Source organism: Rhamphochromis sp. 'chilingali' (genome assembly GCF_963969265.1).
Source record: "Rhamphochromis sp. 'chilingali' genome assembly, chromosome: 18".
Taxonomy (NCBI): domain Eukaryota; kingdom Metazoa; phylum Chordata; class Actinopteri; order Cichliformes; family Cichlidae; genus Rhamphochromis; species Rhamphochromis sp. 'chilingali'.
Window position 1 is genome coordinate 6,907,833 of NC_137945.1, and position 144,179 is coordinate 7,052,011.

General features: G+C 41.3%; 1 protein-coding gene across 4 annotated transcripts; it reads right to left on the reverse strand.

Moving 5' to 3' along the window:
- Positions 1-21,961: 21,961 nt before the first annotated feature.
- Positions 21,962-120,181, reverse strand: LOC308385501 (cadherin-20-like). Of its 4 annotated transcripts, none has more exons than XM_080864461.1 (13): positions 119,863-120,181; positions 83,878-83,975; positions 49,024-49,327; positions 45,129-45,423; positions 44,707-44,826; positions 39,336-39,503; positions 37,710-37,897; positions 37,037-37,290; positions 29,913-30,049; positions 28,311-28,432; positions 27,939-28,056; positions 25,777-26,028; positions 21,962-23,890 (listed from the first exon to the last, which is right to left on the reverse strand). In XM_080864461.1, exons 3-13 carry the CDS (start codon positions 49,240-49,242, stop codon positions 23,370-23,372), a joined length of 2,394 nt encoding a protein of 797 aa, XP_080720587.1. In that variant the 5' UTR covers positions 49,243-49,327; positions 83,878-83,975; positions 119,863-120,181; the 3' UTR covers positions 21,962-23,369. The 4 variants fall into 4 exon arrangements, with proteins under 4 accessions (XP_080720587.1, XP_080720586.1, XP_080720588.1 ...); XM_080864460.1 differs by lacking the exons at positions 83,878-83,975; positions 119,863-120,181 and adding exons at positions 51,427-51,562; positions 56,877-57,237; XM_080864462.1 differs by lacking the exons at positions 83,878-83,975; positions 119,863-120,181 and adding an exon at positions 56,877-57,237 and having other exon boundaries at positions 49,024-49,324.
- Positions 120,182-144,179: the final 23,998 nt, after the last annotated feature.

Sequence of the window (144,179 nt, forward strand, 5' to 3'; positions counted from 1 at the left end):
GTTCTGAAAATAACTGGCTCAGAAAAGCAAAAGCTTTAGTGCAGCTGGAAAAGGCATTGGAAAAATAACTGAAGCAAAAATGAAAAGTGCTAAAACACAGATGTTAAGTTAAATTAGCATACGGTATAGCAGATTTTAAAAAAAGCTAAATTAGCTAGACGATATTAGCACTATCACACACTTCAGCATGCTGAGTTATAAGCAGGGCTGCAAACTTTAAAGCAGCATTAGAAGGATTTAGGACCAGTAGAGCAAATACTAGCCACATATATTGGTCCTGCTGAATGTGCTTAATATTCACCCAATCAGGTTTAGTTTCCATTGATTTAGCTGTCAGGTGTTCTACTTCCTCTACAAAGACACTCAACTTATTTAATCTGAAACATTTAGTTCAAGCCTGCCTACTGGGGCCTTAACACGGGGAAAAAAACACTAGCTGTGAGATCAGAGGCCATGAAACATCAGGGATTCTTTGACTTGTAGCAATGGCATGCTAATTAACCAGTGACAGACTGATCTGTCCAGAGTGTACCCTGTCTCTCCAGCCCCTCCCCACAACCCTCTGTTGGATGTGCATTTAATAAGACAGATGGATGGGAGATAAACAGTCCAAGTTAACATTTGCACCAGTTAATGAAGGACCCTGAACTTAATATAAAGCGTCCTGAGGCAACTGTTGTGATTTGGCACTATATAAATACAATTGAACTGAATTAAATATAAAAGGTGCATGAATGTTGAGGCAAGTTTAACATAGCCAGGTTTTGTTGTAATAGCTGGCTTGACAAGCTGGTGTCATGATGGTGGTTCTTTCTTAACCACCGTTTACACATCATCAGATGAAAGGCTGATAGAGATTTATAAAGAATATCTTTAAAAATATATATATAACAATTTTTATCCAAAAAAAGGTTCGCTTAAACGTTTAAAGCTATTAAGTGGAACAAAGTAGAGCAACAAACAGTGTTGGTTCTTTTTTTAATATCAGGTTTAAAAATTTCTAATGTATAGGCGTCATGAAACATATTGATGATGGATGTATTCGGTTTAGATCAGCTGAACCATTATGTGTAAAATATGGTTTGAAAAGTGAACCGCCATTCTTTTAAATGGCCACCAGATTGCAAGATTGTAGTAAACTTGTCTGCCATTTTGGACATGTGACAATCATGAGGATAATGTAAGACCAGGTCAGTAATCATCTGACAGTCACCTATCACTAGGTAAAAAATTTATTCCCTCCTTGGTCTGGCCTCTAGCATATTTCTGGTTGCATTTTGTATGGAAGTGTTGGACTTGTTGCTTGCTGCTCTCTAAGCTCTAGTAAAACTTGAAAAAGTATGAGACAAACTGGAAGTCAAGAAGGTTTGCCTTCAAAGTAAAAATTGCACATGTTGAAACAAACTTTAAAGGTGAACCTTTGGAATTTCTCTCTTGTGTCACATTTATTCATGTTTCACCAGAGCTGGATTAGAAATTGACAAGTATTCGCAGGCAAACATGGAAAAACTACAGGCCAGCAAAGCAATCAAAGTAGTCGATGTAAAAACAACCCTTAGTCCTTACCTGTGTAAGTATTTGTTTATGGGCTCACTCACTTTGGTCAATGGATAAAACAGGAAGTCAATTGTATAAATTTAGTTTGTTGGCAGAAAGGAGGATTATGCAGGGAATTCTCTATTAGCTAATGATTTCTGATTTAATAAGTCATTAGTTCCACCCATCATATCAGCTTTCAAAAAGCCAAGATGGCGACAGCAGAAAAAATTCATCTTGAGACTTCATAAGAGGACTTCACAATGCCTATATCCATCTTTTATACCGTCTATGGTATACTGCTTAAGAACCTGCTCAATTTTACATTTAATTTACTAATTCATATTTATCCTATATCTTATTTGGTCTGGATGATCCAGTTTCAGTTTTTGACATTTGTGATTATCTCCAGTGTAAATTACATGTGAGCAGCGACTGCATTTGACCCGATTTGAGGTTCCATTTCTACCTGTTCTTTAGCTATCGATCTGTTTACGCTTCTCGGCCTTAATGAATGCACCGGGGAGGCTGCAGAGGCGGCATGACGGATTAAAGGAGGTCATACTCAACTCAAAACAAATGTGTGCAATCCTGGGAATATGCATCATGCTGCTCTGTATGCACCGTGCCCTGACAAGATGCTTGCTCACGTTGCAGATTCCTATCCGCCTAAATCCACCTTCATCCTGACATCAGCTTGACACATACCAACTGGATAGAGACCTGCTTCAGACTGGACTTTTCAAAGTTATCCAGGCATATAAATCGCTGTGTTGCCCTTGAGCAAGATCCTTAATGGCAGCAGAGTTCAGTCTGTGTTATGACAAAAAATAAAGGTCAAAAATTGCTCCTTTGAAATGGAAAACTTCAGTGTAGTATTTGTAGAGAAGTCTGCACCAGCTCCTCTGTCCTCACATTTTTCTTTGGAGACTTAGCGTGGCTGCTCTTGGAGAGGTGTAGAGTCAGAGGTGAGGAGAAAAGCTTTACTTCATGTTTCTCACTGGGAGAAAGGAGTCTCAGAAGGTCAGTAAGAGGGCGAGAGTCTGTCTGTGTGACTGTAGTTACACTGAGGGAGACAGAAAGAGGGCACAAGCCAGTATGAAGGGTACTGTTAGAAAAAGGAAAGAGAACATCTAAGAAAAAGCCGTTCAGAGTACTTAACAATTTGGGCTAAATTTGTAAATTGACTCCACTGTATATAGCTTCTTTTTTTTGGTTACCATAGCTGTCACAATGCACTTTGCAGCGTTTTTGCTTTATTTACCTCGCTCACATTCGGCCCAGGGGATCTGGAGATGTAATGCAAGGCTCCAGCCTGCAATAAAGAGCAACTTTAGGTCCAGTGTGTTACACAGAGTCTCTCTCAGTGTGTGGAAAGTCAAAACAATGTATACCCCCTAGAGCTACTTATCAGACCTTAATGTCTTTAATAATAATATGAAAAGAAAAGGTAAATATTTTTTTCCAGTGTAAAGGAAACCATTGACAAATGTTTATTGACACTGTTAAGATACAGTATTAGAAGATATTTGCCAAAACAAAAGTAAAATAGGTTAGATATTGAGTAGATTTGAATGTTTCTCTGGGTGTGTTGATTTTTCACCATTTCAGGTCCATTTCTGCACATAATACCATTACCAGAAATTCAAGACTAGTCTCCATGAGGTATCATCCACATGGGTATAAATAAGTACACAACAGCATTGCCCAAGTTACAGTAAGTTACCTTATTTTCTGAGAGTGTATCCTTATCTATGAAATGAACAGCTGGTGGAATGTCATCAGCTGTTACGCGGACAGCTGGTTAGGCTACAATCCTGTTGAGTCACTGCAGCCAGGCTAGGCACAAGTAGCTCAGTACCTCAGGTACAGGTGGTACACCTTCTGATTTTTGCAGTTTCTTTAAAGATATTTATTAAGGCATCTGGGCAATTGGTTTAACTCTCAAGGCGCCATGATCCTTAAGCATGCAAAGCACTTTCTATTACAAGTCTTATTCACAAAATTACACATGAATGGATTGGAGGCAACTTGGGGTTGCCCATCGATACTTTCACATATGGTCCACCAACCTTAGTAGCATCCCTCCTGGGCACTTCCTGGGTTTCCAGTCTGCAGACTTGCAACTCTACCACCTGAGCCACAACCGCTCCTTGTCTGTTCTTCCTCGTCCCTCGTTTTTCATCTTTCCTGGCTTTTTGTTTGGAATTCAATTTGCAGTTGTTGTTTTTGGGCTGAAGTAGGACTCTGGATTCAGACACAGGGTGCCAAAGTCAGATTTAAAGGATTTGTTGAAAGGCAACCAGTTCTCAATATTGAGCAAGTGTGAAACTCGAGATCTAGGTCTCAAGGCAGGAAAAGTAAAGCGTAGACATCAAGTATAACCCTTATTTGTAAGTGTGAGTGACTGAGGCTCAGGAGGGGTTTGTGGAGGATAGGTGAGCTGTAGAGCAAAATTGAGTATTTTGGTCTAAATAACCCAAAATATGTGGACGCAGGGTCCTAGGAGGCTAAGCTAGAAATATGTTTTAAATAATGAAAAACTGATGACAAACGGTTGCATCTCTATTATTTAAGAAAAACTATATCTAAGAGCATTTTTCTTGTTTAATATCAGATATGAGATACGCCTTATAACATTTGATATTTATTTAAAACACATCATTGTTGAGTCTGTGTGTTAGATCGAGATCCAGACTTGAATTCAACAGATGGTTTTCAGTAGATAAACTCGCCTGCAGGTGGGTGCAGACTGAGGCAGCTGCTCTTCACTCACGTGGCTGGATCTCCATGAAAGTGTGTCAGTGACTGACATACAGCTGGCAGCTCCTGTGATGTATCGAGTAATCCTGGACTGATGACAGCCCTCATGCTCCACCTGTCTCCTCTGAAGATGTAGCCCGAAGCGTGCCCTTCCCTGCCAGCTCCTCCCCGCACCTGAGGGTGTCAGCGCTCGTCATGACTGACCTCTGAAACTCTGCACCAAGGGGGAATGGCTGCTCAACTTCTTACCCTCAAGGTTCCTTGAAAAAGCCAGACCTGGCGAAAGTTAACCTTGCCTGTGTAATCCGTGTGCGTGAAACAGCTGCTGGGCACTTCCTGACAAGATTCAGTAATAGATTTTTCAAAATGCCAAGGATATATAGGATTCTTAGAAGAGCTGTGCATCTGGCAATTGAGTTATTTTCTCATCAGGTCCCTGCTGAGCACTAATTGGACAGAAAGTATGAAATGTCATCCATGTGGTCATGAGTTCCAGTGTAGCGGATCTATATAGGCCACGTCTCTGCAGCATTGAAATGTACTCACCTACACATAATGTCAACTTTTTACACCTCATTTTATTTAGTAAATTTATTGTTCTTCTAAATCTGGTCTAATAGTACAAATGTGTTTACACAGGAAGCACAATTCTCCACAGAGAGAAGTTCACACTCCATAGAGTGGAGACTGAGACCAGAGGGTTTTTTTTAATTCACTTGGTTATCTCAGTTTAAAAAAAAAGAAACCCAGACAGCATGAAGCCAAGAACTGGTCTCTCCCAGGGTATGCCTGTATCCACACATTGTCAGGTGTACACAATTGGGAACAAGCCTTGGCAGCAACTACAGATTCTTGCACCAGAGGTTGTAGAGGGGCGTACCAAGGTCCAATACCACCACTAGTGACAGAACAAAATAAGTGCCCAGTAGCCGAAAGCATCTCAGGATAGACCTCTTCTGAGCCAGTCACCCCCCAGGATACAAGTGCTCAAAGAAAAATGTAGGCATGTACTTCACATTTTATGTAAAGTAAATAATTTAAGTTCTGATTTTCTCATATATAGACTATATTAGCCTGTCAAAGCTCCAGAGATGTTGTAAAAGATAGCTAGTCTTCTATCATAGCACAGCCAGGCAGTACAAGGATTCAAGGGGTTTTTTTTTATTGATATTTCTGGATAGTTATATGAGGTGAAAAGATAGTTTGTTTTCTTGACATTAATGCAGAGACTCTTGTCCCTGCAACGGCTCTCCAGTCTTTCTACCTCCTGCCTGCAGTCACACTCATCATTGCTGATGATGCATCCCACCACATCTGCAAACTTCACAATATGGCAGCTTTGATGTTTTGCTGAGCAGTCACATGTCAGCAGAATGAACAGGAGGAGACTCGGCACAGCCCCCTGGGGAGCTCCGGTGCTGAAGATGATGGGGGAGGAGGAGCTGGTCTTAATTTTGACAGGCTGTACCCTGTTGGTTAAGAAGACCAGGACCCAATAGCAGAGTGAGGAGTTCAGGCCAAGCATTGCTAGTTTTTGCACCAGTCTGTGCAATAATTGTATTGAAGGCAGAAATGAAATTTAGGAAGAGCAGGCATGCATACAAGTCCTTAGTCTCAAGGTGTGTGAGGGTATGTATCACTGATGACCTAGTCTGTGATGCAATTAATGCCCATACACATAATCTTCTGTTGGTTTTGCCATCTTCATGATTTACTATATATAATATTAATTCAGCAAAAATGGAATTATGATCATTTTACTTGAGAGCACCCAGAAAAATAACTTGTTTTTCATTTTGGTCTGTAGGTTTTCAGCGCGTCACCTCAGCAGGTGATTCCTCTGAAGAAGATTTCTAATTGAGGGTGTGCTAATCAGTGAAATCAGCAGTGGAGCCTTTGCCCTAAATTAAATCCTGCTGACACAACATGTGGAGCACAGTTGTTTTTTGTTAATTCACTTGGTTATTTTAGTTAAAAAATAGAAGTCCAGACAGTATGAAGCCAAGACGTTTTGTCTCTCAAGGCATGCCTTTATCCACACATCCTAACGGCTGCAGTCTGCAGAATGTGGCATCCCTGACTTTCAGCAGAGACTTGACCTCTGCATGCAGCCAGAGTTTCTGGTTCTGGTAGATGGTTTCGGTCTTAGCGGTGGTGACATGGGTAATACATTTGGAGACGTATCAGCTCCACCTCTCTCCACCTCTGTGAATTGAAAACTGTCCTGTAACACAGGAATAGAGTCACTCGGCCACATAATGATGGTCCTCTGTGTTAGTCAGTTTGTGGCGCTGTAACAGACGACATTAAGCACAGACCAGCATGACTGAGATGTGGTCAGAGAGGTCGAGGTGGGGTCAGAGGTGACTTTTTATGCACCTCGTATGTTTGTGCACACACGGTCCAATGTGTTGTTTTTCCATGTTGCTGTGGTGCCATGCTGGTAAAATTTAGGCACGATGTCCGTCACATCAGTGTGGCTGAAGTCTCCAACTACTGCCTAAAAGGCCTCCAGGTGCTTGTTTTGGAGGGAGCTGATGTTGTCGTCCTCCAGCATCAGCAGCTGGTGAGATTTAAACAATCATGACAAACACAGCTGTGAACTCATGAGGTCTAAGGCGAAGGATCAATCACAGTGAAGACATACGAACACAGTGAAATGTTCATAAAAGGCCACACAATTCTGCTTTTTTACATAACTAAACCATGCTGAATTTGATTTCACCCACGTGTTTTCTTTTTTAAAGATGCTTATAGCATCAGAGTAGATCTTGAATCAGAGTCATCAGCAATAAGAAGTAGGTGCACTGTCAATTAACATTCTTTTATTTCAGATAAATCTACAAGTAACACAACACAAAGAATTTGTTCGGATGTCTGTGTCTGCTGTGTTTATTGGAAATGTATGACCAGAGAATGTTTAGATAAATTATGTTTTGTGGCAGTGAAAGGTAGCATTCAATTCAGTCATCATCAGGGGACTGTAGATATAAGTAGACTGTACTCATGCTATGTTTTTCCACTCAACTTGAGCAAACAAAATGCCTTCTTACTACACAAATGCCCTTTTGTAGTAAAAAAGGTGCCTCATTCACAGATTTTTTTCTACATCTAAGCCTTTGACTAACTTTCACACACATATGTACAATATGATAGATCCATCTGGGAAGGTCTCGGTTCACTATTTTGTCTAAGAATATGTGAACATGCAGACTATGGGGGCCGGAAGTTGACCCAACAACCTCCTAAGTGATAGACTACCCACTCTAGCCCAGGAGCCCCTCCATCCAATGGAGTTTTCAAAATCCGCTCACCACATAAGGCACTGCAAATTAACTTCTACATCAACTGGATTAATAGGGAAAGTGCACAAAATTTCCAACATTTCTCTTTTCACAAAGCAGGATGAGGCCAAGAAGAACCTGCCAGCAACCTGCCAGTAGGTGCAGAGTTTCCCTCATCTCTGGCCTTTCACTAAGCCTGTTTTCTGGAGCAGGGACCAGCTTTGAAGCCAACATCATTAGAAAACTGATCCGTTTGCGTTGCTTTTGAGGATGTCGCTCACAAACTTTGGAACAGCTTCCTCACCTCATCAGGTTGTTTGAATCTGTAGTTCATTTTAAAATAACTGTTTTACACAAGCTTCAATCTGTTTACGAATTGTTGAGTTCTTCGAGTATTGTCACGGTATTGGGTTCGTAATTATGTTCTTTGATTATTGTTGTTCATGTTTTTGGGGTTTCTTTATTTCTCAGAGATCTTAGTCCTCTCCCCCTTGGTTTTATCTCAGCCTGTGTTTGAGTCTCTGTGTTTGTTCATCCCCTGTGTCTTCCCAGTCAGTCATGCCTCCCTATCACTGTTAGTTACCCTTGTCTCTGTGCTCTATGTTCTGTTCCTGGTGTTTTGTCTCTAGTGAAGGCTTAGTCCTGTTTCTTGTTCTCCTCATTTAGTCTCCATGCGCTGTGTGCTTGCCTGTCATGTTCCACGTCTCTGTGTCGTCTGTTTGTGTCGCATGCTTCCTGTTTTATTTTGATAGTCTTTGTCCTACGTCAGTGTATCTAGTTTTGCTTCCCTTGTCTCTTTATGTCTGGTTAGTCCCAGCTGTGTTTCCACCTGTTCCTCATCCTCTCATTATCCTGCCTGTGTATTTTTGTCCTCAGCTTTCCCCTGTTTGTTTTCGTGTCGTACCATCAACCTTCACAATACTGTGGTTTTCCCTCTGCGTTTCCAACTATTTCCTAGTTACTGTTCCTGGTTTGGTTTCTAGTTTGAGTTTTGTATTTGTAGTGAGTTATTTACAGCCAAAATAAAGCTGCCTCTTTTAGTTTACTCTTTCGTTTATGAGTGCTGCATTTGGGTCCTACATCCTGCCTGCCACACAGCAAATCCTTAACAAATGTGGATCTTCATATTTCACTGTAGCTCAAACTGGTACTTGAGATAACCTTTCATAAACCAGTATATCTCATGGTCCTGAAAACGTATTCTTCTGTTTCTAATTGTTCATGTTTTCCTGTTGTTTTCTGTGTTTCTCTCTGTTTTATTTTAACATTCACTTCTCTTGTTTATGCATGCTTTTCCCCCCTTCTTCGGGAATGTCTGCTCCACCCTCATTAGTCTCGCCTGTGTCCAGTCTTCCTTGTATGCATCTACAAATAAAACTCAGCCCCACACAACATGTTTCACATTTTAGATTCAATTCTCTTTTTTCCCACCGGGAGCACAACAATTCATATTCCTCTTTTTTCCCCCTTTGTACATCCTCTTTACAAAAGCTAGAGACAAGTGCTTTGAGATGAGCTGCTCAGCTTCTGAAAGTTAAATGGACGTGGCTGTCACCTCCATGGAATTTCAAGGGAGAGTTAAAAGTAAGACCTTTTAGCTCTCCATGTAGAAAATGTGAGCTGGCAGAATATTAAAGGCAAGACAATGCACTCAAGATAAAAAATGTAGACTCAAATTTGGATATCTGTGGCACTTCACAGGGAGCTGAAACATGGAGGTTACCCTTTGTTGAACTCTCACACTCAGCTGCTTAAAAATCAGTTCAGTGTTGGAGGAATTCAGCAAATATGGTTCTGTGTTTTGCTCTTGTTTGCAAACAAAATGTGATGAATATATGCAAGAACTCACAGTTCTGGGAGTCTTTTACAAAGTGAAAGCCACTTAAGATTACTTTAATATTACAAAGAAATGAAGATAAAGTGAAAGAAAAAGCTGCTTCTCAGATGCTGAGTTGAATATTTAAAAAGCTTTGTGTTTTCAGCTAGTTTACTATTTTAACAATGGTTTTGCTTGTGCTCTCCTAAGCATAATGTGTTTGGATGTAGCCCAGCTCCTTCAGCGAATGCACGATGTGCTTTTACTGCAGCTCGTGCTTGCACAGCTGGAATTAGATCCATGCGTGACCAAAAGTACACAAGTTGCACGTCTTCCATCCATCTTCAGCCAACTGATATCAAACCTGCTGTGCTCAGTGGCTTTGGCCTCTGGGGTGGACAGCCGTGCACCACTGAGAGTCTGCAGGATTTAATTTAGGGCAAAGACTCCACTGCTGATTTCACTGATTTGCACACCCTCAATTTCAAATCTCAAATCTTCTTCAGAGGAATCACCTGCTGAGGTGAGAAGTTGAAATGAAAACCTGCAGATCAAAATGAAACAGAACTTCTGGGTGCTTTAGTTGCTCTCAAGTAAAATGATCATAATTCAGTTTTTGCATGTGTAACAGCTTATGTGTAGTTCCCATTAAAGTGCTTAATTAATGACCTTTGAGCTATGCAAGCCCACAAAGTGCCCAGAACTTTTATCACTGTCAAAACATCTTTAAAAGTCTTATGCAGACAAATCTGTCTACATGATATCAAGTCAGGCATGAAAGCCCATTTTGAGGTGGGTTGCAAAGTAGCTCACAGGGGCAGGAGTAACTTATGGGACAGGCAATGTAGGGTTCTTAGCATATCAGATTTTTCAACAGGATACACAGAAGGGAATCAGATGAATCATCTGCTGATGTGAACTGGCTTTGAAATCAGCTGTAATGTTAAAATTGCTGTCTATGCTCCATTTCCACACAGATAGTAATTTTCCTCAAGCCGTGTTAACCTGTGTTTACACCATAGTCTAAAACCTAAGATGCATTTCATAAAACTGACAGTATAAACAAACACAACAACTACAACAAAAAAAATATGTCGGGGGAAAAATGATTACAACCTTACATTTTTAAATTGGAACAGCTCCATGCCATGTTGAAGCACAGTCAACAGTTGCTACTGTTGCAGTTTTCTTAAAAAGAGTAAAACTATCTTTAAAGATTTTGAGAGCTCACACGGTGGTTTGGATAAAGGGGACATTTCTAAAGCTTAAATTTCAATATTCTGAAGGTATACGGTTAGAAGTTAGTGGCAGAGGTTTAAAATGCTCCAGAAGGAACCAAAACAGTCCATCAATAAACCGTCCGGTTCAGTGATTTGAATTAGTAGAAGCAAAAGCTTCTTATGTCTACACAGCTGTCTAGAAAAAGCTGTTGTGCCACTGGTTTTGAGCCTCAATAAAATACAGATTGAGTTATCACAAAAATTCATCCCATATACAATAGAACAGAAACTTTGATCATGTTTATTTTACTGCTCAAACTAGGCACATTAACAATGGGGTTTATGAGGACTGACTCACTTTGTCAAAGGTAGGGGTAGTTACTTTGACATCACCCGCTGGTTTCTGCTGTCCCATTTTGAAGCTTCAAGTTGAGTGTTTACCCTGTCACCATGTTGGTTGCAAAACCCTCCCAAAAAAACAGAACCAAAAAAACTAAACCAAAGAAAACCCCTGAAAGCTTGTGATTGACAAGTCATTAGCCAATGAGCATCTGGTTATACTACAGCTTATCCTCCGTTTTGAAACATGATACAGTGCTTTACTAAATACTCTTTTTACTATTGTATATGACTCCAAATCCCTCACTGAGATCACAAACAAAGAGAATTTTCACAGAGGTCAATCACAAATTAGTCAAATCTCTTTCCCATGGACTTCTATTGGGGCCTCTTTTGTGAAGTCATGCACACATTTCTCACGACTTGTCTACCATATTGGATTTGATGCTACCACTGGATGCTTGGGAAATATGTGTGTTCTGACCGGTGATTACTGGACATTGCTGGCCATGATAAACTGGATTGCAAAGGAAGTACTGGACAACAGACTTTGCTTACAGATTTCCATAGTTGTCTGTAGTTTTTCCTTGTTTGTCTGCAAATACTTGCCAACTAACAGTGTTAGTTAAACTTCATCAAATGTGACTCAAAACAGTACCAGTTTAGTTTAGTGGGTGAGCAGGCAGCCGTATGGGACATGGCCAGAAGGCAGCAGCCTGGATTTGAATCTTATCCGTGGCCCTTTGCTGTGTGTCTTCATCTTCTTTCCCTGCTTTCCTGCCTCCCCCCCCAAAAAAGTGATAGCAGTAACGCAGAAATACTCTAGAAACCAAAGCAATTAAAACAATTTTTTTTTTCCAGAGATTTTGTTTGGGGAATATACTTTTTTCCTAGCAACAGCTTGTATACACTTGCAATCAGTTTCCTGCAAGTGCCATCAACCTCCAGCAACCACACCCAGTCAGCGAATACTGATTTTGTCGTCACAGCTAGCGTTTGCCATTTCGTCGAGTACCACTCTCTAAAATATGAGTCACGTTGTTAGTGGCCACATCTGCAAAACTCCACAAGGCCAGAAGTCTTCTTCCTATCCGGTGGCCTTCAGAGTGAATGCATTAGGTTTTAGGCATTTCCTTATTGGCTTATTTTCTCCTTGACCTGGAAGTTAAGTCCGTGTTTTACACCATGAGCCACTTTCAAGTGGCCACTAGAGGAACTGCATTTTTTGGCCCTTTTTCTTTAGATTAATTATTAAGTTATACAGCTTAACCCCCATGATTGTAGGTGACACGTTTCCACTGATTTCTGTATTTACAAACAAGTTTGTTGTTTTTTATTTATGTTAAGAGACCATAAAATACATATTAAGAAATTAAATCACAATAGAACAATTGATTAAATGTTTTCATTTATATCCTGGCCTATTTTTGAGCCTAGTGATGGAGATGGAGAACTCATCAAGACAGCTGTGAATCAGAAGACACAAAGAATGAAATACTTCATCTCAGGCTCATGTAATGCTTAGAGCTGTCATTAAAGTTTGGGTGGGTGGCAGAAGATTTGTCCCAGTGGTCCCAGTGCAAGATAGGTTTGGTGATTTGCACATGCAGTATTTATTTAAGTCCTAATCTGAAACTACAGAGAAAGCAAATTATGATGGTGAGTTAGTGAGATGCTAAAAAAGAGGCTGCTTGTTTGTTAAACCAGCAATATTTTCTGAAGAAAGTCACATTCACAAATGGTTCATCTTCGCTATCAGACAGAAGGAAGACGGCTGGTAAACAAATCAGCCCAAAAGATCATCATCTTTATCGTCTTGGGGCCAGCTTTACAAACACTCCATATTCCTTCCAGTCCTCTTGCTGTTTTCCTCTTTGTACAAACAAGCATTCATTGTGAAGGTCCCAGATACCCAGCACACTGTGTACCAAGTCCAATTTGTCAGATCCTGTTTGTGGATCCACAGGGATGATGGAAGCAAACAAACTGGACACTGCGAGGCAAAATGAAAAGAGGAAGTATCGCTTCTTCTAATCATTGCCTTTGATAGATCGAGCTACACCTCCTGGGTCATGGCTCGCCTCCCACCGACTCTCAGAGATGAAAGGTGTCTGTCAGCACCATTAATAGCAAAACGTGCAAAGCAGGCGGGGGCGAATGCAGGATCAAAACAGTTTGAAGTGCAGAGTGAAATTCTTGTTTCTGTCATGAATTTTTTTTTAGAGTTTATAATATAAAGGAAAAAACAAAACACGCATGACTTCCTCTGTCATGTTTCTGTCATCTCTACCTGGAGGATAGCCGCCATCCGTGACATCTTTCCTATACATTCTTGTGTGTGATGACTTTGCTGCTGTCTCTCCTTTTTTATTCAAGAAGCGGGACGGATGCTTTGATGCTGCTTGGCAGTTTTGGCTCCTCTGTATGTATGTTTTAGAGTTTTTATCTAAATACAGTGACATTCAAGTGACCTAATGCAGAGTGTTTAAGCTTCGAGCTTGTGTTTGACATTACTCATTTGTCCTCATTCCAAAGTCATCGAAAGTGCTTTTTCTCAAAAGCAGCTCTGCACAAGGTGTCCTCTGGTAGTGGATGAGGCATCGGGCATGAGCTGAGTCTGTCACTCCAAACTCAGCATTTTTACTGTCATGAAGGAAGGTCATTTATATCAGTTTTGTTAAGTTTTCTCTCCGTGATAACCATTAACCATCCTACCTGATTAGTCTCGTCTGTGTTTTCTTCTCTATCTGCTAATGACTCACCTGTCCACTCAGTACAGCTTCCTTTTTTTCTCCTGCAAGACTGTCTTTTTCTTTAATCAAATGTTCAAGCATTTACTCAATAATACTCCTCAGGTTTCCATTTTCAAATGGTTTTGGATTTGTGGCTGTCTCGTTTTCTTTTTCTTTGTTCTGTCCTCCTCCCTTGTGATGCGCATAGCTAAACAGGCTTGATTTGGCAGTTTTACACAACCAGATGTTTGACACGTCGCCTTTGGGCTTATGTCTCAGTCGGAAAACAAACCATCAGTCTTGCCAGGCAAAACGTGTTATGCACTAGACTATGGAGCTATGCACGTTCTCATTTCCCAGTCATGTAAATTAGTGTCAAAAAGAACAGTAAATTAGATTTTGGTGGTTGATTTCTCACAGGCTCTTTGAAATGACAAAGACCACACAAGGATGCTCCAGAAAATACATGTCATTTTCCAAAAATCTAAAATATTAACTTTTCTACCTGCGTGACACTGGCAATTAAAACATCAACTAAATTATTAACAAAAAAAATATTTTCTAGCATAACCACACAGCAAAATCTCCAGTGTTAAATTAACACTAGAGAGTGTCTATATGGGTCCACACCTCTGAGTGTTAAATACAACACTGTTGAGTGTTAAATTAACACTTTTGACAGTGTTATATGTTTAAAAGTAACCTAGTCAGTTTTGAAGATTAACAATGGCTAACACTGAGCAGTGCTGATTTTCTAACACTGGAAAATAACTCAAAATGTTAGAAATATTCCAGTGTGAAGGCCGTCTTCATTGTGACTAACTCTGTATTGCATGCAGACATGGGCACTTAAGAAAGCTGACGTCACATTGACAAAGATAGAAAATATGAATTGGCCATAAGTGTCTGAGATTACTATAATTTAGTACCACTTTTATTCTTAGCGTAAAGGGTCATGAATTTTCTCCAGTGGTTTCACTTTTAGTCCTGGAACTTTTTGCAGGATGTCAAAGTGCAGATGTCAGTGTGCTCATGATGTTCTTACACAGATTAACTGGTCTTAATTCAGATATCAACAGAAAAAAAAATGTTGTGAAATATTTTTACAGTGATTAAAATATTAATATTGCTTTTGTTTTAAATTTAGACAACAATAAATGTCAGTAAGATTCCAGCATAGCAGCTGATAGAGTTCTGAAATCTTCTATTTAATATTCACTTCATGCTCTATGCAGAAATAATTTAGCGATAGGTCTATTAGATCAGCACAACCAGTCATGACCTATGTCCTAAACTGTCATAGAGAGATTTTATTCTAAGCTGAGAATGGATCCTGTACACTGAGTTTTTGTGAGAGCAGCACTTTCTTCTGATCATTAAAAGTAATAAATGTAGGAGAAATTGGCCTTGAGCAGCAAACTGAAACTAATGTGAACTGAAGTTCGCTGATGTGAACTGCAGATTAATCCAATATGCACTTTGATATCGACTGCAATTTTCAGGCACACCAAGAGGCCTCAGATTCTTTTATTTCTGCAACAACAAAGCCCAGAAAGTCTCAAGTTTAGTTTTCTTTGTATCTGCCTTCAGAGAGCACTGTGGTGCGGTAGGTAGTCCCTTTGCCTCACAGCTCAAAGGTTCTGGATACAGACCTTCTGCTTGGTTGGTTCCCTTCTGTGTGGGTTTCCTCCTATGGTTCAAAGACATGCTTGTCAGGGGAAAAAAAGCCAAAAACTGCAGTTCATCTAATAAGTATCAAAAAGTGAGGATTTTGATTTGAAAGATAACATATTTCAGTTCCTAAACCCATGCTTGTTTGTCAAGTAGCTAAAATGCAGTCTAATCCTAAATAATTCAGCAGCAACCTGTTAGATGTTTATGTTGTGACGCCGGCTGTCTACGTGGAGGATTTGAGGTGGCTCTGCAATAATGGCTAATAAACACCAAAAATCTAATGGGAGAAAAAACACCCAGAGGAACAAAAAACAAGGCTGAGAGGAATCAAGCAGATTGTTGCTTGAAAGTAAAGCTAGTGCGAGTGTCTGCAGCCGAGTGTGAAGTTTCTCTAATAGCCACTTAAGGCTGCTTCCAGAAGTGAGCTAATCCCTATACACTCCCATGTGAAAATGTCTATCCTAACAGCATAAAAAAGCACATTTACACCCTATTTTGGCTTAAAGTTACTGGTCTGCTATGAAGGTAAACATTTTGCAAAATGTGAGAGCTTGCAGACACACGGAGCTGGAGCTATTAGCTAACTATTAGATCTAATCACCACTAATTCCAGTCACTGAACTAGACATCTCAACCATGTTTGTAAGGCTGAGGGATTTTACCTGACACATAACAATTTATTCGGCAAATATTTGTATGATGCACTTGTACGTTTAATGGTGTAGCTTGTTAAAGGGCATACTCATCTCTTGCCCAGTGACAGTTGAGATTGATTCCAGGCCCTCGTGACCCCATGTTGGATAAATGGTTAGGAAAATGGTCCATGGATGGCTTCATAGTCAAGTGCCCAATTCCCTTAATGGCTCCTTTAGCTACAAAGAAGTTGCACTGGTGATTATTTGTCTTACAATATTAATGAAAATGCATGTAAAAGCTGTGTTTCGTATAGCCTGCTGCTCTCACTGGCTGTGGCCCAGTGCTTCTCTCGAGGTTACGTCAACAAGAGGAGCTCCTGAGATTATTTGGCATTATTTTCTGGCATTGCTATCGGCGACTCTGTAACAGCTCCCACAGTGTCTGGCTGCTCTAACCTAATGTTCCTCAAATCAGGACACAATTCGGGGTTTCGACTTAGTTCTAAGATGCAAGACACTAAAGCTTAAGCTTTCACTTTGAGCTGGTCTTAAAAAAGCTGCTCGTGTTATCAGACTGATGTTTCAATCAATAATGGCTTTAGTCTAGCATCCAGCAAAAGACAAATTCTTATTTTAAAAATGTATCTTTTAATGTAATGAGTATTCAATGTGGTGTTGTATGGCTAGACTTTCTAAAATTCAAAAATACTTACAAATGTTCTCCAGTGGCCTGTAATATGAGGCAGGCTTTGCGTTATTGAGGTAACTCAGCATTACCAAGGTGTTTCACTTCCTACCAAAGCTTACTTCTCCAGACCAGGATGTCTTAAAAGATCGGGGGATATTGATTAGGAAAAACCCTTTTCTGGTCGATTGCTCTAACACTTGAATCCAAGTTCAGTGGAGAGGATTTGTAACTGGGAACTGTGGGATCACATTCCTCTGGGTTGAGGGTCTTGGGATCTTAGGTGGAGTATATCTTAGACCAGTGAACTAAACTGAAGCACTGATGCAGGCATTGTACCAGACTGTCATACTAAAATGAGAGATGATCTGAAAGGTGAAATCCATCTACATTCCAACCCTCATCCGTGGTTATGAGATCTGGGGAAATGACAGGAAGACTAAGCGGCACTTGTCTCCCTTCAGAGGTTTTGCAGGGATACTCAGCTCCGAGGAATCCCTGGAGTAGACCCAGAATGCACTGGAGAAATTATATGTATGCATATATCATCTGACCTGTGAACACCTCAGGACCTCCCACAAGGAACTAGAAAGGATTGCTGGGAGAAGAACGCCTGGAATACTGTGCTTTAGCCTGCTGCCAATGTGGGTGGATAGATTTCTTGTTTGGCTTCAAATAGTCTCAACTTTATTGATATAGTAGCTTTTGCTTAAAGGTCACACATATTTAAACAGCACTTAATACTATTCTTCTCAAAGACATTCAGACTGCAGCAGCTGTGTTGCTTTTACTTATATTATGTTGTATTAAATGTTTGCTAGATGTTTCCCGTTGGTCAGCTGCTCCTGTGGCTACTTTTTCATGTAAACATACGGGTAGCTAAATTGATGAACGTTGGGGAAACGACCTTTATGCTCAGCCTGATTTCGGCTGATACGATAAATGAAGCTGGATAAATATATCCTGAATATGTTGAAGTACGTTCACCCTATTTGGTGCAAGCCCCAGGCCAGCAGCAGGGTTTAGTTCACATTTACCTCACTGTTTGCCATCATAGGGTGAGAAACATTTGGTTCCCCAAACCATACTTATTTAGCACATGATTTAGTCCTGCATGGTTCACCAGCAACATGCTGAATGTTAAAGTTAATGTAGCTGTCTATGTGAAGGGTGGGAGCAGGCCCTGTGGTAATGGCCAATAAACTCCACAAACTTAATGTGAGAAAAACAGCTAGAAAAATAAAAGCTACGAGGAATCAGCAGGTTGTTGCTTGGAAGTAAAACTATGTGCAAGCATCCTCAGCTGAGTGTGAAGTTCCTCTAAACCTCTGAGACGGCGATGATGTGCCGCTCAGGAGCAAAACACCCTGACGGCAAAAGCTCATGTTCTGCTGCAGCTTAAAGAGATAAAGTGGAAATAACCCATCGCTGGGCCGAGGAAGGGAGACAAAGATGTAGAAAGAGGGGGAGAAAAAAAGGTAATGGAAAACATGTAGGACTTTTGAGTGAAAGAAAGATTAAGAGTTGAACTTGTGGGTGAATAAAGGAGGTGGAGATGCAGAGATAAGGGGATCAGAGGGAGGCAGCCCGGCAGCGATTGGGTCTGTATATGTTTCGCTCTCTGACTCTACATGTCAAATTGGTCGGACCTGCTTTTCTCTCCAGGGGCCTGGAGTTTGCCTTTCTTTCCGCCCCTTAATTTCCAGCAGAGCGTAGTGTGTGTGTGTGTGTGTGTGTGTGTGTGTGTGTGTGTGTGTGTGTGTGTGTGTGTGTGTGTGTGTGTGTGTGTGGTGGGTTTTTTTTAAACTTTGCAATAGGGGATGATTCAGTGGGTCTGCTGCAGTTTACCCTCGGCAGGATTAGAGCTGGAAGCCATCTTATTATCTTCCACCGTTTGAGCTCTGTCGTCTGTTAGAAAGAGCAGTGGAGCTTAAGACAAATTACCCCCTCAGTGTTTTTCGGATGGCATGACTTCGGCCTGGAAATGGCCTTGGGAGAGGCTGGCAGTGGGGCAAATGGGAAGGAGGAGGCGGCCTGTGAATGGGAGAGGCTGGAGGGATTGTTAGTTTAATTTATGCTGCAGAACAAGGCAAAGTGTAGAGGAGGGCACTGAGGAGGAAAGAGACTGGAAGACATGAGTTTTATGTGCTGACAGATGTTTTTGACTGCATATTTATAGTGAGAAGTGATGGAGCGTCCTTCTTGTCTTTGAAAATACATGCCAGAATTTACAAAGCCCCTTACCTCTGAAAGATGTTATTGTTTTCTTAAATTCTTGACGCCAGAAGTGATTGGATTTTGATAAGTTGTGTGGTAATAGAGTAGCTAGCTTTACTAGACAGTAAATTTGTTACTTTATTTCTATATGTTTGCCACTTTTTCTCAAATAAAAAAAAAAACAAAAGAGAAAATTTTGAATTTTGTTCCTGTCAATTTACCCCTCCTCGGGGAGTCCCTTAATAATCTGTTATTATTTTTGCCACAAATGTCTGTTTCTGTCATTAAATCTGAATCTTGAGTAGCTTTGGCGTATTAGAGTTATAACCTCGATTTGGTGTTGTTTACATTTTTTCATCCACTTTCAATGCTTGCTAATTATTTCTGTATGCGGCAGCTATTTAGCCACTACCTCAAAGTCTGCACTGGATTGTCGCGATAGTTTAAAACACTTATTTTGAAGCAGAGATATGATGCAAGATAGGGAAAGAACAAAAAATTTGGAAACCCTTTGTTGAGTGCTGAATGCTGAAACAAAGAGTGACAAATTAGAGAAAACCCCCGCTGTGTAATTGAAGCATTCTGCTCAGTGTGAAGAGGATATGAATTCATTCAAGTTTAAATTTAAATCCAAGAAATATTGCAGGCTCATCTGCTGTGCAATTTCACTGTTGAGTGCCACCCAGCAGGTAAGCCAGAGCCACTGATTTCAGTTATTTCTGTTATTTGTTTTGACAACACAAATGGAAATTTTAAAGTAGTGGAAAATACCTTGAGGTGTAGATTATCACTTTCTCCTTTCTCTCAACGTCCACTTCTTGATTTCCCTTCATCTTCCTCCCTCCTCTTTAGTTTTGCTTCTCCTTTCTCTTCATTTTGATTGACATTAGCAATTCAGTGGAGCCTCTTGTTTATAATTGATTGATTTCCCATTGGCAAATATTCCATTGGTTCATGTAAACGTTACAGTGAGAGCAATCAGATGGAACGATTTTTGAGGCTGGAGGCTCAGGTACAGCAGGCGGTGTGTGGGATGAGCTTTTAATCAGTGCCGAGCATTATCGCTGCAAAACAAAATAAGTCAAGCAAATTAAGCGCTTTGAGAGAAACTGTAATGAAAAGCGAATCATCTGCAGCAACACTTTAGAGGACAATTTAGCATATGATTGCAACTTTAAATAGCTGTTTTATCTTCTCAGGGACTTACACTTCTGTCACACTTCGGGGGACTGCATAATGCTCCTCGCCGCCCAAAGAAGCAGTTTATTATTCCAAATTACGCTGACAAAGATGCTCAGAGAGGAACTTTTTGTTGTCTTCCTCATTCCACTGTTATCGTCGCTTCACGGGGCATGTTTACAAAAAGATTGCTCCCTGCAAGTCTTGTTCTGACCACTGGCACAAGCGTATTTATGATGTGGACTGGATTCATCTGTTTTTTCTCTTCTGCTTATCCTTATCGTGGTCGTGTGGTCGTTTCTCAGCTACCATAGGCTAAGAGACGGGGTACACCCTGGGCAGAAAGAACCAGACAGAACCCTGGAACCATGAGGAGAATGAGCAAACTAACATGCTAACCACTGTGCCACCGTGCTGCCCGGGCTGGGCTCAATTCAGTTTTATTTAAACTGTGTCATCTCAAGGTAAATTGGAATTGAAAGTATGCAAAAATGTTGTAGAGGAGAAACCCACAGACCCAACATATGTGATAGAGGAAGGAGGCAGCCATCTGCAGGTGACCTAACTATCTCAGATATTGAACCTACACCTGCAAAGATGACTACAGAAAAACACAAGGAAAGAGGCTGGTCAGAAACCTGTATGCCACTGCACTCCAGCATGATGTCACAGTTTAGAAAGTTTTCATTGGAAGTGGCTTCTCAGATTCTTTAGTACATTAACTGTCAACCAACCAAACTATTTTATTGACAGAAATTACACATCAGGGTCATTTACTATGCTCTAATATGCTTTCAAATGTCTCTATTAGTATTTAGACTATACTACCTCTACTATCTAAATTATTGTAATTTAATTAATTATAGCTTTTAATCATTTTTAGCATTCCGCTAGATCTTTATACCAAACTTGACTGAAAGTGGACCTTCCTCCAAAAGTTACCAACTGTTTGTCCAATCAAACAGTCACAGAGATCAGCATCAGAGGGTAATTGGGCCTCAAACATTGTGCCCTTAAAATCCCTTAAAGTAGCCTGTCCTGCATGCCTGCTTTAGTTTTATTTAAGGGTATCTCTGAAATTGATTCTAGTGTTCTTGGCCGTGAAAATATAGTGATTACAAATTAGAACAACACAAAAATAGTTGTAGGGAAAAAAGACTGATTTAGTAAAAGATTATTGCAATTAATTTCACAATAGTACACAGAAATATAGCTTAAATCCTAAATGACCCCACCCAGCCACTTGGTTAATGGTTTCAATCCAGAAACCAGAAAATTGCTGGACAATGGAGTGATGGATTTACAAGAAAAAAACTTTATGTCAAATTATGAGAGGGAAAAAAAAGTGACTTTAAAGGAAGAGAAAAATATGTGAGGAAAAAAACTGCAACTTTATGAGAAAAAAACCCTTCAAATTATGATAGAGAAATGTGGCAACTTTATAGTGATGGAAGCAAATGACAACAAGAAGAAAGCAGCAAAGGCATTTGATGCAAAAACTGACAAATATACAAGGAAAACATTGAAAATGTATGAGGATGCAGAACCCCCTCCCTCAAAATTTGAACCTGACTAGAAAATGAGAAGAGTGGCAATTTCCCAAGGGGGAGACAGGCAACTTTGTGAAAAAAGTGGGAGATTTAGGAGAAAAAGACAGCCCTCATTTGATACGCCCCTTTTAAAAGAGCTAAGATGGTGATGTCAGATGTTCAGAATGGGACTTGACACACCAGTGAATGACATCATGGTGGATACTTCCACCGTTTTTTAAGAGACCCATGAAAGATTAGCTGACGCTTGTTTGTTCCACAGGTTTTCTTTTCAAATGTGCACATGGAAGAGTCCAGACCAGGACTTGCAGAGACTAGACAGAACGTTCTGCCTTTAGTCATGCAACTCTTCATTTATTGGACTCTGCACTGCATAATGGGAGATTGTGCAAGTCAGAATTACCCACTGAGCCTCAGTGCACAGAAACAAAGAAACATGAAGACCAGAAGGCAGGCAACACCCATTTTTGACTTTTTATTACCAAGAATACAAAATATATCTACATTCACATACCACTTACTGTAGCATGACTCACAACATAGATTTCAAGTAAACTCCATCCAATTGAATTATCAAAATCTACCTCCACATCTCTCCCAGTTTGGAAAATCCTTTTGGTGTTTGTGTGTGATTTACGTTTTTTTTTTATTCTTTCCTTCTTCTAAAATGTCTTTCATTTGTCCTTTTTACAGTTGGCACTTGATGCAGGTTCTCAATGTCTCTGTAGTCCACAGGATCGGAGGATTAAGCCACATTTGTGTGGGGACAGAAAAGCAACACGGTATCTCTAACAGGACAGATCAAGCCTCGTTGCCACCAGACTCCGGCTGGCACGGCGGTGGATCCAAAATGAAAGGCGACTCGGTCGGGCGTTTGTCCACATGTAGTCCTTTCCGCTGTGCCACATGTCTCAGATGAGATTTAAACATCCACTAAGACAAATCCAAGATTTTATTTCATTTTTTTAATAAAATGCTTCCCTCTCATCCTAATGAATGGATACCTGCTTTATGTTTTGGAGTTACAATACAAAGAGCTTAAAAATGGTACAAAAACAATAATACAGTAAACATATTAACTCTGAAACCCCACATGGGACTACGACATCGCCGTCTCCGCAGCACGTCATATGACATTTAGAGATGCAGCTTCTCACACGGATTGAAAACAAAGGCAGTTACATCATGTATGTTACAACGTATGCGTGATCTTTTGAAGATTTCCTCGCATGGCAGAGGCTTAAAGTACAGTCTCGGCTTGAAGGACCCAAATAACTTAGCAGAACATATAAATACAGCAAGTGGAACAAAGAAATAAATTAAGACCTGCCACGGATGGAACAAAAACACGACTGCAGCAACGACTCCTCGCTTTGATTCTTCAAGCCCATCTCTGGCATAAATTGCTCGGCGTCTTGAATCGAAGGGGCTCTGCCTGTGGCTGGGTCAGGCAGTTGAAGTTGGCGTGTGCTTTGAAGCCGTTCCTCAGCTTGGCCCCCAAGAGGCTGCCAGATTCGGCCTGCCTGTGAAGCCCGTCTCTGGGGTAGATTTAAAACCTGCTGCAGGCCTTCAAGGCTGTGGAGAATAGAGGCTTCGGCAGGATTTTGATTTCTAACAGTCATGGATGTGGCCATGAGTACATCTCAGCTTTGTTGTTGTCACTTCTTGGTTGTTTCTGTGTCTTTTTAAAAAAAAAATCTTTTCATACGTCCGTTTGTAAAGGAAAAGGCCCCGTCGTCCTACCACAGTGGAGGACTGTTTGTCTCCAGCACGCCGTACATCTCAGCAAGTTTTTTAAAGCGAGGCCCCCAGTCATTCAGGTAGTCGTACTCATGGTCGGTGTTTGAGGTTCCAGATTGCAACGAGCTGAGGGACTCCACGACAGAGCCTTCCCCCTCGTAAGCGTACGTCTGCAGGGAGTCGTAAGGCGGGGCGCACGGGTCCATGTCGGCTTCCAGGAGCTTCGCCAGCACGTATCCGTGAACATTGCTGTCCCCGCTGCCGCCGCCCATGACACATGCCTGAGGGACGTATCGGGACAGGCTTTCGATCTCCGGCAGCATGTCCTGTCTCATCTTGCCCGGATGGTGGTGCGCCTCACGAGGGTTCCACATGGCGGCGATGTCGAAGGCCTCGGTGTCTTCTTCGCCACCGCCTTCATCATCATAGCGCACGATGTTTTCATGCACGTTCTCCTCCTCGTCACACAGGTAGGGCTTCTTACGATGGGTCCGCAGGGAAAGCATGAGCAGGATCATCACTGTTATAAAGGGAAAAAATGAATGAGTATAGAGGCCATAAGGAATCAGTGGTTTAAGTAAATGCTGTGACAGACACGGTTATTCATTTTTAAAATTCTTAGTGTTTTAATGTTAAAATGTAAAACCAAGCCTCGACCTCTGCAGCTACAAACCAACAATTGAAGTTCTAGTGGCTCTATAGACTCCCATCTTTTATATACAGTCTATTATAGCTCATGGCAAAAGGTCAAGACCGGGGTTTTCAAACATAAGGCCGGGGGTCCAGAAAGGCTCCAATGGGGCCACTGGATGGCTTTGGAATATTTGAAGGAGTGCATAGATTTTTAACTTTTATAATAAGGACTCAACTTACTTATTCACATCTATGAATAATTAACTAACTCTGGGAATAGGAGCAAGTATAAAAACATTACCAACTGATACAAAGCTCAAATAAAGATATATTTTTAGAAAACACTATTTCATAACCCTTCAGCTCAAATACATCAACAGTGTTCAAGAAGAAACGCTTGTGCCATCAAAACCAAAATTACTGCATCTACGAGGAAAAAAATAAAATTCACAAGAAGGCGAGCAAGGATGTTTTAAGAAAATTTACTGCTGCCTGTCAGAGCAGCAGAGCGAGTCAACCTGCTGAGCCCTCCTACCCGCAGCTACAGGTCTGCAGGGAGAGATAAAGCGGGTCCGTATCGTCCCCTGGGGAACTGAAAGTGTGATGCTACAGGGCAGCTGGTGCTAATGAATGCTAGACTTTCTGCGAGGGTGAGAAAATAAATCCATATTTAATCCTACAATGCTGATGTCACACTGGGAGATGCCTCCTTTTTTGCAAACAGACTTTTTAGCCTTCGGCTGTTGTGTTGTGTCACGTCTTGGGTGATCTAAGATCTCTCGGCAGGCTGCATATTTTGCGCACTTTGCTTTTTAAGTTCAGCTTCAGGGTTGATTACCTTCTTCAGAGGGGGTATCACAAATATTTAAAGTAGCACACCGACTCGCTGAAAGGTCAGGGTGTAAAACAAAGTGCGGCAGTGATTTTAATCACGGCCCGCTCCTACCCCTGAGGCTCGCCCTCAGCTGGTTCTTTCACATCCTACAACAGGAGATTAAAATGTGGTCTGACTTGGAAAATGTTTTCCAGCCACATATTCCAGCAGTTTACGGCAGCTGCATGATGTCTTTCTGCATTTGTGCACTTCACGTTTGACCTGTCAATCAGACAGGCGTCCAAAATGAGACGAACCGTGAAGATTTCGGTGCAGAAAAAGGTTCTCGTCGTGCTGGGTTTCCAACATGACATTCACAGTTTGTGCAGAGCATGATTGGACAAATCAGGGACAACTGTTTCACCAATGTTTTTCTTTTTTAAAACAGCGATTGCAGGACTCAAGGATAAAACCACAAAATGGAGACCAAACGCAACATTTTATAAATATTCACAAATATTAAACATGCCTAACCCTTATCCCTTTAAATCTCACTTGTTACACAGGACACTTCAGGGTAAGTATAGTGGAAGGTTTTACTACAGATTCTCAGTGCTTTGTCCTTTAATTTCAGGTAGGTTTAGGTCATTAATCTGAATTCACTATAGATAATAAAATCTTGTTTTGTAGCAGACTGTAAATATGCTTAAAATTTGGCATGTTAGCATGGAAGTCTAAGGGCATTGGTTCTTGTCTCATGGAGCCAGCCTCAAGTGGCCATTGCAGGAACTGCAGTTTTTGGCACTCTCTTTATATTAAAACTCAAACGTTCGTTCCCTTTAATATGTAAGAATAATAAACCATGTAGGGCAGCAGCACTTATGTGTGTCACCTAAACTTAGGCTTTGTGAGCTTTTAGCTGACACGGTTATTTGCACATCATCGTAACAGCAGCTCACCCAGCAAGACGAAAATGCAGGCCAGGATGGCGATCAGAGCCCCCCTGCTGAGGCTGGCGGGCAGGCTGTAGGCCTCAGCGTTGCATGACATGACGTTGCCCTCCTGGTCGCAGCTACACACACGTATAGTCAGCGTGCTGGTGCTACTCTGAACCGGCTGCTCACTGTCCGAGATGAAAATGGGCAAATAGAAGACGGTCTGGTCTTGCTGTGACCAACCGCCACGGCGTGTCAGGATCCACGCTGTGTTGTCTGGAAGCGAACACAGAGGTCACAAAAAGATCAAGTTAGTGTTCAGAAATACAACAATAAGATGCTTAGTGTGAGGTAGCTGATAGCAGCAGGGTTTCATGTATGTGCTGCGTTCAGGGTAACTGAACACGCGGAGGAGTCATGGGATGGTGGTGAGAATTGAAGACGAGCACAGCTGTGAAGAGGAAATGTCGACTGAAGCTACTAAATATCACACCTATTACTCACAGAGGCTTATTTCAAGACACTGATCTTTACTGTCAATATATAGCAGGAAAAAAGAGTTTTAACTCATTCACTGCCATTGACGTCTATAGCCGTCAATTGCAGTGAATGAGTCAATGGGTTTAACTCATTCACTGCCAATCGCTGGCAGTGAATGAGTTAATAGCCTCACATACATTTGATCATCTCCCACGGTTTCTACAGCTGTTACTGTAGTTAAAATTATGTATTAAAATATCCTTTAGTGCAATATTTCTGTCTAGCCTGAGGGAGAAAAAGTTAGCAAAATTATCTGATTGTTCTAAATTACTATAAATATAATTCTGCTTTGCATTCCCTTCCCCACGCCCCTAGAATGTAATTATAATGGAGAAACACTGAATCCTTCATTATATTTTTTATTAAGTAAATGAAGATATTTGAGAAGAATCATCTTTAACAATATCAAGAACATGAAGATTCATAAGAATGTGAATTGTGTGTTTTAATGAAAGGAATTAAAAGTCCTTAGCAAGTTCTAAAATTTGATAAATACAAATGACACTTCATATTTGCATAACTGATTTAGGAAAAATGAAGCCAAAACACAGCATGTGTGGTGAATACTAAGTATACCCAAAGAGGAAAGACATCTGCAATGATCTTATAGAAGCAACTATCACTGGACATTAGTCTGGAAAAGTTACACAATCTTTTTCAAACAATCTGAAGTCATTCTGCAATGAGAGATTCTTCATAAGTGGAAGTTGCCAGGAGTGGACATCCCAGCAAACTCAACCCAAGGTCAGACTGTGCAATGCTCAAAGAAATTGAGATGGGTTTTTAACAATTTGTACAGGTGTCAGTTAACATGCTATATGTTAAAATTCTGTTACAACTAGGAGAAGACGGAAGATGGTTAGTTTGCCAGGGTTGCCAGGTATAGGCCTGTTCTCTCTAAAAAACAACATGGCAGCATGGCTTAGGTTTGCAAAATTGCATCTGAACAAACCACGAGACTTCTGCATTAATGTCCTCTGGACAGAAAAGACCAAAGTGGAGATGTTTGGCTATAATGTACAGCAAGTACCAATCACAGCATGCCAGCACTAACGCCCCATACCAAGTGGTGAAGGGGTGATGATTTGGCACAGGCACAGGACCTGGCCACCTTACAGTACTTGACTTGACCATGAACTCCAGAGTATCTGCCTCCACTTCCAAGTATTCTAGAGCCAGTTTTGAGACCATATGTCTGGCAGCTTCATCGAAACTGAATCATGCAACAGGACAATGATCCCAAATACAGCAGCAACTCTACAACAGACTGGCCGAAAAAAGAAGCGGTGATACAGTGTAGTTTTTGTTAAAAAAAAACACACATGCTGCAGTTCATTTGAGGTTGTATTTTAATAATAATTTAAAAATTTTGACTTGCAGATTATTTTTAATTATGTCCTGATTCATAAGACCTTAGAACAGAAGGAAGCTGTACTTGCTTTTTACCACGACTGCATTAAAATGTAAAAACCATGAATATTTACTGCTGGGCTGCATACTTCCATACTACATATTTTACTGTGGATGCTGCTCTTCCATAGATAAGGAGAAACAGCGATCTTATTTTACTGGTCCAACTCACTAGAAATCAAATTAGCCTGCATGGAAAACTCGTGCATGACACAGAACCGTGACCGAACGTGTACCTTGGTTATCTTTCAGGGTGAAGTTAGGGTTGTTGACGGCCTCTGGAGCCAAGCTGTAGTAGAAGTGCTGCCCACCAAGCGGCTCGTCTGGATCTACTGCTGTCACGGTCTGGATCAGCTGGATTACAGACATGAAAGTCATATTTAAAATCTGCTAATGGCTTATTTCACTTTCAGCAAGAAATGATAGTCGAACAGATGTTATGTAGTGGAGAAAAATGTGTTTTTCTGGAGTACAGGTAAGGGTGGTATAAAATGTGTCTCAGATTTTACTCTAAGAGCACCAGAATATAAATTATACAAGTATTTTATCATCATTAATGACTTACAGGGACTTATTCCAAACACTGATGCAAACTGGTGTCTCCGTACCTGCCCTGCTTTGGCATTTTCACACACATACGCCTCCAGGTAGTGCATCAGCGACGGAGGATTATCATTCACATCCAGGACCCTCACAGCCACCGACACACTTGCGATCTGTGTGGGGTTATCTGCAGGGAAACGCAAACTGGTCAGAGGCTGATGGAAGGAGATAAATGACTCTGAGAAATCCTAAGGTGCAGCATGTTTGCTGTAAAAGATTTACGGAGGAGCTCAGCAGGATCCTCACAGATTACAGTCCTGTTATTCCCCATTACAGCCTGCCATTTGCATACCCTAACCAGCTGTGTAATAAGCTGTGAAAACACAATTAGTGCAAAGTAACTACTTTCTCAGTTTTCATCACATGATCCATCCATCAGAGGTGTGAGATTAGCTCTCGAGGTCAAAGCTCCACGTGGTCTTACTGTGCTTTAATATTCACTGCAGTGAGCGTGCTCCAACTTTGCTGAAGTTGAAGATTTGGTAAATTAATAATCTACGAATTAGTTTAGTTCAAATTGAACTACACTGTGTAACAAATTAAAGTTCTGACACAATCTCCAAATTAATTATCACTTTTGGTAACAAAGTGTTGACGCTATCCTAAACACATTGTCAAAATTCTTAAAAAAAATTTCACTTAATGCTTTCAGTTCTCACATAATCACCTTTTTAATTACTAGTATTGTTAGTGTCCGACTGCTTTTTGTGTTTAATTTAGGACATGTAAAATTGTTGACACATCATAACACACATACCTTTCACAAACATGGCTCAATCTCAGTAATCTTATGTCCACAGGTCTAAAAATACTTATATCACAACTATAAAGTTACAATTTCATGTGAGTTCCTCGTTATTTTTGCTCTTGAATTTACAGCAACATATAAAAAGCTACTCATTTTTAAAGTATGAAGTGAAAATAAGGACTGTGAAGTAGAGAGAAAGTTTTTTATCGTCAGCTTTGCTTTGTTCCGGTACATTGAAATTTTTTCCCTCTTCCTCTCTGTGCCCTTTCCGTCTCCGTCACATCTTTAATTAGCCACCATGCGGGAAGTTCTTTAATTAGTCATTAATTCAATTACCATCTCCTTTAAGGTGTGTCTACCAAACAAAGGCACAAACAGACAAACAAAGCAAAGGGAGGAGGGGTGAAGGTGACTTTCGGGGCTACCAGCTGTGTGCGGCTCTGCGGGGCATCTCCTGCTCAGCGTTACATAACTCTGCAAGACCTGTTCTCAAAAAATCAGTCAGTCTGCGTTCATTCAAGTTTACTCCATCCACCTGTTTGTTTCTGTTTTCTGCATAAAGCCGCTGAATGAATCTCACAGTTTTCTGCTGTTAAGTCCTTAAATTCAAACAGTTATTTAAATTTGAGCTGCAGTTTTACAGGTTATGATAACTGTATGCATGATTGATTTCTATATTTTTGAAATGTTAGCACTAATCTGTGTCACGTAGTGCTCCCATACCACCTATGGATGCACATGCTGTTCAAAAACTACTTTAGTCTTTAAATAGAGACTACACTGTAATGGCATAAAAGCAGCAAAAGCAGAACTCAGTTACAGCCAGATGTGTCTTTATTTGCATGTGTATAAGACGTACTCATCTCCATGGCGAGGATGGTGATGTTGTGCCAGCCGACTTCCTCTCGGTCTAGCGAGCGCACCGTCATCAGTGACCCGGAGGTGATTTCGATGTAGAAGTACTTGTCGGGGTCACTGGATCTGTCGATGGAGTACCTGGTGACACAAGATGATGACATAATGACAACAGTGATAAATAAAATGCACCATTGTGTAATTTTAAGTGGTTCATAGGGTAATGCATGCAAGCACACATAATCCAGTGCGTGACCCACGCGTGGATGTGTGTGATAAGATGCAGGCTGGAAACTCCTGAGGGAACTATGAGAAGAGGCTCCAGATAAGACTTAATCAGAGTATCTGCATCCTCTGCCAAACTTCCAACATGTTGGGACATGCAGACCTGCAGAGTGCCGCCCTGGCTCGTTTCCTGCCACCGTGGGCCATTTTCCAGAAACGCTCTTTTGAGAGAGACACGCAGCAACAACAACAACAACCGGCCACACTCACACACACAGGAGGAGAGGGATGAAGAGCGCATCCTCTTCCAGGCTGTGGAGCATAAACCAGTTTATTCACACAGAGATGGAGCTCACCTGTCACTGCCATGCTCTCCTCTCACCTGGAAGAGCCGCAAATGTGTGTTTCAACCAGGAAACAAGCATATGTGTGTAAATCTGTGATCTGATGATAACTTGCATGTTGTTGCACTTTCATTTTTTCCAAACATAAGGAAAAAAAGGAAAGTAAACTGTATTCTGTTAAATTCCTTAAAGGAACGTTAAAATGATGGTATAACAGAGCGTCAGTGACGTAAGATTTTCTTCTGCAGTTATATTGGAGCAGTGAATACTAGACAGCACTTATTGAGCAGAAAATCTCTCATATGCTGAGGCAAGACTAGCATGCACAGATGATCAATAATAGCTTATGAAAAACCCACTTTTGTGCTATTTTGAACTTTTATAATTTGATTTGAGAGCAATGCATTCACGCAGATATAACACATCTTCTCCTTCACTGCATCCACGAACCTCCTCCGAGGCCTTCTTCTTTTCCTCCTGTCTGGCAGCTCCATCTTCAACATCCTCCAAATAAAAGTTTTAGCATCTTCAGCTCTGCCACCTCCAGCTCGACCTTCTATCTGCTTGTTTCACTCTTGCTGCTAACCTTTAGTCAGAAATCACTCCTGACACTCATTTCCACCCACACCACCCTGCCAGCACCCTCTTTTGTGCATCGTCCATTGTTTTGGATTGTTTATGTCACACAGCGGAAATTTGTGTTTTTATGTTTTATCAATCTGTGTATTGGTACATAGTGTTGATTTTATTTGCATGATTTTATAGTGATATTTATATTGCATGTTTGTTTATTGATATTTATACTGCATGGTTTTATCCTCATATTTATATTGGTGTTAATGTTGTACCATGTTCCTTTAACCCACTGTGGACTAAACAGATAATTGTAGGCACCTGTGAGGTGGGGGCGTTCCCCAAGGTGGCCTATCAGCCGCCAGGTTGACCTGTTAAAGGGGATGGTGAGCGCAGAGACAAAGGAGAGAGGAGTGACGCACGAAGGGTGAGGAGGCGAAAAAGGAACGCGTGCAACCCCGCACGTGTGTGGAACGAACTGCTGCCTGACTGTGGGGCGCCGCGAGTTGTTCGGCGATCCAGTCCTAACGGCAGGAACGGCAACAGTGGGTGGCGATGGCTGCAATGCACGACAGGGCAGGGATGCCCCTCTGCCTGCATCTGACGGTGAGACGAGGGAGGCCGTGTTCAGGTGTGGAGTGGGGCGGGACTGTGCGGCGACGCGCTGTCAGGAGGAGACAGGTCTGCGATAGGAGCCCCCTCCCTGGTCTGTTGCTGACGAGTTTTACCATACTGGAAGAGAAGTTCCTCTCCTGTCTCCTTCATATAAGGACCATTCGCCCATGTGTGGCTGGACTGTGGGATTATGGGACTATGGGAGAGTAATTTTAGTATATGGAAAACATGTTTTAGCCTTGTTTTAATATTGTATAGTTATTTCTGCCGGCAGGGTTTTTAGCGGGTTGCAACACTACTTTTATTGTATATGGGGAATTTTGTCTTGTATTTGTGACTCTGGCTGTGTTTTTTTTATTATGGAAATAAATGGTGTTTGAAGCCAGCTTAGTTTCTGTGCCCTGAGCGCTGACCCACCCACTCCCCTCTTTCGCTTGTATGTATACCAGACGTGGTGGTGAAGATTTAGGTCCACCAGTCTTAGCGGCTACATTTACCAGAGGTTTTTAAACTCGGGTACCTTCACTAACTGTACATCACACACATGCATTGTGTCTTGCTTCCATTGACATTCATTCCTCTTTTCTCCAGACCATACCTCCACCTCTGCAGCTCTCTTACTTTCACTACAGATCACAGTGTCATCTGCAAACACCAGTCTTCACCGTAGACTTGTATCTGACCTTATCTGTCAACCTGTCAAACAATAAGGGGCTCAGACCAGATATCTATATATGTAATCCTACCCCCACCTTGAACCCATCTGTCACTCGTACTGCACATCTTATCACTCTCTCGTTGTCCATGTTCATGTCTAGCACCACTTTCTCTCCCACTCATAACTTCTTCATGTAGTACCACAGTTCCTCCTCATGTAACCTGTCATATGCTTTGTTTTTCACTGCTGCAAATCCTGATATTTTAGTCTGAACTTGCCCTGGTTAAGTCTTCTCTTTTAATAAATATGACCAGTTTTATTTGTCTCGTAGAAGCGCATTAAATGCATCACATCATACTGACACAGGCAACATACTGAAGGAAGAAATATTTTTGCCTTTAAATGACTAATTAACACACATGCTGTTGTGATCATCACCAGATGCAGATATCAAATGTTTAATAAAAGTCTGTTGCTGGCACACTGAGGCATTAGCAGCAGACTGTGCTTGCAGACTTGCTCGCTGTGCGCGTTTTTGACTGACTGCCGACAGGAAACGGTCGTGATTGGCATGTCTGCCGCTGGCGAGGATCTCCCTGAAGGATCTCTATTAATATCACTGGTCCACAGTCCTGAGGAGGGGGGGAGGGGGCAGTGTGTGTGAAAAAGCAGGTGAAAAAGTGTGAGGTGAGTGCATGCAGATGTATCTGCCAGTCACGCTGCAGCGCAGAAAGGACGGAGAGATGACAGATGAGGCAGACAGAGACACTGAAGGTCACCTGCTGCTTGTTGTTATCTGCCATCTGATGTTGCTGTTGCTGCAACAGCCGATTCCTCAGTTATCTGCAGCTCCCATTGCCAAAACTCGCTTTTTGAAAATCTCTCACTGATGCTCGTCCAGCCCTGAAGATTTTAGTGACACGACATTTTCAGACTGCAACTTCAGCTGCTCTGAATCCTGTTGCTTCCAGATATTAGAAATCAGTTTTCTGCTGATGGTCGTGATTGGGTCTTTTATTAATCATCAAAACCTTGGATGACTACCTGTAGATCTCCCATAGCAAAAAAATAGTCTTAGAGTTACTTTTGCTAGTCTCTCTGTCACATCAGTAAACGAGGATTACTTTATAAACTCGGCCACTTGTGTCAGCCCATATAAAATAAAACATTGAGCTCATTTTCAAATTCTTACTCTAAAAGTCATTAAGGAGGATTATCCAGTGTTAGAGTTGAACACAAATCATTAACCAATGATTGTGAAGTTTCACAAATTGATCCGCCTCTTCTCATCACAACAAACAAACAAAGGTGAGAGCAATGGCTCACACTATGGTTGCTGTGAACAGAATGCATCCATCGTTAATGTCTTTACTAACACCTGTGCTTTCCTGTTTTGAAGTGTTAAAAAGAAGCTGATTAAAAAGAAGATGGACTGTTTGTTCTGTTCTTTTCTTTGGAGACAAGCTTCTTCAACAGCTTCAGAACTTCAAGTGAACAAGCTCAGCTTTTACTGATCATAGACAGACATGTGCGAGAAGTCTCCTGGTCCTCATTACTAGGCCATAATAAGAAAAACAACTTTTACTGTCAATAAATAGCAGGCTTTTATAACAGTGAGTCAGTAAAGAATGATGCATTTGAACTTGTACTAAGAACTTCCAGAATACCGCAGCCACTTCAGTCGCAGCAGTACATGGTAACCTCATTGATGAGCGTTGGCTGCATCTTGTGATTTTAAGAAGCCTCAGTCTTCAAACAGCAAACAAAAGGGCTGTTTTTAGGGAAATGGGGGGGAGAAAAAAAATCAGTTTTCTGCTATGAGGTTCATTTAAAAAAACCAAAAATAAAACACATTCTCTAGGCCAAGAGAGTATTTTTTTAATGTGTCCTGAACAATAGTTCTCCAGGCTTTTCTTTGGACATTGGCTGCTTTTTCACTTATTTTCTGTCCAGTCCTTGTAAGAATATTTTAAAACCATATAATCCTGACCTATGAGTCATTCAAGGATAAAAAGGCATCTAACTGAAGGGATGAACCAGTGTTGCATCTACACATAACAGAGCACTTAGCAAAGAACCACCACCTCCTTAGCCACTTTTTCACTACCAGCCTGTTGCAAAAACGCATAAACATATTTCCCCATTTCTTTAGTTGAATGTATGAAAGATGTCAAACTGTCAAATAGAATTTTTCTACCAACAAGATGATTCTTGAAGAGCTTTTAGCTGAAAACCTGATATATCTAAGCATGGCAGTGTCCTTAAAAGATTGTGAAAATGAAGGACAAAGGAAGAAATGGCTCATTGCCACATTCACCTATTCATACAGACACTTTTTTCTGTCCTTAAGTGCTCTCTATCTAACATTCATACACATTCACAGCCATCTGTAAAACACGGTGGTTTGAGCCCACTTTACAGACAGGAGAAATTGTCAAAATTGATCAAATTATGAACACAAAGAAGTACAGTCAGATTTGTATCCAACATGTAACACCATCTGGAATCTATCTCATTAGTAATGGCTAAATCTTTCAGCATGACAATGATTTCAAACACATTGCCAGTGCAGTAAAATCATACCTGGGTAGAAAAACACAATCAGTCGTAGATTGTCCTCCTCAGAGCTCGGACCTCCACATTACAGAAGAAGTTTGGGGTCATCTGAAGGTAGCTAACATCCAAAGATGAGCTTTTCCTTCAAGAAGGTTGGAGAATTGTTCCTAAAGACTACTTAAATAAATGATAAGGAAGCTTTCCTAAGACAGTTCAGGCTGTGTTGAAAAATAAAGGTGCTCCTACCAGAAATCGACTCTCAAGCTCATTAGGATCCTCAAAACTGTTTCTGTAAATATTTTCTGTGTTTTGTTTTGCATGTGTTGCAGGTATGCACATGTATGTCCATGTACATTTGGACATGTTTAAATAAATCACCTATTTCCTCATCTCACTAGCAAAATATGAAGAAATGGGGGATGACTTAAGACTTGCAGTACTGTTATACAGGTGAGTTGCATGACGTGTTACCTGTCAGTGAAGGGGGAAACAATAGAAGTCAATATCTATGAGTGAAAGAGGACGAAAACCCTGACACAGCACTCGGGTTAAACTGCTGAGTATCCGTGCAGACGGATGAAGTGAGCAGCAAACACACACAGGAGTCATCTACAGCTTTACTTTTCACCCTGATCGAGGTGGAAAAAAGGGAACGCTGGGACGAGGTGCAGCTTGTGTGAAGCACTCAGTCACCCCCGCAGCCGCTCATTCCTTCAGATGATTAATAGCCTAATTAAAAGGCTTTATGTCTAATTAGTTTATGAAAGGTGCAGTCTGGACGATCAACGCACCACGCAACATCTGTTCTACCTGAGCACAAACCAGACTGAAATAAATGACATACGTCGTCAGCGTCTCTACTTCTGCGTGGTCTTTGGTTGTTACACAGATTAGTCCTCTATCTCGTGTCAGCTGTCCTGCTCTGAACATACATGTGGATAAATGGGAGCTCAGTCATATCAGCCTGCAGCTGCAGCCAGCTGTGAGTTGTGTTGTGATGCTGCCCCCTGCTGGTAAACAGGTTACTTTACTCTTATTTTACTTTAAACTAATGAAAATGCAGATTTAACTAAATATGATGCTCCAGATAGACTGCAGTTATTACATTATTAAATTAATGAATTGACAACGCTTGTAAAATTGTGATGAAATTAATGAAAATTACCGACATATTTTAAATACATTTTGGTTTATAAGTTTCCAAGCTTATAGAAGAGTTGCTTAAAAAATATCCATATTTAAAGGTGAAGAGTGGGAATTTTTTTTTAACTTCTGTTTTAAATTCACCTCTCAGTGCATAAGTTTAATCTCTGAGAGAACCCAAACACATTCTGTGAGTCTGTCTTGGTTCCAGTTGACTGGTTTTAGTCAATGGTGGGATGGATAATTTGTTTGCCGAACACAAATTAACTCATTGATGCATCTCAGAATTGGTTCAGTTTACTGCTTCTGAAGCCAGTGGTCTCAGAAGCTGATCGAGGCTGGGCTGTTGGCATGCAGGATGTTGGCATGCAGGATGTTGGCATGCATATCCATGAGAGCACCATACCTGATCTGATTGTTTCTGGTGGAATCTGAGCTACCGAGATGAGGCATTCCAACCTAAGCTTGTGCCATATACAGACTTCTCTAGCCAACATTTAGTCCCTGTGTCTCTGAACATGTTGGGTTGATGCCTTCATCAGGCTCAATCAGTGACCTTTGCACCCACTGACGGCTACACTTATCCAAGAATGGAGAAAAAATCCTCAGATACAGATTGTGCAGTCCATGTTTAGACAGTGACTGCTAGCATCACATCCAGATAAGGCCACACCTTATATCAAGCATCTTGTATCTACATATATTACAGTGTTGGTGCATAAAATCTGAAGCCAGTAGAAACAACAAAGAGGACTTTCAGCAGATTGTTTCTGTCACACATCTGCACAGAAATTCTGCTAAATCAAACCATACGAAGCACATAACTGGAGCATTATCACAAAAAATAGAAACTTTGCCTTTGAGGTGGTTTTTTTTGTCGTATCAAGGGTATTTATTGACCTATTTAAATGCTTAAAATGTAGACTAAACTCTTGCACAGTAAGCATGTTTGCAGTAAAACTGCAAAACTACTGAAGCACACAAAATCTGGAGTGGTTTATTTGTCATCCTCACCTCACAGTGTTGTTGGCAGCATCCGGATCCCTCGCTGACACGGTCTTCACCATAGTCCCGATCTCTGCGTCCTCTGGCAGCTCGACGTAGTACGCCGGCGAGTCGAACAGCGGGGGCTCGTCCACGTCCTCTATGCTCACGTGCACGATGGTGACGTCCTTGAAGGGCCCGCGGTGGCGAAAGGCCGGATCCAAGTGGGTGTTGGCTCCCTCCACCTTTAGAGTGTAGCTTGGCTTGATCTCAAAGTTTAGCGGCTGATGGGGTAACACACAAAAAGATTTTAAACCTTTAAAAAAGAACTCTGGGGTTAAGACGTTGATTGAGATTAAAAGGTTAAACTGCTGGTATTTCATGGTAAAATCAGCAAACGCTGGGCCTATCTGCTAGGAACTGTCCAGCTCAAAATAAAAAAATAAATATTAAGTATTTATTTCAGTGCTGAATTTACTGAAGAGATGCTGCAAAAAGAATGTGATCTTTCCCTCACTCAAGGTGAAATTAAATTGATAGATTCCTGAAGGGACTTTTGAGTGTAGGACAAAGAAGGCTTTCAGCCTTTTGTAAATGATAAAAAATGGACTGTTTCTTTTTTAAAAAAAAAAAAAGAAATTGGATAGTTAATATCTATATCATAATATCATCTTTATCTCTATCACAGATCTTTAGTCTGTACCTTTTTCACTGTGATGATGCCAAAGAGGTTTGTAGGGTCGGTGCTGATGTCAAAGGTGTCCCTTCCATCCCCATCGATGATGCTGTACTTCATCTCAGCATTGACCCCAATGTCCCTGTCCTTCGCCCAGATGCGTCCCACCACCGACCCCACAGGAGCCGACTCAGGAATGCTCATCTGGTACAGCCCTGAAGACACAGATTAACATGAGTGTAATCAAACGGGTTCACTTTTCAGTCCTCTAGAGGGAGCCAAACCTCTTCGGCTCCTCTTGTCTCCAAACCACATCTCAAGCCGGATGAAATAAATGGCTCCATAAACGCCTCACAATTGGGTTATCTACTGTCTCATGGGTCGGCTTGAATTTCATCTACCATTTAACCTCAAAGAAGAGGTGACAGCTGCCCAATTTGTGGAGCTCCCCGCAGCCTTAAAGCGAAACGCTTGCACATTGTGTTTGTCGGAGGGGAATCCCTGAAGCTCTTCACAACCGATCAAAGTTCCATCAGAGTGATGGCGTTAATTGGTTTGGGGACTGGTGATGGAGGAGGAAGTGGGCGCTGGGTGTTTTCTTTGTCTAAGAGCGAAGCCACCGGTCGGCCAAGCCGAGATGACCGCAGACAGTTAGACAAACCCCTGACCTAATGAGAGAAGTAGAAATTGGTATATTGAAAGAGACAGCATGGGGCGTCTGGTGGCTGGGAAGAAGGAGAAGAGGGAGGGAGGGAGGAGGCCAGAGGGTAAATGACTGGGGATTGGTGGCTAGAAGTGGACAGAGGGGCTAATGGCTTGGGTTCTCCAGAGAAATGAAGTGGATAGATGTAGAGATGAATAGTTTTGCACAGTTCTTATTGGGGGCAGTTTTAAAAATACACAAAGCACACCACGAGTGAGGTGTCAACCCTGAAACTAAACAGTGATCTCAGGGCCATTTCAGGGCTCTGAGTTTGGGTTCCTGGCCTGTCTCAGCTGCAGCACGCTCAGGCTGTACTATAATGCACAAGGCAGAGTTCAGTGTAAAGTCAGCATCATTTTAAGGCCAAGCTTCCAGAAAGCAAAAACACCAACTGGCTCAAAATCGAGACTTAATCCTACTTCTTACCAAAAATAATAAAACAGTATCAGTATTATGCTGAACCATAAAAATATACAAAACTGCATGATAAGGTCTTCCTAAAGAACGACATCTGAGCTTTCTCCAGAGACTCCAAAACTTAACTTTGAAAAGAGGACTTCTTATGAAGATTAAAAAAAGTGTTTACTGCAGTAGAAGTTAAATGGATGTTTGTTTTTCCTTTTAGTTCAGTCATTTGTCTGATAAAAATTAAGAGCTAATTTGTGGACTGCTGGTTGGACAAATCAGCTCACTGGAAGAATATCTTCTGACATTTAAAGTAATGCTTTGTTTCAGCCCTCATTACCTCAGGGAGTCATAGCTCAAAGCTGCACAGTTTGTATATACTCAGAGGCTTTTTCTTTTTCTTTTCGAAGTTTTCCTGCAGTATATCACACGCTGCTGTTTCATAGCTGCTGAGACAAAGTACATGTTGCTCCTCCTCAAGGCTGATATGGGTTCAGGTAGAAAATCAATAAAACTAAGAAAAACATCTGCAGAGGGTTGCTTACTTTGGTCAAACATGGGCGGGTTGTCGTTGATGTCGCTGAGCGTGATGTTGACAGTAGTGGTGCCGGCTAGCCCCCCCAGCTGCCCGCCCATGTCCTTCGCCTGGATGACCACAGTGTAGTTTTCTCTGGTCTCGCGGTCCATGTCTGCCAGGGACACACGGACCACGCCTAAAAACAGAGAGGCAAATTAAAGGTCAGTTGACACAGACTGAGGTGAAACAGCCAAAGGATGGTGTCCTGAAATGAACGTAAAACCTTGATGATCAACTGATTTTATATTGATCTCTGTCTGTTCATGAGGGATTTTTCCAGCATCTCGTTGAATCTGTACATGAAGATTTACGCAAGTCATGAAGGCAAAAAGAGTTCAAACCCATCGCTAGCAAGGTGTACCAAATAAAGTCGACAGTAAATGTGCATTCTGCTACATACAAAAGGTGATCTGCTGGTGCCTGGGGGGCTTGAGAGGAGTCCAGTGTCATCCTAATACACATGCATGCATAAATCATCCTCGCACCACACACCACAACTAATTAGTTTCTCTAATTTAGAGTCCCCCACCCAAACACACATTACTGTTATTTCTCATTTGGATATCCAATATGTTAGTATGATATGATGTTATGGCAACTGTACACTGTTTTTAAATTATAAATTGTGCAAGCTAGCAGAATGGCAGTCTAGTTTATGCCTGATGAAAAATGAAAAATGTTTTTTTTAGAAATCATAATTAATATTTTCCTCATTAATGATGCATCTCACAAACCATCCTCTGTTTTTCAGAATGTTAATTTTTATGCAGATTAACCACTGTGCCTGCGGACATATGTGCAATCTGTGCATCGTTACAGTGGATGCCACTTAAGCCCAATAATCTCATTGTCATGTTAATGAAACCAGGTTCAAATTACTTTTTTGGCTTTGTGACATGGTGCATTATCATGCTGAGAGCAGTCATTAGGAGATTGTAAACCATGCGAATGACCAGGAACGTTTAAGGGGAGACATGGTATTCAGATAATAATGAATCAAAATCTACAGGCAAATGTCCCAGACCACAAAGAGTCAATCAACGCCCAAGCTGAGAAATATGAAAGCCAATCATCTTGTTGCACTGAGACATGCACAGAGCAGAGGTTTGGGACAATTTTAATTGTGCAGCAGCAGACATATCTACTTGTTAATGTGGTAGAAATGTTGATAAGCATTCTTTTTGCTTTGCTGTTGTAGCCATAGCATGACTTTAGATTGCATTTGTCCAGAGCTTTTGTGGGACAAGCAGACACTGACCAAGTTAGCACAGATGTGCAAAAAGCTGCAGCTTTCAAAAACATCTTTATAGCCTGATATAAAAAAAATTTTCTGGCCTTTACGGATAGTTTCTCTACAAAGGGCACTACGTTTTGAATCATCAACCTGGATGAGTTAGTTGTCTGGCACAAGCAGATGAATGCACAGGTATTTGCCATAGACAGTACATACGATGTAGCCAAATTAAAAATTGGTCAGAAAGGACTGTTATCCTGGTGATGCTCACTCGTTCACTTGCTAATTGATTTTGATTTATTTATAGCGTGACTTCACCAACCAGTGAGACGCATCATGTTCCTATGTTCCTGTTTATTCTGTCTTTGGTAGTTGGTAGACTTCACCTCTGCTAATGGGAGTCAACGAACTGGACCTCTGAACCGCCTAATTGAATTACCTGACAAATAATATTGGCCGCTGCTAAAAACAGCCTGCCCAAGAAGCTTTTGTTTCAGTTTGGGTGAGAAAATCTAGTTAATTAGCACTAATTAGCAGGTATAGGTGTTGCACTCATACAATTTGCCAATTTCTCATCCAAGAGGTTTTAGGTTTTAACAGCTGATGGGATTCTCAGCCAGTTAAACCCTGGTGGAGTTGTCACCTTGGAAGTAGACCTGAGGTTTGACTTATGCTGTTATCATGAGAGTTATTAGGGTCAGATGCATCTAGATGTGAATGGGAGTTGAAACAGATGGGATCTCAAAATATATCTGTAGGCGACTGATCGATGATATCATTTTCAAGGACCTAAAAAAAGAGTTGCCTTCAAGCACCTAAGACTACCATGACTTTGAAAAAAAAAATAACAACAATGTGGTGGTGGTCATGAAGATGTAATAATGTCCTTTTTAGATTCTATTTTGAGTCAAAAGAATCAAACTTTGTGGCTTCATATTTAGTGGACTTCAAAATAATTTTGCAGTACCTGACTTAACGTGACTTGCTTCTAGAAAAGGTCAACTGTGGTACTGAAAACATCATCTCTGACCATAGATTTGAGCCTGCTATCTGCAGCTTTAGGACAAAAAGGAGACTAATCAGACCAAGATACATTTTTGTCCAGTTTTAGTGAGTCTGTGACCTCTGCTGCCTCAGTCAGACTCAATGTGGTCCTTTGCTGTTGTAGCCTGTCCACCTCTGACTCAAATGCTTTCTTTCTCAGCACGGACGTGAAGATTGGTTATCTATGCTACTGTCTGCCAGCTCCAACCGGTCTGCCAGCTGACCTCTCACCTAACTGAACTCCAGAAGCAGCTGTGGTGGAAATCTCACAATATCAGCAGTTGGAGAAAAACCACATTACTCCTGATTCTGATGTTTTATGTTTAGATTAAGTAAGCATTCGGACTTATCTGCAGACTTTAATGTTTTGCTCTGCAAACACATGATTGCGTGATCAGATGAGCACATAATTACACAGATGCACAGGTGTTCCTAATGAAGTTATCACTCAGTGTCCTAATCAAGAAGTGGAAATAATCACATTTACTTTAGTTCGAACTGAAAATGAGAGCAAAGAAAAGTAAGAAATTGTTGCTTCTAGAGGATTAAATAAGGTATTTTTTTGCATAGCTGCACAGTTAAAGTGCACGTAACCAACCTCAACCCTGCAACCTCACTATTGGCTTACAGCCTAATTTCTCTGAATCACATTTGCGTGCTTTTTTCAATTGCTTTTATTTTAAATCTGCAGCACAATTCATGCAAGGTAAAAGTTTTGTGCTACAGAATCAGAAAAGGAGTTCAAGTTGCGGGCAGCTCCAAGGCTGTCTGTGTTTAAGTTGTACATTGTGGCAGCACCAATAAAAGCTGTGCCTATAGTCGAGGCAGTGAGGCTGATTGATGGCTGCAGAGCCGACCTACAGCAGCAGCGGTAGCAGTAGTCTGACTGGCTGTTGATGGGCAGTGCACCCTCAGCGGTTTGGCAACAGATTCTGTGCTGACAAAGAAACGGGACAGCTGTGTTAAACACTGGCCAGAGGTACTAATGGATTTTTGGACATGGTAGAAAGCTACAGGTTTAAAGAAATCTTCCTCTTTTACAAGTTATGTTTACCTTATTTTTATATGCTGTTATTTTGTAAAACACGCTGGCCAACCAATAATCTTTATTCTTCTTCTTTGAAAAGATACCTGGCTGCAGTAGTTTGATCTAATTCAGACCCAAGAGTATTGGAGAGGTCTCTCACGCTTGTGGGTTGATAATTTAGTTCATCCCAAAGCTGTTAGATGGTCAAAGTCAGAGCTTTGTCTGAACAAGTCCAGTTTTTTTCCACACCATGCTGTACGCTGGCTTCACGCACTGAAGCACTGTCATGTTGAAACAGGAAAATGATAAATACACAAAGGTGGAAGTGCACTACCAAAAATGTCTCCACTTTTTTAAACACCCTCAGTGTGTAAATATTCCTGTCTCCCTTTTTGGGATCGTCTGTTGTCATCCTGAGGTCCCTGGTTAGTCTCCATGTTGCTGTACTCTGTTTCTTATCTGCAGTTAGTATTCGTGCATTATTCTTCCTGTCTTTTGGGGGCAGCTGTGGCTGGTTGGATGGTTGGATACTTGGCTCCTCCCATCAATGGTCTGAAGCACCATTGAGTAAGATGCTGAACCAGCTAGTTACCCCAGTGCTTCATGTGTGTAATGTTATGTCTAGATAAAAACACTGTATGAATGTATGTGTGACACTAGGAGTGTTAAAATGGTGTAGTTGCATACTTGACAACATTTAATTAGTTAACTGGATGCAACATAATGGAATATTAGTTGGTAAAAGGCACTAACATCACTAAAAAAAGACACAAAATCTAGTTCAGTGACTCAAATTAGAGAAAGTGAAGCTGTGGCTTCCAGCTGCAAGTCAAGGTCGCCACAGCAATAATAGAAAACTTAAAGCCTGAAAAAACCCAGGTGCTTAGGTTGCAGTTTTAAATCAAGACAACAGCACAATTATCCTAAATATACAGACAGGTTGTAGCAAGCTGTAAACGTATTTATTTCTGCTATAAAGCCAGACATTTTAATGTGAGAGTCTCGGGGGAGTGACTCAGTTTTTGCCCGTAAACCAAAAACTGCTTCTTTTTTTTTTAATCTTCGCTACAACCAAAGGGAGTACGCCACACATAAGTTTGGGGCCCTGACTTTTGTCAAATGTAGTAGCCTATATCATTTAGCTTTAAGTACAGGGTGCAACACTTCCTTTTATTATCTACTGTATACTAATAATTATTTTTAATTACTTCTGGTACTGATTGAAATGAAGAAGGTCAAGCTGTGTGATCAAAAGCATTTGCAAGAAATACATAATACAAAGCCAAGTATGCTGTTTGTTTCTTGATCCAGTCTTTATGCTAAGCTAGGCTAACAGGATGCGGGTTAAAGCAGGTTTCTCAAAAACTTCAAATAGTCCTTTACTAATAAAATGACTTAAAAAATAAATAATTGTATGTTTCTGTCACCATTGATGGATTCATCATCTCAGAAGAAAATACTCAAAATATAAGCCGGTAACTGGGACTCAACTGCTGCTTGGAAAGAGATAAAAAAGAGAAAGCAGGTGAGAAGAAACCAGCAAGATGGTTAAAAGTATACTGCAAAATACATAGTATTTAATTTTATATTTCTCCAAGCGTTTGCTCTCCATGCTATGAGGCGCCGTCTGTCTTATTCTGTCCTCATTTTCAACAGAAAAGTCACACTTTGAGCTCTTTTTTTGTCGGGTGCCAGGATTTAGAGACGTGGCAAGTTGCGTCGCGTTTCAGACAAGTGTTCGGTAGTCTCATAGCAACAACAGGAACCATGCTGAGCTTCCTACATTCAAAGTCGGTTTGGTATACACAGGGGTGTGGACTGCTAAAATCAGACAAAATCAGTGTGATATAGTGTTAAAAAAGAGGTGGTAGGTGCCTGTTAATAAATCTTAAGGAAGTTTGTGGACTTTATCGGGTCATCTGACATCATTCCAAGTAATTACAAATTCATATGGAGCTCATAAAATAGTTAGTAGCTGGTGAAGCTTGAAATTTCCAGCTTCTGCATGCAATGAGTGGTTTTGCAGCTTCGTACCAGTCTTGGCATCTACAGAGAAATAAGGCTGGCCCTCCAGGATGCTGTAGACCACACGTGCGCTGTTGCCATATGTGGGGTCGTCAGCATCTGTAGCGGTCAGCTGGATCACAGATGTTCCTGGAAGCAGAGGTTAGCGGGAGATGATGCAGTTATAAATAGGAAGCATCCTCTTAGGTGGAGATTTCTCCATCTGTAGACACAAACTAACTGTGCTTATTTACTTTAAAAGTATCTTTATGAATTGTGAATGAAGCAGATGGAAACGAGGCTGTAAGAACAAGCAACAGCGTCAACTCTGAAGGGCTTTTATGCACTTTGTTATTGTTCGCCATGGCTGCAAACATGGACAAACATGCACAGAGAACATTTTTGTTTCTGTCTCCTACCATGCGCCCGCCTTTCCTTTTCCTTCTGCTTACCTATTTTGGACATCTCAGGCACAGTCGCCTGGTATGGGCCATCTAGAAATCTCGGCTCGTTGTCGTTGATGTCCTGGATCTTGACGATGAACTCGGACTCGGGCTCTAGGGGCCTGTCCGTGAGGCGGTTGCGGGCCTGTGCACGGAGTATGTACTGAGCCTTCACCTCTCGGTCCAGCCTCTGGATTGCGTGGATGTCCCCCGTGCTGTCATCGATGGTGAACGTGGTGCCCGCCCCTTCCCCCGTGAGGATGTACTTAATGGAGCCATCACCTTTGTCCATGTCTGAGTGGAGCTGTGCGGTTCAGAGTTGTTAGTTAAAAGTGAAATTCTCATGACCAGCATGAAAGACCAGTCATAAGTTGACAGTACAACAGACAAATGGTGCAGTCCAAAAGTATTAGGGCATTGACATGTTTTGGGAATGATAATTAGGTCGTATCTTCCAATTTTAGAAAAATGCAACAGCACAGCGATCCTAAGCATACAGAAATGACAAACAAACAGCTTTACTGGGACAAATGAAGCAACGTCCAAGTCAACCTCATGATCTCAGTCCAACTAAACATGTGTTATAGTTGCTGCAGAAAAAAACCACACACCCAGAAATGAGGATACACAAGAAAAGAGGCTGTAGTACATGCCTGGAACAACGTGGCTCCCTATTTAGGGAATTAGTCAAGTTATCAAAGAACAGTAAAGTATGTGATGAAAATTTGCTATTTCACATTTTTGCAACCTGACTGTTAGGAGTGTAAGAGTAGCCAAGATTCAGTGTGCACAACACAGCTACAGGGTAACTTTCTTAAAGTGGACTTGTTGTGCTCCTTTCCAGCTCCATATTTTTATTTGGGGCTTTTATTAGAAGGGCTCTGTCAGGGGCTTTGGATTCTCTGTCTGAAACAAGCCATTTAAGCCCCTCCCCCTGTAAACAGCTTTAGTCTTATTGACTGGCCCTAACAAAGAGACGGTTTGAATAGCAAGTAGGTTGAGTAGGTTAAAAAAAAAATCAATGCATATGCTGGCATTGTTGACAATGGTTAAGGTGATGCTTCATGGATATTGTCAAATTTGGGTAAGTAATTTGTTATCTAAAATCTGCTGCAGCGCACTCAAACCTTTGATTCAAGAGAACAAGATGAATTAAAGTATCTTTGCCTTTGTCAGGGATTCATTTTGATCTTCTGATGATTTGCTTGCTGAAGATGATTCTTCATTAACAGCTTTCATTTGACCACCTGCTCCGTTTTACTCCCTCTTCTCTCGTCAGTAATGGAATATAAGATACGCTCTGAATCAAAAGTAGGTAAAATAAAATCAGAAGAACATAATTCAAGTGATGTCGCTTTATCAGTTTTTTTTCATCTTTTTTCAGCCCCAGAGGTTACTCCACGGCTTCAGCCAGGGGTGTCAAACCTAAGACCCGGGTGGGGCCAGAATGTCTCACTGGCAAAGACCTCACGTTGCTCGTTGTACTGCATCAAAGTACTTTGGTTGTAGTTAAATTGCTTATTATTGTTCGTATTACATTAAATAACAGAAAATTTCCAGTTTTTGTCACAGTAAAAGAAAAACAAAAAAGAAAACAAATAAACAAATAGATATATAAATTCAGCACTTTTTTGCAAATTAACATTGTCCTGTAATTTGTTGTGTTGACAAGCATGTCGAGCTATGCTGGTGGGTTTGCGCTGCACTACAATTTGTAGTTAAACTTCTTTTCACTGAATGTTTTCTGCGATATGTAGGATATGTACCAATAGAGTTCCCAGTCTGGCCCACTTCAGATCAGTGGGTATGTGATGATTTTGGCACATGGATCTAAGCTTTTCCTGATGTAATTTGATGTAATCTGCAAACACTCCTTTCAAGACACACTTCCTTTGGCTGTTTTTCTCATCTGGGGCCGAGCCGAGGTGGTTGAACGGCTAAAAGTTTTGCTACTTGTTATGCCAGTGATAATGCACTAGTAGTTTTTACAATATCTTTCATTGCCGAGAAGCAGACAATACAGCTTTTCCTATCACTGCCGACAACATGCCCACCTGCACGCTCTCCTGCAAAGCCCAGCTCAGCCCAGAATAGATTTCCTAATCAGCACCTCATTGTGGACTTTAGCCCTGTGTCTGGTAGTGATATATCACAGGCTCAGCTTTCCTCTGCTTATCCACCTTCTCCGGCTCCAGTGCCTCCTTTCCTTCAAAGCCTTTGAAAGTAGCAAGTTTGACACTCGGGCTATCAATTACCTGCTCCTTCTCAGCTTTGGCCCAAACCCCCAAACCTCCAACAACCCAGCGGCTCTGAATACAAAGTTCCTCAGCAGAGGTAGGGAGAACTGAGGAGAAGCAAACTAAGGACGGAGGCTGCAATACATCTTCTGCTTTGCCCCGGACTTGAGTGGCCCTTTGGGTTGTAGCTCAGCCTGTTAGAATCACTTTATCCATTCAGTGTGAAAAAATTAGAGATGAGGAGAAACACGGTATGGAAATTTTTCACGCCATATTTAAGTCGAAGTAATATTTTTCCTGCAGATCTCTCTGTCTGCATAAGCACATGGCTTTTAGGAATCTGACATTTTCCTCAGTATTCCCAAGCGGTGGTAGTGAAATTATTCCAGAAGACTAATTAAAGCAGGTTTGCATCACTCCCAAAGGGTGATTTCGGAGGATGAGCAGTTAATACTGCAGTGCTTTAAAAGCTGATGAGGGATATTGAGGGAGTGGTAGTTCTGAAATCGGGGCTTTATACTTTTAGCTATTCAGGAATAGCAAAAAGCATTTTCTTGGTGTTTTGAAACCAGCTGTGATAAGTGAGTGATTCATCAATCACAAGTCATTAGCCAATCAGCATTCTCAGAAAGACCAAAACTTCCACAATTGAGTTAATATTTTACTCAGAATGACCCAAACCTGGTGGTTGAGTTCAGAAAAAAGAAAGACTTCAATAAGCACTGGCTTCACATCCATCTTTCATAGTGTCTGTGGTGTTAGCTGCACTGATAATACTTGTTTGTTGCTCGTAAATTGGTTAAAATTGGCTTCACAGTAAGAAAAAATAGCAGGCTTGAGCATTTTGTTTAAATTTAGATACATTATTACTTCTGTATTTGTTGAAACTAAAAGAAAACATGTGCTCCTGCAGACAATTTCTATACTGTGAGAGTAATACTCAGTGAAATGGCTCCTAAATCGACTCAGATTTGTGCAGGCACTTGACACTAAATTATTTTTTTGCTTTCTCTCTTTCCAGAGAAATCTTTTTTAGTGATATAATGGCATTTTTTTTTAAGTTTGAGCTTGCAGAAATGATGCTTCTCTCTGCCGATGATGACTAGAATTACAACTATTGATCAAATGTTCAATTCACTTTAGCAAGCGAGCAATCAAAGTGCTCCATTGTGAGCACCTCTCCTCTGCTCTTGTGAGAGCATGTCAGTGGTGTTGCAGATGTGCCGTCCACTTCTGAGAAACGGAGACCGACTGAAGCTTCGGTTCGAGTCAATTAACTCAATCACTGCTGTTTGGCTCTGGTTCAAAGTGGACAGAAGAGAGGCTGTCTCTCAGAAGAACTCAGTGCATCCAGGGATTAAATTTGGAATTTCTTTTTCTTTTTTCTTCTTCTTGTGTTTATTGAAGCTTGCCTTTGCCCACCCATGATCTTCTCTTTTTGTATTCATGTGCTCAGCTCTAGCCAAGCTGCCGATGACCTCCAGCAGTAGAGCTCCCCTATAGATCTTTTAGTTTGCTCTGTTTGAAGGAGTTGGAGTTAAATTCACTTTGCAGCACCTATCAGTTCAAAGGTTACTTAGAAACCATGCTCTCTGCAAGGCTAGAAACCCACACTCTTTGCATCTTATACCTCCACATGTAAAGTGCAACTTATAGTGAAGACTGACCTTTCCAATATAAAGTGGTTCCAGTCCAGTATACTCCTCCAGGACAAAGAACTGATTCCACACCCAGCTTCGCTTTGCCCGTTGCAGCAGTGCTGAGCTCCCTACATGTTCCTCCTCTGCCGGCGTACCCAGAAGGCTATGAGGCAGAAGGGTCAAAATGCCAAGAGCCACGGGGAGCAAGGTCCACGCAACTGCTGGAAGATGCACTCGGTCTCCCATCGTGAAACACGGAGTAGTATTTGAAAAGACTTTTCCCTTTTTCTTGACAAGTGGAGCTATTTCCTGGGTCTCGTCTTTGTGGCTGCTGGAAGAGAAAAAAGGAAGAGCACAGATGAGTCTCAGATTCTGGACACATTCATTTCTGTTAATATGTGTCATCCACAGGTCTCCAACAGTGCCACGGGATACAACAAGGACATTTCCACTGACTCCAGATTATTTCTCTACTACTGAGCTTTTGTAGATTTATGATGAGCTGTGTATCTGTGTGAGCCTTATAACGGCTGAATGAGAGGGTTCCTCTTGTACTGGCAATGTGGAGTTGAAAAGAAATGAGGAGAATGGGTACATGTTCTTCAGATTTTTTTTTTGTTGCTTTTAGGTAAACCAAATAAACGTTGTGCTGTATTTTTTCTTTTTAAAAGTTATAAAATGAAAACAAAAAGACTGTTGATGTCACAGGTATGTGTAACTATAACATCTCTAGTGAGGATTGCCTTAGAATGAAGATGACCTTTTGTGGTTTTTATGGGTCATTTAAGTACATCAAATCAGTCCGTAGGTGTACAAAATTCAGGAACTGAACAGACTAATGTAACTTCCAAACCACTGTTTGTCATTTCTACTTGAATGTATTATATAAAGTAGGGAGCATCAGAAGCACTGGCAGGTGCATTTTTAAATTTTAATAGTAAGGCAACCAGTACCAAGCTAGGCCAACAGCCAACCAGCTTTAATAGTCATGACAACAAGATGAAGTCACTAAAACTGTAGTTCCTCTTATGGCCACTTGAGGCTGGCAGCAAAAATTAGTCAGCCTAATTTATCAGCTTCCTCCACAAAGCAACCTCCATAAACGTTTCATTTCAGTTAATGCACAGACCTCTTGGATGGTCTGCACGACACAGCAAGCCGCAATATTAGTCACATAAAATGGTCGAAAAGGCACCAACAGCACAAACACACCGTGGAGAGGTCCAGTACAATATTAGTGGATGGGCCCAAGCAGATGCCAGGATTCCTGTCAGTAACAGCAGCTACACTCATGCAGGTGGATGAGTGAGAAAAAGTTTCACCCTACTCATGCTATTCAGAAGTTTAGTTTACTTTGCAGTTGGGCAAACACTAGAACTGCAGTTTCTGTCGCTGGCTTCATTTTCCACTTCATTGTTATTGTAATTATAAGATAAGATAAGATAAGATAAGATAAGATAACCTTTATTAGTCCCACACGTGGGAAATTTGTTTTGTCATTTGTTATTGAACAAAGACTACTGCTTTCTATCGTTAACTTAATCTGTGCTTCAATTAATACTGATTAGCACTCTTAGCTACACAGCATCCAACTAAGGAAAAGGACTCAGGAACTGCACGGTTAATCCATTTATCTGTCCATCAATCGTACTTCTTTATTTTTGTTTCTTAGCAGCAATTAGCAGGTATCTGTGTTTGTGTGATACAGTAGCTGTAGCACTCCACCCTCTCTTACAAACAAGGTTATTTTTGGCTACAAAAACCCAAGATGGAGTCACCTAAAAAGCTAATTTGTTGCTAATGGTGGCTAATTCCATCTTTTATATGCAGGCATTTCATCTTTTATCTCATATTATATAGTCATACAAAAGCCTGCACATTTCATATTACATTGCCCAAACTTCCCCTAAAAATGTTAAAGCAATGTAAGGTTTTGGAGCCTGGAGGAGATAACAGAAATAATGAAGCACCAGCTCCAGCTTCTTTCCCTCCAGCTCGGGACACAAAACATCAGCAAGTGTAAGCACACTCTTTCTCTTCCTTCCTCCTCTTCCTGTCATGAGGAGAGGTGAGCTCCTTCACACCTCCTGTAAAAGACCCGGGGGTGTGATGTTCTGAGATTGTAGTGTTTCTGTTAACACCCCTGCTCAGCTCTACTCACACCGTGTTCAACAAGCTCCCTTCAGCGCTGCACACCGTTCATTACAAGTGTGCTGTGTACGTTTTTTTTTCTTCTTCCTTCCATATCGCAGGTTTTGAATGCCCCTATGGTGCTGCCTGGTTGCAGGATTTCATGCCTCTAAATACCATCTTCCTCCATGTTGCTCTTTTTGATACGAGCATCACAGGAATCCTTAAGATCAGCGAGGTCACGTCTGTGAATTTTTGCAGGAGATGCTTTTTAAGGTATTGATCTGAGTTAATCAATACCTTTTCACATGCAGCGCATGGCACCTACGCTGCCTCTTCCCATCTGCATCCTGGTTTTATGTATTAGGAGGACGGCTGCATCTGCCCGCATCTTCCTGCATTAATGAGCTCAGGGGAAAATAGGCAGATTTAAGGTCTGAAAGTAGAAAAAGGGAGCGAGGAGGGGAGGGGATAAAAGGAAAAGAAAAGCAAGAAGAGAGGAGGCTGTTAGCAGAAAGTTTGCAGCAACGGAAGAAAGAGAGACTGTTTGACTCATTGGTTGACTCCATTATGTTTTGTAAGAGAGAGTGCATTGTGCTGCCGTGGAGTCCCTGAATCGCCAAACTCAGTTAATCATTGTTGAAGAGGCACAAAAGGCAGGGAAGGGTGGGAGGCGTGGCTGCATTGTCAGCGGGAGGCTGAGCTGTGTGTGTGTGTGTGTGTGTGTGTGTTAAGACAATCCCCGCGAGGGCCGCTTGGCAGGACGACTGACACTTGACCTCGCTGCTCCTCTCTTTTCTGCCTATTCAAGCCGACTGGTTGCCATTATGAAGTCAAATTAGCTCCCAGACCTTCCTCCCCTTTCGGCTCCTCCCCTCAAAGGTCGCAGCTTGCACCCGGGCATTTTGCTCCATTTTGTCGTGCCTAATGAGGTGACATGCTACGCAATTGTGCTGGCAAAACATTCTTCACATCTCTGTTCTGTTAATCTTATGGCATTTCACCTGTTTAAGCAAAACGGCAGCTGGTGTGAACAGCGGATAGAAGGGGATGGGAAGATGAAGGGTTGAGGGGATGAGGAGCTAGGCGGAGGGCGGCAGAGCAATCATATGAAAAAGCTTTGCAAGACTTAAGGCAAAGAGGTATTTTCCCACCGGGCTGAAGCATTCCTCCAAGTGGAAAAATCTGCCTTTGTATTCAAAAGAAAAATAACAAATCAAAATAGAAAAGAAGCTACAGAAACATCCAATTTGTCCAGTGTTTGTCTTAAAATGAAAGAAAGCATTGGAAGGAAGGGTTGGAGGAAGAAAATGAGTGACAGTGATTGTCAGAGGGAGCAGCTGGTGTGAGAAAATGATAGACCATATTGTCGTATCATCGTACTCAGAGTCCACCTGCTGCTCCATTAGCTGCGATCTGACAACAACAGACTATATCAAACTGTTCCTGCGTGAGGGAGTGAGGTGAGTGATTTCTTCCAATGGAGGAAAACAAACTGCTGCGGTATGACTGACGGACAGAATCTGTACCTCCACCTGTTCATACTGAGTCACTGCTGCTTGAATACACTCAGAAAGCACCTCCATCCAGGTGAACTAACTGGTGGAACTTGTGCTCATAGGAGTGGGTGTTAAACCCGACTGAGCCATCATAAAGTTAAGAAGTCCCGAAAGTTAGTTACGAGAGGCTTTTGGAGACACTTTTAGGGTCATTTTGGGTACTTGTGCAAAGGTTTCAGTGTCAGCAGGCAGAAAACACCTGAAATACAGTGCATGTAAATTTGTACCAGATAAATCTGAGAGGTAAGAAGAGATATGGAGGAACTGCACTAGCTGTAATTGAAAACTAGTCTAATCACAGACTTACTGTGAAGGAATGCTTCTGAGGCCTGACCATTGAACTGCTAGCTTCCATCAATGCTGTTTCAATCCGGTTTGAATCAACACACTTTTCAGAGGGACAGCTTAGGTTGAGCTGTTTGAAGGCAGAGTTAGAGAGGCAAGGCTGAGATGGTTTGGTTATGTCCAGAGAAGGGATAGTGGATTTATTACACAAAGGAAGTTAAAGATGGAGCTGCCATGGAGCAGGAAAAGAGGAAGACCCCAGAGAAAATTAACAGAAGCAGGTGAAGAGGACATAGCTTTATTTCCCAAGTTAAGTTCTTTCTAGTCAAAAGTCTTTTAGGATTCCACAAGAAATCTTTAATAGAAGAATTTATTTGATTCCTCAGAGTTTTACCTTACAGGCCGTGTCCATATGTATTTGGTATTTTGCTAAACCATATAGTCTTTTCCATGTTTTGTCTTTTCGTCCGCATGTAAGCCGCCTTTTAGGTCACTGAGAACTCTGTAAAGTTTCAGTAACGAAGCTGAAACTGAAGGTTGTCTCGCTGCCTCAAACGCGTGCGTCTTTAACTCCTTTCATGATGTCAGACTTCATAGGGTTATTATTTGCAGGTTTCTGATTGTTCAACATTTCTATACACCTGTTGCTTTGGCATCCTCTTGACATTCGTTTTTATTTTCCTGTGCACAGAGGTTTCTCAAAATGAATGAATAGGATTAAATAAGTTACATTTTTACTTCATGCTACTCTTTTAAGAGCATATAAACTGAATGGTACACTGCTGTTGAAGGTAACTCAGTGTCCTTTTTCTTTCTTTCTTTTTTTACCAGTTAACAATCAGTTAAACGATCTAGGTGGAAAAAACGTTGTCTAAAAACTACCTCTGCACTTCTGCATATAGACTAAAAGCTTCTTTTTTTCAGTGAACAGACTTTAAACAATACATATTTATTGTAAATGGCCACTCTTTGCCCATCTGCAGTACCTTCACAGTACTCCAGGGGGCCGTGGCCCACCCTCTGGAAATCACAGCAGTGAAAAGTTTACAGAACAAAAATCAAGCATCTGCATAGCTTTTCTGACACGGATACTGTGCATAACAAAATTTGCGCTAGAGGCTTGCAGATGCTGAGCCCATAGCAACCATACCAAATTGCATGCTTCATTACCTACAAGTAGTTTCAGGAATTACAGACTGCACATTACATGTGTTGTTTCGTGTTGTTTTGTATTAAATGTTCATCTATATTGATATATAGAATAATATAGTGTTCAGAGAGACACAACAAGCTGCAAAAGCTTATAAAAGGTAGTACCGAGCGTGACGGTCACAGTCAAATGTTTGCAAAAGTTTCTTCTGGCAAGTACACAACACACTGTGTTCACTTTGACTCAACCCTGTCAAAATAGAACATACTACACAACTAAGTACAACAAAGCTACTATTTAGTCACTAAGTTAGCACATAGTTGGTTATGCCTGTAGCAAAGCTCGGACAGCATGACATTCCAAGTTTGGAACCTCATTATTTTTGAGGGAAAGTTCCAAAAAGTTAACTTGTTTTTGGGATCTAAACTTTACATTATGTAAAAAACAAGCAATATTAAAAACATTTCGAAAGTCATCTTTTTCATTTTTCATATATTTATTTATTTTATAGGCCAGTTATTCGTCGATAATAAAAAAGATGTGGCTAATTTGATTTTAAATGCTATTAAATACTTTCCAGAAACGTTTCAATTCTTCAAACCCTTTACTTTGTGAGGTTACCAGGGGCCAGCTCAGTGTGTGGCACATTAGTATGGGTTCACCCTGTTCAAGTGTTATGTGGAGCATTATTAAGTGTTAATTTCACAGTGGCCATGTCTTTGCTCCACTCACCTCAGCTTTAAAAAGAGGCCTCCCAGACTGTGGAAAAAGGTTCTTAAAAACTGGGTGGACCCATGAAAAAGGGATCCACCCACCCCGGCAGGGCAAAACGTCACGGCCAATTTGTTAACCACAATTGATTTTGCATGGTGAAGAGCGATGGTCATGTGGAAGGTCTGAATATCGCCGACCCAGGCGAGGTTGCTGCCTTGATGCACTTTTTTGAGATGCAGAACCGGCATGAGAAAGTGTCTTTCACTAAGCCGAACACAATAAGCCGAGCGGCTGCTGTTACAAAATGCAGAAGGGCTTTCTGAATCTAATTTCACTTCCAGGGCCGAGCGTGACGGGCTGTATTCCCTATAGAAGTGTCGTTTTTTGTATATTTCTGAATGTTTATTTACTGATTTACGTGTAATTAAACGGAGACTCGGCTGCTGCGTGCGCTAACTTTTAATAAACAGGCCTTTACTTCAGCGTGGCCTCTGGTGTGGTTTGTATGTGTGTGGATAAAGCTGACCACTTCTTGTGGTTTCTATACCGTCACTGCCTGGAGCAAAGACCCAGTTTCCTGAGCTGGCTCACAGGGTGAGCCTTCAAAGGCAGCATCGAGCTAAGAGAGGGGGGGTGTGTGCAATCTGGCCGAACTCTCTCAAGATCACACAGTTGTTTGTGTGCTGGTATGAATATAAGTTCACAGTATGCCTGTGTGTGTGTGTGCCCATCAGGCTGCTACCCTGTATTCGCCTTCCTTCCTCCAACCTTGGACCCCCTCAGGACACAGATGCTGGCGTGGGCCCGGCTTTGAACCCGCTTCTTTAATTGTGGGATGCTCGGCCCGTGCAGCTGTGCACGCCGCCACCGCTGCGCCGCAACGAGCGTCTCCCTCCCTGCAGCTCATTTACTGTAAGGTGTTTTTAATTACTCCTCCCTCCCTCCACACTCTGCTTCTCTTTGTGTTCTGGCTGAGCTTCAGAAGCTTGGTAACAAAACTAATCCATTCACCCTTTCATCATTCTTCCCTCTTTTTGAACATCTGTGCTACTGTACCGCTCCAGCTTATTTTTAACTTTCCGTAAGGCTCTTTCATTCCATCTCTACTGTAGTTTTAGCCTCTATCTCCTCCTTCGATGCACATTCAGTTCATTCATCGCTCAGTAGAGGCCATAAAAGGAGCCTTGTCATTTATTGAGAAATTAAATCACACAAACTGGCATTCATCCCGGGCACTGGTGCATGGAAATGATGTCACAGTTCATAAGCGTCATCTGGAAAAGTTTGCAATCAGTGTCACAAATTAAACCGCGGCGTCTTGGGGACGGATCCTTTCAAATTAGCAGCTGGAGAAGCCCCCGCTCCTCGTTAGGCCCATTTCCTGTGCTGGAAATGTAATTTGAGAAACCTGAACGGTGTTGTGAATTTGGATTCCAGCGCTCGATGCTCATCTTTCAGAGAATCCTGCTTCTGATAATGGCAAGAAAAGCCGGTCAGCTCCTGCGAGGACGCACCTGCCAATCTAGTATCTTATTTGTGGGCCTTACAAGAGAGGCGATAGCTTAATGGGTTTGATAGTGGGGAGGGAAAAAAAGCCCGCATCTTGAGAAACTAGAACCTCGACTCAGGCTGTCGAATGAGGTCTGAATGCCAAACAGTGGTCCTTTAAAAGCAGATAGGCATTCCTCTCCTTCGGCATGACTTGTTTGAAGCAGCGACAGCACAGACGTGCTGAGAATTGGAGCTACGGAAAGTTTGTTGTGCCCCCTCCTCTGCTAAAAAAATACTCACCACGACCTACTTTTGACAGCCACATGTGTGTTTCTCTAAGCACTCCCTATTAATTAATGCATACCAAAAGAAATTCCAACTATTGATCGGAGGGTGCAGTTATCGCTGAGGAATCCCCAGTGGCACCTACACCATCCCTAACTGTACCCTGTTTACAGCTTGAAAGTGTTACTGGCACAGTTCAAAACGTGACCGGTGAAAGTCACACACACATACACACACACACGCACACACTAAAATCTATGCCTTACCTTTTTAACTTTATTCCTCCTTCTGCTCGTTTTTCTCCTCCTTTTATCTCTTTGTTCTTCTTTTCCCTGCGCGCTTGCTAAATTTGCCTTGTAAAAGTTGTGAGAGCTTTTGCCTGCAGTGAATCAGCTTCCCTAAAGTCACCCCGAGTCCACACTCCGTCTCTCACTGGCCTCTTTGTAAAGTTTCCCTTCTCTCCATCCGTATATATAAATAAATATAGATCTTCTGGTGCTGCCTGTGTACTCCGTCTCCACTGCTTTCTGCCTCTCATGCCTGTCTGCACACTCTCATCCCGGGTGTTGCTTATCTGGGAACCCAATCAGACTAAAGGACCAATTGTCCCTCTCTTTACAATCAGTGGGACAACCTCCCCCCGGCTCCAGCGTAATCCAGCAATCTACAACCTTGGTCAGTGGGTAGAGAAGAGGTGGAGAAAGAGGACGGGAGCGGTGGGGGCTCTGAGAGCAGGACAGGGGTGAAATTACAGCGGGGGGGTGCAAAATCAAGCAAGCAAAGGATGAAGGAATGAGACGAGAGAGGCATGAGGTAGGTGGTAGATAGTATGCTGTGGAGGGGCGTGCAACCCATTTCATTTCGGGGTATTTGCAAGTGAATAAAGTGGCCAGTGTGGAGTGGAACAACATGGGCTGAGTGTGGCAACTGCCAGGGGTGCAAGATCACCGACTAGAAGCAGAAAAAGGATGGAGGACAAAGAGGAAAATGCCGGCAAACCTGCCCTAATGCATTTTAATGAGCCGGTGTTGTACACCGCTGGATCTGTAGAGGGATTTATGGGCATGAAAGATGAAGCTTTACACTGCATTATATTCCGCTGCTCGCGCGGTCAGAATCAAAGCAATTAGTTTTCCAAGTTGGCAAAAAGAGCCAGAAAAAAATCGGGCGCACACCAATACACACAATAAGCGCAGCGGAAGATTAGTCATGGTCACGGAGATCTGATCCCTGTTTAGCGCCGACAGAGAGAAAATAGCAGCGTTTCATTTAAGCAATCATGGAATTAATGCAGAGGTTCTCGGAGTCGGGTCTCTTGCATATTTCTCCTCAGGAGGAGGACAGCGAAAGTGAAATCATATTGGAGATGTACTCAACCATGTTTAAACAGAAATGAGAATATATTGCACAGAAAGTGTTCTAGGCAGCTGCTTGGCTTCCTATTTTCCTCTTTCATTACACAGTTTGAACTGTTTACATATTGTATTTACAGACAAAGTAAAGTGATGGAGCAAAGTTTATCCACTGTTCCCTCTGGGACAACTTTGCTCTTTTTTTTTCCACTCGACAGCCCTTTGACTCTCCTTAATCTTCCTGACAGAGTAATTTGGTGTGTTGTACAGCTCTAAAAATACAGATGAAGGCTGTTGTCACCCACCGAGCCAGATGGTCAAAAGGTTGCACTTCTCCATCGGTTCAATATGTTTTTTCTCTCTCCCACTCTGTCCCTTTCAATATGTCTTCTTTCTCATTTGGCAGGTCATTCTTCTTCACCACCGACCCCTCTCCCCTCCTTTGCTGCCCTCCCCGTCGTCTTTGTCTCTTTGAAGACCTGACTGGTTAGCGCCCCGGCCAATCTGTTAGCGAATGCTTGACTGGACCCCCGGAAAAAAGGCAGGGGCTTCCTCTTTGTTGGAGAGGGTGGCATTCAGGCACACTGAACAACACCTTCCATCACTGTGGCAGAGCAGAGGATAATAATTGGCAGAACAAATTGAACCTATAGGACTTATGGAAGGGCCTCTGTCTGTGTTGGTGGACGTCTGGAGAACAGGTCCCTTTGGGCACCCGTCACAATGGCCCAGACCTGCTGTTTAAATAGATTGGATACAGCTATGTTCTGCATGTTGCCAGACTTTGGTTCTGTTGTGATATGCGGGATGTTATAAGGATACGCTGCTTTTCATGCATCGGATAAAGTACGCCTTCTCTAAACGTTTTTAAAAGCCGTGACGTGTTGTGTCACCTCAGTGCACCTTTTGCCACAACTTACAACAAACGGAGGCGTCCGTGAGGAAAGCGGATGTCATGGTTGTTAGACTTGCAGAGAAGTTAAAGGTTTTGGTACCACACCACTAATCGCTTTATTGATTGTTTTTCAGTCTTTCGCCAATCTTTAGAGAAGCAACTCAAAACAAAGCTGCATTATTGATTCCTCCTTTTGTTGCTTGCCTTTTGTTTGTCTTACACACAATGACATGAAACAGTCACACTAGCTTTGTTCTTGATTACAACATTTTACAATCAACTGACTGATGTTGCAATGAGTGACAACCCCCAAAATTATAAAATGCAGTTCATCAATTGGCCACCAGGAGCTGCTTTCAAAAGTGAGTCAACCCCTGACACCTATGCTAGCTAATATTCCACTGTAAAAAAAACTTTCTGGGCTGATTTTCTTATTCATCCAGTTTAAATTCGATCAAGTATTAAAGGTATGCAACGTAAAGCCCCGTCCACACAGGAAGCTGTTTGCTTGCTGCGCATCACTTTGTATCTAATGGCTGGTCTGCAGGCTCCATCTCTCATGTATTTACCACGCAGTCACATGTCGCACTTCATGTTTCTGTAATTATTGTGCAAACAAGAAAACAACTAAATATATTAGATAATACAAGGAGATATTATGAGCACTCACGGGATAGTGATTAGGTTGACTGCAATTGAACACCACATTGTGATGACACAAAACAACCAAAATAAATAAATAAATAAAACCAAATTTCTCTAAGTTAAAAATTACTGTTTGGTTTTAATAGTGATCTATTAGTGAAAGGGTTGGAGCCATAGGGGGTTCTTTTTGTTGCTTTAGTAAAAGTGCTCTCCAGGAGAAATTGGCTGCATCCATCTCTCCGACTGCATCCACACAGCACTATCTTTTGTGTAAGCTGAAGAGTTCTGAAAAGAACTTTTCAGATAGCCCAAATATTGTTTCTCAGAAAAAGCCTTGGGTTGGCTGGGAGACAGACATTCACAAGGCCACCCTTCTAGAAGGGAAAGTAGAGAAACCTACACTTGATAAACCCTAGTCTTCCACATTCAAACGGCTCTCAATACTGCCATGCTTCAGAGAGCCGATTAAAAAATAATGACAAAGCTAAGGTCCAAAGAAGTGATGGAAAAAAAAACATCCCGGGAAGGTAAAACCCGGCTTCTTTACTCTCACTTATCATGTAACAGCTTTCAGACGGAATAACCTAAACAAAATTCAGCCAGTCTCACTCAGCGTATCGCTTTGCCACCACAACCACCACAAGGAGAAAGCATGAAAGAGGGTTAGGTTTCAGAAGAACAAGATGAGAGAGCTCCAGAGAGAGGGAGCAAAGCCTCCATGTCATCTAAGATAAGAGGAGCAGCTCTCTTCCCTTCTGCCCGAGATTAGAAATGGCATGGAGCAGAACAAGCCTGAGTACAAAGAGCTCTTCTGTGTCTTTGGGGTGCACAGTCAAGCCTTTTCATGTCTGATTTTGGCTACGGGTCGAAACAAAGGGAAATTAGACGGGGAAGTCATTGTGTCTTTGTAGAGAGAGACACACACACACACATGTGAAGGAGGATTTGTGTACGCAAGCCAAGATGCGGTAACCTTTACAGTAATTGGTAGAAAAGACAAAAATAAGATGTTTGGCCTTAATTGTGAGGCATCAGAACTGGCACGGGGTTGAAAGAGTGAACCGTGACATTAAGTGCCTGCCTGCCTGGCTTCATCTGGCTTCCTGCTTCTCGTGCTATTGTCTCAGATAAGCTGCCTCTTTCCAGATCCCATTTTCCCGGTGACCTTTTCACCATTTCCCCCTCTCGTGTCTGAGCTACGCCACCTCAGCAGGGTATTGACTTTCACTCCACCGTGTTAAACTTCGCCATCCGTGTACGCCTTGTTGCAGAGACTCCGCTGTGACAAGAGGCGGCATTCTGTTTGGGATAAAAGGCTCCCCGGGCTGTTTGATGCGGTATTCCAGCGGGAATAGGCAGCGACTTGGCCTTGATGAGCTGACAGGAGCTGAGGAGACATGGGGGCCTCGAAGCAGCAGGACCACAAACCTCAGGAACAGTGTGTCTTGCTCTGATATTTACCCCTCCTAGTTCTGTCATTCCCCATAACCCCTACTCTGCGCTCTGTCCCTGTGACCCTGTCTGCGAGGCTGAATTTGAAAGACTGGAGCAACTTTTTGAAGTAGGAATTAAGGATGCGCACATGCGTTGTGACTGATGCAAGCAACAAACGCGAATGCGTGCAGAACATGAAATGCCTGAATTATGAATGTATCCAGTCTGCAATGCTACTCCTGCTTAATTATTTACACGAAGCCAACAAAATGAATATAGAAAGAAGAAAGGAATACATGCTTCTCCAAATGAAAAATAGCATCCTGTTCAACAGTATTTTAAATCACACGCTGGCAGCATCTGGTAACTTTTGCATAAGCATAAAAAATATTTTCTTCAGGACTTAGTGGAAGTAATAGACACACATCTCTGGTTAAGAAATTCTCACGACGCTGATATAAGCATGTTTGACTGAGTCTGAGTCCTGATCTCCCCTTCCTAGAGTAAACAAAATAACAATTAGGTGTGCGCGCTCCATTACATGTTAGGTATGCCAGAGGCAGCGACACACATGACAAATGCCTTCTTTTGTAGGTTTCTGTGTGTTTGTAGTTCCACACTGATCCACTAATCAGAGAAAAAGAAATAGTTCAGCGGGGGTTTAAACAACACCATCCGCCACTTTCTTCCACCTTGAAACAAACTCTGCTTATCATAGTGATTCCTTTCAATGCTTTGTGCATGAAAAGTTTTTCGGCAAAATAAATGTGATGAATCCAAAAAGAAGAACAGAGAATCATCTTCTAAAACTCGTGCTGCCCAGTCTTGGCTGACTCCTCGTTAGTCGGAAAAAATGAAAACAATTAGGTTGGTTATGAAGTCCTCGCTGAAGTCTAACTCGTGAGGTCTGTCACAGCATAACATTTTTTACCCCTGTCACCTGGCAACTAAAAGCTTCAAAGGACCCGTTCATCTCAGAAGGTCTACGACCCAAAAAACCCGAGCTGTGCCTGCTGCTTTATTCTAGCAAACAGACTGTCTGGAGGTCAGAGATTCTTGGGCTGCAGCAGTGAACCCTTTTAGTATTTAGTATTTATTTATTTATTGTCATTGTCAAGAACAATGAAATTGCGTTTGGGGCTTCCATACAACCCCAAAAAAAGAAGAAAATAATAAATACCCCTTAAAACCCAAGTGTACATATTTAACCCAGTGTGACTCCAATGCAATAAGACAATCCTTAGCAATAATGTTCGTAGAAATTCAGACAAAGACCTGAGAAACATGACAAAATACAACAATGCAACCCATTCAATATTATTGTACTGTGAGATATGATATCAGATATGATAGTTATCTATTTAAGAAAGAGGGGGGGGGGCAGGAGGGGGAAGAGAATAAAGATATGATGCACCAATGCAGACCAGTTCATTGCTATTAAGAAGTTGGATATGGTTATTGTCCGTGAGAGGGGGGCAGAGAGTTCAGGAGCCTCACAGCCTGTGGATACAGGCTGTTGGCCAGTCTGGATGTTCTGGCCTGTATAGACCTGTACCTTCTCCCTGAGGGCAGCAGATGGAAAAGGTGGCGCGCAGGGTGATGTTGGTCCCGCAGGATACTGTGCACCCTCCTCAGACAGCGAGTGGGGAAGATATTACTGATCTCTGGCAGACTTGTTCCAATAATTCTGCCAGCTTCTTTCACCACCCGCTGGAGTGCTTGCTGATCGGCCAAAGAACATGACTTTTTCATCAGTGCACTTAACAATTAAGTTGAACAATCCCATTTTGGTGACTTTTCAAGTTGCTACGGAATAAAAAGGTACTCGCATATTTTATATGTGTGTCTGGTTTCGTGTAGCTTCATAAGCAACAACCAGCCTCTGTGCAGCCTTGCAGTGTACGCCAAACGGCATTAGTGTCAAACTTCCTGCACGAAAAGGGGGGAATAACAAGACACAGAAAGAGGTAAAGCACAGATAACAGTAAATAGTGATGCATCAGGGAGCTGAATATAATAATCAGCTATAAATTAAGGGATAATCATTTCAGCTTGCATATAGTGAAGTCAAAAACCCTCATTCAAAATTGTAAATGAGCTACCAGTTTACAACAGTCACATTTGGAGCTTAAAGGTAACACTAATGTGAGCATGCTGACATGCTCAGGCTAAAAATACCAGAAATGTCTGACTCACAGTCCAACTCAAGTCACAGGTTAATGTAATCTGTGATGTACAGAAAGAAAGTGATGGATTTTGTTGTCATGGGTTGGCAGTATTGCACAAACGAATAGGAATTAAAATCCACTGAGAAGTCAAGGAAGCACCCACACAGTCAAATCCGGTACAAATTCATCTTGTTTCACTAAAGTCTGACCAATAATGTATAAGAAGTAGCAATTACCTGGAACATGAGAAAGTGCCCATGAAAGTAACAAATGCGACTTTGAAGACCCATTAGATGATCATTGTGTATAAGTGTGAAATTCTTACCAATCCTGTGGGAGAAGTAATGTTTTGTGAATTGTGGACGGAGAAATGATGCCTCAACATCATAAGTGCTCATCAGCCATTTGGCTGGATGAGCTAAAAATTTCGTTAATTAGGTAGCCTACTAAGAGACCCTAAAATTTAGCTGAATAGCACAAAGTGGGCAAGCCCTAAGCTGAACTCAACTATGAAGTGAGTGACTGAAGCGACTAACAATGGAATCAGAGAATATCACTGCTTGCCATAAAGGGGTAGCGACGAAATTGTAGATTGGGATACATGCTATAGTGAAACTATATTTGAATGGATGCACAATGTGACGATAAAAGGGGTGAATCTGACTGAAAAATCAAGGATTCTACCCTCACCTTTGCTAATGACTTCCTGTTTTTTACGCTACATCCACTATTTTTACTGTCTGTAGTAAAATTGTTTTTATACTCGTAATCATAACTAAATCATCCTAAAATTTGGATGTTTATTCTCAAATTAACAAAACAACCCTAATCCGGAAAGGGACATGAATAGATATAACATTTTATGGTTATCAAGTAAAACAAAATCAGACAAAACAATAGTCACTCAAATTTATCCTCTGGGGAACATGAATGTCTGAAGCAGATATCATAGCAAGTCACTTAACAGTTGCTGAGGCATTTCTCTTCAAACCTGAAACCTATAATTGTGTGATTGGGAAATCACTAATAACCAAAATCATTAGGGTTCACCCTCAGGGGAACATGAATGCCTGCACCAGATGTCATGGTTATCTATTAGAAAGTTGACCTTTCTATTCATGGCAAATGTCAACCTCACGGTGGCTTTAGGGCAAATGTTTTAGGATTACAGCACTCGTTAGGGTTCACCCTCTGGGAAACATGAATGTCTGAAGGTTGTGGGCTAAATGTCTGAAAGGATAACATTTTCATTGCTTGAGAAGCTACTTTGGCTAAAAAAGAAAAAAAGTTATACAAGGACAAATTTAATCAGGACTATTTCATTTTTCAGTGTAGTTTTATGTATTTTGATCTAGGTGCTTCTTATAGCGGATTATTGGATTGCTGGGTTTCTATCTATAACGTAGGGCTTAAGCTTACCCTTTAAAAAGCCCTGACTTGACTGTTGTTGTGAATTGGTGCCATATAAATAACTAATGAACTGAACTGGCAAGAAAGCTGCCAGTTTCTTTCTATTTCAGTGTTTTCAAGACAAATTAATATGTTTTTGGCAGTCTGTTTCAAGTTGTAGTAAAAGGTTTTCGTCTAGTGCATACTGAATAATGAATTTACTGTATAGTTACACTGATTCTTACAAAGAGAAAATGGAAATGGAGTGAACAGGCAAAAGTGAAGGAGCACAGGAAAACAAAGGTTTGAAGTGCTGCTTGATTTGTGGAAAAATCTGGCACCTGTTTTTCTAGCTGATTTAATAATGTTCCCATTAACTCCATGCCCGGTTCACAGCCCAGAGGTTGGTGACAGACTGATCTGAAATCATCTCTCTCTGACTCTTCTAATGACTCTACTGCTGTGCTCAGCTCTACACCGAAGTAGGAATCTGGGCTGCTGAATCTGGAGGCGTAGCTGAGACGTCACCATCAGTTATTTCTAAAGAACAGTCTTTTTTGTGCTGGATAGACAGCCACGGAAAGCAAAGAAGAATTTTAATACCTCATTTACGGAGCTGACAAAAACTATCCTGAGATGTGGAAACATTTGGTATTGACGAACGTGGAAGAAACCAGGCCTACGCTCCTAAAGTCAGAATTAATTGCCATCACTTTGGCTGCTGCCATGAATGAGTTTTTTTAAACGTGACACTTCTGGGACTGATCTTGGCATTATCTGTAGGAAAATTAATCCAGAATTCATCCCCCGTGCACAAAATGGGATAATATGATACCTCCACATTCACCAAATTGACATCTTCGAATTTAGTAGAGATGCTGAAGTCAGGGAGTCAGTGTGACATGGCCTATTAGGAGCAGAATCGTGTCAGGGGACTTTAAAGTTCATTGGAAAAGTGACCCAGTGCATGAACCATCTCCTAAACCTATTTCAGTAATGGTAAATTTCATTACCTATAAACAGATCAAGAAAATGCATCACAGAAAGCACATCAAAGTTTTGCACTTTATTCTGCAGTGGAGCATCAATCGAATCTAATCTCAAAGAGCTCCAAAACTCATCTGTGTTTATAATCGAGCAGTCAGGAAGCCCATCAGCTAGTCTGCCTACTCATGGCAGCAGCGGCGTTTTTCAGGGCATCTAGGTTCTAGACGTCCTGTTTGCTTAGTAATGGAGATAAATATGAAAGAGCTAATAAAAACCTAAATTACTATCAGATGACACAAGTGGTTTTGAGATTTGCTTCTGGTGAAAACATTCACACTCATAATACACTTTTCTTTTTGCAAGAATGCAAATTGAAAGACTACAAGTGGAATCAGAAAACTTAGGGAACTAAAATTCTTGGCCATTTCCCTTTGATTCCACCATATATGCAGATATTCATTCATAGAGATGCTTTTTTTTTGAGAATTATTTGGGGATTTTAGGATAGTAAAGAGGATAGACAGTGGGCAGAAGGTAAGGGTGATGACAAACCTAAACTCTGGCAGTGAGAACTTTGACCCTTTAGTGAGCTGTAGGTTTGCTATAATGACATGCTCTAGTCTAGACAGTTTTTTCTGCAGTATAAAGATTACAAAGATTACTTTTTTCTCTCTTGGCTCTTGATGGAGGCGGTCGCACTTTTCTCCATCTCCCTCTCCCTTATCTTTATCTTGCTTGGCTTCTCATGTCTTTTGTATAGTCTCGCTTATTCTCTAACCCTCAAAGAGTTTCTCAGTCTTGTTCTCTAAAACCTAAAGAAGAATTATGGATTTGATCAACTGGTCTCATAACGGAATTGACACCCTCCTGGGCTTGGGAGAGCCCGATTGTCCTGCGGAGACGTTTGCTGCCGGGTACTCGATGCTCGGTTGCGTCGTGTGTCTGGCGACACTCTCGATGGAAGACATTGAACGACATCTACCATTTCGGAACCACGATAACAGAGTTCTGGTTGACTGGAGCTGGCTCGGACCTGGCTTAGAACAAGAAGCGGCTACAGCTGTTCAAAATCTCATAAGGCTGGCTGACATGATAGACGATTGGCAGGGCTGTGAGTACTCAGACTGTGTTTTGAAAGCAATATGGATAAGATCTTGGAGAAGAACAACGGGAATTGAGAGACTTGGTGACCAGTGATGGACATTAGTCCAACTGGAAAAATTGGATGCAGTTGTTCGCACTAAACCCAAACATTCACCATCTTCACTCATGCGGCTATCCCACTGGCACCAGCTGAAGGCCTGCCAAGGTCGAAGCTGGCTGGAACAACAAAATTCTCCATGATAACAGGATTGTTGTCAGAACTCTTTGTTCCTCCTTCAAGGCCATCCGCGTTGATCGAAGATTGTTGACTTGTGCTTAACCGGGTGAAGGGACACTTTCTCTCGGTTGAACACAAAACACACACACACACACACACATATGTATGTACACTGACACAGACCTAAACTCACTCCCCCATCCCCTCCAAATGCCTTCGAAGCTTATGTCTTCTATGTTGTGAGATGTGATGATTCATGTGCTGAAGTGTTTTTTTCTGTTCTCAAACTGATCCCCCTGTTGGAGCTGAGTCTGGGGGGAGTTCTTTTTTCTCCCCGTCTTTCCTCGTGTTGTGCATTTTCCATTGTTATACCTCTCTGACCTGTCTTCCCCATGTGATGTTTGTGTAATGTATGTATGGTCGGAAGGGTAAGATGGCGCTGGCAAGGCTGGCAGCCTTAACCCAATTTCCCTCAGGATGAATAAAGTATTATCAATCAATCAATCAATCAAAGACCCTGTCCTAAGAGTTTATCTTGGGTTTCTTTCACTCCTTTGTTTTCTAGGGTAGTTACAACACTTGTTATATCCTACTTTAAAGGATTGCTTCCTAGCTGACTTCACCACAAGGTTTTGTCTTGTTCTGTGTGTAATCCCCAGTTCATCGTCAGTGTTTATGTAGTGCTGTCTTTGTCACAACGTCTGCTCCTGGTCAAATTCCTTTGTGGCGTTTGAATTCCCTTATTGGACTCTGATGCACTGGACTTATTAAACGTAATTTTCTGTTGCACATTCTGCAAATAAAAGTTGAATCTTTGCTGAATTCCAGTGTTTTCACCTTGCTGCAGTGACAATGAAATTACATGCAGGTGTAGTTCCAGGAGTAAAAGGACAGAAGTAGTTAGGTTTTTAATTTATTTGGTGTTCAGAATTGTCTAATATGTTGTAAGAGATGTGAGCTGGCAATGGATAGTGCATTGAATTTTATCCTAATTTAATAAGTGCTTTGTGAAGATGATTTATAGGAGTTCAGTAACACTATCCTTCCAAATCCAATTGCAAATGAACACCTTTGACAGACAGTGACAGTAAGAGATGATGCACCTTCCATCAAAGCCAAGTGGTCTCCTACGAAGCAGAAAAACATGCAAGTTATTGTGTCTTTGTTGTCCCCTTTGTATCTTTTGTTACTTCAACAACCACTGCAGATCTTCGACTCTGTCCAGTAATCAATTAGATTATCTCTGCTTTCAGAGCAGCTCTGTCGTCAAGAAATATTTTAAGCAGAAAAACAAACTCAAGTTTGCTCATAGGTTCAATTCCCTCTACAGCCAGCATACGTCCATCAACAACCATGCGTGCTTTCAAAGTGTCCTTGAGCGAGACAACAAATCCCAAACTGCTCAGTCATGCAATATAAATCACTGTGAGCTCCAAAGGATTTCATTATCTCCATCCCTGATATTATGAAGCTTAAAACAAAAGAAGAACACAAATGAATGTGTGTTTCTTGTTTCAAAGGGGCACTGGGCTATTTTTTTTAAGTCAAGTGGATATGAGGACAGCTGAACCTTGCGTAGCAGCCTTCAGTCCCGGAGCACGCCAGACTAAGCTTTGTGCCGTAATGCAAGGCGACACGCCAGCGGAGATGAGAGGAAAAACAATTGACAGAGCTTTTGTTACATCTTTAATTACAGGCTTTGTGTTTGTCTTGTTCAAATGAGGGGCCGTGGGGAGAGGGAGCTCTCTCAGTCTGATCTGCTCTAGTGTCTGTGAAATAAATGGCCAGACCTCCCATCTCCTCGGGACTTATGGACCTCTAACAAAACACGTGGTTGGAGAGAAGGTGCTGTATATCAGAGCAAGCACATTCTGCAACTCATCTGCTTCGGTGCATTTTGCATGTATCTGCCAACCTTCGCAAGAAGAGAGTGTGGATGTCTTCGAAGATGAGGCCCGCACGGAGAATCCACGAGGCGTGAAGTGTACCTGGGAAGCTGGGGAGGAAAAGGCATGCAACTGAGTCCCCTGTATATGCAGCGAGTTCTAGGATATGCCTGCTGGGACAGGTATGGGATCTGGGTTGCTGCCGCCAGTTAGATCCAAGGCTGTGTCAAAGCAGATGATCCGCGGCTAATATGCAGCTGTCTGACCCTATTACCTTTAGTGGCAGGGCCAGGCTGCTGCCGCCCAGAACTCCTCCAGTCCTTCAGAAGAAATTTAGTCTGGCTTTTAAACATGCCTCCATGCATTCTGTACAAGTATTTGTATCTGGATTGAGGGTTTAAAGTGGACTGCAGCGATCCAGAACATCACCTTCAGTTAATGAGTAATTAAATCTGATAGACAGTTTAATACAAAACATTGTCAAGCGAGCCATGGAGGAAATAATGTCACCCCAGGCCCTACCTGCACACTCTGCACATCATTTTTTTAACTTCTCATCCCTGTCATGTGTCAGCAGACGCAAATATAACGAAAGTTGTGGTCACAGAACCTCAGAATCTAGCTAGCTCAGCACACAACAAAGACACAGTTGCTGTATTTTCCAAGGAGAACTAAAGGTTAATAGGGGTCGGGGTTACTTTAATTCGCAGCAAACTTTTAAGCGTTTTATATCAGATTTGACTAGATAGGCCTGCACATGCAGATTTTATGTCCCGCTGAAAGCAAGTTAATTTAGTGCTTTAAATGCATTTTAGTATGGGTGCTGAGTAACAAGAGTAGCTTCTGGAAGGGCTCTGTTAGGGGACATTAATTTGAATTTAAGTTGGCAATGTTCTTTAGTAACGCTTGCCAAGGTCCACCTTTATACTAGTTTTTACTGGGAACTGCAGGGGCTGGAAACTAGATGTGATTGCTCATGTAACACCTGCATACATCATGCAGTATATATATTGTAGAATCCACAAGGATTAGTAAACCCCAGAGCAGCAGCAGCAGAAACAGCACAGGTCAGCCTGCCAACAAAGAAAATCGGCTGGAGCTAACAGTGGAAATTATCTTGCTTATTTGTAATTCAATTTTCAATTAAATTTTATTTATATAGCACCAAATCACAACAACATGTGCCTTAAGGGACTTTATATTGTCAGGTAAAGACCCGACAAAATACAGAGGAAACCTCAACAATCATATGAGCCCCTATGAGCACGGGGGTACAAACAGTGGGAAAGGCAACAATGGGGAAAGAAGAAAAAACTCCCTCCATTTGTAAGTACCCAATTCTCTCTCAACTTTAACTTCTACTTGCTCCAAAAAATCTCTTTTGTTTAATTTGTTTGGGTTACATACATAAGAAAATGTGGTCTCGCTCTGCATCTACACTCAGAGCTTTGAAGCTGATCGTTCATTCCAGACTAACTTGGGTTGGTAACCCTCTAATATAATTACTACCAGGTCATATGTCAATCATTGGTATCCTGTGTGCCAAGACTTTGCAGAACATATTCCAAAAGCCAAATAAGTCTTCTTTTAGATATCATACAGTTGTGATTATGGCTGGATACTGAAACTCAAAAATCCATGATAACTTCACTAACTCTTCCTAAGCAAAACCGAGCATTCAACTGCACCCAAAGAAAACAAGTCAAGTCACAGGAGATGGACAAAAAGTTGAAAAAGTAAAAAAACAAAACAAAACAAACCCAGAAGTGCAAAGAAAGAAGAAGAAGAAAGTAACAAAGATATGGAATAACACAAACATTAAAGAAGAAACCAGGAGCATGAGACTTTCCCAGTTCATTTTTGTAAATGAAAAACTACTAATAAGGTCACATCAGTGAGATTCAACAACTATGCCTATTGCTAAAGTGACTGCTAGCAAACTTGCATCCAAACAGATTGAAGATATTTGAGCATTTATCAGCTAAAGAGAGAGATATCCCCCTTAGGAGTTCTATAATCTGATAGTGATAAAAGAAGAGTGAATGTTGGACTCAAACACGACTCCTTACGAATGAACGATAATGGGGCCCATTCTGCGCTTGATATGTAATCAACCCACTATTAGCCGACGTGTTCACCTGTGCTGTAAGATCAACTTTCAGGTTTAAAGTGCAGTATCAGCTGACATATTTAAGCAGATCTCCGTGTCAAAAATCAAGTTTAGAGACCATCAACCTTGGGTCAGGGGGTATTCCATTACTGAAAAACATTGCGCACGGAGTGGGAGTAATGGGCAGTTAATGAGAGAACCAGCACCTCGTCTTTGCCCCTGGGGCCTTGTAGCAGATTAATGCAGCCATGCTAGATGCTATAACTAACTAATGAGCACCTTTTAAAAATACATTTATCTGCTTTGTATTGTGGCTGATGCAAAACCTTGCAAACTTTAAACCTTTAAAACTCCATACAACTCAAAATGAACTGAGATTAGACTTCTCCCTAATAATCTAGAGGAAACCAAGAACTTTAGCTACATATTTAATCCCCTTTTTTCAAGTGCAATTTCAGTCATGTTTTTTGTAGTAAATTATAGAAACCCGTCACACACATTTCTTCAGAGAAATGTATATTCCTTGACCAGTTGGAGAGTAGTCTCTGAATCATGTTGGCAGTTCCAATACTAAAGTAGCTGGTTTGTTTCCATGGGAGCAATCCCATAAAAGGTTCCTTCAGTTCTGGAGAAGAAAGAAAGACTTCCAAGTCCAGTTGTCTTCAACTGAAGTACTCTGTGGTTTGCCCTATGTCTCATCAGCTCTGTCTCTAAATAGTCTTACATCTTCCCTCATCAGTTGTCAGATAATCTGTTTGCCTTCTATGTTTCCATATATTACTGCTTGTGCTTATTGATTTTTTTGGTCACTGTGTAATTGTATGCATATGGATCGACCATAAACAGTTTGCCTTCTAGTTACTAACTTACGACTTACTTTTTTCACAAAGGTGATGGAGAGTACAAAGTTAGATTAGATTTTTCGGGAGGTGGAGTTGACATCTCAGTCCTTGTGGAACCTGCGTGAAGCATGATGACCTGACTGTTTTGGTGCCTTCTGTTTTGTCTCCACAAAAGACCTCAAGGACAGTCCAGCTGCTTACTGATAAAAGCTAACTGTGGCTCCTTGTCAGGTGTTGGGTAGACAGACAACTCACAGAACCGCCGTGTTTGTCCTCAGCTGTCCACTCCTTGATTTTGAGTATTTAAATAATAAATAGCATCTGTATTTTATGCCACTATAAACTTATAGATGATAGACAGGGTACACCTGGTCTCACTGCAATTCCCAGTTATTATAAATCCTTTTTCTCTAAAAGACAGAACGTGGGAGAAAATGTCTCTATAAAAAGAGAATTAAGAAAGAAAAGGCTGTTCATGAAAGTTTATAAGCTGCTGGTAAACCATCTTGAATTGGTCTTATATGTCTGCAGGTGTTCACAGTCAACTCAATAATGGGAAATAAACAGGGTGAAGTAAACTGGACTTTAACCTAAGTCACCATCTATGATTATCCTAAACCTAGACCTATGCTATCAGAATATCCTTTTAGGGTTGTGACTAGAACTGTGGTCATCAGCACATCATCATAAGACAACATCAGATTAACAAGCACACACCACAGGACACCCTCTATCATTAAAATCTTGCTCTAGTCCCCTGAAGAACCCTTGAGCAGGGAAAAAAAATCTCTGGCGAGTAGCTCCTAAGTGAACAAACAAAGCACGACGATGCAGAAATGAGGACCTCGAGAGCAGGCGCGTGAATATTCTTTGAAGCACCATTTTTTTCTGTTGCCACAGTGATTCATCTTTCCTCTCTTTTCCATTGGGTGTCTGTCTCACCTACCCTCCTAACTACTAGATCTCGTTATGTTGGCTTTTCACTGAGTCACACTGAAAACTGGCTTCATCAAAAGAAGCACTGTCAGAAGTCCTGTCCTCAGTCCCCGTCAAACTCTCACCCTGCCTGATGGAACACAAGGTTTCTCTGCAGAGATCTTGTTACAGGAGTTATGACCCATTCATAACAGCCTGTGCTCTGATGTGCTTCTCAGGTAGATTTTCTCCTGTTCGTGACAGATAAGCACATTTCTGTAACCACATATTGAGCTCTGAGTCAGAGATATGTCCAAGTGTTGCCACACTAGTGACTGCAAAGTTATATTTTAGGATACTTTTTGAAATTTAGAAAAGAGTTGCTTTGGATTGCTACTAGCTTTTGTTCCTATGGATAAATTTTAACTTTGGATCCCTACACCTGTATTTAACTCCAGTGGTTTTAGTTGCTTCACATCACTTTTATCCTTCCATTTCTGTGTTTAACCGTGTTTGCATCACCGATATAATTACTCATGCTTCATTTGTGTATTTTAATCCACGTCCACTTTTTGCACTATAGAGCTATAAAGCTTTCTGCAGAACACGTAGCTTTAAGCAAAGTTTGTTATTGACTGGCAACATCCCTCCATTTTTGTCATGTCATGAGGCCGGCAATTCAAGCAAAGATACCCAGACTTCCTTCTCCCTAGCCAGCTCCAGCAGCTCTTGTGGGAGGACACTTAGGTGTTCCAGCTGTAGAGGCATAATCTTGAGGTCTCTTTGAGACCTCCTCAAAACACCTCACTTAGGAGGCAATAAGTAAGTTACGTCAACTTGGTGTTTTTAATGTTTAAAAGTTGTGACTTTATCTTACTGAACAACCAAACTCGTCACCTTGTCTCTAAGGGGGAGCTCAGGCACCCTCCAGTTGCTTCTATTGTGATCTGATTCTTTCGAAACTACCAACAGCTTGTCATTGGCTGAGGTTGAACCACAGCAAACCTTCCCTGGAAAATATCCACCAGCCTGGGTTAATCTCAAACCCAAGGCCCTGTGCTGTCTTCCCTCTTTCTCCCCGCTTTCTGATCTAGTCACTGCTGCGCTATCAAAAAAAAAAGGCAAAAAGCCCCCAAAAATATACTTAAAAAAAAATATAGTACTTAAAGCTTTAGAGTGTCTAAAACCTAATTTAAACAATTATGCAAAAAGTACTTTCTTCAAAAGTTGTGTATAAATAGAAAAACAAAAATAAAATTATGAAATATTCCCCACTACGCACCAAGAGGGAGGGAAGTGCCAGGAATATCAGCTAGGGCTCTTAGGAGAGTGAAAAGGAGAGTGAGCAGTAGTGACGGTAAAAATGTTCGAAACTAAGTCTTTTTGTTTTTTATAAGAAGAACTATGTGCTTTTGGATTACGCAGTAGTTTAGAATAAAAGTGTCATAATGTTAATGACGTAGCTGCCTGATCTTTGTTCATGTGTGGGCGTAATCTCAAGAAAACTAAAGATGAAGACTGGATTTTTATGTAGAACCCAATCCTGTTTGTCATTCACTAGTCGTAAGATCATTGTACAAGCCACGATTTAGTCTGCACTTGATTATCAGAATCAGAATCAGAATCAGAATGGGTTTATTGCCAGATGTTGAGGTTTACAACATTAGGAATTTGCTGCGGTGCTTCAGTGCAAACAATAAGAATTAAAGTGCTATGTAGAAAGAAAGATATGTGCATGAGATATACATGAGATATATACATGAGAATAAGAATTAAGAGTGCTACGTAGAAAGATATATACATGAGTGCAGGTGGTGATCAGTGCCAGACATGAAATGATGCAGTGACACAGCGTAGGGTCATGTGTTAGTGGCGGGGGCAGTCATGTGGTTATTGTTCATGTGTCCAACAGCAGAGGGGAAGAAACTGTTCTTGTGGCGAGAGGTTCTGGTGCGAATGGACCGGAGCCTCCTGCCTGAGGGGAGCAGGTCAAACAGACTGTGTCCAGGGTGAGAAGGGTCAGCTGAGATCCGGGCTGCACGCCGCAGTGTCCTGGAGGTGTACAGGTCCTGCAGAGATGGGAGTCTGCAGCCAATCACCTTCTCAGCAGAGCGCACAACACGCTGCAGTCTCTGTTTGTCCCTGATAGTGGCTCCAGCGTACCACACGGTGATGGAGGAGGTGAGGATGGACTCGATGATTGCAGTGTAGAATTGCATCATCGTCCGTGTTGGCAGGTTGAATTTCTTCAGCTGCCTCAGGAAGTACATCCTCTGCTGGGCTTTCTTGATGACGGAGGTGATGGTGGGCTCCCACTTCAGGTCCTGGGTGATGGTGGTACCCAGGAAGCGGAATGAGTCCACAGAGGTGATGGGGGTGTCAGTCAGGATGATGGGGGGGAGTGGGGCTGTGTGCTTCCTGAAGTCCACAATAATCTCCACTGTCTTCTGGGCATTCAGCACCAGGTTGTTGTGGCTGCACCAGGACACCAGACGTTCAACCTCCCTCCTGTAGGCAGACTCATCCCCGTCAGAGATGAGCCCAATGACGGTGGTGTCATCTGCGAACTTGATTAGCTTGACAGACTGGTGGGTGGAGGTGCAGCAGTTGGTGTACAGGGAGAAGAGCAGAGGAGAAAGAACACAGCCCTGAGGGGAGCCGGTGCTGATGGTCCGGGAGTCCGAGACATTCTTCCCCAGCCTCACGTGCTGCTTCCTGTCCGTCAGGAAGTCAGTGATCCACCGGCAGATGGGATCAGGCACATTCATCTGGCAAAGCTTGCCTCGGAGATGGTCTGGAAGGATGGTGTTGAAGGCAGAGCTGAAGTCCACAAACAGGATCCTGGCGTAGGTTCCTGGGGAGTCCAGATGCTGCAGGATGAAGTGTAGGGCCATGTTGATGGCGTCGTCTACAGACCTGTTGGCTCTATATGCAAACTGCAGGGGGTCCAGGAGGGGGGCCGTGAGGGTCTTGAGATGGGAGAGAACTAGGCGCTCAAATGACTTCATGACCACAGATGTCAGAGCCACGGGTCTGTAGTCATTTAGTCCAGTGATCCTAGGTTTCTTGGGGACAGGGATTATGGTGGAGGACTTGAAGCAGGCAGGCACATGACATGCCTGCAGTGAGGAGTTGAAGATGCCAGAAAACACTGGGGCCACTGGTGATATTGTTTATATTCGTGCTTCTATATCCACCTTGAAGCCGTTTGATTCTGTGCATCACAGTGTGTTACGATTCATCACTGGCGATTCTTTTCTTAGTCACCTTTGCATCTTATATGAATAAGAAAGATGGTTCCGCCTGGTAACTTGAAAAGAGCAGCATTGTATGATGCTTATTTTCAAGCCTTACCTCCACTCCTTGCTTGAATTTAAATACAGTACTTACTATGTCAGTTTGTAGGACATTTTAACATTAGCTGTACCTCTTGTTCATACTGAAATGGGAAAAACTGGATTTAAATAACGTGCTGCCTATAAATGAAACAGCTGTGATGCTGTATTCTTTGACTTCACTGGAACATTTTAAAGGTTGCATTAGTTCATCTGCAGCTATTCAAACATTTGTGTATATGTGTCCTTTTGTTATGTAGCTGTTTGTCTCAATTTTTGTATATGTGTATTTGTATAGGTGTCTTTTAAGTTCTCGATCACAATGAGAGTACTTGTTTAAATAAAGGAGGTAATGATAATAATATATGGCTTGCTGGGCCACATGTTTTTAATTGTTAATACATATTGTTATAGCATTGTGTAAAGTTGCACGTGCTAGCCCAGGTGGGATTTTCAGGTGGCATGTCCAGGCTCTGAATGTCCAAAGGAATGGCACCAACATGGGTTTCAACCTGGCTCCGGTGGATACCAGTGGAGGATCTGGAGGATCTCCATCACCTCTTGCTTTTCATTAACAAATAACAGCTCCGATGGCCCTGTCAGTCCCACCAGTTTTGCTCTGAAGTGTAAGAAAACTCACAGGAATGCTGAAGTTGTGAGATCTAATCAGGGAAGAGCAACATAAGGGAAAACAACATAAGTGAAAACAGATGTGTGGGTGTAAAGTGGTTAATCATAAATTCATTTTTAACTTAACGAGAACTTTGGTGAGAATTAATTAGTCGGATGATTAAAAAAAAGCTTCTCTGGCTCTCACACTATTAATACCTCCTAAAGTTTTCTCTGAAGAATTAGTGACAAACACAGAGTAACTTATTTTACAAGCCCGGTGAATATTAAACAAATGCCAGGGAGCCACTATTAAAAGCAGTAGGCACTCAATTCGAGTCCAGCTGGTAAAATCTCAGTTGGGAGCTGCTGATAAGCAACAACCACGGAGGTCCACTTTGAGTAAGGCTTTTCATCTTTGCCAACACTGCTGCTCTATACGAGAGAACAGTGTTTCAAAAAACCATCAAAACCTGTATTTCTACTATATTCTTGCTCATATAGACCTATGCAGAAAGTCTCTAAGTGAGTAATCTTGCAGTAAATTTGGGAAAGCCAGGAAAAGATGACATTAAAAGAACAAATACAGAAGTAATTCAGAGTATCTGGGCCTGGAGCATTGTTACAGGTTGATCCACACACAGTGAAGGATGTATTGGACAAATGAAAACAAGCGCCGGCAATAACAGAAGCGGGTTTTGAATTTTAGCTAAAGGTGATTGGATATTTTCTAATTCATTGGCTTTAGTATAATCTAATGTGGGCTCTGAGAGTAATAAGCAATTACTGTGTGTTTATCCCCACAACTCAGAGAGAACTAATCTGCACTCAACAGCCAGGGCCAAAAATAATGAAATTAATTACGAGCATTAAGGCTATGCAACTGCCAGAGAAAGGTAGAAATGTAATTATCCACATTGAGACAGAAGCTGCTCTGTGTTTCCCTTCTGCTCTCTGTCTCATTGTTTGTGTCTCTTTTTAACTATAATGCTTCCTCGCTTTTCTTACAGGTCTTTTTCTTGATGAGCGACATTATCCACTGGCGCACAAAAGGAAACAAAAGCTGTGTGTCGTCTTTGGAAACCATCCATATCATTATATAAATTGTCCCTAAAACAAATTTATGGGGATTTTTGTCATGTGGCCCGCCTTATCTCCATTTATTACGGCTTCAAAATTCTCATAACAGACAAAGCAGCTTTAGAAAGTGATACAGTTTGATAGGAGCTATTTATTATGATGGCAGGACCGGCAGATATTAAGATTATAAGGGGTTTATACAAACAACAACAAACCAGCTTGTAACGGGATTATAGCGTGCCGTCCTGTATGCCAGCTACGTTACATTGGACTGCGATGCTGTAATCTGCCATCAGGTCGAAAGTAAATCTAGTGGATGTCAGTTTACATGTTATTTCAGTCGCACCAAAAAAAAAGAAAAATCAAACAAGCCTCACCATTAATCTGCGTCAAGTGAGTTTAAAATGATCTACGAGTCCGCTAGATATTAAGATTTAATCATCAGTGACATAAAATCAATCCACACAAGACCCAATTAAATTTTTATTCAATTTTTCTTTTTCATCTAATTGCTCTCATATCAAAGACAACATCTACAATCCCAGAGGAAAATTTGCTTTCACAAAAAAACCCCCAAAATACAGATAACCACACTGTAACAAGTGAACTCAGTTCTCTTATGCTAACACGTGTGCGCGAATACAAATGAACTATTGATTTAGTAAGTTCACAGCTGTTACGATTTACAATGCCAACGTGAGCACTTCTATGTTCTTTTTAGTCCCACATCTGCAAATTGAAGGTGGCAAGGTGGATTCAGGTGGTTATCTGTGCCATTTGCTAGTACTTTAACAAGACAGAATAGCAGATTTCGTGTAAGCTTGTAGGTTTTGGACATGGCTAACAAGGTTAATTATGCTTTTATAAAGCTGCAGCAGACAGTTAGGGGCATTGGACAGAGACAAATATTTTCAAAGTCCTTAGAACTGAGCCAACAGACTGAGTCATCAGCTCTAAAGAGCAGCAGATTATAAATACACCGTTTCTGAAAATCGAGTATTTTTGTGTCTGGATTATGCGGCTTGTATTTTTCCCAATCTTCTTGTAGATCTTGTTTCTCTGTAGGATGTAACACATAATACTAGTTTTCTAGACAAAACATTACCCATATAAAACTTTGTATTGTATTGTAGCGCATGCTTTTTGTGTCCATGTGACAATACATGTGCGGTATTTTGCCTCCTTGAATTCGTTTTGTGCTCTTACAGAGGCTTTTTTGTTAGTCCCTGGGCCTTGTATTAAGGTTTTTTTTTTTTGTGGGTTTTTCAAACATAAAGAACTACATGAGTGTCCTAATTAGTCAGTATTTAGTTTTCTATTAACAGAGTTGTTTTTACTCACTCGTGGTTGTATATCTTCTGTATTTCATGGGTTCTTTATGGTTTATTTTCTAGTCTTGTTAAGACTTCTGTTACTGTGACTTTCAGGTAGTACTTAGTTTGCTCCCTTTTTTGTTCCATTCTGTTCCAGTCTCTGTGATTTTTGTCTTTTGGTGTCTCCTGTCTCAAGTTAATCTTGTTTCAGTTGTGTCTTACTTTCTGTTTTATTTTGGTAGCTATTGTTCTCTGTGTCTTGTGTTAAGTTTACCTTCCACCCGTCTCATTACGTTGTCTTCAGCTGTGCTTTGTATACCTTTTTTAAACACTGTCTCAGTCATTGTCAGGTCACCTTGGTAAGCTGTGTCTTCCTTCTCTGTGCTCCTTGATAATTATCCCTGATGTTCTCTGATTTTGAAATCCGCTTTTCCAAACAGTTCATGTTTCGATTGTTGCAGGTGAACTTGCAAAATTAAAGCACTTTGAAATTTCTCTTTTCTTTCCATGTTTACTGACTCTGTGTTAAAGCAACTTCTGTAACAGCACAACAAATTCATCTTAGGACACAATAAAGTACATGATATTATATTACTTACTGAACGAGAACAGATTGTTTCATGATTTGCTGTTAGACTGGGCTAACGGGTAACAGCAGTTTTCCTTTGCATCTTTAATGTTTTTATTTAGGAATCAAATTACTTTGTTCTCAATGTTAAATTCAGAGACTGTCTGATAGCCTAATTTTCTCTGGGTTCATCAACTGCACACTAGCCCTTTCTTAACATTTGTTATTTGATTCACTGTGAGTATGAAATATTTATTTAATTAATATTGATTTGTGGAGACCTACAAAGGATCAAAACATGCTGATAAGAAACTGCTGCCACTGGCAGCTAAATTATGGAAGTATGAGGACTTTAAATGTCAAACTAATGAAAGCTAAATGTTTTGTTAATAGGAGCTTGTTTGTGTCATCAGCTCATCTCTAGTAGCGACTACCTGCTGTGGTCAGGTAAGACCGGCGAGGCCAATCCCCGGAGCTTGGGGCTTGGTTGTCATGGGAGACAGGATGTAACGGCCTTGTATAACTGCGGGCAGCAATTGTGCTGAAACCTGACTCTGCCTTTGAGGAGCTATTGTTCTCCTTCCTCACACCTTCCTCTTGTGGGAGACCGGTGTGCCTTGGGGAAGTGGAGTCGACTTTCACCAGTACGCCATTTCTCAGGAATATACTTCATGAAATGAACATCTACTTCCCCTCACGGATTCACTCTCACTTCTCTGATCTCCGTCTCTCACTGTCATCTACCTTCACACACAAACTACTAATTTTCCTGGTGTATATTTCACACCAGGCTGACAAGAAGGAATCTGATGCTCTTGCTTTTATTGAAACCTGTTTTTCAGGCTCTTTTCGAGGAGGTGCGGTGCATGTTGTGGTGGACTAATCGCAGCCTACTTGACCCTGATACAGAAAGCTGGACTGGTCGAGGTGTTAATGGTCTCTCGGGCAGCTTTAGGACGACGCAGGCAGGCATACATATGCACTCGTCCCCTCTGTTAGTCATTTATCATGATCCGGGTTACTGTTAATGAATAAAGGTGTCTAAGTATGAGTTATATTAACATGGATCCCTTCTCTTTTTTATCTGCATGCACAAGCGCTGCTGAACGACTGTGTGTTTAATGGCTGTATTGTGAAACCACACAGAATCAGATGCAAGCTCCTTATTGAGTAGTGGATAAATAGGTAGAAAGGGCTTTGAAAGAAAGTAAGTGCAGTTTCCCATTAACGTGCCCGTGCGAATGCATCCCTCCAGGTTTTTGCTTTCCTCTCAGCCTCTCTCTCTCCTCTACCCTCCCTGTCCTCTGAGTGGGTGATTGAATTAATTATGTTTTATCACCTTTTAGCTGATTGAAGTCTACCTTACTCTCTTTAGACAGCTTGTGTTTGTGTCTTCACGCGCTGCGCCAAATGGATCGGGCCTGTCACCCAGTGCAGACACTGCCATCAGTGTTGTCAGAGACTTGGACTCTGAGATCTGAGCGCCGAGTCTGGGTTGTCAGTCGGTGTTTCTGCTGCTTTTGTAGTGGTTTTTTCCCCTTCGTTGTCTTCTTTCTTTCATTCTCGGTAATTCATCTCCATCAAAAAACGAGTCTCAGGCCTTATCCTGTTCATTACTCACACAATGATTTTTGGAACAGTTTCAGGTTTTCTGTAGCACAGTGTGTCTGTCAAGAGAGGTGAGCTCAGGTTTCTTTCATTAGCAAGATACAATAGGACTGCTGGATTAGTTTTGCAACTAATATTCATCTTTCTTATCGAGTAATCAAAATTTATTAGTTCTGTTAATTGCTGTTTTGTGCTCTTTCTATGAGATGTCAGAAAATAATTGGGTTGTCACAACTGGAAGAATTTCGAGGGTGAAACTATGATATGATAGCTTTTTTTTTTTTTAAAACATGTGGTTATTAGAAAGAATTCATGATTTAACCGGAGGGGGAAGCTGGCCATTTTATAACCAGGTTTGGATAACCCCTTTCTCAATAATAAATGAAATCATCATTGAGAAATGAACAAAAAAACTATAAATATATATTTATTTATTTGTCTGATATAAAGCTTGTTTTATTCGCTGTAACGTGCGACAAGTGTGACAAAAAAGGTAAAAAAAATAAATAAAAGAAATCAAGAAAAATACTAAATAAATACTTTATTACAGTGCTGCAAATGCAGGGAAATCTATTCAATTCCGTTTTTATGCATGCATGGCATCACCTTGCTCACACCGTGAGCTGTTGCTGTGGGCTTGTGTGTATCACTGGCACAACAGATGCTGTCACATGTGAGAGTGTGAGCATTTTAAACTTAAGAATTGTGAAACCCATTCACTGAACAGACCCTGCATTTGAGGTGCTTAGAATTCATTATAAATGCTTTGTGACACCACTTGTAAAAACTGGCCTTTGGTTGTCCTTGATCATCCAATTCAAATTTGTCTCGATACCCGTTCCGCATGAAAGAAAACCAGGTGCTGTTACAGTTGTGAATTTTAAAATCAACTTGCTGCTAAAGTATCAGTTGTAAACTTGTATAGCTTGTCCTCACTTTCCCAAAACCTAAAGTGATGTATTCAAATTTCTTGTTCAACGTTATTACAAACAGTATTGGGCAAGTTACTTTGAAAAAGTAATTAATTATAGTTACTTTTTTGAAGAACTAACTAGTAACTGAGTTAGTAACTGAGTTACAAGATTCTAAAAGTAATTACTTGATAAGTAACTATTGCGTTACTTTAAAAAAACGTTTAACCCTCTGGGGTCCAGGGTATAATTGGCCATTTTTAACTACTTTTGATTTTACCTCAACATTTTACCTTTAAAAACTATTTCCTTTGCCTTGTTTGGTATCATTCTTTTCAGCACAATCTAACGTGTCTGAATTTACAGTCATGTTTTCATTTTGACATACTGTACTAACACAGTTGATCTAAAATCAGACAAAAAACATAAAATCAGAGTAGAAAAGTTATATTTTTTACTGTAAGAACCACAAACATGTTTACGTTGATTTTTTAAATAACCATTTCAAACTATTTACAGAACAATCAGCTGTTCTGCATTCAATAAGATGCCACACAAATTATTTGTGCCACTCCAAAAAAATAATTTCTGTCCACTATAAAGGAGAACATCACAGCCTGATACCTGCAGGTCTGACAGCAGCAGGTGTATCACTCCTGTTTCTACCTGGAGACAGCAGTCGCCTCATTGTTCTGACACACAACACAAAACTATCCACAACACTACACACTAACTACACAAGACAACACATTAACTACACACTCCAAACATGCTAAATCACACATCTCAAAACTTGCTCTCTCTCTTTTTCTAATGTCTTTCTCTCTCTTGCCGTCACTCCTAAAACTTCCCCTGTTTTTTTTTGTCTTTTAGCTCATAAGCAGAGAGGTCTCGCTGCGCTGTCCTTAGACAGTAAACGTGACAAAACTATTCAGGAAAAAACGCCGCATATATATTGTTTATCATGACTCTGGTTTTACGTGGCTTATCAACACAATTTAAAAACTGGTATATATCACCTTGTTGCTTTGTCTTTAAGTGGTCATGTGATTGGCTTACCACGACTACTTTACTCTTCCTCAGTCAAACAGCAGCACTCATGCAATTGTTTTGCCTCCTTAGCTCCAGGTGTTGTGCTAGACAGTGATCGTGATTACCGTCCACGGGAGTGCACAGCTGCTTAAAGCTGTAGCGTCCAGATTACTTACAGCTACTTCCTTGCAACTGAGATAAGATGCGGTAAACTGAACACAGCTTCAACCGTCTGTTTGTTGTAAAATAGTAACGGATTTTCTTGTTAGTAACTGTAACGGCGTTGTAACGATAGGAATAGTAATTAGTTAGATTACTCGTTACTGAAAAAAGTAACGCCGTTACTTGTAACGCTGTTATTCCCATCACTGATTACAAACAATATTTTTATTTAAAAAGCCCCTTAATTGGTATCTACAGATTTTCATTTAGTGATCAGTTGTTATGGTGACTTTTTTCAGATAAATAATATTCCTTGTTCCACAAAATAAAAGTATCCCTTCCCAAGTTCTTAGCTTAGGTCAACAAATAATGCTGGTCTGGTTACTATTGCACACGAACCACTCTTTTTCATCAGTTTTAGCAATTTTAACTAAGGATGTGCGCAAATATTTGACTATATGTTTAAACATTGCTGCTCTTAGTAGCTGGCATTGGAAATACTCGTCATTAAAAGTATTCTGTTTTATTACTGTACCATGGCAGTTATCATGTTCATTCGTTCACACTTAAACAAATATATTTATGGTCTCAATCATGAATTCCAGTCCTTATTTAACACATCACGGTGTGCATTTTGGAAATTATTTTTCAATTTAGAGTAACACAGACAATAAAGAAGGCTGTTTTAAGGAGTGGCGACCTTACCTTATGAGTCTGCCGTGTCCCTGGTTTCAAGATGTCAAGCTCAAGATGGCGCCGTCCGAAATGTGAACCTTAACCGACTTCAGGTGACTTCAGGGTGTCTAAAAAAAAAGGAAAACAGCAAAGAATCACAATCAGGCATTCAGAATGAGTGAATATGAATATTTTTCATATATGAAATAATGAAAGCATATACGTTTTCAATTATTTGTTTGTCCATTGCTTTTCTAACATGGATTTTGATTGAAGATTTTGAGTCAGCAGATAAAAAAAAAATCTATATTTTATATAAGCCTCAGTGTGATTAAGTGTCCTAGAAAAAACAATTAAACTAAACTTAATTGATAATATTACAGTGAGCATAAGTCACAGTCATGTTAACGTATGCCTTGCTTCAGTGCTTTGTTTCATATTCATCAACATGACAAACATCCATCAGCCTCTCTCCACACGTGTTCTCCACACCGCTGTGATAAACACACGTCGAAACAGGAAGACTCCTGTGCGTCAATACGATCGATCAGCTGATGGATTACGTCGAGGGATGAATTACACACAGTTCACAATTGCCGACAATTAACTAAACAGGCAGGGGATTGATCTACGAGCAGCTAACCTGGCAGGCAGGCAAGATCCTTAATTTTAGGAAGGCAAGTAAAGAAAATGTGACTGCAAAGCTTTGGGAGTGGAAAATGCGATAAGATAGGTGTAATGGGTTTGGGGGGGGAGGATGATAGGGGAGCAGGAAACTACACTGGTAGCTGACACATAACGCAGTTGATGCATCCCAGATCCCAAACAACAGAACTCCTTTTGTTAGTTCTGTGCTTGGTAATGTTTGACATCAGGGTCCTGGAAGATACTGTTTACAAAAGACTGTTGGGAGCTGGTTTCAAACTTAGATATTTCTCTCTCTTTTTCTTTGCATGCAGCTCATAAGATTTGCCTGTTTGACGCGGCACATTGGACTTAAGCAAATAGCAGCTTTTATGTGTCCCAGTTCTGTCGTACATGCTAATTCTAAGCAATTTAACAGGCAAGTGCAGGTCAGAGGCACTGACCAGAGAGGAAACAAAAAAAAATAAATCACATATGAACCAATGCACGGGTTGAGTCTCCCATCCAGGCATTAATGACAGTTGGTTATCTCCATGAAAGGAGCACACTATCTCCTGCAGAAGGTCATTCAATGCAGTTAAAGCACTAGAAAAAGCAGCAACAAGGCCTTAAGGACAATTTTTCTTTGCCATGCAGTTTAACTGATCTTCTCTTAGATTTCTGGTAAACTAATTGCCAAAATGTAAAAAATGCAACATAACTATCCAATACTTCCATACTGGGAAACAGATGCTATGTTTATTTAAAACATTCAAATCTGTAATTGCAGTCTTCACATTCTATCCTCTACTTACATAAAAGTATAAATATTTTTTTCCTATGCTATTTTATAAGAATCAACACAACATGTGTTAATTATAATCATACTTGAAAAATACTTGCAATTAAAAGTATTGGTTCACTATGTTCTGTGTGTGGTTTGTCCGAGTTATGCTGCTGTACATTAGCAGAAGGGACTCTGGTGAGTAGGTGCAATCAAAGAATGTATACAAAAGATGGCTTTGGATTAGTTTTGAAGCCCTACGGTGAGTTCACACTAAACATGAAGGTGTGATTATTTACAGTCTTTCCAGTGAGGTAAAGCAAACTGTTCATGCAAGTTAAACATTTCCTGTTGTGTTGAAAAAACTTGTCAGCCTTCGCCTGGTCAGACCAACAGTTGAAAATAGAGGACAAGCTTTGCTATTGCTGTCTTTTTCAGGTTTGCACTTTGACAGATCAGGGAAACAGAGGAGGGCTTGACTAAAAGCCAGTAAAGTTGTATGACTGCTTCTGAAAATATGTTTCTGTAGTTGATTTCAGCTTTTGACTGAAATCCTCATCCCACCGGCAGTCCGTGCCACGGTAACTGGCCGATTTTGGTTGGGGTTCTTTGTTCTTCTTAAATTCTTGGCTTTCGGTTAGTGTTGGGATTAGTGCTGTCAGCGTTAATCTCGTCAAAATGACGTTAACGCCATAACCGCATTAATGCGGAAAATCTCCGTCAGCGAGTTAACGCGGATCGCCCCGTGTGAGGGCTGCACAGCGTCAACGCGTTAGCATGGTTAGCTCGTTAATTATGTCAGTGTCTTGCGGTATTTCAATTATGTGTATTATGTAAGCTTGTTCTCGCCACTGAAAACTTAAAAGACTGAACAATCCATATAATCTGCTTGACAGTTTCAGGTGGTGGTGCCATGCGATTTTTAATGGGATTGAATTCCTTTGTTTCATGTTTGGTGTGAACACATTATTGTGTTAGGGTTATGTTTGGCCATTGTTTGTTATTTGGAGCCAGAATTATTATTGTTATTATTATTCATAAACTGTGCAAATGCAATGCACACTAACAGATGCCTGCTAATTAAACCTAAAAAAGTGCTTTGACAGTTCAACCATCCAGCAGTCTGCTTTTTGTTGATTAAAAATGCTGTCAGGACCTGGGGGGATAGCTACAGCTCTGTATGTCGAGACATCGGACAAAAATGGCACCAAAAATTAATAAATACAAGAAAATATAATTTGTTGCGTTTTAAGAAAGATAAAAGTGGTCACAATAGGCACATTTGCTTTTTGTTGCAGGCTGTAAATATGATTTTTTTTTACCTGTAAAGTTTGGCAGTTTAACTCTGGCGTCTATGGAGATCGACTCAAATTTAGAGACAGCCTCATGTGGACATTAATGGAACTGCAGCTTTTCTTTTTCATCTCCTGTGGCTTCATTTTACACGCTTAACCTCCTAGGACCTGGCGTCCACATATGTGAACATCACATTTTGGGTTATTTAGACCAAAATACTCAATTTTGCTCTACAGGGGCCTGATATCCACTTATGAGGACATTATACTGCTACTGTTCTATCGAAATTTTAAACGAATATCCTCATATGTGCCTCTAACTTTTCTTAGAACAAAAATCAGGCAAAAAAAAAAATCTGGTAATTCTTTGTTTTTACATTTATCGGGTCCCAATCAGCCCAAATATCAAAGAGAAATTAAAAATGCATGCTGTGGAAGAGTTCGGGTCTTAGGAGGTTAAAGGTTAAATTTTGGGTTCAATCAGTCCCTACTCACACCTTACCACAGCCATAATAAAATTTTATCTGAATACAATTTATATAAAATTTAATGTGTTTTATTTCATAACCTCTAAAAAGACCCAAAGCTTTTCTTATCACTAAGTGGCTGATTTACTGTGACAGAGCCATAAAAGTAAAATGATGTTCTCAACGTGACAAAACTTAATCCCAGTGACTGAGTAAAAGCAGATGATTGAGGATTACCTTCTGTTTGTACTCGACAGAACTTTTCATACTGAACACATGAGCGTGTCACTGCTGTATAAAAGTCATCCGCCCCCTGAGGATGTTCTTCACTTATTTGGTGTCGCACCTACCCGCATCAGCATGGTGCTCATAATCACAGTAAAGCCAACCCTCCCAGGTATTATTATGATGATGACATTTGCCAATAGAAGGGCGGGCAATCACAATAGATGTTTCCATTGCACTAAAAGTGATTTATAGTGGCGCTCGTAGAAATGATTATCCAGAGAGGGCATGTCGACGAAGGAGGATAATAGTACCCTTGTGCCCACAGCCCCTTTCCATGTGGTGTGGAGAGCCTTGACTGCCTCACAAACCCTGTCCCCTTGGATGACTGAGCCTCGCGGCCTTCACTGAGTCTATTCCTCCCTCAGATAAACGCTGCTATAAATAAAAGAACACAAAGCCAATCACCTCTCTGTTTAAAGAGACGTGCCACCTTCCCACACACGGGAGCGTTTGTTTGATCTAATCTCCCTCGTTTGGTCTGAGGCCGCCGGCCTGACTGACTGATTGTTGGAGCTGCTACTGCTGCTGCTGTGTTTGTTGGGGAGACAGAGCCCAAGCTGTGGGTGGTATTTGCCATTTGAGGATTTGCAGCGCTGTAGACCAGATGGCCGTCAACCTTGTGTTGATCTTGGAGCGCAGTCATGCCAAGACGGCTTTCCCCATAGTGGAATAAGAGAACTCGAGATGTTAAACATGCTCCCAGCCCCAAGCTCCTGGCTTCAGTGTGCCACAGAGGGATTATGGTTGGATCTGGCCTGACAGAAGGAGTTGGTCAAGGCTGTAATAGAGCCTGAAGCGAGTGAGAGCTGGCACAGAGCAGGCTCATAGGGTGCCAAAGACTTCCTGTTTCTGCTTCCCTTCAAATCTTAATTCTTACTTTTAAACTTTATTATGATGTCCCACCCTTCAGATATGAAACTGTGCATGTCCCCTAAGCCCAACAGCGTGTTTTACTACCCCCTTATCATTTTGACTCCCTTCTGCACCAATAGCAGAAAGAGGTTTCAAGAAAGGAAATCTCTGCTGTGACTCATGAGGACGTGGGTTATCTGCTAATCAGAAAGTCAATTATTTGATCCCCAGCTCCTCTAGTCTCCCTGTCAAAGTGTCCTCAGCTGAGATGCTGAACCCCAAGTTGCCCAAATGCATCCATCAGAGTGTGATTGTGTGCTTTAAAGCTCTTACACAAAGGGCTTTTAGTGCTCAATCAGAGTAGAAAAGCACTAAATACCTACCAGGCCATTTACCATTTAAAGTTGCTAATTTTCATCAAATTTTAGATTCGTTTCAGAGGTGTAAAAGCAAAGCATATCAAAGGTTTCAACAAGCAACACAGCAAAAATATGGAAAAGTTAAGTTCAGTGAAACAAAAATAAACAAGGCATAAAAATCAAAGTGCTCACTTGAACAAATTGAAGAGTCTTCCTTTAAAATTCACCACACAGTTGGCTCCAACAAATTAAGGAACTCATTTTATTAAATTAATTATTCTAAACATTTCACGCTGTCTACCTGCAGCCAGTCTCTCTTTTTTGACTTTCCACTGGGCTCTACCCCAGTGTGGAGCCCTTCACCTCCTCAGCTGTGCTCTTCAGGCCTGAAATCCACTGCATATTTCTCTTTTCGCCTGTTTGGTTGAGTTGTCCACCCTCTGAACTTTATGTTCAGTTCATCTGAGGTTACCTGGCTGATCTGCACAAGCAGCAACCTTCCCAGTTCTCTATGTATCAAGTCTACTCTGCCTTATACTCAGTATCCAATCACCAGCCCATCCAGCCCTGTTGTTATTATTCATTCCCTGTGTATTTGTCTATCAATCAAATCTCACTAGCTCTGACTGATGATATAACAGCGTCGACTGCTGAGTTCTTCATTTTACATTGATTTTTATGGGGGTCAAAATGACAGAAAAATAAAGTCCTTGAGAGCAAAATCAACACAGGGAACACACTGGGCAAAATGCCATAAACATTAGAATTAATGGCTAAGACGATGACAGTAAAAGCAAATGTTTTCTAAAAAGACCCGTGAAGTGATAATGGAGGAATTTACTCATTTACATGCACCTAAAGATAAATCTACAAGTGCATGGATATGTTTTAAAATTGACCACTTTTCCTTTTCAAAAATATCTCTGTCTACATTAAATCCCAGCCATATAGCCTGTACCTGTTTAGCACACCATGGGAGGTGCTTTTTGCTATGTAACTCCAACCATATAGCTGTTGGCCAATCAGAAGCCATCAAACAATACAAGGGCACAGTTTGTCTCAAATGTAGATAGAGACTCGCACATCTGACTTTCTAAGATAAAATGTTGTTTTTCCTCGTACATATCTAAAAGCAGAAACTGAGTTGGCTGAGACTGAGTTTCTTCACCTTGGAAGACATTTTTAAAAGCTCAGTTTTTGGTGACGTAAAACACCACTTCCATGTGACCGGAAGGGCAAATTACATTTAGGTTTACCACAGCACATGTTTAGGAGTGGACCGGATGTTATACTCCTAAAATAAAACAAATATAACACAAATACCTGAACGTTAATATTGTCGTTCACTATATGATGAATAAAAATAATATTTTTTTTAAATCAAATGAAATGAGGTATTACTAGCAAAACCCCACCTTAATGGTGTTTTTTCCCCATAGGGTGGGGTCAAAGCACAGCTGTGAAAATCTACAACTTTACTGTCTGCCTCATTTTCATTATTTGTATTTGCCGATCTGCCCGAGTAAGCTTATGCAAACTTTACGACTGTGTCTAAAAGTTCAAACAGATTAAAGCTTAAACGTCCAGCCTGTAGGCATGCTAGCACCAGTAGATTCTGGTTATATTCATACTACTGGTTATATTAATCATCACAGAGCTTACTAACATAAGGAATGTGAGTACATGGCTATTATTTCTTTCTATAGTTGCAAACTTTACATTTACACCAAAAACAAAAAACAAAAGAAACCTTTTGGAGCATTTGGGGAAAAAAATAGTTAAACAGATTACAAGTTAAAATGTTTCCTGCACTTATCCACAATAAGTGAAGAAACCACTCACTCAACAACATTTTGCTGCATCATTCTCAGATAATCCTGCTCATGCGTCTCTGTCATGAGATACTCTGACTAGTTTGTCTGTGTTTACATTCAGGAATGAGTTGGAGCACTTTTCAAACATCTCTACATCACATTAAGTTTTATCAGTAATGTAATTAGAGCTCACTGGTACTGGTGCAGGCAGCTGGCAGGGAAGACAACATGGAAGACTGAAAGACAATACTGCAATTTGAACATCTCTACTCATGAATAACACTGCTATCTTGGTGCGAACTTGATAAATTGGTATATAGTGTAAAATTGAGTGATCAGTGAAGCCATTAGGATCAGGAAAAATCAAAACATGTTCATACAATTTGAGACAGCATGCACCTTTCATCCAGTCATACAGGAGCTCCCATCTTGTCTTTGTGGTTTTAACTAAACTTTGCAAAGAACCACTTTTCTCTACCTCTGAGAGAAGGTTGTTGACAGTCTCTGGCTACACACCTCAAAAAAATGAAGCTGAAGTACTGTAACAGCACAGCTGTAGAGTCATCTGCCTCTTCAGATCCTCCACAGCTGTCCAACCATGATTACATCTTCACTCCTCATTTAGTCCTCTGTCCACCTCCCGCTCTACTCATCCGTATAACGACTACAGTCACCATGTTAAAAAACAGCAGGATACTCCATCTCTCATCCGAAACTTGGTGTTTTGATGAGCTCTGAGAGACGCGTTTGCTTCTCTGGTTGCTATCCTTCACTCTGACCCCCCCCCCGAGCCCATCAGCCAGTCTGCACTGAGTTGTTCTCATCCCTCATTACGTCCAATTCCACATCTGCCACAGGTCACGAGGCTCATATGCAGTTGTAGCTCTCAGACACACTCGAATGTTGAAGTGCAGCTCTTCACGCCAGGTATTTCCGATCCCTGAGAGGCCTGTTGTGTACCTCAGATGCTGTTTCTAATCTATTTGGGAATGTGAGTCCTAATGCTACACAGCAGCTGAATCTTCCAATCCTCAACCTCCTGCCATGTCTCTTGTCCTTCTGTAAGTACTGTAGAGGGAGGGTGGGGTGAGCCAATATTGGGTCTCAATCCCCTTCTCAGCACATCCGAAATGAAGCAAGGCTGAAGGGATAGCCGATGAATAAAAGAACGCTCTGTGCTTAAATGCTGCAATATGTTCTCTGATCCTTGTCGGCAATGACTTCTAAAAGCAGCAGACGTGACTTGTCTGGGATGTAAGGTGAACATGATTGATTCTTAATGCGCTGCTACTAAATAATAGTAACAGGAACACATGGAAATAGCAATAGAAATAAACCAGTGCAGCTATGCTGTATTCAAATGAGCAAAAATTACAGAAAAATAAAGTATTTAATTTAAAAACTGAAATATGCTCAGCAATATAAAATGAAGTCAGTGTTCCTGGATGAGGGCGTGAAGATAAGTAAGAAGTGAGACCCATCTCACTTTGGCACTGTGAGGTTTTTTTCTTCTTTTCCTAGTGAAGTCAACAGCGGATGGGATGGGACGAAGGAGTGCCATCTGAAAGTAGACTACTCTGTGAATACTATGAACACCACTGCCCTGAGATAAGGCTCAGCTAAGCTAATGTTAAATCAGCTCAACCAAAAATCTAACTAACACTGGACACATCTCCTAATTCAGTACCAGCAAAGAAGATAGCACAATATCACGTACACCTCACATCCTTCGTGTGCAAAGACATGGTGGGTTTTCTTGTTTTTTTAAAAAACACAAAAGCCCAGGTATGTCAGACAGTTACAGTGTTTTTTCCACAGTACCGAGGCTCACAGAGAAGTGAAGCTTAAAGTCGAGGAATGTTTGCGAACAGAAGAAAGGGTTGGGTTGGTTCCTCTCCTCAGGAGCTGCCTCTGCAGGAGGGGGAGATACAGGAGAGGTGGAGGAAGATCTCAGCCTGGGTGTCTATTGTCTTATGTAGTCTGGAAGATGAGTGGATGGTGGGGTGGGTGCAGTTTTCTCTGTGGTGGGGTTGGGTGGACTGTCCCGGGCTCTGTGGGGCCGGGCGGCGCTGCTGCACTGGGCCCGGTCTGGATGGGCCTGGGCCCCCTTTCCCTGGCGGGTCGCGGAGTATGGGGGTGCCTACTGGGGTCAGCGGGGGAGCTGGCCCCAGGGAGGGGTCACTTGCCCCTCCCTTCCTTCCCTCCCCATCTCCAGCTGCCTCCCTCTTCCCGCTCCACCACAACCACCCACACATGCAGGGCCTTGGAGTAGGGGTATGTCACCAGGGTGCAGAGGAGGCTACCCCCCCCTCTGTCCCCTTCTGGCTGCCTCTGCCTCAATTTTATCCCACAACTTAGACATTCACATTACTCACACTCTCATTACACATACATATAGGATCTTGGGGGTGGGCACGATACACGGAGTCCAAAGTACCATCAGGGTGTACACCCCACCCCTGGCATCATTGCCCACCTCTCAATTTTAAATACACGTAGACATTGAGGGCTAGCAGGAGGGACCATGCGCTTACCTGCTGCTCTCTGGCAGGTAGCTCCAAGCCCTCCTGGGTTTTAAATGCACCTTAGAACACACATGCATCAACATTACAATGAGCGGGTGGAGGGAGGTTCGGAGTCTTCTCTCACCCCCGTTCTCTGCGACCTGCTGGAGCAGGGGGGCTAGGACTAGGAGGAGGAGTTGGCCGTCCGACTGCGGTCTGGAGTGTGGAGCCTTCCTGCTGCTGCGGAGTCGGGGCGGTCTGCCTCCCCCCACCGCAGGGAAAAGGGAAACACCACCTGGGTCTGGGTGCAGTTCCCCCCTCCAGGGGCGGGGGCACCTAGACCCGGTTTGTAGAGTACGCTTGGGGAGTGTGATCGTGTGTACAGCGTCTCTTTATGTCTGTCTCCACGTTGGTTGAGTGTGGAGTGAGTGCATATGAGAGCATGAGGGGGGGAATGGATGTTTGTATCTGTGTGTGCCTGTATGTCTGTGTCTATATGTCAGGTTGGGTGTCAGGCGCCACCTCTCTGGGGACATCTCAGGCCCTCCAAGGTTTGGAGGCCTATCTCCCCCTACCACCACTTCCCCTGCCAGTGGCGGACCCCCTCAGACATCGGTGCGTTGGTGGTTCTTTGTGTCCGGGGATGGGCGTCCAGGTACACACCGGCTCACTCCTTGGCGGCCGCTTATCGGGGCCTGGAGCCTGGGGCTCGCTCGGGCCACTTCGGAGGTGGGGTGCCCCCGGCCTCTCGGCCTGGGGCTCGGTCACTCAGGCGCAGCTGGCTGCCGGCGGAGCTCACGGGCGCGTCACTGCAACTCCCCCTGGCTTCTGCTCCGCGGCTGCTGAGTGAGCCCTCATCTGGGACTCTCCTCAGCTCTTTCCGGGACAGTGGCGCGGCTGCCCCTCTGTTGGTCTTCCTTGGTCTCCTTGTGTTCTGGGGGCCTCTGGATGTCTGGAGTTTTGATCTCCTCCACACCTGCTTCACGCCCTGGAGGACGGGGCTGTGGCCCCCCCACACCCTCTAGCAGATTATTACATGAAGGAACCTTTTAAAAAAACAAAAAACAAGCGCATCCATGCTCACAGGTGTACACACGGGTGATCACACCCACAAACTACACCCTTTTTGGCTCCTACCTCAAAGCACACTGTGTTCTGTTGATCTTATGTGCTGCACAATAATGTTTAACATTTAGTATTTACTGTCATATTCCCATATATCATTGTGATGTTGTTTATTCTATTACACTTGTTCTCTTCTGCTTGTTTTCTTTTTTCTTTCTCAGCAGGTGATCCAGGTGATTGATATATGCATTTTTTCTTCTTTTGCTGCCCATTCTGTTGGTTTTTGCCCTTCTCCCCCGTCCCTCTTCTCAGCTGTTTCTCTTTCCCTCTTTCTTTCTCCCCTTCTTTCCCCCAGTCAAGTCTGTCCCGTATTCAGTAAGTGAAAATAAAATAAACAATAAAAGGTGAATCAAATGGACCATTACGGCAAGGCTGGGATGGTCAGTTTGGTAAAGTAAATCCGTTGGGCATCTTTCTTTGCCTTTAGACAACAATTCTGATGGCAAAAGAGCCAAACGGGACAGGCAAAAAAAAAAAAAAAGGGTTGCATTAACTTGCAACACCTGGACGACGTCACAGGCTGCGGGGTTCATGTGCAACAGCTCATTATCTCAGAGCACTGGTGACTTGCTTTCTCACGTTCAGAATGCCTGTTACAGTCCAATATTCCCACATGCTCGCATTCAGTTAACTTGGGCTAGACTGCAATACAAACAGTTCAGTTTGCCAGGTGCATGCAACATTTATGACAGGTTTTACTGACATTATTGGCCAGCCTGTGTGCTTTATGATCCTATTTTGGAGCAATAAAAATGGCCGAGGTGAGACGAACACACTTTGTCTAATTAACATTACAAATATTGACAGCGTTTACCTTTCGGAACATGATTTGCAGAATTCTCAATTTTTCGCAATATTTCACAATATATCTTCCACAGGTTAAGTGTCTTCTCTGAGTTAAGAATCTGTGTAATATGGTATCATTGGCTCTAGTAGGTGGGAGGATAGAATGTGCTTCAGATCAAATAAGGAAGTCCTTTCTCTTTGATCATACGGATTCATGAGTTTAAAAAAAGCTGTTTGGAGCAGTCTGAAGTCAGGGATCTCTCACACATTCAGCGAGCTCATTGTTGGAAATTTACTTTGTGTTTAATACGAATGTCCACCATCTTAACGGGGTATCTATGAGAGAAAATAAAGCATAACAGACCCCCCTTTTTTAACATTTAAATTCCTTTAAAAACATGCTTTTAACTTCAATTTCCATCTTCCAGTGACCAAATGCATGTCGACTCCTTGACAGATTAATATAGTCTATAATTAAAGCAGAGATGCAGCAGAATTACAGCAAAAATCTGTGATCATGGAGGCAGCTGTAAAACAGCATTTGTCTCATTTGTTTTTTTGGCTTGCAAATAAAATGTCGTTGACATCTGTTGCAGCACAAAAGCACCTGCCTCTTTTGTTGAACACTTCAAAATACAAGGAGGCTGGTGGGGAGTCGCTGATCTCAACACCTGGCAAAGCACTTGTTGGTTCATTTAGGGTCATTTAGTGAAATCAGACAGCAGAGCCTGCATCCTTTTTTTAAAAAGGAGTAAAACAATCAGTCAGGGGGTTGAGACTGCTTTTAAATGCAGCATCAGTTGTTTTCTGGAAACAAGTGACATTATATCACTGTGGCGTCAAGATTGCATCATTTGATTCTCCTCGAACCATGAAGCAGTGATATTATCTCATTCGAGCGTCTGATTATTTCACTTGTTTTTGGAAAAGTTTGCTGCTAGATTGAACTGTTTGTCCAGATGGGTATTTTCTTCGACAGGTCTCCTCCTGTTATCCTATTCGTATGCCCCCTTTGCACCTCTCTCCATTCAGGCTGTCTAACACGCTGCCTCTGAGGGCTTTCATGCTTCAGTAGGTGCACATATACCTAGATAGAGCTTTTCAAACGGGCAGATAGGTCAAACACTTACAGAAGCAGGAGTGTAGTCAACACAGGGTCTAGAGCTGGACACACGACCAGTGTGGCCAATTATTTCTTTCCTCTGGCCTATGCCTGCTTCTTTCCTTTTCTTCTTCTTCACGTGTACAAACACTCCAGAGAGTCCTGCATCAAAGTACCTCTCTCTTGTTAAAGGCTTTTGGACTGAACGGAAATATGTGTTAGCAAGCTGGAAAGGTGTGGGCGGACAGCTTTTTGCGCCTTCATATCATTTTTAATCATCCTGACAGGTTTCCTGCTTGTTCTGTCCAGCTCCAGCAAGAACCCATGGAAATCAATGATGTTTGGATAAGTTTCTGACATCTGCCCTGCCTCCTCTTCATCTTTTTTTCCTCTGTGGAGCTCAAGAACAAGAAAAACAAGCCTCCGAAACATTGTGCTTTGTATACACGTCGGATCAGAGCAAGCCAGGGCGAGAGGGGGCTCGCTGGAGCACGTTGGGAAGAAGTTTGTGGGGAAGGCACAATCGCTCTAAATTATGCTAATTTTACTCAAAGCCTGAGCCTCACATCAGCAGAGGAGTCGAGGCTGGAAAGTTTGGAGATCTCACTGTGTGAGGGATGGACCGAGGAGGAAAATATTTACTCAGAAACTTGTCTTGAGGCAATATGAGGAGATATTTGAGGGAATTGTGGATTCAGATTAAAGACAATGGAATGAATAAAATCCAGTGTTTTTATTGTGTATTTGTCATCGATTGAATTTTTTTTAATCTGAATTACTATTTTTAACAGAGTCCAAGTGTGTTTCTATGCCAGCTTTATATAGGTTTGAGCCAATAGCATTACAGAAACTCGGTGCATTGAAGCATGTAGACATGGTCAAGACGACCTGCTGAAGTTCAAACTGAGCATCAGAATGAGAAAGAAAGGTCATTTAAGTGACTTTGAATGTGGGTTGGTCTGAGTATTTCAGAAACAGCTGATCTACTGGGATTTTCCCACAGAACCATATCATTGGTTTACAGAGAAAATATCCCATGAGCATCAGTTCTCCTAGTAAAAGTGCCTTGTTGATGCCAGAGGTCAGAGAAGAACATCCAAATAACCACTTGTAGCAACAAGTATGAAGAAGAGCATATCAGAATGCAGAACACACTGTACCTTGAAGCAAATGGGCAACAACAAAAGAAGACCACGCCTACTTCCATCAACTACTATCTAGCTATCTATCTATCTATCTATCTATCTATCATTTGGATTATGGGGTCAGAACAACATGAAAACATGAATCCATCCTGCCTTGTACCAACAGTTTAGGCTGACGGCGGTGGTGTAATTGTGTGAAGGATATTTTCTTGGCACACTTTAGGCCCCTGGGAGATTTGCATCACAGATGTGCAGCCAACAAATCTGCAGCAACTGTGTGATGCTATCATGTCAATATGGACCAAATCTCTGAGGAATGTTTCCAGCACCTTGTTGAATTTATGTCACAAAGAAGTGAGGCAGTTCTGAAAGCAAAAGGGGTGTAACCCAATACTAGCGCGGTTCAGGTAATGAAGTATGATGACATATTGTAACAGACAAAAGGTAATGCCCACCTCCAAATTTTCTCATGTAATGGAAAAGGATTATCAGGATTCAGCATCCAGGATTGCGGTGAATTTCAAGGCAACAACACCTAACAGCTCCTTATGTCAGTGATGCCAGCGTTATCTGAGAGAACGGCAGTGTAAAGCAGTTTTTCAATATTGGATTGGGCTGGATCAGGTGACCCTGACCCATCCCTCAGTTATACTGCTATAGCATCTGGCTGCTGGAGGACTTCCCGTCATGCACTGAGGACTTATTTGCCACTACTGTGTGTCATTAATTTCTGCCTTCTCTCTCATGTTGTTTGTCTTTTGTCCTTGTCTCACTGCCCTCCTTTTTTCTCTCGTTTTTCCCCTCATTCACAACCCATCACAACAATGAGATATTGGAACCTGAGCCTTGTTCGGTTGCAGGTCTTTTCCTATAGAAAGGGAGTTCTTCCCTCCCACTTTCACCAACCAATTGCTCATAGGGGATTGTCTGATTGTTGGGGTTTTCTTTCTAGTCTTGTGGGCCTTGACCTTACAGTATGAAGTACTTGAGATGACAGTGGTTGTCAGTAAAATTGACTTGATAGATTGATAGATGTGGTCACAAATAGATAGGGAGGGAAAAATTACCACTGAATTCAAAGAAACAATGACAGCACAGACTCATGCAAATAACACTAATAACATGATAATATATTTCCTGCTTTTCCACAGTCTCAGATTGCTGTATAATCCCAACCATAAACTTCAATCTTTTCCAAACAATTATAGAAGGCACAGACAAAAATCTGCTTTATTTTTGGTTTATTTACTGTAGTTTAAAATAACTAGAATTTGGAGTCAAGCTGCTTTCTCTAGTTTTGAGGAGTTTTACATTTTGTTCTGAATAGTTTTCTTTAATTTTCAGATATTTCTTAATTAATTTATGTTTTTTTGCCTTACATAAACCAAAGATATTACAAGTTTAATACCAATTAATCACCTTAACATGGCATTTGCTGGTTTTGTCCTGTTTAGACCTATGTAAAATGACCTACTTCCTCCATGACCCCAAACCCAAAGTTCTCCCTCGCCACCTTGCAGGATCTTTATCGTTCCTCAGCTGTTTAGATGATTTATTCTGCAGAAACTAAGACATGTGCTCATAGCGAAATGTCAAGGATTGTTGCTGCCGCCTGTTGTGTTTACTTCCTCCTCCCTTTCCTTCTGTTCCAGACCGCTCGTCTCTGTTACCTCCAGGCGAGCGGGCTTCTCTCATGCCCCTTGTGACATGTCCCATCTTTAAAGTGCATCTTTGACGGCACATTTGTTAAACATGACAATGAGGTACAGATAGTACTGTGCAAGCATGCCAGTGTTTGTACACATTTGTTGTCTTCGGCGTGTGCATATGCAGATTTATGGCTGTATATCTTCATGTTTTCCCTCGCTTAACTATTGTTTATCCTGAAGATTCAAGGGATTTGTACAGAAGATATAAATCACAAATAAAAGAGATCCTCAGATGCAAAACCATAAGACCTTTTTAAAATCTTGCTTTGATCATATTGACCTTACAGCACTGAATTAACATTTTTACCAGTGCTTCCTTCTTATTGAAGTTAAAACAAGATTCACCAACACTTCTCCTCTTTAATGTGCCCGGGGCTCCAAATCCATTAGTGGTTATCGCCCCAATCACACCGGGAAAAACTCAGGCAATCTTCTTAGCAGCAAGGAGGTTGGAGCAAGGAAGGAGGAGGGCTTGGGTTTATTTGGGAGGGTGTGTATCCCCCTCGCAGGGTTAAAAGAAGCAACAAATGTGCCTCAGAGAAAATCACTCCTCCACATTGTGCGGACTAAATCAGAAAGCACTGCCGCCCCACCTTTCCCTCTCAGTTGGCGCTGTGGATGGTGGTGCTCCTGAGTGGGATTGTGCGTAATGCGTGCGTGTTGTTTGTGCCTCATGCAGAAATGGAAGGATTGAGCAGTAACATACAAAATATCCTAAATTTTGACAGTTAGCATCTTGTTTGGTTAAGTCTGACAGTATTTGCTGGTGGATCTGCAGGCTTTGAGCAAAGTGAACAGTCATTTTTAATAATTCTGCCTGTGCAGGAATCATACATTGTTTTCATAAGAGATGCTTTTCACACTGAAGAATGAAAAACAGCTTTTCCCCTGAGTAAATGTCTTCAACAGCAAAACATAAACATAGAGCTTGCAGTATCATTTAAATGTTCTTAATATTTGCATTAGTTTTTTGCTATGATAATAAATTATATTATTTCATTTATGCATGGAATAGGTAACAATTTCTATATATTGCACACTTTAAACACATTTTCATTGAAAAAATCAAAAGTTATTATTGTGGAGTTTCTTTGTTTTTAAGTTCCTGTGCTGACATTAATAAAATCCCTAAAAAGAGTCAGTCACTACATTGGTTGTTACACCCACCAAGATCCATTGGTGGGGGCACTCCATTCTTCTCCTGAATAACGGGTGTTCAGAAAAAAAAAAACCCAAAACAAAACACAAAATAGCTTTTTAATCAGCTGTAGTATAAAAGTAAGCATGGGGGTCTTTTTAACACATTTCTCAAGAATGTCTCGTGAATGTTGTCTTTTTGCTTGTGTACTTATTTTAGACCCCGACTGATATAGTACTTTTGAAACATATATACGGTTATTTTAAAAAAAAAACTGATATACTGGCTGATATATTTTTCTTTCAGACACACAAAACAATTTCCTAATATTTGTTAAATGTTATATACGAGTCATAGATCCATACTGCCTGATTTTGATTGGATCAGTTGGTTACTTTTCCAAACACCTCATGTGTAAACTTTTTGAAAAGTGAAGCCAATGCAGAATAGCCTGAACCCTGCATTCTTTTAAATTGTGATTGCAAAAATACTTAAGCATGTCTTCAGACTTGACCTCTGTAAACATTTCCTGTTGAGTTTATTGCCCCAGTGTCTCATTTTGGAAGAAATAAGTGCAATTTACTAATTTTGGTAATTTCAAGTTTCAGAAAATAGGACTATTCCTGGTATCCTCATTCTCTCAAGATTCGTGACTGACAAGGCTTTAGCCAGTCAGAAGTGACAGATCATCATATCTGGTTTCAAAACAGCAAAGACTTCACAAACCAGTGGATAATCTGTGGATTCACCATTGAAAACGATATAGAAGAATACGTCGACTGCTCTAGTTTCACAACTGGTAAAATGGAAGTCTATGGAAACTTTAGCTACTTGTTAAACATAACAAGATGTCTATTTTATAAGCTATGGTCAAATTTAGATTCAAAAAGGACAATAAACAAGATGTGTTTTAGGGTCGGCCTAGGCTTAGAGCGGTATTCATCTGTTTCAAGATACCTCAAAGGTAACCAAAGGGGCTTTACTAACAGGTGATGTCACCGTGATCACATGAATATTTACATACAGTACAGTGCCACCATGAAACTACAAACTTAGAGAAAAATGTTGGATGAATACCGTTATGATCCCCTTAAGCCACACAAATGCCACATGGTTTTGTAGCTACACTATTGAGAACATACCCTTACACTACTAAACTACTGAGTAGCATGTTGTTTACTTGGGTCTGGATTAAAACCTCTTAGCAATATTGACATTTACTTTTGGGGACTCTCATTGGCTGTAGATGCAGGGGTCAAACCTGCTGGCTTTTCAGCTCTCTCCAACCTTTCAGCCACCTTGCCACTGGCTGTTAATTTCCCTTAATCTGCAGGCAGGTCAGGGCAGAGCAGGGCAACAAAGGTTCAGGATAAAGATATGGCTGATTGCTCACTGGACTCTCATTTCCTTTTTAGTGGTCGTGGAGAGGAGTCAATTATAAACTTAAATAGCCAAACTTTTTAAAAAGTTACTGTCACTTAGTTGATTGCATGAGCTTTCCATTGTTTTTAGTAGACTTTCCCAGGTATTATAATTGCCTGGGTAATATGCAGAGCCTTTTATCCTGCTCATAAAAGCCAGTCGCATTAATCAGGCAGTACTGGTGTTGGTGAGCCATATGAGATGATTGGGACAATAAGTGGTGCGTGTCTTTGAGAGATGCATGTCATCCTAGCCACGTTCCTTCCCATTAAACGTTATGACACTATACCTCCATTAAAAGTGCGGATATTACTCATGTTAGACTCCTAAACTGCTCTGGAAAGTTTATACGCTGGTGTCAATCTCATATCTCTGGTAATTGTGGAGCAGGTCATATATGGAAAACGGGAGGAGGGAGGGGAAAATAGCTTCCTCAAAAACATGGCAGATTTAATTTGTCAGCTTGGATGAAAATTGGCCAGTGAGGAAAACAAACGGCAGTTGCATGGGCCAATGGTACCAATTCGTCAGGGGGAAGATTGAGGAGCCAGTCTAGAGATAGCTCACATCTCCATAAATCATGTTGACAATTGACTTGAACTGCAAGAGGAGGAGGTCTCCCATAAAGCCAGCCTGAACAGGCGCTGATATAGGACATCTCTCTCTACCCACTGCCCAGAAATAGAATGACAGCCTAATGCATTGAGGATGGCCCTGATGGCTGAATGAAACACAGCCTGCTCGCTCACTTAAAGTGCGAATTTGTGGATTGTTTTGATTTCACTTTGGCTCCAGATTTATTGGCCACCCTTTTATCAAACAAAAAAGTAATTATTAACTGAAGAGTGCAATTCCTAGATAAATTATAATGTGATGGTTGAAAGCTGTTAAAGCCTGCTGAAGCTTCCTGCTTGCAAGCTGAAAGGGCTTGGTTGCCAAAAACTTACAGTTATACAGACGTCTGTAAGGAAATGGCCCTGCCATCTCTTCTTCTGTGATCTCTGTGAACACTACTTTCAGGTCAAAATAACTGTGGTGTGGATTGTAATTGCTAAAAGGCTTATGACTCTTGACTGTTAGGTTGTTAGCCAAAGGGTCTGCAGTGTTCCCCTGCAGTGTTTCTCAATCTGATTCACTCCTTGCTTATTGCATTGGATTTCACAATGCCAAGATGGCATAAAACATTTGTTTGGTGTTCTGCTTTGTAGGGACAAGCCAATGGGTGGCTATATCCCATATAGGATGATGGGTTGGGCCTTAAACCTGAATGCATTAATTAAAGAGAATGCAGGTTAAGTGAATTTGATTTCTTATATTTTGTGAAAGAACTTCACAAACCTAAAAAAGTCCAGCTGCCTTCTTTGTCAAGCTCACTAGAGAATTTGGAATTGGTTTCCTTGCTTGTCTGTTCTGGGTTAAAAGATTCAAGATTCTTTATTTGTCACATGCATAGTTATACGAGTACAACACGCAGTGAAATCTGTCCTGAAATGCTCCTCGACTCTGCAAAAAAGAGAACATTATATACAGTAAGTGAATTATGTACAAATGTTTTGAGCCCCAAAACATGTTTTAGTTTAGGGCTCGGATGGCCTGAGGGTAGAAGCTCCTCTTGAGCCTCTTTGTTTTAGCCTGGATGGTGCGGAACCTTCTGGCTGTTGCAGAAGTTGGGACAGTTTGTTGCTGAGACGGGACGGGTCCTTTAATGTCCCAAGAAAAACTTTGAAAGACCTTCAGAAAACCTCAAAAACTGTAGCTTAAGACCACAAAACAAAATTTAAAGAAATGAGGTGTGACTCAAGACTTCTGCACAGTGCTGTGGAAGTCTGTGGGAAAACTGTCCTGTTTCAATTTCCATTCATATTCTGTTGATATGTGACCTTGGAAAACAGTTTACAGTAATGCTTGCTAGTCTCACATCTAATTGGATATAACATGATTTTCTTTGCTTCAAAATTTTGTCCCCATTAGTGTCAAAAAAGATGACAAACAAGAAGACTTTCAGTCAGAACTGCCTTCACTGGTGAAACTGCTATGCCAGATCATGCTACGATATCTTTGTCCATCGTTTCTAAGCATCCATGGTTTAAACTCAACAAATAAACCCAGGATTAAAACAGACTTGGATCTCAGATGAACCAGGAGCCGGAAAAAGTCATTAAGCTCCACTCACTCATTTAGCGTCCTTAAGTCCTGCAAAATGCACATTGAGCCAATAAAACAAAGTTAAATCTGTTTCTCTGGCTATTAGCCTCTCATTTTTCCTGCATGTATCCTCTACTTCTGTGCTCCTTGTTGTAATGCAGGGGCGAGAACAAAGACTCCCATAAACGAATAAGACTTAAACAGGTATGATATTTCACAATTATTTACAATGCTGTGGGTGTAATTTGAGTCACGACCTGTCGATAGGATCAGTAAGTGTAATGTGATAACTAAAATTAGAGCTTTAATATCCTGCATTACTGTGTTACAGAAAGGAGTAATGAGATTACAGCTTTATAATGCATTACTTCCACCAGAATTGACTATGATGCACTGAAAATACTCCATCATTGGCTTCTGCTGTTCTGTGTAGGTGCTTTACAACACCCAGTCGAGTGTATAAGCTTTTAAATATCCTTCGCTGCCTCTCTGTCGGTGGCTCAGAGAGCTGTATTTATGCAGGATTCACCAGATGTTGAGTCAACTATTGAACAGATGACAGACTTAGCCAGCAGCTGAGGAGACAATTCCACAGTCCAACACTCAGCAGGCGTCCACCTCGCTTTTTCTCTGCTTGCTTTGTTTACATATGTCTGTCTCTGTCTTGCTGTCTCTTCCTGACTCACACCATCTTAACGTTCCTCACTTTTTCTTGGCACATTTTGCAGTCTCTCTCTTTCACACACACTCTATTCCTTGTGTTTTTGAATACAGATCATCATGTACAGTTGCAGATTACAGTTTCAGAGCTGCAGTGCAATCAAAGAAAATGTTGCATACGAAGCTGGGTAATTGTTGGAGAAGGAAATAAACCTTGAGAAGTAATTTACTTCAGGGGCTCAAATAAACATTAAATCCATCCAGCGACGCCAAATGTGTAAAGCTGTTGTCGGTGAAATGACAGATTAGGGCGTCCACCGAGCCAATAAAACACGTCTCTGAAGGCTGCGAGCTGCTTTTCAAAATAGCAGCTCTCTCATGATTATAGACACGTTCAATTCCCATCACAAAACAAACACAAAAAGGGGGAAATTATTATTATTATTGTTTTAGTTTTTGGTTGGTTTGACCACCGGAGATTGAAAAATGTAACCAGCATGCCAGGCAGATAATTCCATGTCTAATCTCTGAAAAGACATGTTGTTATCCACAGGAAAAGTCCATCCTAAAATCTGTGATGCTGTATTCTTTTTTTTTTTAACATATATTCTCCAAATAAATGGGTTGTGATCTGTAAAATACCCCAGCCATTTGAAGCATCATACGGAGAAAAATCTATTGTAAGACACAGACCAATTTCTCAAACAACAGTGGGTTCAGCAGACCATGGTGCCATACAGCTACAAGACATGGACGCACTACACGACTCCCATTTTTTTCCTGACTGTAACCCCCGACTGCATGCAGCATGCTGTCTGGCACTTTTCAAAAACATATTCTGGGAAATGTCAGAAATGACAAACTCAAGTTGACATACTCTGCAGGAAGAGGGGGAAAGTGGCTAAGAGTTCAAAAATACTATAGTAGACTGCACACCTGGAATCTACTGAACTCTTCACTGACAAATGAAATGTTTAATTCTTCTTTTTTAAATAACCATCACTCCTTGCATTTCCAGATCAGGAAAAATAATTGCTATTCACATTGCATGTTAAACGTGTGAAACAAGTTTATTCACTTGCCGTGCTCGTTCGCCTTGAAATAAATCAAGAGCGGGAGCCGAAGCACATTCATTATGAATGCTGTCCTATTCTTGCATGTGCACCGCAAAGCCTCTCATCTCCTTGTTCTTAATTTGCGTCTGGTTCTTCAAATATTTAAAGGTAGGACTTAAGAACTGAAGAGACTGCAAACATGGATCCTGGTTCCACTTGATGAAGTGGTTGTAGGTTGTTGTACAAGACAGACGCTTACTCAAACATACGGCCATGAGAGTTTTTCACTGAACAATGGATGCCAAACCACTGTGCTTCTGTCCTTGAAAGTGTACAAAGTAATTACATCCAATATTATTATTATTTTTTATTAATATTATTATAAAAATCAGCATTGGCTCAGTTGGTACTAAGGGGCCCAAAGTGATGCCAAAAAAATATCTCCCACACGACTGCATCAGCACATCACCACCACTAGTTTGAAACACTGACTGATATCAGGCAGGAGGGATCCATGCTTTTTATGTTGTTTATACCAAATTCTGACCCTTCCATGTAAACGTTGCAGCAGAAATCAAGACTCATCCGACTAGGCAACAGTTTTACAATCTTCTGTTGTCTAATTTTCGTGTGAATTGTAGCCCCTGTGTCCTGTTCTTAGCTGACAGCAGTCGCACTTATTGTCGTCTTCTGTAGCTTTGGTCCATCTGCTTCAAAGTTCGTATTTTGCATTCAGATATGCTCTTCTGCATACGTTGGTTGTAACGAGCGTTATTTGAGTTTGCTTCCTATCAGCTTAATGCAATCTGGGTGCTCTGTCACGACTGCTTGCATCAACAAGGCATTTTCACCTGCAGAACTGTAGCTCAGTGCACGTTTTCTCATAAACCCTGGAGATGGTTCTTTGGGTAAAACCCAGTAGATCAGCAGTTTATGAAAAAGACCAGCCATGGCACCAACGACCATGCCACATTAAACTCACCTAAATCGCCATTCATCTCCATTTCAGTGTTCAGGTGGGAATTCAGGAGGTGATCTCAACCACGTGTACATGCCTTCATGTACTAAATTCCTGCCATGTGGTTGGCTGATTAGATAGGTGTATGTAACAAAGCCCGGGTATGTTGTAAGGTTTGTATCTGGCATAAAAGTTTCTTAATCTTCTATGTCAGGTGTACAGTGTTGTGTATACCAGCTTTTTCACTGACTAAAAATTAAACCAGTAAATGTCCAAAATTACCACTAAAATGGCAGAAAATCAGTGAGCTTAATGATAATGTTGCTAATGTTGTGTCTGATTGAATAGGCAGCTGTTCACTGCCATGATAGCAATGTCGACTACATAAGGTGATTTCATGTAATGAAAACAAAGTGATGTTTCCGTTAAATATTGATATATTCAATATATACTGTATTAAAAACAACCCCCAAACATCCACTTTTGAACTGAATTCGGGCCAGATGTAATCTAGATGTCTAGACATTTTTGACCCGTGAGACATCAAAACCATGCTTCCTGGGAAATGTTAAAGAGTTCTCCTTTACTTTTGATTTCATGGCAACCACACGAGACATAAGTCTCCTCAGGAGACATATGAGACCCTGAATAAAAGAAGACGAGAAACTGATCCACCCACTTGACTGGGAATTCCTGTAGACGGGTGATATAAAACTCAAGCTGTGGTTATTTCCTCACTTCACTCCTCCTCTACATTTTCCATTCTGTCTCATCTACTAGCATACACTCCTCAGCTCACAAAGAGAACACAGGTAATGTGATTTCAAAGGGAAGAATAATGATACCAGGAGGAGGGAAGGAGGGAGAGGGAGGGGATGGGTGTTGAAGTGATTTCAGGGGAGCGGTGTGCCTGCGGTTCAGGGGTAGGGATTTTTTTTTTAACTTGAGTGGAATGAGATCAAACGGCTCATCCGTGTTGGTGCGTAGAGTGAGACTGAAAGTAAATAAAGAAATTAACAGCCTGGAACAGCCATTTTGCTGGCTGAATTAGGGATGTCCATAAGGGACAACTTGCCAGCGGACCTAATCACCCTGGTTTGTTTGCATATGTGAAGCACAGTTTCTGGAAACTCGACAGCTAAATGCAATGGCAGATTATCCCATAGATCATTCTGGCATGTTCCCCAGGCTGCATTAAAAAGATGAGGAGCTAAATTAAATGGAAGATGGGATATGGAGGACAGGACAGAGGCAGAATGACAATCACCTCTTGAACCTGGTGGGACCTATTGATGCCAAAAAATCTCCATGTAGCTGCCGAACTGAGGTGCATAAATGAGCTATAACTAATTCATTTGAAGCTCGGCAGCCAGCCTCAAACATAACATTTACATTGCACCAGCTTATAAAGTACATTTGAAAAAGAAAGTACACTCTCTTTTGGTTCTAAGGTTTTACGTATCAGAATATAATAAAAAAAATAATCTCCACAGCAGATCTTAAAATGAGATGAGCAACAACTTGACATATTACACCATGTCACTGTTTGTTTAACATAAACTAAGGCAAAATGTGGATGCAGTGTGAAAAACCTGTAAAGTACACACTTAATGCTTCCACAGGATTTAAGAGGGTAAGTAGCAGCCAGGTGCTGCTAATCAAATATACCTGATTAACTGATCATCAACAAACGTGAAGGCCTATGTGAGATCAGAAGCTTTCACAGTTTACAGGTCTGAAGCATTCAGGTGTGTGCTAACACCACAGGGTTACTAGCAGTGGATGTTCCAGCAAATTCAACCCAAGGTCAGAGGTTGCAATGCACTGAGAAACTGTAAAAAACCAAAAGCAACATCTCAGATTTTACAGGCCTCAGTTAGCTTGTGAAAAGCTAAAGTTCATGACAGCACAATTAGAAGTTGTTTGGGTTGCCAGGAGAACGCGTCCTCTCTGCCATATTCTTTCTGGGAGAACGAACATGGCAGCACATCTTAGGTTTGCAAAGTTGATTCTGAACAAACCACAAGACTTCTCTAGCAATGCACTTTGGACAGACAAGACCAGAGTGGAGATGTTTGGCTATAGTGCACAGCAACATGGTTGGAGAAAACCAAACAGAGTAAATCAGCACAAACACCACATACGAACTGTTGGGTAAATTGGTGGATGGGTGATTTCTTGGGCTTGTTTTGCAGCCATAGGACATTGCACTCACTAAGTTGACCATGAAGTCATACAGGATCAAATGTAAGGACATCTGGCTAACAGCTTAAACTTTGCCATGCAACCAGACAGTGATCCCAAGCCCATTGGCAAGCTTCAACATAATGGCAGAAATAGTAAAGAATAAGGGTGGCGCAGTGGTTCAGTCAAGGTTCTTAATAAACTGAAAACTTAACTGAAATACTGTGGTGGGACCTAAAGGAGCTGTGCATAAATTAATACCGAAAAACCTCGATGAGCTGAAGCAACCTTTTATAGATGAAAGAGACTGCAACCTATACACTCTGTAAAATAAAATCTAATGTAATTTTTCAATGCCAGCAAAAACACATGAAGATGTAACTGACCCCTGTTTTGTCTACGCTATAAATCATTATTAGAATGACCCTTGGTTGTACAGTCAGAACACCTGTTACATAAAATGAATCAACATTTATTTAGCCGTGTGCAAATGAGTTCAGCAATATTTGACTCTTTCTTTCAAAAAGACTAGACAACCTCCCCTATACCCTTAATGATGATCAATAATTGTCTGACAACCATAAGAACAGGTTCCAGGTTTTTTAAAGGCAGCTCTAGTAAGGCAGAGATTAGAAGACAAGAGAAATTGTTTCTCTTAAATTACAAGGAAAGGGTTAAAATACTATTTTATTACTTCTAGTTGGAACTTTTTCCTCAGATTCATGGCTTTTTAAAATAAGACCTCCAACAAACATTGAAGGTTGGAGGTCTCACCTTCAAATGATGCCTAACAGTGACTCCCAGACCTCTTACGGACTGTTCTGTAAATCTTTTCTTACCATTTTAGCTGGACCTGGATGTAAAGAAGTCTTCTGCTGTGCATTTAGAGGCTTAAAATAAAAAAAATAATCTGTCTCTTTGTCTGCTAAATGCTTGACTACATTCACCAGCTAGATGCCTGCATTTAATACACCGTGTTTTAAAAAATGTATTAAAGCTTAAAAGCCCAAAAGCTATTGCTTTAACGAGACACAGCCAGGAGAATTTCAGACTACATATCTGAGGGCTGCTTACAGATCAACACTGTGATCAGATATTATTTGCTATAGCAGAGTTTGGGAAGAGTGCATGAACTACAACTATTTCACTTCCCGTGATTTATTGTTCTACCTCAAACAAGTAGCTCGTCTTTGCAAACAGCAGGAAAGAAACACATGTGAGCGTCTAGTTTTCTGACTTTGTCTGCATGGTCCTTGCTGTATCGATCGGAAGCTTCGGGATATGAAGGAAAAACAATGTTCGAGGAAAGTTCAGATAAAAGCTTTCTAGCCAATCAGAGAGCAAACTATCATACAACACAATATATATCTTTAAGCCTTGAGTACATATTCTGCAGAAAAAAGAAAACACGCTTGTCTCACAACTACAGATGATGCGGGTGATAAATGCAATATAGGGGCCCTGTGAAATGTGTACGGTATGCTTGTGTATATGTGTGCTTGTGAGCATCCAACACCGGACACCTGATCCTCTCTTTCATCCTTGCATCTGTGGCAAGCTGCCACAAGCCCGTATCATTTACCACACTACACCTGTTGGGATGGATTTGATACCTGGAGATAATGGATTGGAGTTCAAAGAGGAGAATGCGGACAGGAAACTTTTCCAGAGGTCGTATTTCATGAGCAATCGGCGCTGATTCAAATACACACACACACACACACACACACACACACACACACACACACACACACACACACACACACACACGTGTGAAGTTGAGAACAGATGACGGGCAAAAAGAAATGTTCTCATGCTTAGGACTGTAGTAACAAGTTTCACATCAAGCTTGGACATGAAAAGAAGGTGAAAACAGCTTCAGTTGCAGCACAATGTATCTCAGAAAATAAATCTTCTTTTTATTGCCTCTCGTGTTTAATGAAAAGTTCACCCATGAGCCAAGAAAGACTTCAGTAGTTTTGGGCGTCTATATCAACTCAAAGCACACTAATAACTTGTGAACTTTTACAGAATTTTTGCTAAAAATACAATGTGAATGCAATTTGGTATCTCCAGTTATACAACAAACATTTATGTATTCACTAAATTAGATATGTGATTTAGTATCACGTTTCTGTAGAATCACAGCTCTCTAACCCTTTAGGTTAAGGAATTCACTCTGGAAGCTACATAATTTTTTATGTTTGTGGTTGACATCTTTATTGTGTTTTGTTCTCTATATAGAAAAATAACTCTTAAATAAATAACATATCTTGTGGGTGATCAGTTTAACCCCAAGGTTGCCAGGCATTCAGTAGTTGGTATAAACCCAAGCCATTATTTTATGGTTATTACTCCAAGTCATCTAGAAATTTTTAGCTCCTGCTTTTAAAAGTCCATTGGAAATTATACACACAGCATCTAAATGTATTTTTGATAAAATCCAAATCATATTGAGTGAATGTTTGAAAGTTCGAATGTATTGCATGTATTGCAGTACATTTTAGTACATTTTAAATCATTTTGGAGAAATGAAGCATTATGATAGGAGCAGGAATTTGCTCTTGCTGCTTTTTGGTGAAACATGCCCCTGCTTTTTTTTTTTTTTTTTTTTTTAATAGACTAGATCAGTTTTGATCATGCTGTGTGTCAAATCACAGTAAATAGTTACTATTTTCAAATGCTGGCTAATTGGTGGTGCATCATGCTGTTTGTAGTGTTAGAGATCTCGCTCTAACTCTGGTTAGCATTTAGTCTTCTACGGGTCTGTGTTTGAAAATTATCCAAGTGTCCTTGGATTCCTTTTACTTTAGTCTCTCTCTCTGTAAAAATGAGTCTATGGATTGAATCCAAAAAGTGGTCAACGAACAATTCAAGTAATTCATTAGCAAAATGAGCACAGCCATATGAGCACACTACGTACTGCATGTATGGGAAAAATGCACCAGAAATTCACAGAGAGTAGCACCATGCTGAGAACTGCAGAGTACAGAAACCTAATGGATGTCTGGGTCAGATTTATGGTAGCTCATCCCCTCCACTGCTATGAGAAAAATTTGACTGGAGCACACCAACTCCAGAGACTATAATTCATTCGCCATCTCACTCCATTTTATTCAGCCAGAGTACATTGGTGAGTATCGGGCTCCTTTTTTCGGGGCCAATAAAATGTAATCACTGTCTGCCAGGACCAAGGTCGAACTATGTTCCTAAAGCAATGCGATGATCATTCTGGCCCTCTCTGAAGGTCGACTGGCTGTTTATTTTTTCCCTATGCCTGTAAGATGGATTGTTAAAAAATTAAATAGGGGATGTTTGCTTTTGATGAAATTGTAGATTATAGTTTAGGTGTTTTATTTGTTTCCTGATGATCTAATCCAGAGTGTGATAACTGAGCAGATAGGATGTTTGAACAGGTTTACAGTGAACACATTTCCTGTTGCATGAATTACACTTGTGAAATTTCATTGTGGTGATGGTCTCCTCAAATCCTCTATTGGCATTAGTAAGCCAGTCTGACATCATCCTGTTGACTCTTATCCCTTGTGAGAGCTCTTCATAAACCAGCCTGTGTTGTAAACTCCATGATCTAAGCCTGAAACCCCCACCAGTGTTTTTCTAACTAGACTTAGAAATATTATGATTATCTTCCCAATTCTGCCACTCACCTTGAAATTAAAGGTAAAAGGAAGCTGCATAGGGATTTTCATAGGGATTTGTAGTACCCTGAATACCACTCAAAATGTTGTTTTCCAGAAGACATCATTAGAATGAACTGATAAAAATATAGACATAGAAGCTGAGAAGTTGAGATTCTTTTTACTCACATTTTGTTTTATTTCAAAAATCACCATTTAAATTACAATTCTGTCAGGTGTACTTTGAGTGATTGCCCTTCTTCGTTATGTTCATTTTGCCAGAAACATTTTGACTATCATTAGCAAAACTTAGCTAATGTTAGAAACATGCATATTTAATATTAACAGAGATGGGCAGTAATCCAATTTAATTTTTGCTTGATGCATAAAGTTAAAAGATTAAAACTAATAAAACAAGTTTTAAAATGATACTTTTCCATTTGATTCCATTTTATATGATGGATTAGGCAGAAAAAGTAGAACTGGGCTGAAAGATCTATCGCTTTATTACCTATTCAGGTTGTAAATCACGTTTTAAAAAAGTAACTAAGTAACTAAGTAATTAATTACTTTTGAAAATAAGTAACCAGTAAAGTAAAGGGATTACTTTTTGGGGCAAGTAATCAGTAATTAGTTACTGATTACCTTTTTCAAGTAACTTGACCAACACTGTTAACTAATATCAACTAATATTAGCTAAAGCCAGAAACACACATACTGAACATCACATATTACTGTAGGGTCTCTAACTTAATATAAAGCACCTTGAGGCACTGCTGTTATGATTTGGTGCTATATAATTAAAACTGAACTGAATTGAATTAAATATGTGGGCTTTGGATATGGTTCACAAATGCTCAAATGTTTGATTAATATCTATCAAGCACTCTGTGAAAACAGCTCTACGGGCTCTACAATGTAACAGTTAAGGAAAGTTTATGTGCTCAGTTTTCCCTCCTGGCTCCAGTGAGGACCACTGAGAGAGAAAGCTCATATCTCCGATCAGCTTCATTTAGACATTGATTTTTACATGTGGCCTTGAATATTGAAAATTTCCTTCTCAAAACCCTGTCAGACCAGTGGGGGGAAAGACTACGGGGAATCAATTCAAATTAATTTTTCAAGATGAGGTGTTTCTGTCTATTACTGTAAGCAACTCTCATTTTAAATAGATCCACTGCCTGAGAGTCAGTCCCAGAAAAAAAAGAAAGAAAAAAAAAACATGATTGCTTTCTTTAACTCAGGAGGGCATGGAATAATTCACCATCTGAGTTTGGAGGGAGCTGCAGGACCAGCTCAGTGAAATGAAAACCTGCATCTTTTGGTGCATGATCAGGTATTGAAGAATTTGTTCCAATGAACAACCAAACTATCAGCTGTGTGCACACATGTGGCACAAAGCGATGGATAATATAGCAGTGTATATACACTGAGGTGGAAAGTGAGAATATTTTCTGTATTTAAAAACTCTGAATACCATGGGAATGGACTTATTACTTGCTGTAGGTGTTCTTTAAGGATGCAGAGCTATATTAGCTGTGTTGGCACTGACAGTTTAAATTGTAGTTGTACTTTCTAGCTGCCTGAGTCCATTTGTTCACTATGTGCCTCTTCTTTAACCGCTAAACAGATGCTTCTGGCAATGTGCAGGTTCTGACTGCTAATGTGGTGCAGGAACAGAGGTCCTAAAGTTTTTTTGCTTATTTGTTTGAAATCATAAGCAGGTGTAGATGCACAACTGCTTCCAGCAATCATGGCTGAAACAGTAACAGCATCTCCCCGGGCAGAACTGGTTGTAGCAGAAACTCTAACAAAAACGTCTTTGTGAAACTGTAGCAGTACATGTAGCCAACAACAAAGTTACATTTCCAACGTCAGCACAACCTTGTCAACTGTCAACCTGTCAGCTGACAGTTACTGAACTTGGAAATGTTAACTTGAATAAGAGCACCAAGTTTAACTTGTCCAAAGTCTCTGGGGATGTGAAGTGATCATAGAGTGTGGAGTGATCAAAGAGAACCACATATCCACATCTTATTTCAGAGAAGCCAATGAATAAAACCACTTTCATGTAGTTTGTCAAGTGATATTGGTAATTCTAGATTGCCAATGGTGTGAATGTGAGTGTAAATAGTTGTTTCTCTCTCTGTGTTAGCCTTGCGACAGACCAGGTGTACCCCGCCTCTCACCCTGTGATCGCTGGGATAGGCTCCAGCCTGGGTTCAACCCTGATAAAGATAAGTGGAAAAGAATGGATGGATGGATGTTTAACAGTGCAAATTGTATTTTGGTTTAGTTAGGTGCAACTGTAAATATCTATCCGAACGCCGATTTGGGATTTTTCAATGAAGCGAAAAAAGGGCCATTTTTAGTCCACATTATTACAGCCAAAGTACCTTTGTTAGGTTTTAAAGAAGACCTTCGTAAAGAAATAGCAAAGTTTTTCCAATTGCAAAATCTACTACGTCCTTGTAATGCATAAACAGAGGAATTTCTTGTACAAAAGTAGTTTTCATTGCAAAATCTGACCAGGTAGTTTCAGTGCCTAAACATAACCATGTCATTTTTATTGCCAAACCGACTAATTTTTTGTGCCAAAACCAACCCTAGTGACTTTCAACCAACTACTGTATTGTTCAGACAATAAGGCGCACTTGACTATAAGGCGCATTAAGCGAAACAAGCATTAGCATTCATCCTCCAGCTTCACTGGTTATATTATGCTAACAAAGCTGTGTTAGCTAGCGATCAGGTAGCACATCATTATATACCAGCTAGCCCAACTTCCGTAACCCTACAAACGTCACTGCTGTTTAGTTTTCTGTCTTCATTTATGTTGGAAGTGATAGCAAAGCTGTACGTTTTAATTATTTCAGAAATCTCTCAGTCAGAACATGCTATATCATGTTTAGGTGGAAACTAGCGAGCTAACTTCCTGCTAACTTCTAACTCCGTCAAATTTAATAAATCCTGTTTTCACGGATGCCTGAATGTTAAACTTAATTGTTACACCTGGTAAAGCAGCAACACTGATCATTTTGTTAAAGATGAAAGAATTTAGGCAGTTTTTACCTCTCAGTGATGCCGCAGTGTTTGTTTGACTTTGGGACCTGAAGCAGACGGAGTTTTGGACCCAGATTACTCCGCGAGGCTCCTGACTACGGTAGCCGTAATGTTCTGACAATCCATCAAGCAGTGCGGCTTCATAGCTTACCAAAGTCGTACTGAAACGTTTTTGACAGATTTTTGAGTGCCGTGTACCACCTGAAATTGGTTCGAGGTCAATAAGCACAACCAGAATTCATTCATAAGGTGCACTGTCGATTTTTGTGAAAACTAAAGGCTTTTAAGTGCTCCTTATAGTGCGGAAAATACGGTAGTTTTTCTATATTAAACCTAACCCTGTAGTTTTTAATGCCTAAAGTTAACCAAGTGACATATTTTTATTTTGTAATATATTTTAAAAAACAAACAAACAAAAAAAACCCAATGCAAATGGAGTGTGAACATCTGTGAAATCTGAAGACTTAAACTTGAGTCTCTGGTGTAAATAGATCCACCACCAAGGCCTCAACCTTTGAAGGTGGCCATTTTCACCCTATAAATAAAGGGAAAAGGATAATGAGCACATATGAGACCGGACAAATGAGAAATCATATTCGGGAGACAAATCAGTAGAGCTCGAGACTATTTCATGGATGGCTATTTATTAAATCGGGCTTTCATAACAGCCAGTGCATAGCTGCTGTTGTCTCGTGTTTGTTTACTTTGCGGTATGCTTGTTATTGGATCATTGTTGATTTTCCAGATAACGGTGCTGTTGAGTGGTATGCTTTAAAAAAAGTGTGTGTGGTGTAAATTACAGTATTGATCGTGGTTGTTTTATTATAAATGTTTGCCACATAAGTCAGGCTTTCCTGTGTGCCATTGAGTAGTCACGCTATATGTGTATACTTTATATATACAGCATTAACATTTTACACATATATTCATGTAGCTGTTTGTCGTATGGATGCTGCGGGTGCTACCAAGCTCCTATTGCATTCCTGTCATGATATCCCTTACATAAAAGATGCTACACCTGCTATGGATTGACCTCCAATTGAGCTGTGCCCCCTCATGCAGTGGCTTCCCAATGGTGCGTCAAGGCACACCAGTGTGGCTTAAGAAATACATAATTTCTTTGCTTACATGGTGCCAATCGAGCTAACGAGGACACAAAATATCGAGAAACTTTGCCTACTTTAGAGTTCAGGGTCTAAACTGTAAATTGTGACTGTTTTTGTAAAGAAAATGCAAATTCCAAAGCATAAGTAGTCCTGCTCTTTGCTACAGTTTGTTATAAAATGTTCTCTTTTAATCGCAGCCGGTGTGAGGTTGTTGAATGAAACTGGTTTTCATCAGCCTGTTTTCTATGGATATTTCCAGTTTTTGCATATTATTGCACTTGGCTGGTATGGATAAGGCTATGTACTGGTAAGTGCAATGAACACAAAGTTAGCAAATATATCCTAAAGCATCAAATCTGAATGTACCGGTGTGAGCTCTATTGTTTCTGCCGTTAAAGAATGAAGTAAAGAGCCTTGTTTTAACACCATTTACCAAATCGGTTTTCATCATTTTATGGTTTCTGGATATTTGGTTCAAAACATAAAACACATTTAAATGAATAGTTTTAGTATTTTCCCTTTTTTGGGTTCAGATCAGTAAACAGCCCACAAAAACGGGCAATATTCACTTTCAAAGATAACACCCAGCAACTTAGTGCACATCGCTGGAGTGTGTTAAATATGTGAAGGAGAGGTGTCGTGACAGACTCTGCTGCCTAGAGTTTCTCTGAAGTTTGCAGCTTTTGTTCATGACCTGATATTCAGCACGACTAGCAATGAGCAATAAACACCAGAAGCAAATGGAGCTCTGCCCGTTTTCATACCTGTTCTAGCTGGCCGATTGCAGCTGAGAGTGAGAGAGCTGAGAACTAATGCTGGATACTAGCTGCAGAAACTGGCTCACGCAGGACCCGCATGAAATAAGCTTTTCAGCACTCTATGACTACCAGAGCAGCTCTTCTGCCAAAAGAGCTCTTCGCCATTGAGCAAGAATGGCTCAGAGAATACCAGTTTTCATGCTATTACTTAATGCATCAACTATACAATACTATATTTATCCCAGATTTGAGGAATTATTTTGTTACAATATGATGATGATGATGATGATGTTGTTGAGGATAATAAAAAAACAATTAGCAAACAGCTTTTTTATTCCGAATAAAGAAAATATTTGAAGATTTGGACTTGATTAAAAATTGCATATAACTGTCTCATCCCAACTAGTTAACAAACTGATGGGTGAAAAACTGCAGTGTTAAAAGAGTGTGACATTTAACAAATTGGCCAAAAGTGTGCATCGTAGTCTTTTGTTTCTGCTGAAGTGGCAGCGAGCGCCCCGAGGTCAAGACAATCCATCCGTAGCTCAGACAGATGACAAAAGGATCCGCACCACCACACAATACCACACGGGTGTTTCCTGTGCACGAAACATATCTGGTCGTGTTCCAAATTTTAAACCCAAAGGCGGTTTTCTGTCTTCGATCACAGCAGCGGTACCTGTGACACGGCTCCCCGGTGTCAAATAGCACTGAAATGTACTGCGTGATGATCAAATGAGCCATAAAAAGTATTTCAAAGGAAGAAAAGCTAATTAGAGGTAAAGTGACACCCGCTTCAACTCAAGCATAACATGGCAGGTGTACAAGCACTAACGCCGTCCCACAGCCGCTGTTGCCTGCCAGGCCTGGCTGATTGACATGACATTGCTTCCCAGACCACAACAATGCCAGCAGGGTCCTTGTTATTTTGTCTGTTCTCAAAGGCGCCTTCTGGTAGCCCATAAAGCACCATCAGGCTCCAAGCCCTGCAGTCATTCAATTAAGAATTTACTGGGCTATTGATTTCACCACAAGCGAAGCGCCTCACAACTTGGAAACAATAAGGAGCCCATAAAGGCTATACTAGCCTTTTACCTAAAGGGTGATGACATGGTCTTCAGTGTGGAGAGAAAGGCAGGGAAAGGCTAATGCACAAAAAGTGAACAACATCTGAATTGTGTTTTCTCTTACTTCAATCGTTCTCCTTTTTAATGAAGCAGTACCTTCATTTTCAGCGTGACCTTTTGAATAAATTGTGACTTTTTTTTAAGAAAAACAATTTTTAATTAATGTTGTCAAGAATCACTAGTGTCACTGCTTCTAGAAACTAATTAAAGATTCCCTAAAGTCAGAGATGGGGTCGAATAAAAGTTTGAGAAATTAACATAAACTCCGGGGGACTAGCCTAAGTGCGTAGAAGAAAATAAATGGCATGCTTGGCAGAAAAAGAGCCCACAATGTATATGCTGCCATAAACAATTCTGGGATGATAAAACAGCTCTGAGCTCAGTTATTGACTATTTTTTATTAGATAAATTTTAATTCAGTGCATTGTTTTGCCTTTTCTCTAAATTTAATGAATTTCTTCTTGTTAGCCTTAGCGTGAGCTTGCTGGCAGGCAAACTCATCTTTTTCTTTCGGACCAATTACTTGACAACCAATAGCAATCTTTAGGTCAGTTATCAAATAATGTTTTGTTTTTTTCTCTGTGTGTGTGTGAGTTGACCACACAAATGAGCAAAACGAAACAAAAAACGTAAAACACCAACCGAAACCTACAGCAACAAGCTTTTTGTCCACTTGGGGGCAGCACAAACGAGCTGCAAGCAACACACTGATTTGTTTGTTAGCAAATGCAAACACCCAGAAAAAAAACAGAACAGCATTAGCTTTCATTTACATCTATTTATAAGCTCTTGTAAATCTGCTATTTTCATCACGTGGCGTTTTGGTGCTTTTGCCCTGAGACATAAGCTAAAAACTGATGACAGCAAACAAAAGCAGTTTTGTGGACATGAGCTAAATAAGACCAAGGAACACAAAAACACACTTATGTGATCCACTGTAGTATAAAGGTGTTACTGATATAATTGGTAGCCACTGTAATGTTGCATTCTTTCATGTTTTAGCAGGATTTCACAGCCCCTCTTGTTATTAATGCCAGCAAAGTTCCCAAGCTGCCATCTAATAAATCTCCCATGCCCCCCACTCCACACCCCCCCACCTACATTGAGCGACCCCATGTGGCATCCTGAAGCCAGGCTTAAATAAACTTTGGGGTCATTCTTGGCAAAATTGTGTTCACAGTATCATCCACTGCAGAGCATTGGGGGAAAAAATACAACTGTTGATGCAACACAAGTTGAGCTGGGCCAATTGAGACTACAATGAAAGCGAGAGAGGAGGAGCGGTCGTGTAGAGTGAGTATAAGCTGGAGAGAGGAAGGAGCGTACGAGAGTAGTGCGGCCAGAGGAGAGTACATGTAGATGCTTAATGAATTCAGTCACAGCAGCACACAATGGAATCTTTATCCATGGGGGATGAGGCAGGGGACTTGGCAGAGCCCCGGCGTATCTCAGCAAGGGTGAAAAATAGAAATCCCACTGTCCCCCTGTTGGCTCTCCCTCATGTCAGCTGCCTTGGTTACTGAATTGGCTGCCAGCGAGCCCCCGCCACTCCTCTCTATCCCTCCTCCTCCTATTCCCCTCTCTCTTTCTCAGTCGTTCAGTTCAACTCTCCTTCACACTCATGTATTTTTCCCCTGTTTCTGTCACTGTACTTCGAGCTGTCCCTCTGCTTTTTCTTGTATTATTAACCCATCCTCCTGAGTCAACTTCCTGCCGCCGCAAGTGCACATTGCTGCTTCTCCTCGAAGTCCGTAAATGATGGCTGTAATACACACCCACTGCACAAAGACACACTCTGCACAAGCTCTTAAAATGCAAGGATTTGACTTACCTTGTTACAGGTTGTTCTGATAATTATGTTTTTATTAGACGATTTGGAAAAGAGAGGAATAAATTAAAATCCTTACCTTTTGGAGCTTCTCTGAACTTCTTTTCCTTCGCAGACACTGGGATTTACTGCAATTTTCTCACTTTCCCTCCCGACGTGTTGGTTTCTCTATCTCAGTCTTTCCACTGTGGGTTTTTTCTTGCAGAGAAAAGTCCAGCTGACCCCCTGCGCAGGGAAAACCAGGCAAGAGGGGATTTAAAAAAAAGAAAAGAAAAAAACCAGAGAGCAAGCGCTGGCAACTCCTGATGAACTCAGCTTCTACCTCGCTGCTCCTTCCAGCACTCGGGGTGAATGAAGTGTGAGACAAAGTAATCTTCAGGTGAGGAGACAGACTCCCTTTCTCTCTCCTTCTTTCACTTTCCTCCTCCTGCACGCTCTCTCTCTGTGTCCTGTGCTCGCTCTACCTGCTCAGAGCGCTGTGGATGAGCTCACACACAGCTCTCCCTCTTGTGTCTGAGCGCTGTGCTGTTGCTCCATCTATTCCCCTCATTTCTCCCTCCCTCTCTCCCTTCATCCATCCCTGTACGGCTCATGAATGTTTAGACACGGCAATTGAGGCTGAAAGGCACTGAATTAACCCGCAGGACTCAAAATACACTCTTTCGCTCCACTCACTTTTCCCCACTTTATTCTTTTGTTCTCGCATTGGCTGCAACCCCTCTCACTGTGTATGTGACCCCCCTGAGCAGCACAATCAGTTCTTTTTAGGGGGAGTGATAGTCTATTAACTTTGTGGTCTTTTCTCTTTACTGGGTTTTATCAACAGACCGTCTGAAGCTTGGTTAAAGGATTGCGGCTCGAACATCCCCAGCAGACTTCAGCCTGTTACATTAGAATGCAGCACACATGACTCCACATTATAAGAAAATTGGTTCATAAAATAATCATGAACAAAACAAGAAATATGTATGATGAATAAGTAAATATTTGCTTCTCCCTTGGCTGATTAATAATTAACTGTCCTTAAACAAGTCTAATTGGGCTTAATTGAAGGTATTGAGTCATTGGAAAACAGATAAAAATCAAACCGCTCATGTCCCCGCGGGCTCAGAAGCGTTTCCGATGAGTCAAATGAAAGCCGAGCTCGTCATATGCCTCCGAATCAAAGTCTGAAGAAGTCCCGGATTTAAAGTCTTACATCAATTTATGTCAAGTCACCGGAGATAAGTGCAGCTTCAATTCCTTAACCCCGCTGACAATTCTGCTGCTGTACTTTGAATGGCATTGGCCCGTTCTGCATCATATTATACATCGCTTGAAAACACACCTCCTTTTAGATTCAGATACCAATGCCACAGCAATAACAGCAGCAGCTGCAGCAATTGTTGCCCTTTTTGTCATCTATAGGGACTTTTTAAATCTTTGTGTTGCACTTAGCTTTCCAGCAAATACACTTCCTAGCTTTCATTCCCACTAACAAACGAAGGTATTGTTAAAGGTGTTCTTAAAGCATCATGTGTACACGTGATCCTATACTTTAGATTTTTGCTGTTTGATTATTCTTTCTCTCTGCAACAGCAAAAACAGTATTACCATACTAGCTACGTATAACAAAAAAGGAGACCTGCTTATTTTTAGGTCTATATTTTTGTCTCTACTAGGGTGGCTTTGCACGAGTCCCAGCTTAAAACAATAATTTATTATCGTATTTATTGTCTACTAAGCCTTGGTGAAGTTCATCGGCTGATTAACTGCCTGAAGCCAGACCTTTTAGCTCCTTTCTATTTAAGCTGACCTTCCTCTCCACTTCTCCTTGGGAGCTTGGGAATGACCATATTAAGGATTTTCTCTTTGAGATTATATAGACACAAGTGTAAAAAAACAAACTCTAAAACTAGTCTCAGAAATTTATTCAGCTCGTATATGTAGAAGGTTGGCCAAGTTAAGCTTCCTTTGCCTACAAGCCACTTTGCAACCCACCTGACCTTCACCTTCTTCTTTTCATACTCCACCTGACTTAATCAGCATCAGTGTTGTTGGTTTCTGATACATCATCTGGTCTTTGATACTCTTCCTGCCTCATGCAATGTTATGCTGGTTGTATTGCAATGGGTTTCAATTTAAGAAGCACAGGTGATGCAATGGTGCTGGTTTTGATTGTAACCATAAGCTAGATGACTGAAGAGGTCACTTGGACAAGTGATAAAATGTTTCTCCTACTGAAACCATTGCATCCAGATTAACAGAATTAACATTGTTTAATTGGATTATTGGTGTCAACATACTCCCTGCATCATGTGCTCCATGCTAGACCACAGAATAGAACCACACTGCCAAATCTACTATATATTCCTGCAGATGTATTGGCAAAATACATCTGAGACCTTATTCTTTGAAACTTGTAGTACGAGTATCCAACATGACAATGAACAATACCTATTGATTGCCTGTGGTAACTGGCAGTCCAGCCCACCCTCCTCCCTAAAGTGTTAAATGTTGTTTTTGGTAATACCGGGATAAATTTCTCACGCCCAACTCATCACAAATCAATGTTTACAAAAAATGAGCTCTTAGCATCACATTTAATCACTATGGGTGGATGTTTGAGAACAAAAAAACAAAACAAAATGCTTTTCAAAACTTACAGCAATTTTTTGGTGCCTAATGCCTAACCCTTACTGTGACAGTAAAAGGGAAGTGAAAACAGCAAGAAAAGTGTAAAACCCAAAACATGCAAATTACTTCAATGCCACCCCTCCAGCCTTTAAATGGACCAGTTTCTTGACATTTCTTTGGTTGTTGTGTCGAGGGACAGATGCCAGAGAACACCTTATGAGTTGTATCTATGAGATGTCAGCACCATCTGACAAAACATTTGCAGTGTTCCATGTCATGTTGGTCAACCAGATGGTAGCAGAAAATCCTCTAGGTCCTGTAACACCCTGTCATCAGTTTTTCTCTCATTGGGCTACTGTCACCATGAGTCTCGCCTGTTTCACAGATGCTTCCCTCAGTAGTCTGGTCATCAAAATTTCACTTTCAGGCCTTTAAACCTGACTTTTTCTCCCACAACAAGATTAATACAAGGAAGTTGACTTTGGTATTCTCTAGAGATAATCAACATTATTCACATTGTCTGGGAATTTTCACAATATTTAAGCTTACTGGTGTTCTGACACATAATTCTAGCAGGAGCAAATGCATTACATACACACTGCAGGGTTCTGCTGCAGCTCACGTGTTATATGCATTGCTTTCCACATGTTTTATGGATAACTTCCTGGAACCATTATCTGAAGATTATACCACACATTGAAGTCATGGTAGTTTCAGCAGGTTTTGACTTGTAAATGTTGTTTCCTTAAGTTAAAAAGCAAATTTTTCCTTCAAAGTGTCCAATGTGGCATGTAATGCAATGCAAATACCTGAAACCAAACACTGCGAGTGCCTCACATCAGATTTGTTGTTGTTGGTATATCCAAACTGATGTATTGTCTGTGCACAACACATAGTATATAATGTTTAGACAAACAACATGGAAATCCTTTCCGTCTCTACCATCCATCCCACTTGATCTGAATAGGACATAAATCCTAGTTCGACTGATCAATTGCATGGCATCAAAAGCTATTATAACAAGCCATTACCACCAACGTGCAGATGTAACAAACAAAGTGAAAGTGCATGTTGGAGAATCAATGATGCCTCAAAAGAGAGAAACGACAAGCTGGAGACGGCTTGAAAACCAAAGTTAATTGTGAAAGCATTTTGAAAAAGCAGATATACCCCATGACAAAAAGTGTTTGATTTATTGAAGAAGAATTTATTTTTGTTCACTTCAGGGCAGCAGAATCTTATAAACTTATAATATCTAATTTTCTGTTCACACAGAAACCCATAGAAACTTTAGGTTTTGCTCTATTTTGGTCTCCACCACCTTTGAATATCTTAAAAGATCATAAAGCAAAGCACGACGAGTACAGAAAGCAGCTGCAGTGACACTTTTCATTGTTTTTATCTCTTGGTTTCGCTCTCTTTGTGTGTTATAATTTCGATATTCTCCGCGACCAACTACACCTCGAGCAAAGTGACCCAAAGACCGGTCGTACTTCTACACTGGCTCCATCTGACTACAGACCTCACTCCAGGCAGGTGGACAGGCCCTGGAGTGGAGTGGACGGCGAGCCCACTGGCTTCACTGGACCATAAATTCCACTTAACTGTGTCTCCTGTTTCATGCTGTGTGGTTGTTAGATTTCACTCTTTTAAACCTGGAAAAGCTCAAATAAAGCAGCATTACTGAAACAAGTACTTGTTGCTTATGGAAGGACTAAAGTCTCGGCTCTGCTTAGTTCCCAAAATTATTATCATTATTATTATTATTATTAAAACCTGGCTTATATATAGACACATGAGCCATAGGCTATATTCTGACAAGCTTGAATGTCAATATTTGGTATTTTTCAAATTTACAAATGGTCACAAAAGTCAAATGTGAAAAGAATATTATAGATTTTCTCCTCATTTGAGGCATAATCAGCCTGGATAAAAAATTTAAGCAGGCCACAAAGCCAAAGTTATTCTACACTTCCAATTGGCAAATGTCAAGTATTTAAGCACACACAGCCTGCAAGCAAATTTGGAGGCAAATTTTATGCTATGCCCGACTTAATCATGGCTGTTGGTCTCTGATGCCCGCTCTGTTATGTGCTGGTGTCTGCACCTCTCCTCCTTCTCAGCAAAGCCATACTGAGACATTTACTGTGTTTTACTGCAGAAGCATTGACAAAAATAAAATATACAGCAGATTGAAATCAGACTGACATATATTCATCCTTCTGCCTCCTATTTTCTAATATTCTTTAAAGTGTTTTCTGAGTTTGATGGGGATGTTTTCTTTTTTTTAGTACGTGCATCAAACATTACAACTCTTCTGCTGAGCCTAAAGGCTGATTCTGAATGCTTAACTGTTTGGTATTGATCCAGTGGCTTATCTGACATACCTTTCTGACAGGTACTCAGTGTGATGCATTATCGAGGACAAGAGAGACTTAAGAAAAAAAATCCCACCATCTTTAATCCAATACAGTATGTGATAGTGCTGTTGTATCCTGAAGCCTTTATCAGCCTGAGTCATGTGTAAGATCGATAAAAAAAACAAGCTGCAAATCTACAGTCGATGTGTGCCTGACTCAGTTGCGATTCTCCTTTTTTTTTCTCTAATGAAGCCGAGCTCCTTAAAGAAAAAAAAATGTTTGTTAAAAAATGACAGCAGTTATCATCCAACCTTGGTGGATTTATTTCTCCACAGCTACAGTATTTTACATTCTGCTGTCCTCATGAGGGCCAAAGCGATAATGTTAGGAAGGCCAACTGCATCATAGCAAATTAGCACAAAGTACAGTTGCATGAGGATATTAATCAGCGGAACTGTAGAGACAATCACAAAATGGTACGTTTGGAAAGAAATGTGCTTCAGTCATAAGCGAATAAAGGTATATTTTTAGCAGATGTGGATAAAAAAGGAAAAAAAAAACAGCTCAGAGTACGATTATTAAATTGAGTATTTGGGATAAGAAAAGAGCTTGATTTGAAAAGCTTCCCTGATAGTCTTTGGAGAAAGTAGTTTTCGGGTCTGAATTGGCCCACACAAAGTGAAAGCATGTGATTGATTTCCCCGGTTTATCCCCGGGAGATGAGAAAGTTTGCATGTCTCGCTCCCTAAACCTATAAATCACATCGATCAGCCGGGATAACAAGGCCATGCCTACACATCCCCGGAGAGTGAGGTGGGAAAACAATTAGAGCAGCGTGGAAGACACAAAGACAGCGATGGAACAGAAGTAAGACCTAGATAGATAGATAATAGATATATAGATGGATAAAGAATAAAGGCAATAGAAAAAAGGCAAAATGAAGATGATGCTGGTGCAAGCTGTCAAGAGTTTCAGAAACAGAACGTGTCAAAGAGAGGAGCCATTAAATATAGGGCAGAGCGGGTTATTTTCTATATCTTTCTCACACTGTTGCTGACATTTTTTCCTAACCCTGACCTGTGGAGTCTGTCTAACTTGTCTCAAAATACTGTAGTCTAGATATGAAATGGTAGGCAGAGACTTTCTGCAAAATAAGAAAGTGTGAAATAAGCATATTATATATATATATATATATATATATATATATATATACATATATATACATATACATATATATACATATATATACATATACATATATATACATATATATACATATACATATACATATATATATATATATATATATATATATATATACATATACATATATATACATATATATACATATACATATACATATATATATATATATATATATATATATATATACATATACATATATATACATATATATACATATATATATATACATATACATATATATATATACATATACATATATATATACATATATATATATATATATATATATATATATACATATATATATATATACATATATATACATATATATATATATACATACATAAGTGTGTGTTTTACTTGATATTTATATAGAGTGATGTAAAAAGACAGTACACCTTTTGTGTGCATATAATTAAATAGGATTTATAATAATTTAATCTCAGATGAATAGTAACACGTGACATTTAACAGTGTTGTTTCATGCAAAATAATCCAAAAGTGGAAGCAAAGGGTGTAAAACTTAATACACCCCTACAGCTTCCATAGGACTGAAAAGTAGCAGCCAGGTGCTGCTAATCAAATGCACCTGATCATCAGCGAGAGTGCGCACCTCTTTAAAATCAGACGTTTTTGCAGTTTGTAGGTCTGGAGTATTCAGGTATGTGTCAACAAAATGCAAAACAACAACAACAAAACAGGACAGACAACAATGATTGTTGCTGCTCATCAAGATTATTCTTAAGTGAAAAATAATCAAGACAGTCGGCAACCTTCTTGGCAAATTTATCCCAAGGTCAGACTCTGCAATACTCAGGGAACCTGCAAAAACCCCACAACTCTACAAACCTCACTTGGCTTCTTAAAGTCCATGACAGTACAATAATACGAAAAAATAAAGATGGCTTGGTTGGAAGGCTTCCTAGGAGAAATGCTCTTCTCTTGAAAAGAACATAGCAACACAACTTAGGTTTGCAAAGCTGTACTTGAATAAACCACATGACTTCAATGATGATCTTTGTAACGATGAGACCAAGTTGGAGGTTCTGGCCACAGTTCGTATCAACATATAAGCACAAACACCTAATACCAGCTGTCAAGCACAGTGGTCAACGGGTGATGATTTGGGCTTGTTTTGGAGCTGAAAAAAAAAGACTCAAGGTGCTGCAGTGGCCCCATCAAAGTTCAAACATCAACCTGACTGAAAGAACCTTAGTAAGGGTTAGGGTTAGGGTAACCCTAACCCTAACCCTTAACCTTACCTTAACTCAATATTAAACTATTTGGAAAAAGTTGCCGATCATAAGATAAGATAAGATAAGATAAGATAACCTTTATTAGTCCCACACGTGGGAAATTTGTTTTGTCACAGCAGGAAGTGGACAGTGCAAAAGTTATGAGGCAAAAATTAGAATACAATAAGAATAAATACAGTACACAACTGTACAGAATAGAATAAAATAAAATACTATATACAGTAGAATAAAATAAAATAAATATACAATAAGATAAAAATAGAATACAAATACAAATACTATATACAACTGAGTAAAAATACAACGATGACAGAAAGGATTATTGCACTTAGTATTATTGCATATGTATGGATGTGTGTGCTTGATCAGTTAAAGTCTTTATTATGGAGTCTGACAGCAGTGGGGAGGAAAGACCTGCGAAATCTCTCCGTCCCACACCGTGGGTGCCACAGTCTCCCACTGAAGGAGCTGCTCAGTGCTGTCACAGTCTGCTGCATGGGGTGGGAGATGTTGTCCATCAGGGATGACAGCTTAGCCGCCGTTCTCCTGTCACTCACCACCTCCACTGGGTCCAGAGGGCATCCTAGAACAGAGCTGGCCCTTCGGATCACCCTGTTCAGTCTCTTCCTGCCCCCAGCAGAGATGCTGCCGCCCCAGCAGACCACGCCATAAAAGATAGCAGAAGCCACAACAGAGTCATAGAATTTCTTCAGGAGTGGGCCCTCCACTCCAAACGACCTCCACTCCAAACGACCGATCATGGTGAACTCACTGGTGAGGCTTTCTATTACTAACTACTATAAATTGTTCTTCACTTTAGTAGAGCTGCAGGGGACGAGTTCAATATTGATGGCACTGATTCTTTGTTAAAAGGTTCATTTTTACTCACTAATTTAAAAAGATGTATTTGAAAAAAAAAACTCTCAAGTGTCTTATTCACAGAGCCCAAGGTTATTTATTTGGTTGTTACAGTTGTACAGAAGCTACTCACTGAATTAGAATTTTTACCGTTTATCTTACGTTTTCTAGAGTTATTTCCCTTCAGCTTGTGCATGAAACCACAGTTTGAGATTGTTATTTCCTGTGGATTTAATGCCCTTAGTGTTTCCCTAAATGTATCTTCCATAGGATTTGTGCCTTGTTCCTTGAGTGTTTCCTTGTCTCCATTCTTAGTATGTCTTTTTGATTGTTTGCAGTTTTACTTTGAAGGTTCGTTTTCTTTCGTGTCCTGTGTGAGAGGGTTCCCTCTTCAGGCTTCACAAACTTTCTCTGAATAAAACAATGCAAGAAGTTCTCAGCTCAGCTCATACATTTTCATAACATTGCATGCTCTATTTATTTTAAGATCTTACAATGCAACAAGGTCAGAAGCAACCGAAAGCCTTTATTAGAGCAGAGATTTTGTAGTGGTCAAAGAGTATCAATTAGAATCTGAAGATTCACTGTAGTGTGTGTCTTGTATTCATGCCGGACTACTACAGTCAAAAGAAAATTGTTGTTTTCCTCTCCAGTAATTTAAAATTGTATGTTTATAAAAAATTTTTAAATGTCATCCAATCAGTCTTCATTCAACCTGGAATGATTTTCACCACATCATCAGTCAAAGCTCACTTGCCTGACATCAGCTAATTCAGATGTTTAGATTTCAACTGGCACCAAGAAACATCACCACATAACTCCTGCCGTGACAAACGTACACTAAGATTTTAAACTGTCACAAATTGATTTTAAAGCTTTCAATGAGCTTATCCCATAAATAAATAACTTATAAATCCTTTGTGCCTGGGTGTTTAATTAGATTGGTGAAGGGGGCTCTGCTGATTATTCCAAGGTCTCAGCTCGCAAACAAAAGTGATCTGGCTTTTGTCGTCAGAGCTACTGTTGAAGTTCTGTATACATAAAGCTATTTTGATTTATTGCATTTTATATTATGGCTCAGAGAGCATAGGCAAAACTCACATACTGAAAAGGGAAGGTATTGCTGTCAACAGATATGATACTAATTAAGTCTGGCACAGTGTGAGCAGAAGGATCTGGGGTGGAGGTATATTCCAAAGCAGCTTGCAGATGAGCAACAACTGAAAACTAAAAACTCTAAATCAACATTTCTTTGATTGGCTTGAATATTGTGAAGTTTGCTGCTCCTACCACAACTTGTGTGCTGTGGCACCCGTCACCAGTAGCTGCAGATGCACTCCACTGTAGAGATTTATGTTGACTGTCGCCATAAAATCCAGTATTTTGACACAACACTGCATCGGGCATCATCAATCCAGACAGAAAACATGCTGAGCAACATAAAGCTGTTCGTTCAAATTCTCACATCTTCTGTGAGTTAATGCAGATGTGCAGAGATCAGGCTGGTATTAAATGACATCATACATCTCCCTGCTGGTTTGCCCGCTGTGCAGGGACATTGCAGTTTCCCTGAAAGTCACATGGAGGAAGCACTGAGGATGTGCCAGATGCCCCTAGGGTGTCGTGGTTGATGACCAAATCTCCGGGATTGACAGGTGGTTAAAGTTTCTGTGAAGCATCAGTGAGCGATAATGATTGAACATGATTGGTTAAAATCCATCCTCTGTTTCTGGACCACTGGCTAATCTCATATAAGAATGATTTGGGAATGACGATAGCTTCCTAATTGTCAGCTGTAGTTCTTTCCTCATGACAGTTGCATGTTTGGGGACTGGCTGGCGTTTTGACGGCGGCTTTTTGGGCCAGCTGCCATTTTCTCTGTGATGGACATGTGCAGTGGCTGCCGGTCCTGGCTGTCTGATTCTTGATTCAGCTCCTTGTTACTGTTAGAAGCCTCTGTGCAGAACCTGTCAAATCAAGCTCTTGTTCACTGAGTGTTGAAGCTTTGAAAAATACACAACAAAAAGTTTCAAGGTACATATTAATGAAAACAGAAAAACATCCAGTGTTTTCACAGTTTATTTTATTTTATTTTTTTTATTTTTTTATTTTTTTGCCTGTCCCGTTTGGCTCTTTTGCCATCAGAATTTTTATCTAAAGGCAAAGAAAGATGCCCAACGGATTTACTTTACCAAATTGACCATCCCAGCCTTGCCGTAATGGTCCATTTGATTCACCTTTTATTGTTCATTTTATTTTCACTTATTGAATACGGGACAGACTTGACTGGGGGAAAGAAGGGGAGAAAGAAAGAGGGAAAGAGAAACAGCTGAGAAGAGGGACGGGGGAGAAGGGCAAAAAACAAAAACCAACAGAATGAGCAGAAAAAAAAAAAGAAGAAAAAAAAAATGCATATATCGATCACCTGGGTCACCTGCTGAGAAAGAAAAAAGAAAACAAGCAGAAGAGAACAAGAGTAATAGAATAAACAACATCACAATGATATATGGGAATATGACAGTAAATACTAAATATTAAACATTATTGTGCAGCACATAAGATCAACAGAACACAGTGTGCTTTGAGGTAGGAGCCAAAAAGGGTGTAGTTTGTGGGTGTGATCACCCGTGTGTACACCTGTGAGCATGGACGCGCTTGTTTTTTTTTTTTTTTTTATAAGGTTCCTTCATGTAATGATCTGCTAGAGGGTGTGGGGGGGGGCCACAGCCCCGTCCTCCAGGGTATGAAGCAGGTATGGAGGAGATCAAGACTCCAGACATCCAGAGGCCCCCAGAACACAAGAGACCAAGGAAGACCAACAGAGGGGCAGCCGCGCCACTGTCCCAGAAAGAGCTGAGGAGAGTCCCAGATGAGGGCTCACTCAGCAGCCATGGAGCAGAAGCCAGGGGGAGTTGCAGTGACGCGCCCATGAGCTCCGCCGGCAGCCAGCCGTGCCTGAGTGACTGAGCCCCAGGCCGAGAGGCCGGGGGCACCCCACCTCCGAAGTGGCCCGAGCGAGCCCCAGGCCCTAGGCCCCGATAAGCGGCCGCCAAGGAGTGAGCCGGTGTGTACCTGGACGCCCATCCCCGGACACAAAGAACCACCAACCACCAACCACCAAGTGACCCCTCCCTCGGGCCAGCTCCCCCGCCTACCCCAGTAGGCACCCCCATACTCCGCGACCCGCCAGGGAAAGGGGGCCCAGGCCCATCCAGACCGGGGCCCAGCGCAGCAGCGCCTCCCGGCCCCACAGAGCCCGGGACAGTCCACCCAACCCCACCACAGAGAAAACTGCACCCACCCCACCATCCACTCTTCTTCCAGACTACATAAGACAATAAACACCCAGGCTGAGATCTTCTTCCACCTCTCCTGTATCTCCCCCTCCTGCAGAGAGAGCCCCTGAGGAGAGGAAAGCTCCTGCAAGATGTGACAATCTTCCCCACCAGTTGAAGAGCCCCCCAGGTGGCTCGATGCACCGGCGGCACCCTGCTCCAGGGCTGGGCCCCCATGCACCCACCCGCCCACAACCCCGGCAACACACCAACCAGGACCCAAGCCCCCGAGGCCCGGCCCGGGCCCCAGCCCAGAGACGGAGCGCCCCCAGAACCTCACGCCCATCCCGGACCCACCCAGGGGCAGCCAGGCTACCAGGTCAGTAACCCACGTCCGTCAGCACAGACCCTCCCCTAGCCCCGCTGCACGCAGCCGCGAGGAAACAGTCACCTGAGCGCCAACAGAGCCCCTAACCGGACGTGACCGCTACCCCGGGTTGAGCCCCCCAAGGAAGATGCCTCCGGGGAACCCCCCGACGCCCTAAGCCTGTCCCTACCCCCACACCAATCACAACAGTGAAGGCGGGACCAAACTATGACCCCCCACCCCCACTAGGTGATGGAGCTGATCAAAGGAGCCCAGAGCAATTGATCTGATGTGGTGGCAGAAGCTGTATCAAGACTAATGTAATCTAATAGATAATTTCTATATTGGTTAGAATTAAGGTTATTTTTATTTTTCCAGTTCATGAGGACTGTTTTCTTGGCTATGCATAGGGCAGTGAAAACCATATGGGCGATATTCTTTTCTGAAGTGACATTATCTAAGCTGCCCAAGAAACACACTAAGGGGGAAGTTGGAATGTTACATTTCAGACACTTCGATAAGTCTTCACATGAAGAGGAGGTAGACTTCCACCGTAACCTCCGTGCGGATCTGTGATATTTTGCTCGGCTAAAAGTTATCAAGGCTGACGAAAGCTTGGTTTTGCATTTGCTGGATATTGATCTGAAAACTCTTTTCTTGCTGCGTCACAACTGACTTTTTAGCTAACGTAAGCTAAAGTGGCAGTGTCTGTTTTTGTTTTTGACGCTGTCGCCGGTACGAGATTCCGGAATGGCACCACTTACCTCAACATCCAGCTGTGAAAGCTGCATCAACCTGAGCCAAAAAGTGATCGAGCTGGAACAAAGGATATCCACGCTATACCAAATCCAGGGGGCTGAATGCGAACTTGACACGATCCTCCTTGGCAAAGCTCAAACCACCGCTACTAGTGCTGAGCTAGCCGACACAGTGCACCATCCAGCTGCTGTGTCCCAAGATCCCGCCAACAGTCAACACAGGCTCTCAACTTGCGTCGCTGGTGCTTCTGCCAAGGACGAGAACTCCTGGTTTCAGCTAGGGGCCAGACCCAAGGCTCTGGTCATCTCCACTCCACTCCAACCAGCGCCATGGACCATGGTTGAGACGCGTGGTGGCTGCAGAGGGGGCAGGAGGATCCGTCTCTCGCACCCTTACCCCTCCGGTGCGGTAGTATTGGAGAATAAATTCAATGTCCTGGATCCTGTGGACTTTCCTCCTCTGACCGCTAGCCCTCGCCATCCCGCTGTGTCGCTGAGGTCTGCGCCATCTCCACCACTACGCCCCCGGAGCCGCGGCGGGCAACCCGACGCTGTGGTGCAAACCCACCGCGGAGAGCTGTGCTTTACCCCGGCTCCTCGGAGAAGAGGACCCACGGCGCGGCTACCTGGGAGTCACTCACGCAGTCCGGCTGGCGCATCTCCATCTGAACACCCCCGGTGTCGCGGCGCGGGCGTCTCAGATGGCCAACAGCCCTCGGTGGCACCTCCTCTCTCCACGCTGGTCCTCAGGGATTCCATCGTCAGGAACGTGCGGATGAGGGGGGCGCTCACGCTGTCGTTCCCGGGAGCCACTGTTGTCGACATAGTGGACAGAATTCCCAACATTCTGGCTTCCCACCCACAGGTTAACCGGCTCATCATCCACATCGGCACCAATGACATCCCCAAACAGCAATCTGAGCTGCTGAAGTTGGACTTCCTCGAACTCTTCAGCCTCCTTGGTCAGTTGCAGGTGAGTGCTTTTATCTCTGGGCCCACCCCCACCTGTGGCAGAGGGATAGGCCGTTTCAGCCGGCTGCTCAGCCTTAACACCTGGCTTTCCTCTGCCTGTATCTCCCACGGCGTGGGTTTTATTAACAACTTTGATGCCTTCTGGGAGAGGAGGCATCTTTTGGGGGCAGACGGGCTCCACCTCAACGCCTGGGGACGCCGTTTGCTGTCCGCCAATTTGGCATTTGGCGTACAGCACTCCCGCACATCGCCACTGTCTGCCACTGACTGATGTTCCCCTGGTCCCAGCTCCTATATTTGTTCCACTTTTAACAGTAATACACAAAACTCTGGACTAGGACCTTTCTCTCCCACAGTCAACACAATACCCGTCATAATCACAAACAGAGAGCAACAGAATTATCATAAATCCAGTAACTCCAAAAACATTAATAACCTCCGGCCTCTTCAAAAATATCAACATCCATTCAACTCTATTGTCAATAATCCACCAGTCTCAATCAGTATGGCACTTTTAAATGTACGCTCTCTGTCGAACAAGTCTTTTATTATTAATGATTTAATTTTAGATAATAAACTTGACTGTTTATTTTTAACTGAAACATGGCTGGGTTCGGATGCACCAGTTGTTCTCACTGAGGCCTCCCCACCAAATTTTAATTTCTCTTTTTCTATTAGAAGTGGTAAGAGAGGTGGTGGGACTGCATCTTTAGCCAACAACACACTCACCACCAAACAAATTTTATTTGATCATTTTACCACTTTTGAATTCCATGCTATTGTTTTCAGCAGCCCTCCAGTTTTATCTGTCACAATTTATAGACCACCTAAAGACAGCGCTGCTTTTATCAAGGAATTCTCAGAATTTTTAACAAACATACACTCAAAATATAACATGATAATTTTAACCGGTGATTTTAACCTGCACATAGATAATCCTTCTGACCCTGCAACAAAAGAATTCTTAAACATTCTTCACTGTTTGGATTTTATCCAGCACGTCACGCAGCCGACTCACAACAGAGGACACACTCTGGACCTGGTCATCACCCATGGGCTGTCCACCAGCGTGTCCTCTGTTGTTGACTTGGCTGTCTCTGACCACTACTGTGTGTTTTTTAACATCACCGGTTTTATTCAGCGGAAGACCTCAGTGCGAACTGTGAGGAGGCGCTATCTAACCTCTGAAGTGGCTGCAAATTTTACCAGGGTTTTAGTCAAATGCCCCCCTGTGATTTTACCTGCACCCTGCGATTTGATTTTTAGTTATTTTAACAGCAAACTGAAGAAAAGCCTTGACTCCGTTGCTCCACTCACCACCAAAAAGATTAACGTAAAACATGCATCACCCTGGAGAAACGAAGAAGTCAAAAAACTCAAAAGAAATTGCAGGGCAGCAGAAAGGAGATGGAGGAAAAATAAAAATAATATCAACCATCAAATATTTTCCGAGCAACTTAAAATGTACAATAATACATTAAGGAAGTCAAGAAATTCATACTTCGCCAAAATAATCAGTAATAACAAAAATAATCCCAAGGTCCTCTTTTCCACCATAGATCATTTATTTAACCCTGATTTTAAAAGCTCCAAAAGAACCCCCACAGACTCGCTCTGTGAGCAGTTTGCAGACCACTTCAGGGGAAAGATCAGCGCCATCAGATCTGATATTTTATCTAATCGCGATATGATTGTAAACACATCTGAGGGCTCGATTGTACCTGAGGAGACACTGGACAGCTTTGCCCTGGTTAATGCTGAGAATCTTCAGAAGGTTTTCTCCACAGTGAGACCCACCACATGTCCTTTAGATCCAATCCCTTCTTCACTCTTTAAAACACTTTATGGATTTTTTGAGGCTGAGCTTTTATACATGATGAATTGCTCTCTTCAGTTGGGTGTCTTCCCTGCTGCCTTTAAAACGGCGGTGGTGAGGCCCCTTCTGAAGAAGAGCAATTTGAATTGTAATGATTTTAATAACTACAGACCTGTATCCAACTTACCATTTTTAAGTAAAGTCTTAGAAAAACTTGTTTTTACTCAGATTACTGATTTTCTCAATGATAGACAGATCCTGGAGATATTCCAGTCTGGATTTAGGGTGAACCACAGCACAGAGACGGCTCTCCTAAAGGTTTTAAATGATCTTAGATGTAACTGGGACGCCCAAAAGCTCTCAGTCCTGGTGCTACTGGATCTAAGCGCAGCCTTTGATACAGTAGACCACGCTATTCTTTTAAACAGACTAAAACACATGGTGGGCCTCTCTGGTGCTGTACACAACTGGTTCACTTCCTATCTCTCTGACAGATCTTTTATGGTGAGTATGGATACATGCTCCTCTAAGATCCATAAAATGACATGTGGTGTGCCTCAAGGGTCGGTTCTAGGCCCTGTACTTTTTAATTTGTATATGTTGCCTCTCGGCAGTGTCATCAGGAGGCATGGAGTGAACTTCCACAGTTACGCTGATGACACGCAGCTGTACATCTCCGTGTCTCCTGATGACACCAGACCAATGGATGCCCTTTTTAACTGTATCTTAGATATACGATCTTGGATGGCAGAAAACTTTTTACAGCTTAACCAGGACAAGACTGAAGTTTTAATTGTCGGTCCTGAGGCTCAGAGAGAGAAACTCTTGTCTAAATTAGAGGCATTTTCACTATGTCCTTCGCTACAAGTGAAAAACCTGGGTGTTATTTTTGACTCTGAGCTTGGTTTTATCCCACATGTTAAACATGTAACCAAAATTGGATTTTATCATCTAAAAAATATAGCCAGAGTCCGCCCTATTCTCTCTCGGGCCAACACGGAGATGCTGATGCATGCTTTTATTACCAGTCGCATTGATTACTGTAATGCCCTGCTCTCTGGTCTTCCTAAGAAGAATATTTCAACTTTACAACTTTTGCAAAACTCGGCAGCTCGTGTGCTGACGAAGACCAGAGGGCGGGCCCACATTACACCGGTTTTAGAATCGCTGCACTGGCTCCCCGTGTGTTTCAGGATCGATTTTAAAGTTCTTTTATTGGTTTTTAAATGTCTTAATGGTCTTGGGCCTTCTTATCTCTCAGATCTGCTTTTACCATACGAACCCTCGCGGACCCTGAGGTCCTCTGGTACTGGCCTTTTGATTGTCCCTAAAGTCAGGACACATACTCACGGAGAGGCAGCTTTTCAGTGGTATGGTCCTCGTCTGTGGAACAGCCTGCCGGAGGAGCTCAGGGCCGCAGAGAACGTACATGTTTTTAAGAACAGGCTCAAGACCCACCTTTTTAATTTAGCTTTTACTTAGCGTTTATTTATTTTTTATGCTTATTTATTCTATCCTGTTATTCTATTATTAATTTAGGATTTACCTAATATTTTTTGATTTTATTCTTATTCATTTTTTAATCTTCTTACTCTATTTATATTTATATTTATATTGTATCCTGTTCTTATTTATTTTATCATTTTACCCTGTATATATCGTATTGCGTCATATCTCCAGTGTTTCCTCGGAGGGCGCTCTCTGCACCGGGGCTGTTATTGACCGTGGCTGCTGGGTCTCTGGGGTCCTCTCAGCCTGGTTGGGGGGCTCCTTGGCCTCCCTCCTGCTGTGTGCCCAGCCCGGAGGCTGCGGTCTGTGACCGGCTCCCGGTGCAGACGGCTCTCTGTTATAATGTTTCCTCACTTGGCTCATGCGAGCCCAGCCCAATTTTTACTCTTTAAGTGTGCGCGTGTGTGTATGTGTGTGTGGGTGGGGGGATATATGTGTATTGAGAGTGTGGGGAGTGAGTTGGAGGGTGGGGTGGGCTGCTTTTAACTATGTAAAGCACTTTGTGCTACATTTTTTCTGTATGAAAAGTGCTTTATAAATAAAGATTGATTGATTGATTGATTGATATCTCGCGCCAAAACTTCTGAACTGGTGGACAGAACCAAAGAGCGTGGATATAATTGTCCGGTGAATTGGTTTGGCAGTGTGAGCAGTTGTTGGTAGACGTAAAGCCCATCTTGCTTTCACAGTTTAAGGAAAATTTGAAATTTGTGGTGTGAAATGTGAGTCGTGGCTGTGTAGCCAGAAAATAAATCAAAATCGTCAGTTAGCACAAGAAACAAGTGAGCCACCGGGGTAACATATACAGCAAATTAGGTTTGGAAACCTCACACTTTTCTATATTGGATCAGTGTTGCACTGCAAACACAACTGTCACATGAAGTTTGTCATAGTTTGAAGAGAGAAGAGAAAAGAGACCCGCAGAGGCGCTGTAAATTGTTGATAAGGTCCGGCTGTAAAACAACAATGGCACAAATTCAAATGACAAACAAAATCTCCCTGAAAAGGTGTCCAAAATCCGTCAGCAACACATGCAAGATTGATGTGTTGGTTTGTTTTTCAGCTTGAGGAGAGAGAAAAAAGGGTTGCACAAATTTCTTTCTTGACAGTTAGTTACCATTCTCTTGGTTCCCATTTTCCAGTGGATCGTCTGGTGTTGGTGCGATGAATAATGCTCAGAGAGGAGTTCTGCGTTGGTCCTGCAGGTGACGAATCAGAAGAGATCAGACTTGATATGGCACAAGCTGAGATTTTTAGGCTTTGATCATAACCCGTTTCTACTGTTAGTCTGCTGGTGTTTAGCTGTCAGCACCACAGAACTGATATGCAACAACCTGTCAATCAACAAGCAAATAATCTGAATGGCCTTTTTTCTTCCTTAGCTAAACACCGTCAGTCTGCTCCACGTATCTCAGCGTGACTGAGCGATTGTGTGTTTGTGCTCGGGTGTGTTTGTGTATTTATGATACGGGTGTGTGGACCCCTGGCAGAAGCTGCTGCGTCTCACCGCGGGGACCGTCTCTCTCCTCCACAAAGATGAGATGTGTGAAATGCGAGATGCCACGCAGACTGATCCATACATGCTGCGCACATGAGGATGCAAATCAAATCCAATATCTAAAATTGTACTGGAATAAATGTTACATGGTGGATCAGACATACTGAATACAACTGCCAACCCAGGCAGATGGGGGAAACAAAGGAAAAGATTTGCCTGTAAAAATAAACCTCGATCTTATGAGTGTATCTTAGACATCGCTTTCATTTGTTACAAGGCCTCACAGACTGGCCATATGAGTGACATCTGATAATGAGCTGAGGCTGAAACAGTGCTGTTACTCATAATATCTCTTTAGACGTGCATACTGTTAAAAATATGTAGACTGAGTTTCATAGTACCGCTAACCTTGTATACAAATATTTGTACATTTCATTATTTTTTTTTACAGTTCTTCTTTAAAGTAGCATTTTTGTTCATTGCAATGAAATTAGTTTCAAAGACATTCTTTACCAATATGGAGTTGATTTGAAGAGGAAGATGTAATTTTCTATTCAACTGGTGATATATATTAGACATTCTTAACCAGAAAGGGAAGAGATTTTATTTTTTTTTGTTAAGAATAAAGCAAGTTTTACATTTCATTACTGGAAAGAGAAAAATGGAGAAAAATGAGCAAAAAAATGTGACTTAATGTTACTTGAAAATGTGTGACCAGTGTTTTGGATTAAAAGAATGTAGGTTTCACTCACCATTTTTAGGATAATGTGATGTGATTTTCTCATTTCAGTAAACAAATATTGATGAAATTTATAGCAAATGTTTTATTTCCGTAGATCTAATGTCAGTTTATTAAGATTTAGATAGTATGATCCTGCAGGATTGTTGATAAGCACGCTATACATTAAGTATCCATCTGCATATTGTTCATGTATCCCTGCAACACTATCCCCACCACTGACATCGATCCATTTGCCACAGCGCTCAAATGAAGCAATTACAATTCTGATTCTGGTTTCCAGTTAATGACAGCATTCCCTCCTCCCAGTCATCCTGTGCATCCCAGTGTTTTCCAAACTGGTGAGAGCAGATGTTGACCTTTGGCTGCTTTGCACAGGGGGATCGGGGAATGAGGTGTTATTAGGCCACTCCATCAGTTCACAGCTTGTATGTGGATATTGGATGTAAATATTTCATGACTGCAAACCATATTGACTCGGTCTTTAGGAGCTACTCCCGAAAGCTGACTCAGTCATGCATATTTCCATTTTGGGAGCCTAATTTTCTTTGGTGTATGAAGGCTTTTACTTTTAATATCCCTGTAAATTTTAAACATTATTGCTGCATTGTTGGTCAGAATGATCCTGTCCAGGAACCGATCAAAATATGGGATGAGGTACAAGGAATAAAATCGCTTTACTCTTTTTATATTCAACCAAAAATGATTTCTGTGTTATGCACCGCAAAACACAAATTTAACATGTCTACATGTGTTGACTTCTGAGCTATTTTTTTCTGATTCCTTCTACAGTGCCTTTACAGTGGTTTTCTTGATAAGGAAAATATTCTCCTGTTACTTCAGGATATTTTGGTAAACAAAAACTGATTTTATGCAGGGTTGCCCTTTTTCATTAATTCTATTCATAATATTGATGGACAGAATGTCTAAAGTCGAGGGTTTGTTGGTCTTAGGATCTAACTCTTGTTGCTGTTCTGTTGGCTTCATCAAGGTTTGCAGCCAAGTGTGAAGCTGCTGAGATAAGAATTAGCACTTCCGAGTCTGAGGCCGTGGTTCTGACTTTGCCCACATTGAGTTGAGAATGAGTTTCTGCCCAAGTGGAGGTGTTTAAGTATCTGGGGGAAGAAGGTACCTGGAGACAAACAGATTGCTGCACTATCTGCAGTGCTCTGAATATTTGCACCAAACTTCAACAGTGATCTGTCAATTTATCAGTCAAACTATATCCCCACCTACACCTATGGTCACGAGCGCTGGGTAGTGACCAAAATAATTGAAGGGGACATGAAATGCTACACAAATAAAGGCTAATATACAGCTATTCACAGTCCTCATTTATTAAGTGCTTTACAAACCCAAACATTATGACTAACAGCTACATTTTCCTGTTTGAGTGCATCTAGCAAAACGAACAGCGACTTACTGCTAAAGACACAGAGAGTGAAAGTGGACAGTATATGCTTGCGTGTTAACATAAAACTCATTGTTGCAGCCAGGGACAGCCCAAAAGTGACCTTCTTAAACAGATTTTTAGTTTTAGTGTCGTTGTTTTCCTTTGAGTTATCAATTCTGTCATTAGTTAGCTAACTAAAGTAAGTCTATTAGCTCCAACCAACCACATGACGTCACGTTCTGTACCGATAGAAGATGGCACTAAACATGTTTTTAAAACTTCAATTTTAAGCACTTATTTCTTAAATCCAGCTTCGCAGACAGAGTTAGATCTATGTCAGTTTTTGAGAGCAGGGCTCAAAGCTGTAAATTAGCCTTTATATGTGTTGCGTCTCATGCCCCCTTTAAAGTAGAGCCATTCACCTCCACATTGAAATGAGCCAGTTGAGGTGGTTCAGGGACCTGACTTCCTCCTAGTGTTCTCTGTGTCCCACCAGAAGAGCTGGATGAGATGGCCGCACTGACCTGGGCATATCTGCTCAAGGCTGCTGCTGCAACATCCTGGATATGCACCAGAAAATGGATGGAAGGATGGATGATAGTCACTGCATGAATAAATACTTTTTTAAAAAGTCCAAAATATCTTTACCATAATCCTGATGATTTTGCTTTGAAGGACGGTTTGGGGGTGGGGACCAGCTTGGCTGATTGCAATTGTAACTCTGACTTCTTCCATTTTAGTTTCTTTGACAGCTGTTTAACATTATGGCTCATTGATGTGGCATCCAGCACAATGCTGCCATGTTTAAAAGCGAACCTTGAAGCCTTGTTTCTGATCAGAAGACTGGAGCGATTTATGGGATTAGTGTGTAATTGATTGTTGTACTTCCAGGATGCTGTGAGTGTTGATTTTCCTTCCAGTTCACTTGTGTGGCATAATCATGACTGATGGATCTCTAATGGTAAACATCTGTGACGTGCTGCTGAACCCCAGGAGAGAGGCCACAGAGGCCTGTATATTCAATATGTGTGCTTTTTCAAAGGGTGCACATAGCTGGCCAGGCTCCCTCTGCTATCCTTACTTTCTCCTCAGGAGTAGCAGTGCTACATAGGAGGGTGAACAAAGCAAAAGCCCCCCCCGCCCTCACCCCCTTTCTCCAGAGGTTCAGCAGTTGCTCTTTGGATTTTCTGACCCACACGGATTTGAAGGGAGAGCCGCTGGTGGAGTTGAGCTCCCTTGGGATTACCCTAGCTTGGGTATTTGGCTCGGCTTGAGACAGAACCCTGGAGAGCTTTTGGGTTAGAAGTGTGTGAGTGTGTATGTGTGCTTCATTTGTGCTGGGGAGGGCAAGTAGGGTTCTGTACATCTGCCACTTCCTCCCAGGGGATAGTGCCAGGAAGGTTAGCCTAGTTTTCACCTCCATCAGGACACTGCAGGAGACAGAAGGGTGAATTTATTCTCACCAACTGGGACTATAGAGGATGTACAGTAAACTACTCTTAGTTAGATTTCATTATGGCACGTGTAGCTCAGTGCTTTTCCCACTAGGATTCTATATGTGTTTGCTTTATTAATTACAGTCACAAATACAGTTTTTACTTCAGGGCCTGTTGGTTTGCCTAAAATTAGACTGCTATAACTGATGTTTTTACTACTGCTACTTACTACGGTTTCCTTCATCTTTATTAAGCTTTACAGTTAGTGTTAGCATTCTGTCAGGAAATGTTACAGTTTATTAAAGTGTTTAACTACTGTCTTCAATAATAAAAGAAGGAAAGCAGCATCTCCAAGCTAAAAATGAGACAAAAATACTATATTATGAATAAGCTAATGAATTTTAATTGGTTAAAAAACTTATTTACATTTTCCTCTCAAATATAATAAAGCAGACATATAAAAATACCTTTCATTTTATTTTAGTAGCTTTCTTAGTTGCATTGCAGCACTGATGCCACAGAGTCGGCAGGAACAGACTGGTGTGGTGAACTTGAAGTCAAAGAGATTTATAATGTTCTAACTGCTTCTTTCTTATTATGAATGTTTCAGTCAGCAGTTGTCATCCCTGCTCAGCCTGCTTGACTTAAGAATAGAAAAAGATGAGCGGGAGAAGAAAGATGCCCAGTGAAGAGTAGCACAGGATGCAATTAAACAAAGGCCAGGGGAAGTTCAGTGCATCCGGAAAGCATTCACAGTGCTTCATTTGATCCACATTTTGTCATGTTAAGGCCTTGTTCCAAAATGGATCATATTTGTTTTTTACTTCAAACTTTTACTCAATATCCCATAATGACAAAGTAGAAATCATTTAAAATTCTTCTAAGTTTTTAAAAAATGAAAAATAAAAATATAACATAGTACATACGTATCCACAGCCTTTGCTCGTTACTTTTCTGAAGCACCTTTGACAGCAAATATAGCCTGAAGTCTTTTTGAGCATGATGCTACAAGCTTAGCACACCTGTTTGTGTGCAGTCTCTCTGATTCTTCTTTGCAGAAGCTCCATATGCTTGGATGGGGAGCATCGGTGCACAGCCATTTTCAGAGCTCTCCAGGGATGTTCAATTGGGTTCAGATCTGGGCTCTGGCTGGGCCACTCAAGGACATTTACAGAGTGGTCATGAAGCCATTCCTTTGTTATCTTGGCTGTGTGCTTTCAGTTGCTGTCCTGGGTTCAGAGTGCTCTGGAGCGGGTTATCATTAAGAATGTTGCTGCATTCATCTTTAACTTGAGCCTGATCAATCTTCCAGGATGAAAAACATCCCCACAACATGGATGGATGAAGGAATGGAAGTGGTCAGGTGATGATACGGTACCTGGTTTCCAGACATGATGTTTGGCATTTGTGCCAAAGAGTTCAGTCTTTGTTTCATCAAACTAGATATTTGGTTTCTCGTGGTGCAAGAATCCTTCAGGTGCCTTTTGGCAAATTCCAAGTGGACTGTCTTCCATCTGGCAAAGGTTAGGTTTCCCTCTCTGAAGAGCAATCTGACACCTTTGTCAGAGTGACCATCAGGTTCTTGGTTACCTCCCTGACTGAGGCTCTCTAATCCCAGTCATTCAGATTGGCCAGGCAGCCAGTTCAATGAAGAGTCCAAGTGGTTTCCAAACGTTTTCATTTACAGATGATGGAGGCTACTGTACTCATTGAGATCTTCAATGCTGCAAAAGTTTTTCTGTACCTTTCACCAGATCTGTGCCTCCATACAATCCTGTCTTGGAGGTCTACAGACAATTAGACTTCAACTATGTGACCTTTTATAGGCAGCTGTGAGCCTTTCCCAATCATGTCTAGTGAACTGAATTTACCACAGATGGATTCTAATCAAGCTATCTGACAGACGATGCACCTGAGCTCAATTTTGAGTGTCAAGGCAAAGGCTTATGTACATGATATATATTTGTTTTTTATTTTGAATTAATTAATTTGCAGGTAATTCAAGCAAACCTTTTTCCATTTTGTCATTAAGGAGTATTGTGTGTCGAATTTTGAGGCGTAAAAAGAATTTAATTTATTTTGCAATAAGCCTGTAACATGACAAAATGTGGACAAGAAGGGCTGTGAATACTTTCTGTACGCACTGTAAGAATGAGGTAACGCTAGTTTTTCATGCTCTTCCAGCATACTGTAACGCTCCTTTGCTTTCCTTGTGAACATAACTGGATTGGTTGTTGGATGCTGTTATCATCGACATATTTTGCAAACATTTGATAACACTAGTGCACAGCTTCAGTGGGATACTGGTTCTGTACTTTATTATTTACAGGCAAATTA

What these genes read in the sequence shown, in the direction of transcription:
- LOC308385501 (XM_080864461.1), bottom strand. Translation starts at nt 49,242, where the DNA reads ATGGGAGACCGAGTGCATCTTCCAGCAGTTGCGTGGACCTTGCTCCCC. An exon ending in CTCTGTAGATGCCAAGACTG is followed by an intron (nt 39,504 to 44,706) that starts GTACGAAGCTGC and finishes CTCTGTTTTTAG; the next exon opens with GCGTGGTCCGTGTGTCCCTG. An exon ending in GCATCATCACAGTGAAAAAG is followed by an intron (nt 37,291 to 37,709) that starts GTACAGACTAAA and finishes TTACCCCATCAG; the next exon opens with CCGCTAAACTTTGAGATCAA.